The sequence below is a fragment of the Crotalus tigris genome, unplaced genomic scaffold, assembly GCF_016545835.1.
Source record: "Crotalus tigris isolate CLP2741 ecotype Arizona unplaced genomic scaffold, ASM1654583v1 scf7180000020342.816771, whole genome shotgun sequence".
NCBI classification, from domain to species: domain Eukaryota; kingdom Metazoa; phylum Chordata; class Lepidosauria; order Squamata; family Viperidae; genus Crotalus; species Crotalus tigris.
The window spans coordinates 158,897-303,075 of NW_024097975.1; the positions used below are offsets into that span (position 1 = coordinate 158,897).

Below are 144,179 nucleotides of genomic sequence, written 5' to 3' on the forward strand. Positions count from 1 at the left end.
TTAAATAATCCTATATTCAGTTCTGGGAAGTCGGGGGGGGGTGGGGTGGTTGGGGAGGGGGGGGTGGATTTTTATTTGTAAAACTTTTGAAAAATTTCAATAAAAAAAAAAAAAAAAAAAATATGAATTCCCACAAGATGTATAAAATGGCTAGAGAATAAATTTTCACATTTTTACTAGAGCTTTGACATTGCTATATATGAAATGAAAAATCATTTTTTATTGAATTGCTGTGGCCATTATGGGAAAAGGATATATAGCCTTTCGTATGTACAGGTAGTTCTTGACTTATGGCCACAAGTGGGTCTGAAATTTCAATTTTACATAGGTGTGATTGTAAAGCAATTATCATATGACCAGATCTGATTTTATGACTAGTTTTACCATGGTCATTAAGCAAATCACCATGGTTAAGTTAATTATGTAGTGGTTAAGTGAATTCAGCTTCCCTAATTGACTTTGCTTGTTGGAATCCACCAACATGACCACAAGATGCTGTAGCAGTCATAAATGTAAGCTGGTTGACAAGTGTCCAAACTGCAATCATGCGACCGTGGAAGTGGTGCGATGGTCGTAACTTCGAGGACAAGCCATAAGTCATAAGTCACTTTTCCTAAGGCCGTTGTAAGGCTGAACTGTTAAATGAGTGGCTATAAGCTGCGAACTAACTTTACTTTTCCTGCTGTCTGGTTATGGAGAATAGGAAGTTATTATTTTTCCTCCCTTCCCTGCAAAGAATATAATAACAAGAAAAAACTTTACCTGGGATACAGAGGCTGGTGGGAGATACGGGAATTGTGGGTAGGGAAAGCAGGATTGGGAAGGAAAGTTTAGAGGCATCTCATGGGAATTGGAGGGCCCAATCCACACAATTCATACAGGTGGACACGTACATCCCCATTAACGCCTTCAGAAACAGCAGTAAAACAATCAATTTCCTCTTCGTGCTTTAGATAATGTAGGTGTAGTCAGTTCAACAATAAATGTTGACAACAAGGATTAATGGAATGCTTTAAAAGCTGTGATAATGCATAATGCTGTTTTCATTTTTCTGTTTCCTACTGCCAACCTGCTAGAATATATGTTCTGATCCTGGCAAATTTTTCCATGGAGACAGAAAATAAAATATATTTATGGCAAAATGAACAATATTTTAAACATGGATACTATTCCCATTCATTTAGAAAATGAATACTATTTATTCAATAGACATTCAATCAAGAATAAAAAAAATACAAATGACCTATGATGATAATGCAATATAGAGGCAAGCACCAGATTGTAATTTTCTGTTAAAAAACAAAAATCAAGATTACTTTGAGACAATATATTTCAGCAGCAGGAAGCAAAGATTTATTTATACTATCTTCTTTTCCACTAATTATCTTCTTCCCTGTCATTGTTGTGGATTGATAGTAATATTATGATATCGAATTTTAGAGATATAGAAATTGAGACCAGACAATAAAGCTACACAGTATATAAAAATTATGAGGGCGCACTCTCAGCATTTTTGCATTATAGGATTATTTATATGAACAGGTGAAAAAACAGTGATTTTATTTGTCCTTGGTTTCAAATTCCTTTAAGCAAATTTAAAAAAAAAACTGAATTCCTAAGTTCACCTGATTTTATAATATCAAGTATCAACACAATTTAAAAAGTAAATTTCAATTTATTTAAATGATTTATTAATAGTCTCCAATTCACACTTATATTAAAAAGCAAGAGAGATTTTCATTGTTTAACTGCCAGTGCATAGGCCAATTCAAGAGAAACTACAAACCAGTAAAACAACTTCTGTTGCTATTATCAGCTTCAGATTACTATGTACGCCTCAAGGGAATCCAAATGTTCTTAGGAAAAATACAATTTAACAAATAAAATATAACAAAAGAAAACATGAGTTTCCATTTTTACTTTTTTCTCTTTTTTCCCATGCATTAATATTAATCACCACTGATTAATTGCTTGGTTAGATCATGTACTGAACGTATAGCCTAATAATACATTAACTTATATTTGGCTACAATATAATATGATTGAGGGAGTACTTGTGTTACAGAAATTTCTGTGAAATGTATGGACCAATTTTATCAGCATACCAAAGTGTACAAAATTCCAATCCCAATAAAATACTATTAATCATAATTATATAAGCATTTAAAATACCCAAATATTGCAATTAGCAAAAAATTGTAAATGAAACATAAATGAAAACATAAATTACATTTAAAAATCTGTACATGATTCCTCTTATAATAAGGCATTAATCACAAAAAATATGTTCTGTACAAAGTCACTTATTTTGGTTAAGAATCTACAATCACTATTTTTTTTAAAATGAAGAATGTATGTGCATATGCCTAGTACCTAAAATAAAATAAATTGACATTTATTGACTGATCACTCTGATCTCTAGCACCGTCTTAAAGGAAAATTAAGTGAAAGTTGTGGTGACCAGGGAGATCAACAAAATGTGGTAATTTATTCCTTACTAAACTTTACTTTGAACAGGCAAAAAGGGTTGGCTTAAGTTAGAACGTTTTATTTTTATTTGTTTATTTAAAACATTCATATAGCCGCCCATCTTATAATCAAACCTGGGAAGCTCTCAACTCCCAACATAGCTTATACCTGTCATTTTTTTAGGTAGCAAAATATACTTCCTGCTAAATCAGGTCAAACTTCCATTTAATTATAAAAATAATCATCAGATTTCTTTATGAAAGGATTGGTCACTGAGAAAAGTTTCTGTCATTCTGCTTTTACCTGTACTTTATCTATTTATGAATAATTCCATTGAAAGTTTATTGCATCAGTAAGATAAATATTTTAAAATGTTTTAAATGTTTTAAAATACACATTTTGGCCATCTTTTCACATGCAGAACAATTCCATGTCACCTATATTGTTTGGTTATCAATTTAACCAGAATTCATTAAAAATACAATCACAGTTCAAGATATACATGATGTGCAATGCATTTGTACTATATGTTGCACAGCAACAGTATATTATAAAAGCAGCCTCCCTGCAAGAGCTGTACTCAACCCTAGATTTTAGGAACTATTCTACATCACGTTTGCAAATTTTTCTGGACAAATAATCCATTAAAACGGTGTATTCAATACTGCTGCATTTATGTAGATTTGGGGTTAGCAGTTGTAGATAGGAGTCTGAAGTAAAACACTGATTGTATAAATCAGAAGAACCACAGTCTTCAGCAAACTAAACAGGGGTCCACTATTGTTGCTGTGATAAGGCAACATTTTTAGGGTTCTGATTGAAATTCAGTCTCATCCATCTGAAGAGTGTCATTATCACCCAATAATTCTGTTTCGGGCACAGAGCCCTCTTCTTCCTCCTCTTCCTGGACCAGATTCTGAGCAATGTCTTCTGACACATTATGTACCTCTTCTACTCCTTCAGTTAGAAGAGCAGCACGGTCAGCCATGGAAGCATTGGAGGGAGCAGTTGTTACATATCCTGTACTAGTGGAACCACTCCCACTATGATGAGAGGCTGGTTTTGGCATCATCTGAGGAGCTATTTGTTGAGGGGCCATCTGCATTGGGATTTGGACAGGATAAAAATTTGGTAAATATGCTCCATAAGCTGGCATTGGTTGGTAACCATTGACAGGAATGTAAAGTTGAGGTGGCACCATTGGTCTTATTTGTCCTTTCATTGGTATGAACTGTGGCTGAGAGAAAGCTTGAGTTTTCTGCTTTGGCCCAACATACCTGGCATTGCTGACATTACTAACAGGACTTGTACTGAGGGAACTGGTTTGTGTAGTGTTGCTTGCACCAGAGGTTTGTGCAGAACTGTTGTAATTAGATAGGTTTCCCCATGTTCTCAATCTGTTGTGGATATCTTTGAATCTTGGCCTTCTATTGGGAAATTCATTCCAACATTCTAACATCAGTGAGTACATCCATGCAGGACAGTCATCTGGACATGGCAAAACCTGCCTATTTCTAATCATCTCAATGACATCTTGGTTGGAATAGCCACAGTAAGGCTGCAAGCCATAGCTGAAGATCTCCCACAGCACTACTCCATAAGACCAGATGTCTGAATCAACTGAAAATTTACCATACATGATTGCTTCAGGGGACATCCATCGAATAGGAAGAGGATTATTTCCCATTAGTTTATAATAATCAGCAGAATAAACTTCCCTGAAAAGGCCTAAGTCAGATATTTTCACACTGAGTTTATCAAACACGAGCACATTTCTGGTGGCCAAATCTTTGTGGACCACATGGTGGCTTGAGAGATATTCCATTCCTGATGCTATCTGAGTTACAATGTGAAAAAAATCAGCTGGCTCCAATGTTGATTTCACTGTCTTATCATCATCGGTGCTACCAACATCAGAGTGAGGAGATCTCATAACAAGGAACTCATGAAGGTCACTATGAGCACAGTAGCTAAAAATCATACTGGCGGGCTGTTCTTTGGTCACTATTCCCAGTAAACAAACTATATTGGGATGCTGTAATCTTGATCTCATCATTGCTTCATGCTTAAATTCTTCTCGGAGAGTTAAATCTGCTTTATCCTTGAGTGTTTTGATGGCAACTGTTTGTGTTTGCTCCCCTGGAGCTGTACCAAACAGGTGACCTTTATAAACTTTTCCAAACTTCTCTTCACCTAGTTCCTCCATGAATCTCACAGTAGAAAGGCTGATTTCTTTTAGTTTATTCTGAAAGTAAAAAGAGTAATGGGATAAGATGGTCTACCATATTAGAAACCCTTAGTAGCAAATCAGTGATGAAAATCTAAGTTAAAATTAAACACTTTGGTCACATTTATATTAACCTACTTAAATGCACAAAATCTGTGCCAAGGACTTTTACTTCCTTGGCATCTTTCTGCATCTGTTCTCAGATCAAACACTTGAGAAATGAATAAATGCTGAGGAACCTACTGGGAGGTTTGGTATGGGTCAAGAAATTTCAAATTAAAATGGCATTGCTAGAAGACTCTAGAATAATTAATATTAAATGTTACCTGTCTGCATGCATAAATTTGGGTAAGGTACCTGTTTGTGCTGATTAATGAGAGGCATTTCCATGTCTTGGCTGGGAGAGGCCATCAGCTGACGACGCTGTGGAGTGGTGGCAGATGCTTTCTGCTTGTTCCTGCACATGCAGACCAAGAGGAAAAGGCAGGCAATAACTAGAGGGATGGCTATGCTCGGAACCAGGATGTAGAGGATTCCCATTTTGCTGCTGTCACGTGGGCCTATGAGATGAAAAAGCATTGCATGTTTTCAGACGGAGTTCAAAAGCAAAGCAAATAATGTTATATTCCAAGACTAGACAATGAATATAGCCCACACAATATGTACAGGTAATCCGTGACTTACAACCATTTGTTACAATGGCACTGAAAAAATGACTTATGAGAGTTTTTCACACTTACAACCAATGCAGCATCCCCATGGTCACATGATAAAAATTCAGATGCTTGGCAACTGGCACGTATCTATGACGGTTGCAGTACCCTAGGGTCATGTGGTCAGGTTTACCCTGTTACTAGCTTAACAACTGCAGTGATTTACTTAACAAATGTGGCAAGAAAGGTCATAAAATGGGGCAAAATTCACTCACAGTATGTCTTGTTGAATAACAGAAATTTTAGGCTCGGTTGTGTGGTCATTAGTTGAGAACTGACTGTAATACGAACTTATACACATCTTTGTAATGTAATCCACAATGGACACAAAGAACTTGTCCCAAATAAAATGCAGGGGATTGAGTAATTAATATGGATATCAACATTATCTATGTGGACTGTGTTACCAAAGCATATCATTAAGTCACAGATCTTTCTCAGGATCAAGTGGTTTATTGTAAGATTATGAGGCACACATCATGTTTTACTCACAGACTGCACAATGGAAAAGCATCCAAAACTGATCCTCTGTGAAAGTATTAGATCAAATCTAATCAAATCTTTACTGCAGTCATAAACCAGCATAAGGAGGGGATGACCATAAAAAGTATAGGATACAATCAGTGGTGGGATTCAGCCGGCTCACACCAGTTCAGCAGAATCGGTAGCTAATTTTTTGTTGCCCAGGCCCAGAACAGACTTCCAGAAGCGGGATCCACACAGAGAACTGGTTGTTCATATAATTGAATCCCAACACTGGATACAATCATTAAAAAGCAAAAGGGATACAATAAGAGTATAAACAGTAATCTAAAAAATATCTCTCTCTCTCTCTCTCTCTCTCTCTCTCACACACACACACACAATCTAAGATCTAGTTTTTAGATTAAACTTGTCAGTCAACCTGTTGAAGTAAACAGAATGTTGGAAAGACAGAAGGAATCAGAAGTGAAGCTTCCTTATAAGCCAAACTGTCTTTCCGACTTATATGACTAGGCAACAGTAGGATAGAGTTCAACCTCCTCTCCCTGTCTTTCCTCCATGTAAAATGAAGGAGCACTTGTTCTCTTCTTCTGCTCTCCAATGAGAACTGATTCCACTCGTCTTTTCATTTCTGCACTGAAAAGAAAATAACTGCTTCCTTTCACCATCCTCCTATAAACAGAAGGCACACTGTACTTGAAGAAAACAGCAACAAACTGTGATCTGTTCTCCATCATCTTGTTGTACAGAATGAAAACAGGTTTATGCTAAAACCAAACCTTAAAAAAACATTTTGTTGGCAAGAACAGTTTGATAGTGAAGCTCAATTGCCTTGAGAACTGGAGAGATTCCCTTCAGTGAATGGCTTGGACTTACTGCACTGAGTATGGATTTGGATTTGATGATCTAAATGGCCTTTTTAAACTCTGATATTTGTCTTTTATTTTCTCTGCACAGTGTCTTTTCCCAAGCATGAGGGCAGGAAATAATTTCTAACTGTCTTCTACTGCATGATACCAGAGTATGGAAGAGGAAGCAGAAAGTGAAGGGCAGAGAGAAGAATGGGTGGAGGCAGAAAGTGAATGGAAAGTAGGTGAAGATTTTGGGGAGATTTTGGTTATACTCTCACAAAATTAAATAGATTTTGAGCTAGAGCAAACCCAGCACTCAAATAAATGTTCATTTACAGTGGTACAACCTTATTTCACCCACATCCATTTTAATATTATATCCTGTTCTTTTAGGACAGAACAAAAAAGCCACAAAGGAGAGTATAAAAAGAAAAATGGAATTAAAGCAAAGTTCAAAACAATAAATTGATTTCATAATGAATGTTAATGAAGCATTGTTCAAAGCCCTGACTTCATTCCCATTTTTATTATTATTATGATTCTCAAAGATCCGACAGTTTAATTCAGCATCAAAATAAACCAACGGCAGCTGAGGGGACTTTCCTATTATTCCACATATTTATGTAATAAAATATGAAAAAATACCACTAAATGCATTTTTTTGCACATCACACAAAAAATCTTTTTAAAGTCACAGTTTAAAGAATCGGTCCTGACCGCATTTAGAAATAACATTAAATCATAATTTAATCTCTACCCACAGGCACCCATTTGGGGCCTGGTGAAAAATTTAAAAGCAGCAAATATTCAGTGTAAGAGGTTATTTCAATATAAGTGTCTGTAACCTCATATTCCACCATTTCCGTCTATTTTCAGTTTAGGGCCAGCAACTCATTTTAATAAAAACTAGAAGAAATTGAAAAACATAAAATCCTATAGTGCTCTTATGCTGAAGTGCAACAGCTAAAGATATACTCATCCAAACCATATATAACTAAAAAATGCAAAAAAATGGATGTGTCCTAAGTCCTGTATTTCCGAAATGAACAACTGTATATTGAACCTAATCATATTTCCACTCACACATCTTAAAGGCATCATAGCCATAGTTAATTTTTTTAACTTTTGTCTCTGAATTGGAATGCACTACATGGATTAAACATCTTTATTCACTGGACAGAAATGCAGCCAAACTTTTTCTGTCAACAAAGGAACATAGGTGGTATGTCAACACTGCAAAGATCTTGGCTAAAGCCATTTTTTCTTCATTTTCAGTTGCCACAATACTGGGAGGGGGGAATGAGTGGTTTTAAAGTTAGACTAAACAATAATTTGTCCCATGGGAACTAAGGTCATTGCTGCCTGACTTTTGGCGGTCTGAGCCTTCTGTTACAAAGCCCACCAAATTATTCTATTGGGGAACGTGGATAATTACATAGTGCTGGGGTGGGAAGTTCAATTTTGTAACATTGTAATGCTTGGGAGAGAACTCCAGACTTGGTTTCACTTTTGACTGTGCTGATACTTTGTAGCCAATAAACATGTTCTTTAAGGAAACCTGTTGCCTTGGAGTTCTGCTTTTACTGGTCTCATCTATTGGAACCATTACATGGTACAGATGAACAATGGCTATATCATTCCAAAATAATTACCCGTTTCCCCAAAAATAAGTCTGGGTCTTACATTTATTTTTGGTCCAAAAGACCCATTAGAGCTTATTTTCAGGGGGATTTTTCCATGTACAGGAGGCAGCGAGCATGCGGGAGCCAAAGGTGTCTGGCAAGTGGACGGAGGCAGCCACAATGGCTTACAGGACTTTACAGGGTAGATACTCAGGAGGTGGCGGCAGTACCAGTGGAACACACCCTTCAGGTGAGGAGGAGAGCAGCACGGACAGGCAGGGGCAGCTGAAATGTCTACCCTGGGAAGCCTTTCTCCGCCTGCCAGACAGAGGCTGAAGCCGCACAAGACAGGGGAGGCGTATGCTGCCCAGTCCTTCAGCTGCCCCTGCCTGTCCATGTCGATCTCCTCCTCTCCTACATTCCACTGGCACTGCCGCTGCCTCCTGAGCATCTGCCCTGGGAAGTCCTGTAAGCTGTTGCGGCCGTGGGCAAGCAGAGGGTTTGATGGAGTGGGTGGGTGGCCACTCAGGTTCCTGCTGGACAGGGCTTTTGCTGGTAATGCTATAGCCACGAGGCGAGGCAAGTGGCGGGGTGTGGGTGGCCTGGCTGTGGGGGTCCTGAGGTGCGTGGGTGCGGGCACATGAGCCAGGTCCATTCTCCACCACCTGCCTCGTCTCACCTTATGGCAATGCGATTCACCCTCCTGCTAGGTTGCAGCTGCAAGCAACCAGTTGATGGGATGGAGTGGGCAAGCTCTTAACTAGGGCTTATTTTGGAGGTAGGGCTTATATTGGGTGCACACGTAAAAATCATGCTAGGTCTTATTTTCTGGTTGGATCTTATTTTGGGGGAAGGAATTAGACAAAATCGCTGCCCCACATGGCAAATTTGCCTGATTTTTCCAAGCCTTTGGTCTCTATCTCCCTTAAATAAAAAGAGCAACTAATGTTGCTAGATCAACTGGTTGCATGTCCTTAGATCTCTTAGCATCAGTGTCAATGAATACATACATTATACATTTGATAGCAAACTAATTTTTGGATTAATTTCATTTATAAAAACAGCATCAAAAAGCATTTTTTGCACATCACACAAAGTAAGAATAAGTCATGCTTGAATAATTTTATTCTAGAAATGGTAAAAAAAAGAGTAATACATACTACATGCAGGTACTTCACACAGTTCCATGCGTACGTTTTTGTTCTGAGTAAAACACCAAGGTCCTTCCATCTGGCTTCCAGGATTGCGGCAATAAGCATGCCCACCTCCAAGCTCAGGAAACTCTCTACTTGTTAAGTCATGGGAATGAGGATGCTGGGAATCCCAATACTGACAATTGTGGCCTGACTTTGTGACACTGACAGTTCCTCTATAATCAGCACCAGAGCCATTGTAACACTGGTGATCTGCAAAACAGTGGATTTTACAAGAGACATATAAAGAATAAGAAATGTTCCCATTCTTTCTCTGTGTGTAGATTTGTTCCTTTGCTACATACAATGTGTAACTCTACAATAAAGCTTCTGCTCTACAGTATTCCTTTTTGATTTGGGATAAGATCAGCTGCTTTTTCTAAAAGTAGAAAATAAAGAAAACAATCAAGCCTGCAGAAACAAGCTAGAGTAACCTAGCCAGAAAGTATGAGTTTCCGATAAGCTTCATGCCAAAGGAAGAGTCCAGAAATTAACCAGAACACCCATGTCAACATTACTCTGTCTCAACCGTTTGACCTGCTCAAAGTATTCCACTATCCTCCTCCCTCCCGCCCCATTTAGCTTCTTCCATTTCTTCCCCCCCTCCTGCTTTTTTCCTCTCAGATCTTTCTCTTGCAAATGAATTACTACCAAGCACCATTTTTATTTGTATATTATATCTAGTCTAGTTGCAAAAGGTTATCTCCTCTTTCTCCACCAAATTTATTTCACTGCAGTTTTAACATCTCGAGTGCTTAGCAACAGTGAGAGATTATACCCTCATTGCACTGTGTTTGGAGGGTTCTATTCTGAAGCAAGCACAACTTAAAAGCTTGAAGAAGGGCATTCCTTGCTTTCAGGGAGGTCTGGCAACTGGTCAGGTGCTTGAGGCAGCTTTTGCATTTTTCTGGCAATATTCCTTTACACTGTATAGATGAGAAGCTGGGGAAAAGATTTCACCTGGGCTATTCCTCTTTCTCATCACTGCATTCTTCCTCCAAGTTAATTCCAAGCAGTCAAAAGGCAAAACATTGAAACATATTAAGTTCTGGAATCAGGCAACTACATACATTCAGAAATGGCACTTGGAGGAAAAATCCATACTAATTTTGCATTAACCCAGGGGTGGCCCTTTTATGATTTGTGGACTTCAACTCCCAGAATTCCTGAGCCAGGAATACTGGGAGTTGAAGTCCATAAGTTATAAAGGGGCCATAGTTCCCCACCTCTGCATTAAACAAATAGAAGAGAAAAGCAGAAAGCAAATATAACAATAACTTACATCTGTTGAGCCGTTCTACAGGAATTCCAATTTTTATACAGTTGGCAGCCTCCAAAGAATCAGGCAGTGGCAAGTCCTCACATTTAGGTGGCTGGAGCTGCATCAGAATGAGGGGATTGGATCTAGCAATGTTGTACTCCTGCCGACAAAGATCATTCTCTAGAACTTCGCACTCATCACGACACAGCTCTCTAGGCTTAGGTATCCGGGAACGCTCATCACACAGTGGAAACACAAAGTGACAAAACGATGGGATGGCAAATTGGGAACACTGATCAGATAAATGGGTGGATGTGCCGATCATGGTAAATGCAGCTGGAAAGACAGACAGAAAAGCCAATAATTAAGGCCCAGTTTCTATAATAAATGAACATCAGTAGAGTATACTGTTTTTCATGTATTTGGAATGACTTTAAGCCAAACTGCTAAGAGCATTAATAAAAACTTAGTTGGAACAGACAACAGATACACTGTACAAATCTTTATATATTTTGACACATAAGGTTAACAAGATTCTGCAGTAGGAAAATGGTATATTATACTAACCATGAAGATCAATTTTATAGCATCCAGCCAACTCAGGCAGCATCAAGATGGGGAAACATTTCAGGGCTTCATATATAACTAGGACAAACTTAACCTAGTTTCTCACATATTTTTAATTTGCTAAGTCTTTTGTCTTTGTAGCATCATTCTAGAATTGAGGGAGGGGCTAACCCCTCCCAGAATTTTAAGCCTTGCCTCCAGAGCGAAGGGGAGGAGGCAATTTACCATCAGATTTCATGTCTGTTTCATAAATTTGACTTCCTAGGAAATCTATTATATTGAGTTTTTCATTCCAAAAACTTGGCAACCTACCAGGGCCCACTCACTGATAGTTCATAAATCACCTATTGGAAGTTCTGTTTTGCAATTTTTCACTGATTTGAATTACAAAAGGAGGGACTTATAATATTCTACTGATTTCAAATAAAGAGGCGCAAACCTTCCTCAAAATCCCACATGTGTATACTTGTCTAATCCAAAATGTGTTGGAATGAACTGTGCTCATTGAGTTATAAAATAAAAGCACAATGTGTTTGTTAAAAGCATGCATTTCTATAGTCTCACTTCATATGTTCTGTAGCTGATTTCTTGCAAGTTCTAGGACTTAGCCATTCTTAGCTCTAGCTAAAATTAAATTGTTTATTTTCATTACTAATACTTGATAAGTATTAAAAATGCATTTTCTACTCTAAAACACAAACCAGTAAATCCTCAAATACTGGGTGGACATCACATCTTGCTAAGAAAGGATGGGTATTATTAAGCTCAATTATACTGTTAACATTAATTCATATTTTAAAACCAGAGTCTTGAATATTGACATGGTTTGCCGCCGCCTCTGCCTCAGCAACAACTGCATACCAAATACTGGTATTTATTACCGTATATGCCGGCGTACAAGGCGACCCGGTGTATAAGACGACCCCCATCTTTGTCGCCGAGCCGCATTCCTAGAACGTCGTCTTATACGCCGGAAACTACCAGTATTTCTGGCGTATAAGACGACTCGGCGTATAAGACGATCCCCATCTTTGGCGCCGAGTTTAGCACTTGTGGGAGTCGTCTTATACGCCGGCATATACGGTACTTGAGTTTTCTTGAATGCATACAGTGGTGCTTAAACATTTGTGAACCCTTCTGAATTTTCAATATTTCTGCATAAATACCACTTCTCCATAAAAGTCCTAAAACTTTTGGGTAGGTTTCAAACAAACTAATAGTTGAATTTAAAAGCTCCTGAATTTACTACTTAGGTAAAATAAAGGGAATTGTTGTTAGTACTTAGGTTGCATTAGTTAGCATTCTCTGTTATGGATTTTTTAATTGCAAGAGTTATCATTGTACTGAATTTTAAAAAAAATGAGCACATAGAAAAGAATTAGGTGGTTGCGATGACTTCTGTAATCTGAACTAAAGAGTCTAATGGGCTACTGAACTCACTTTAATCAATAAATGACACATTATTGAGCAAAAGAATCTTTAAACATGCATATACTCTTAAGCAGAAAGCTAACACAGGTGAAAACAATGGACTCCGGTCTCTCTCACACACACAAACACACATTGTCAGACAATTTAATTCCTGGGAAACAGTGCATCAACTTTGATTTTTTTTTTTTTTTTAGGTGAAGGAAATTGACAAACAATTTTGTGACAGTAAGTGCTGGGACTTACTGCCTTCATTCAGTCTCAAATCATCATTGATCATATGTAGGAATCAGAGAAATATTATACAAACGAATTCTACAGGTTTGGATGATATAAAGAGGCCGAGTCTCAATACCAGCTACAAAGGTTTGAACTACAGAGGAGTAAAGGAAGCTTCAACCTTAAGTAAGCAGTAGGCAAGTAGAAAGAAACCCATGTACAATTTGAACTATAATTCGTCTTTCTAAAAACTATTAAGATTGCTTCAAACCACTAAAAGATTTTAACACCATAATGTCTTTTAGCTAATTTTCCTATTTGGACAGTAGATGTCACTAATTTCCATTCTCAGAATTATATATCTCACTGGGCTAGCCAAGATAGAAATTAGTGGACGGGGTGCATTCATTTATGATTTTTCCCCCCTTCATACAAAAATGTTTTTGAGAAATTTCCCTGATTCCACATGAGGAAGATTTTATATACCAAAGAGATACAGAATCTATCATCCACTGAGATTTCTGTACTCATGTAGCTCTAGCTTTTTATTGCAAAGATTGTTCACTCTTTATCAGTGGAACCTGCACTGGCAATGATTTAAGAGCTATATTTTGTTTCTTTATCACAGGCATAAACCTTCCTTAGATTATAGTAGACCTTTCCTGTAGGCAGTTTTGTTGATTTACCATTCCTTTTTTGTGAAAATTTATCCCAGAGGTGGGGAAGCTGACACTGAGAGTTGCATAAGAATGGAAATTTAGTGAAAATAATCCCTCTGTTAGTTAACAGAACTTCACTTTGATGAAAAGTACCAAAATATAGCTACAATGACTGTAATTACAAACCCGTCTCCTAAATCAGGGTGGCAGGTGGGGGAGGAAAATAAGTATAAATGTAAGTGTATCCCCTGTAAGATAATCCTTGTAAGTAAGCATTATTTATTTATTTATTTATTATTTAATTTTATTTATATGCCGCCCAATCCCAAAGAACTCAGGGCGGCGTACAAAATTAAAACAATCATCTAAGAATAAAACAATAAAATAATACAATCATACCGCAAGTCCGATCATATCCCGCCCCCTCCGGAGACATCATGTATTAAATATACATACATACATACATACATACATACATACATACATACAAACATACAATACATAAATACTTTAAATCAGAGGTCCCCAACTTTTTGAGCACCAGGGAACGGTTCCATGGAGAGAGGTTTTTCTGCGGACCAGAGGGGGTGTGGTTTTGTGTGTTGGCTGGGGCTTTGTTTGCTTGTGTGGACCGGATGCTGGCATGTTTTGTGTGCAGATGGGGCTTTGCTTGTTTGTGTGGACCTGATGCTGGCATGCCGCGGCCTGGTACTGGTCCAGGGACCGGGGTTGGGGACCCCTGCTTTAAACCACATAGTAACATTATGCAAAAATAAAGGTTTAGAGTATCCTGGTCTTCTGGACTGAAAGGAATAAGGACCTCTCTCACAGAATTACTGCAATTTTCAGGTAGAGGTAAAATCTATTTTTTTCTCTTTTTATTTTCTTCCTTTGGGCCTGTAATACAGTACATTTCCATCTATTACTGGAAAGGGAAGCTCACAATATAATTATAAGTTAATTATAATTAAAAAATGTAAAAAGCAAACTTTTATCCTGGTAGAAATAATTAAGTTGTGGCATCATAAAAACTAACAAAATTATCAGCACATGTTTATGGATCACAGTGTAGTATTTCTGATACTTGGAGCTCTGGCATTCACAGACTTTTATGAACATCTGCAGTTACTTATAAAGCCTCAAGATTTATCACAAAATAGCAGCCTTTGGGTAACTACCACAACTCTATTTATACTTTTACTTTGGAGAGGGGATTTCATTACTTAATGCTTAGATAACAAAAAGGTGCACATAAAGGCCACATATTAGTGACAACAACATACAGAATAAATGTATAGAAAACTGCTGGCAGGAAATGTGCATTATACAATATCACGCTCATTTATTCTGCTCAACATAACCCCTTTCCAAGCACATAGATATAAATACATTCATATAGAAAGCATTTTGATATAATATGAACACCACAACACCTAAAATGTAAACCACATATTGCATGTTGCGAATGCATGCTACAAGCTCTAAACAGGAAATGATTATATTCCATTAAATGGTTAACAAAAGAGATAGCATCAAAATGTCATCTAACTAGCATGTCTCCCCAAAAATAAGACATAACTGGAAAATAAGCCCTAGCATGATTTTTCAGTATGCTCATCATATAAGACCCACCCTCAAAATAAGCCCCATTTAAGGTTGTCAGTCAGACGGACACATTTAGTACTGTATTTCCCTGAAAATAAGACCTAACTGGAAAGTAAGCCCTAATGTGCCTTTTGGAGCAAAAATTAATATAAGACCCAGTCTTATATTTGGGGAAATACGGTAAGCAAAGATACTTTATAAATATCAAGCATCAAATTCTTTTGCTTAAAATTTACAACTCTGAACATAGCAATCAGACTATGAATAAAAAAAGAGTTAATTTGTTAATTTGCATAAATTAACATTTATGCATTTGTTAATATTAAGGGTGTCATTTGCACTCCTTATGTATGAGAGTGGCAACTGACAAGATAAAAAAAAGCTCTTCTCTATGAAATTTTAAGTCATAACATCATAGGGTTCATATAGCCAATAGATCATTCATAGATCTTCTAGTGTTTGGAAACACATTTTTCTTTCTCTTTTTTTCAGACACAGTAAAAGACAAAGTAGATGCATCATCCATTTCTTCAATCATTTTTTCCCCCAAAGAATCTAAATGTCCTATGATAACTCAAGCAACCGTTATTAAATTAAATACAATTTATTTTATAAAAGGGGGGGTTACTTTTTTTTTTATAAAAGTACAACCCTAATGCTGAAAAAGCTTTCAAATAAATATCAAATTGGTGCCTACTGAAAAAAAAATACTGAATAATAAGAAAGCAACAATTGCCTCAATTTCCTCCAAAAGTTGCCTGGCTTGATTTCCATTTATGATGGTATTAAAATTGGATTAAAGTTTCTGCATGAAATACAATATTCTCTGACGTGAAAAGATGTAGACTGACTTACCAGTAATTCGGTTTTCAATTTCCCCTTGCATTTGAAGGGAGTCCACATAAATAGTCCTGTTTCCAATGATTCGCGCACAGGCAATTCCCCTGTAAGGCTGGCAAAACCCATCTTCATGGTAATCTTCCCTGCAAGAGACAAATTGGAAGCTCATAACTATGTCTACAGATGTTTCTATGTCCCTACTGAGTTTAAAAGTATGTTTTTTTAAAGGAAATCGGTGGTAAAACTGACATTATTAATTCTCTCTGACATCAATTTTCATTTCAGTTTAACTTGACATTGTTTTGGAAATAAAAATGGCACCAAGGAACATTTTAATTGAAGGGGTGGATGGGAAAGACATCTGCAAAGTGAAAATAAGCATTATCCTGTAAATGCTAAGCTAATGCAATGTGACAGATCATTTTATTAAAAAGATAGTATGTGTCACGTTACACCTATAATACACTGCTGGTATCAAATGTCAAGCTAGGCAATTAGGCAAGCAGTTGTTTTCTCTTCTCCTACCTTGTCCTGCAGTTCTTCAATTCTTACAATGGACAGCAAAACAGATCTTGTCAAGATGTAATTAAAATATAGCATAATTCTGAACTAGGGATTAGGTAAATGGAATGAAATCAGTGCTTAACTTCCGTCTCCCCCACTCTCTTCAAGTTGCACTAATGCCAAATTCTTTTTCTGTTACAAAACCTAAGTCATATGTTGAGTTACTTCCTATCTTGGGTGAACCCTGTCCAATTTTCCAAAATGAGTTTAACATAGACAACTTAAATCGAGCTGCTCCAGAACAGCACTGATTAAAAGCCATTTTTCTCAATGTCTTGTACAGCCAAATATTAAGAACTAGAAAGATAAGTGGCCCTCATACCTAGGAGTTACCATTTCATCCAGGGTATCCATTAAGTTACCTTCCCACTGAGGTGGTACCTATCTAACTGCATTTACATGCTTTCAAATGGCTAGGTTGGCAGGAGCTGGGGCGAATAACAAGAGCTCACTTTGTCACACGGTATTAGCATTCTATGCGTGTTCGGCATAGTCATGCTGGCCACATGAACTAAGGAGAAACTTCCTGACAGTTAGAACAATTAACCAGTGGAACAACCTTCCTCCAGAAGCGGTGAATGCTCCAACACTGGAAGTTTTTAAGAAGAGATTGGACAGCCATTTGTCCGAAATGGTATAGGGTTTCCTGCCTGAGCAGGGGGTTGGACTCAATGACTTCCAAGGTCCCTTCCAACTTTACTATTATTATTATTATGACCACAGAAGTATCGTGGGACATTGCTGGCTCTTCAGCTGAGCACCCACCCCTAGAACTGATAGGACTGGCAGGGTAAACTTTTACTTTTTTACCTTTATCCATTAAATTGGATGGTATTTTTGCCTTTGGTCTCACCATTGCTATACTCCAAGGCATTTGAAGTAAAAAGTAGCCTGTGAAAGATTTATGGGGGGAGGATGGGAGCTAGATCTGGATGCTATTTTGTTCCAAGAAAGAATCCCATCTGGTCCCCCTATTAATAAATATTGTACTAATAATGATTTTGGATGTTGTACCTGATTGTACCATGCTAGGTGATAGCGGCTGAGGATCTACCTTTTTCAAACTGTTAGGATAAAATAATTTGTCTAAAAGGTTTAAAAAGTTAATAGTCTAATAAGCTGAATGAGTCAGTTGCTTCTTGCTGTCAGGATATTCCTGCCTGAACTCTGCTGAAGTTACCCAGACACTCAACAAGGCATTGTTAGATAAGAATCTTTATTGCACATTAGAAGGGAGATGCTTTAAGCAGTTGATGGCTCATTGTCAACATACCTCCCCCTATTAATGCCCTCTGCAGTTGAAAGCCATAGAAACAGATGCTTCTTTTTCTCACATGCTCCACATCGTAACAGCTTGCTTTGAGTTTCTCATACTTAGTGCTAGGTGGCAGTTGTTGATAAGATAATTGAAATTCCTGCTCAGAGAACCTCTAATGCAAAATGTAACTGCAACACCCCAGGTTCTAGTAAAAAGTCTATAAAAGTGGATTTAAATTGATTACAACTTCTTCAAAAAACAGTTTGTTAAAATGATTTCTGTTTAAATTTAAGTATCAAATTTGTTCTTGTCACCAAGAAATTATTAGGCAATTTTATGTATTCAGATGTCTCGTATGTTAATAACAGTAATATATTTTTAAGATGTGCAAGTTACTAAGAGACTTTTTTGTGGGAAGAACAAAGATTTTCCTTATCCTAATTATTATTAGCCTGTTTGGTTATTTTATTTTTTCCCAAGAATAATTCTCACAGAGCCCTCTTTAGCAAGGTGTTTCTTAAGATGAATGAACTGGAGTTACATGAATAATTATATGCAGCACCTGAACAATTTTTTATTTAGAAACCCATGTACATCAGAATAGAGCCTTTCTGATTTTCTAACAGATTTCCTATGCTTATGCAATGCAGAAATTTGCATCTGCTTGTTTATATGCCATTATCAGTGTAGAAAACAACTATTACACTTACTTTAAAATGATGTAGATTATAATTTACCTTATTCAATTTTATTATTGGGCATGTTTTCTAAGTATGTGACCCCTTTATGGGTTGTTTTGTTCTTTTTCTTCTATTTCTGTACATTCAATTTTAAAAATATTGGAAGATTCAACAACAGATAAAGGAGGACGTAACTGAGATACAAGACCTCACCAAATCTTCTGAATATATAAAAGTCTGAAAGTGGGTAGAAGATAAGTGTCCATTGCAGGGGTCTTCAAACTTGGCCCTTTTATGACATGTGGACTTCAACTTGAAGTGGATTTTATGCTATAATTGAGTCACATTGTTTTAGCTAAACTTTCAAATGTGAGAATTTTTACACTATGTATAATTTATACATTGACACCTAAATAATATTTTAATTATTGCATTACTAATTGCACAAACTTCTACATGAATTTATCATGTTGTGGTTAAATGCTTTAGTTACTGTTAATTTTTCTTACATATATATCATCTCTTATTTTGAAGATGTTAACATAAAGAATACTTTTAGCCTGAAATACATCTCTTGCAAGTGATGTTTAACATGAAATAGAAAATGAAAAAGAATTATTAGATTCAGGAAATCCAGAAAGATTGAACAGCCGCTTGTGGAAATGGTCTTGGCAGTTAATCTAAAGAGCTTCAGGCAGCTTACAATGAGCTAGTTTGTATAGTGCAGTGATGGTGAACCTTTTAGAGACCGAGTACCTCAAAACTGCCCACCCCACTACTCCACCCCCCACTCTGCTCCGTCTGCCCATAGGACCATCCACTGTCTCCATGGCCGCTGCAGATTGCCCAGGTGGCCCTGCAGCACCATGGCAGCCACGCCCTCCACCTGCACGCCGCAGCATCATCTGCGCATGAAGGAGCGCGAGGGCAGAGTATTGTCCCTGCTGCCCAGCTGCTATGTCTTTGGCTGCTCTGCGTGGACCATGCCCGGGGCCGACTCTCCTCGGGGGGGCTGCTGGTGAGGAGGGGGCTGCGGGGGGAGGTGGGGCTAGGGCAACAGCACGTGTGCTCACAGAAAGAGCTCTGAGTGCCGCCTTTGGCATGCGTGCCATAGGTTGGCCATCACTGGTATAGTGTGTATATATACTAAGTAATGAAGCATAACTAAGGTAAGTATCTGTACATGTACCAAAGCAGTTAAAAATCTACCTGTGGCAATTATCTTGATAGTTTTCATTTAGCAACCACAATTGCGATCCTCAAGTTGGATGTTAAGTGAAGCAGTCATTAAGTGAAGCTGGAACTATGCTTAAGATCTTATTTCAGCTTTCCTTTACTTTACAGACTTGTGAAGGTTGAAAATATGAGGATTGGTTGTAAAGTTACTTTTTTATCACCATGAAAAAGGTTGCTAAATGAAGAGCCACTAAACAAGGATTACCTGCATTTTAAGCATATGCAAATATTTTACCATGTAAGTAGAGCACTTGTCTGATTAAAAATAAAGTTAAAAAAATTGGACTCAGATATGTACTTTGATACAGAGGATTTTAAAGATCAATATTCAATTGAAGGCACAACTTTTCCTTTTAGGATTAATGGATAAGCAGTTAGAAAAAGGCCATGGGAGATTTATTTCAACCTATGATTACTGAGAAGAGATTGAAATATGCCCAGAGGCAAAAATGGTTGGTGAAGTTGACAGGTTTTTCTGAAATGGGTCAACTGACTTTTTTTATTTAGATAAAAGGCATATTTATCAGTGACTGGAAGCATCCTATGGATATTTTATGTAAACATGAAACAAGGGAAATTATGATTTATGAATTTGATAATTAGATTGGATAGTTTGTAGAAAGAAGAGTAGCATAACTTTGGAAAGGAAGGTTAAAATATATTTATACTTATAACTGCTGTGAAGAATATCAGAAGCCACTTTTTAATATCTTTTTACTTTCTTTTATATTTTTCTTCATTTTTTAAAACTTTTCTTGCATTTTTGGCTTTTTGCTTGATTTTGCTTTTTTTCCTTACTTTATATTAGTTTTCATTAGTTATCATCTTGTTTAAAAGTTTTAATAAAAATTATATTGAGAAATAAATATATATATATATGTGATAAAATCCCTGCCAATACTATGCTTGCGGGCCGCAATTCTGTTTTCTCTAGTTAGTTTATGTTAACTTCCTACAACGAGAAATTTAAGAACAGTCTGGTAAAATATGTAACAGTGATCAAATATGTTCCCACCTCTGATTTAAAAATATGCTACTGTACTAAAAAAAAAAAAAAAACAGGAATCACAGTCCTAACACATCTGGAGGGTACCACGTTGGCAAAGGCCTATGCCAGAAAGGTCAGTAGATTAAATAGAATTAAATACGTGGGATGCAAATTCTACTTAGACAAATCTGTCAAATGTAATAATAGAACCAAGCGTTATGAATCTAATAAATTGAATGTCAGAATAAATGGAGACAGAACATATGCTTGCTAATTGCTGAACACATCTACTGTAACAGGGTGTCATCAACAAATCAAAGTTATGCAATTATCTGCTGAACTCTACAATGAGAACATGACATCATTTTTTAAAAAAATCTTAAAAGCTTATTCTTCTCAGAAGTGATTGTATAACCCAAAGAATTTATACATTTGATCTTCTGGAATAGTTTACACCTACATTACATTTGGTTTAAATTATATCCTACTGGACTCATAAAGGAACAGGTGACATCCATAGCTTTGCACAACTTCCTGCCTGTTCTTAGACCAGGAGACCCTGCTCCTACCTAGTTACTCATGTCCTAGTGATCTCCTGATTGGATTACTGCAATATGCCCAACATATACTGTAGCTGCCCTTAAAAAGTATTTGGAAAGTTTCACCTGATGCAAAATGCAATAATGTGGGCAAATCTGCTGTGGTCGTTCAGCAAATATGACTCCTCTGCTCCACAAGTTACATTGTCTACCAGTATGTTTCTGGTTTGAATCAGAATAGAGCTGGAAGGGACCTTGGAGGTCCTCCAGTCCAGCCCCCTGCTCATGCAGGACTCCCTATATCATTTCAGACATGATTGGTGATTATCTTTAAAACCTTCAGGGCTTGGGGTCAGGTTACTTAGGGCAGAGGTCCCCAACCTCTGTGGAGAGAGCTTTTTCTGCGGACTGGAAGGGCCGCAGTTTTGTGTGCTACCTGCATCCTGCAGATGGGGCTTTGCTTGTTTGTGCAGACCAGTTGCTGGCATGCCGCAGTCCGGTACTGGTCCATGGACCAGGGGTTGGGGACCCCTGACTTAGAGGATAGTCTCTCCCAAGTGATAGTTTAGATCTGGCAGAAGAAGCATGATTCCAGGAGAGAGCTCCATCTAACGGGAGACAGGAGAATGGCCCTGCCCCTTTTCAGTATTGTGTTGGCCCTCTGGAATATCATCCTCCTGAGATTAGACTTGGCTTGACCCTGCTGGCCTTTTCCAAGGCATTAAAAATCTGGCTTGCCATGTAACTGGGGCCCTGGCAATGGAGGGAGGAGCAATTTTATGGCTGATTTGAACGTGGGATAATGAATGTCCTTGGCAGTTATTCTTTGTTTTATCCCCTTTTAATTTTGTTTAATTGCTAGCTGCCACGGGTCATGTATGTGAAATGGGCAGCCAAACAAATCAAAGCAAAGCAAAGTAATACGTGCATACATATACACAGATAGTCCTTGATTTACAACCACTATTGAGCCCAACATTTCTGTTGCTAAGCAAGATAATTGTTAAATGGGTTTTGCTCCTTTTTACAATCTTTCTTGACACAGTTGCTAAATGAATCACACAGTTGTTAAGTTAGTAACATGGTTATGAAATAACGTTGGCTTCCCCATTAATGTTGTTTGTCAAAAGATCACAAAAGTGATCACATGATCCCCAGAAGAATGTAATTGTCACAAATACATGCCAATTGCGAAGCATCTGGATTTTGATCATGCAACTATGCAACAGTTGTGTAAGTGTGAAAAGTCATAAGTCATTTTTTTCAGTGCCGTTGTAACTTTGATTAGTCACTAAATGAATGGTTCTTAACTCAGGACTACCTGTACACACACACACACACACACACACACACACACACCACTATATGCAAATAAAGCTGTTTTTGTTCTTAATCTCTGGTCAGTCTTACCAGAGAATCAATAGGCTTGCAAAATTTCTATTGACAAACATTATTAGCTTAGCTCTTCCTAATGTCCTTCTCTTCTATATTGTCTGTAAAAAAATGCTTCCTGCTGTTACTACTTGCTCCCATCATAACACAAGCCTTTTCTTTTCTTTTTTTTTGGGGGGGGGGGGTAGGTTTAAGTAGCAGGAAACTTACAGAAAGCTATACATTCTCTTTCTGAATCTCTCCAATCTCAGTTTACAAATGTATCTGCAGAACAGAATTTGCAAGATGAGTTAATTTCAGATAGAAGAGGCAAACAGCCTTATGTGCAAGCAAGGCAATACACAACTAATCCTTGATTTAGCTCTGCGTGGATCAGCTTCTGTGAGCCTAAATAATGCCTTAGGCTCATGGTCTCCCCTATTCTCTTCCAACAGGGTTACAAGGCTTAACCAGGATTTAGTTTCAATTTTTATTATTCCAGGCTCATTGTTAGGAATGAATCATAATGATAGTTGAAGGCTAAGTATAATTGGCAAAAAAAAAATTACAAATCCTTTTTCGTATAACTAACTTGTTAAACAAACAAAAGTGTCTTAAGGCGGGGTCCCCAACACCCAGGCCACGGTACCGGGACTGGTCCGTGGCCTGTTAAAAACTGGGCATCACAGCTGGAGATGAGCAGTGGGCAAGCAAGTGAAACCAAAACCATCCCCCCTGCCCCTGGTCTATGGAAAAACTGTCTTCCAGAAACCCGTCCCTGGTGCCAAAAAGGTTGGGGACCGCAGTCTTAAAGTATAAAATTATTACCAATAGTTAGATGTAAGTAAGAATAATTATGAAGGACAGAAACTGTAGGCAGTGCTTGTATAATTTCTGCATAATCGAATACAAATTGGACAAAGATAGGGTGCAATAGACGTTAATTGGCTGAACCACTGCCACATCAGAGTTTACATTAGTGAACAAGTATCTAGATGTATTCCCTGATTTCAATTAATCATTTCTCATTTTTCTTGCACAGATTGTGGTTCAAAGTACTACTGCAAGGAACTGCCCTACAACAGTATTTTTCTATCTTGGCAACTTTAAGATGTATGGATTTTGGCACAGCTAGCTGGGGAATTCTGGGAGTTGAGGCCCAAACATTTTAAAACTGCCAAGGCTGAGAAACACTGCTCAATAATAGGATTGTGAAACAGACAAGGACCTCTTCAATTTTTCAGAAACTTTCTTTTTTCTGTCTCAATGGCGCTTTTTCAAGAGGCAACTGGACTTTCTTGTTTTTCTTTGAAGACATTTCGCTTCTCATCCAAGAAGCTTCTTCAACTCTGACTGGATGTCGGAGAATGGATATTTCTGTTTTATGGTACATTATTAATTGCCTAAAAACAGCAAGTCTTTGAAAACCTAATTTTTCAATCTTGGCAATTTTTCAATAGCTATTCCCAGATTATATTTCAATGAAAATTTTCATGTACAAAGCATAGAAGTACTTGAAAGCTCTATGTTGTAATGAAATTCCAATTTTGATCCCTGCTGATTTAACCATTTTATGGACTGTAATAATATTTTATAATAAATGCTTTGTCCTGTGAAAGCCCTTAACTCAATTGGGCCATCTGAAAAATTGCCTGCTGGAATCTGCACACTATAGTTGGATACAAAACACACTACAATATTTCTTCAATACTTTTACCCACACTGTGGCACACATATAGTACTATGAATCTGCACTGCCATAACTTGAAGAAAATCCAAACATTGCACACATTACTCATCTCCTCTGGCATAGTATTCAGTTTTGGGCTAACTCTTTATTCTTCCTACTCTAACTCCCATCTCTGAAATGTTGCTTTTCCTATAGTACAAGAAAATGCCTTAATATTTTTTTTCCAGAGTAGTAAGACTGTTAATTAGAACCATTAGGTTTTGGAACCAGCAACGTAATGCAATATACTTTAGATCTTCTACGAGGAATCCATAGCTTGTGCACTACTTTTTGTACTTTTCCTGTTGTTAGGAAATAGCAAATTGTTAAAAACAAAAACAAAAAACCAAGAAGCTGCTTTTAGCCTAACAGACATGATAAAATTATTCCATTATTGGGAAAAAAAGTTGCTTCTGATCACTGAATTTGCTGAAGACATACAACCAGTCTATTGTGCAAATTCATGAGAAGAGCATGAATGAGGGGGAATATAGTTGTTGATTTTGATTTCTTACAAAAATAGATTAAATTATTAATCAACTTTGCATTTATTTTGGCTTCATAATGTAATTGATATTATATAACAGGGCATTTGGGACAGGCTGTGCAAAAATTTTGGATCATAAAGAATAGCATAACTTGAAAAGAAAGCCTTTGTAGCAGTTGAACTGCTATTCTTACTACTATCACACATATATTTTCACATGGTTTCTTAAGGTGCTGAGTATAGTTAGCTGAGATAACCTTAAACTATTTTTCCAAGGCATGATAATAGCATATGTGAAAGGCAATTTTTCTTGTACCTGCTTGCTTTCTGCTTGGCCACTAGGATTATTTGAGATACAAGGCTAATTTTTCATGTCAACTGAATGCTCATTTCTACAAGTAATTGCTCTTGCTGGAGTAATATAATCTCGTTTTCGAATTGGAAAAACATGGAGTTTCCAGTTTAGCCTCTCTTGTTCCCCAACAACACTGAACTCCTTAAAGTCTCTTTACTGCTCTTTTATTTTTGGGAAGATCCAATTCAGTTAAAATTTAATACACTGGAAATACGTGCTTCCTCTTCGACATGCATTCAATAATATTTATAACAATTCTGTTATAAAATGTCTTTCACACATCAAGGTATATCTCCATTGCTTCTGCCTGGCAGGTCAAAACATTCCCAAAATTATTTGGAGCAACTTGTGCAGCTGAAATACTCTGATTATTAGCATAATATTACTCAAAATTGAGTATCTTGGTTTCTGAAATTGGAAAGGGAATCTGGAATTCCTTCACTCAAGGGACTTACAAGGGAAGTTTCTCTCCCACCCTCCCCAATACATGGTTTTCTAGCACACATTTTTCCAATCTGGATAATCTTCTCATGTACAGAAGTGTGAACTTCAATTCTTAAAATTCCTCAGCCAATATGGCCATTGTTGAGCATTCTGGGAATTGAAATCCATCTTCTGGGAGGATTCCCAGTTTGAGGAAGTCTCCTACAGCCTTCCCCCTCAGTATGCAAAAAGAGAGTAAGAAAGCTTAAACGTGACACGTGTTTTATCCTTATCTGGCAGCAGGGCCATTTCATGAGCTGAGTTCCATTCGTAACATTTTGGTTACTAGCTCTTCTCTGGAAAAGAAGCTTTTGTTAAGATTCACCACAATTTGTTTTTTATGAACTTGACAAACTGCTTAATCTTAACTATGATGAATTAATGAAACTGTCTTGTTAGGATTAGTTGTAATTTAGGGTTGGAACAGAACACTCAACTGCAGTAAATCAAAAGTGAAATCTAAACTACTTAATAGCTCTGCTGAAAAAGGACACATGTGTTCAAGTCCTATTCCCGCTATAATATTATAAAGCAAGATATGATATCTGAATGCAGTAACCTGTGCTCTTAGATGACTATATATGAATGTCTGTGAGTGCCCTCCAGACAATTGTTGGTCTCATTCCATTATTTCAATATTCAATATGTCCTAAAACTATTTTGTCGATAGCATGTTTACATCATCAAATATCACTTCTTCATTTTCCAAACATGCATAGTTTTGCTTCTAAGTAAGACTATAAATAAATTATACAAATAGCATAAATGTACAGTACATTCATATTAATTTCCAGCCAGTATAAAATCCAGATATAATTATAACCAACACATCATAAAACTTAAGAGAAACAGCAAAATAAAAACTCTAAGACCTTGGAATATAATTTATTTATGTTACAACAATCATTCCAATTCTTAACTTTCCGAGTTATTATACATTAAATCTGGTGAAAATTAAAACTACAGCGAATGAAGGCCATTCTTTGGTAAATCTGGTTTGGATGATGACCACACAAAATGCTATTCCCATGGTATATTGAACTGCTCTTCTAAAATAGCCTTTCTTCATATGGGAATAAGAAAATATTACTACTTATAACATTCAACATTTTTTACCAAAATCTTTCAGTTACAATGAACAAACTTACAAATTCACAAATAAATGGGCTGAATAATAAATAAATAATAAATAAATAAATATTAAATACTTACTGAAAATTATGGTTTGGACTATGTGTTGGACCTGTGAATGAATGAATAAATGAATGAATGAATGAATGAACGAACAAACAAACAAACTACTACTAACTACTTGAACATAACTATAAAGGCTTTTGACAAAAGTATGGAATTAGTTTGCTACTGTCATCTTTGGTAATTTTTTTCAACTTTCCAATTTATACTAACCAGTAAGACTTTTTATTTTATTTATTTCAATAAGAAAATTTGAATGTGATTTTTTTTGGTAATATAAGATTTATATAATGAATGCAGAGAATTTTGGATAAAATCACACAATTTATAAAGGCACATCTCATAAAAATGTTGGACAGTTATTCCATCATATCCCAATCAGCACAGTCCAATATTTATCAAACTACTAGCAAAATATTTTTTAAACCATTGTCAGCTAGATATATTTTAGACACATTCTTACTGTGAAAATTATTCCTAGACTCATAGAACTAGAAACAATATATATTAGTTAAATAAAAATCTCTAGCAGAACAGAGTCCTCTTTCCCCAATCTCTATGTATGCATATCGAATCTTTGAAGAATTCTCTGAAGCATAGAAAGCAGTAAAGGGACAACCCATTTAAAAGACACAGAAGGGAACTAATTAATGATGACTTCCTACATGCTGCTTTGAAAGAGGCACAATCCCTTAGACAAGGAAACCTATCTGCGAGCTTTCCCAAAAGAGACAAACTGCTATAATCTATCTCTATTCTGTCTGACAACAGCTAATCAGCATTTATCTGATTGACAAACTCAAAATGAGGTATTTCTGATTATTTTAGATGTAAAGAATTGAACCCAGCACTTTTTGGATGCGATTAAGCCCATCACTAAGTTCAACAAAACAGCATTGTGGCTGCATATGGTCCATAGGCTACAGAATTATGTCCAAGAGTGAATTACTTAGTTTTTTCAAGGTATGCAACTTTTTCATCACAGGATCAAAGTTGTAAGTTCTAGATAGGAACTGGTACTTATTGGTCTGAGCACAAAAACATAATGATTTCAAACAATTCTATGAAAAATGAAGTAACAAAAGACAATTTATTTGTCTGTATCTTAGACCAAAATCATCTTTCGCATTTCTGCAGTTCTGTACACTTTACATTTGTTAACCATTCCACCTGTATATACTTTCTTTTATTACTATCATGGTATCAAATTCAGCACAGACATAGCGAGAAGAAAACTCCAGGCAAGGACTTCATTGGTTTTCTTTCATGTCACTAGTTATAAAGTGTAAGGAAATAAGGAAAAATAATATTTTTTTCATTTTGTGATTGTGAAAACTAAAAGTCTATAAAGCAACAAAGCGCGTTATAAAACCAACATTTTAAAATGAAGCTACTCACCTAGCCTTACAAAAAGAACTCCTGTTGCTGTTATTGTCTTCATCCCATTTGTGGCTACACACTGATAATAACCAGTATCGGTTGTGTCAAGATCTTGAATTCGTAATCGTGAACCGTAGTCTGTTTTTCTTATAATGATCCTTCTTGGCTCTTGAACCACTGGTGCATCATTTTTTAACCACCTAACATTGGGTGATGGATTTCCTGCTACTTTGCAATGCAATATTGCTGTCTGGCCCTGGACAATGGTGATATTGTTTACCGGTTCCAAAAAGGTTAAAAAATAACCTAAAAGAAATTAAACAGAAAGCAGAAGCGTTAAAAATTGAGCTGAGATAAGCAGATAATTATTTATGTGACTGCACTTAGTCTACTTTACCATTAGCCAAGCATAAATTCTACCATCTACAGTTACAAATTGAACACAGTAAGGATTATTTTAGCATCTTTTTCAACTGGAAAAAAGATGCAAAAATATTATGTCTGTTCAGGAAATGAATTAAAAAGAAATATTAGCTCATTGTGGATATCTTGATAAAACTACACTGAAATAAAACATGAGCCTGTGATTCAATATTCCTGTCCCCACAAGGGCAAAGCCTTTCTATGTAGGAGAAAAATTCATCCTCCAGCACAGCTGATAACAAGGTATCAAATCACAATAATATAAAAACCCTATGAAATGTATAACTTGCAAGATGATTAAGGCAGAATGATACTTTAAAATAAAATGAGGTATAACCCAGTTGTACTCTTCGTGAGAATTTACTATGTTCAGTTATAATTTTACATCAATAATCCTTTGTCTGAAAATCCAACATTTTCCTGAGGGGAAAATCCCATTATTTGTCATTTTTCTATTTGCTGTTTCCAGGAACAATAGTTACTTATCAGAATAAACTGTATAAGACCTTGACAGCAAAAGTTAACATTTAGTCAATGTTTCAATGTATGTAACAATGCCCTTGACATTTTTATAACATCTACCTCCAGACAGAGGTAGGTTTGAGGATTATTGATATAATTTTCTTAGAAAGTTTGGTTGATACTCTATTTTGTAATTAATATCCAGCTTTTATTTAAGTCATTATAAGAATGTTGAGAATGTTATGAAAGACTAGAAAACCTGTGACCTGCTGGATCATCATTTTAGAGATATTTCCTTACTGAAACAGAGAAACAAAAATTATCAAAGGTGGGCAAAAAATCAGTGGAAGTAGGAACAACATCTATCATCCTTCTGGCTTCCCCACAGAGTTTCCTTGTGTGAAAATTTCCTTCCTTCCTTCCTTCCTTCCTTCCTCCCTCCCTCCCTCCCTCCGTCCCTCCCTGTTCCTTCCACTAAATCAAATATTTCACACTGAACTTTAATATTGTGGCGTATAACACAAATATAAATTATAAATAAATATATTTTCTTTATTCACACCATTCTGTTATATGTTAAAAGTATCAGCTGATGAGAAGCAATGCATACAAACCTGATTCTAGCCAAAAAGGTGAGAAGTGAAACAATCTGATTATGTATGTTCATGAAATTAATTAAAAAGAGTTTTTAGATATTGCTACATATATAGTAAATATGCACTACAAAGAGCAAAACTAAACATTGTATGAAAAAAAAAATTAGCCCCAGGAAGGAAATTATTCTGATTCTGCTCTGGCCTTTCTGTAGCAGCTGTTTATTCATGCTGAATTAGATTAATTAGAATCATCAAATTAATATCACATTTAACTCATCCCAAAGGAGCTAATGTTCCAGGGGCTCTCTTGATGTTTATTCACTTTTGAAAAAACAAAGAGAGACAGAACATTGATATGTAACATACCAAGAAATGTTTAAAAATTTTGCATGTTTAAATGAATAATTAGAGTCATAATTGATGCTCAGTAATAGTTGATGTGTATAGTTGGTGTGATACTTTTGAGATAAACTTATGGGAGGTAAAGACTTCCCTGGGACAGTCTGTTTGGTATAGTGGCTAAGACCCCAGGCTAGGAATTGGGAGACTATAAGTTTTAGGCATGAAGCCTGGTGAGTGATCTTGGGCCAGTCACTTTCTCTCAGCCCTTGGAAAAAGGCAAGAGCAAAGCACTTCGGAAAATTTTAGTCTCTCCTCCAAATATTAACTAAACCCAGTATTGTTTAGCTTTCTTCAGGATTAGTTAAGATCACTACAATTAGTTTCAATTATGTTTTTACAAAATGTATGTAAACCAAAATAGCATAATAGATATACTAATACATACTAAAAGCTTCAGATCTAAATACAAGTTTGTATTGACAAATAGTTGGATCAGATGAGATTTGCAGTGGATCAGATTATCTAAAAAGCAACTCCTTAAATAGTGGAGGAACATATTTAGTTAAATTTTGCCAATATTTTGGATTATCTCAGGTATGATGCTAAACAAATCAAGACTGGCCTTCATATTACAGAATTTCTTATTTTGTATTATTATAATACAAAATATATAACAATTTCTGTATAAAAGTAATTCAGAATATGAATTAACAGACAAGGTAATTTTATTACTTAAATATATACAGAGAAATAATACATTGATGTTACATTTTATATTTGAATTGAAATAACACAAAATATTATTAAACATAACTTATATGTCTCTGGAAAATTAAATTTTGGTCAGAAGTGACCATCAAATATAGTTATGATATATCAGCTCTCAGTTTGATTATGAACTTTTTGATTGACCGAAATCCAAAGAGCTATTCTACAAGCATTTCAAAGTCCAAAGATAGTAGATTCATTATTTCTTTAAGGACAGACAATCTCATTCTCATTTCCATACCTAAATGTATTTTGAAATCTCTTGAGCTTTCTTATGTAGCATGAGAGAGGGCTGCCTTTTGTTGGGGTATGCAGAACTAGTTAGGCAATTTTTGGGAAAGGGTTAACTTTAATTCAATACTTCAATTGGCTTCATAAATCCTTTGACCAACAACATTCCTTTTCTTTCTAGTATAATCCACATCTGATTATTCTTTAATATACGTGTATATATAATCAATAATTAATTTCTCTGTATCAAACTTACTTAGTCTTTTTTCTTTCCCTACAGCAGAATCATGATTATATGTCAGTCTACTGCATGTGCCTGAATTAGTGGGCTGCAGGCAATAGTAATTTGAAAGCTGTCTCTAGATGAGTGGTCCTAGTTTGCACAAATGAGCAGAGTACAACTGGACTTGTGGCATATTGATCAAGCTGCCAAAACTAAGGTTGGAAACTTTTTGAATGAATGATGTTTGATGTATTTTTTTTGTTATTTTCCTTTGTTGTTTTTTATTTAATGCTTTTCTTATTCTACTATTTACATATTATTGCTTGCCCTGAAAGGAAGTAATATGGCAAATGCAATGTGTATGCATGCTGAATAGGCACATGGCAGTTGTTATGCCAACAGCTGACTTTATATCCAGCAATATCCCAACAGTGGATGAAACAAAAGAAGTTTCATATGTTTTGAGTTGCAGATGAAAAAGAAGACAAGGCAGAATCTACAGACATAATTATCTATCACATACTGACATGTTATTTAAAAAATGAATTGTATAGTGCAGGTTTTCCGATTCTGGTGCTTTCAAAATGAGTCAGGGCTTTGATTCCCAAAATTTCATCCAGAATACTAGAAATTACAATTCTAACATAGTTGGGGGGGGGGAGAGACACCAAGTTGAATGGTGAAGTACTTGATGAAATTCCAGACATTCTCATGCTGTTTTGACACTACTTATATTAACTCCTGAAGAAAAGAGTGTGTCCCAAATATACAATGCCCATTAATTTTAAGCAAGTCTAAACAACTTGTAGCTTTCCATGCCAAATACAATATGCCATCCAGCTATGATGGACTCTGAGAGAGACACCTTGCTCATAACTTTTGTGGAATTGCAAAAAAATATGACCATAATAGCATCACACAAACAATTGCCATCTGCATGCTTCGCAACCAGCTTCTGACAGGCACAGTTAATTGCAAAGTCGGCAGTAAAACTGTAAGTCATGTTATGTCTCACTTAACAACTGTGAGTGATTCATTTAACAACCACAGTGTGAGTGATAAGTCCAGTGCAGACATGTGGTGCTTTGCCTAACAACTGTGCTGCTTAGTGATGGAGTTGCTGAACCCAACTGTGGTCATTAAGCAAGATCTAACTACACATTTTAGTCCTTTCATTCATAATTACAGCACCACCTTCACTTCTCTGCATGTATTGGTCAATTCCATTAGGCAAGATCAGACCACCTTTATTTAGATCTATTACATCATTTCCCTTTCTATCTGGGCAGGTATGCCGATGTATATATTCACACTCAGACACAATGGTTCCTCTACAACAAAACTTAATTTCACAGTCTGCTGCATTCAGTTTCAGTTTTTTTCCTCTTTTGTTGTTGTTCCTGTTACAAATTTGACATATTGTTCTTGTATTTATAGTTTGTTTACCTATTTAAAGAGGTACTTAAGAGAAAGCAGACTATAAAACTCACGAAGGAGTATAAATTACAGCAGGTGCCCAAATGTGAATCTAATCTAACTCTCGGATTCAACACATGGAATGCATTGAATTAACAGTTATGCATTGGAAGCAAACAAGTTGGACAACAAGATAATGTATTTCAAAACAAGATATCTTTACCAGAATTTCTAAATAAATATTGAGCTTCACAAATAACAAGAGATTTTTACTAGAATTTCTAAATAAATATTGAGCTGTATGAATAATAACCTCAAATTATGTGCTTCAATATTTTAGATACATTACACGTTACTCTAAAGTGTTCAGATTCTTGGCAGGTTGATTTTAAACTGGGTCAATGCATATTATGTTATTATAAGAGAGCAAGTTAGCTGGCATATAGCCAAGCATAATTTCCACAGAACAACATTCCAAATTGTAGTATGTGCTCAAAATAGCTTATAAAGAGAAGGGCTGAGTTCAGTTCTGAGACGCTAGAACAATGTCAATACATGTCAGAGATAGTGTAGGAACACAACGTTCAAACATTTCAAATTCCTGATAATAGAAAATGAGTATGCAGATACTACTGTAGATATTCTAGTATAATTCACAGCTCTATTTTGAAGTTATTTTATTCCTTCATATAAAACAACCCAAACACTAGAACATTTAAGTATGACTCACTGCCAAAAACATAAATATTCCCAGGGATTTCGATAGTAGCTGATTTGTACAAAGATTATCAACTAATAAAATATTTTTTGATTAGTGACATGGGAAAATTCCAGTGCCATATTTACACTGGAATATCTGATCTGGGTGACTGAACAGAGTAAGAGATACTTTTCTTGAAAGACATAGTGCAATGTAACTGAAGTTGCTATTGTTCTAGAGACAGCCATGATAAATTATTAGTCAATTGCCAATAATTGCCAGGAAGAGTAGTAAACTCTGATGGTCTTTTATTAAGAAAAGTGCTACTTCGTGTTTATGAGGTCTCTTTATAAAATACTAGATTGGATTAGAAATATCTTTAAAACTAAAAGGCATACTTTATAACAATGTTCAACCAACTTATAGCTAATGTTCTTCAGAGTACCTAGGTACCACTGTATGATAAACTGGTTATGGTATCAAGTTTGCACTGGCTCTTAGCAGTCACACAAATAGATCTTCTCAAGGTATATCATTTTTATAATAAACAGATCATATAAATATATAAATAAATAATAGTAATAGTAGCTCATAAAAATAAAACATTAAGATCTTATACTTAGACAAAGTTAGTCATAAAAAATGAAATTATTTCTAATACCTTTGTGTGTTGGAACGGGTCTGACATGTCCATCCATTTGGCCTAAAGTATCATCAGAATCTGGGATCTGTACTTCCCCTGTATAAGACAATGAAAATAATATAAGGCATTTAACATGAAACTGAGTTCAGATAGCAAACTGGGTTTTCTAAAAAAATCCTGAATCCTGTGCTAATTATTATGAATTCAGTTATCATATTTATTTCAAAATCAAATAATCTGCACAAGTATTTGGGCATCATTTTATCAAAAAAAAATATGTAGACTATTTTATGAGATTTGGACAGTACATTTAACGTTAACGAAAAGCTTTTGTGGAAAACAATTGTTTTTAGAAGAATATTTTTATAAATACAATTTTTAGACCATCAAAGAACACTGAAACTAAAGTGCTGAAGTGGAAAATGCTGAGTCGGGTAAATTTTCTAGCCCACATATATGATGTTCAGATCATATATAGTAATCACACAATTGCAGGTAATTGGTAACTAATTGTAATTGTGAACAGGTTGACAAGCACCCAGGTTGCAATCATGTGATCCCAGAAAAGAGGTGACATTTATGACGGAATGAAATGCTTTATAAATCATAAAACTCTGACTCTATGTTATAACTTTGAATATTCATTAAATGACCAGTCATAAGTTGAGTAGTACCTCATATTTAACATTTCATATTGCTGCCATAGCACAATTGCCATTTGAAACAAATTATTGGCACAACCAACAATAGTCTTAGTTTTTGTCAGTATTTCCACCAAAATATTGGTTTAGTTCATAACTAAGCCAATCAAACTAATCTAATCAAGCTCCAATCCATTATCCCTCTAATAAGCATTCCACAAATCTTAGTGATAAGAATAGTGTTGAAACCAAAGTTATGTAATTTTAGTTTATAGAAACAGCCAATTCTATCATGTTTTTCCTTCTTGTGAATTTCTTCTTTTCATAAAGAAAGGAATATTAAAAATATTCTGAAGGAGAAAAGGCAAAACTACATATTAGTGAAACATGTGAAGGTTGCAAATGGCAATCGCATGATTGCAGGACACTGTGAACATTGTAAATTTGTACCAGTTGCCAAGTACCCAAATCCTAACCATGGGATAATGCAACTGGGTGCAACTTGAAGAATAGATTATTAAGTCTCTATTTTCAGCATCATCGTAAGTTTGAGCACTCACTCAAAGAGTGGTTGGTAAATGAAGACCACCTGCATAAGCACTGAGCTCTTCCTCTGTCTTACTAAACAATCGTTTTGAAAAACAAAAGCACAGCAGAAAAAAATATAAATGTTATGTATATGTGCATACAGGTACAAACTCTCAGCATTCCGAAGTGCTTATGTTTTTATGTTAGCCGATACTGAAAATTGTTTTATTGGTATAGGAGTACAATGAAATGCTTGTTCCATCTGCCTCCATCCAAACTTTACCGTCTAAATATTAATGTTGTTTGTCTTTCTATTCCTTTCTGCATACTGGGATTGGAAAAGGAGAAAAAAACCCTGCATTTGTATGATCATACTCAATTCTGTCTTTTCCAACAGTTGTAGATTACTTCAAAGCACAGTGCCTTGTGTGTTGCTGCATGAATCTCTAATTTAACTTTTAAAACTTTGTTTTGAATAAGTAGTTTATATTTTAGAATTCTTAATAAACTCTTTAGCCAAAAAAAGGGTGGGGGAGACAGCTTAGATAGTGGTTTACAAATTCAATGATTAGATAGTACATGCTCATTTTAAATGACCTGATACATAACCACATCAACCATTGTGTGCGTTCTGCTGTACAAGTCAGAATGGACATTAACACACACACACACATACACACACACACACACACACACACGCACCCCCATTTAGATCTTGAAAAGATCTTGCACTATATTCAGATATGGGGGAGAAACATTTTTGATTCACTGCTTCTAAAATGTTTTATAAAATAATTTTGGATCAGAGCTTCCTTCTATATGTCATCATCAAGATCTCAAAAAAATGTTATTTGGCTTTTATTTTTTACATCAAAAAAGCTCTAAAAGCATATTGTTGATGAAACCAAATCAGGGTGTGAAGAAAATATGTACATATTAATTGGAGGTTTGATAATACTTTTAGCCTTATCTTTAAAAGTGAAAAGATTGAATTTCCATTCCTAAGTGAGCACTAAGAGCTCAGTGCAGTGTAGATTAAGAACATTTAAGAAACTGGCCAAATTCATTGCCTGGGATGCAAGATGTATTTAAGGTATGATATGGAACTGAAGAAGTTTAATACCCCAAAGCTTTAAATCATCTAGCTAGATCAAAATACTTAAATGTAACTTTCAGTTAGTAAATTAAAATAAATAGGGTCATAAATGGCTTTGCTGATAGAAGAAAAATACAATCTCTAGCTGGTATTTTAGCTTGCCATCTAAAACAATTTCTTGATTTAGATGGCAAGAAAAATCCTAAAGACAAATAAACCATAAAGGAATACACAAAAGAGCCAAACTTTTTTGTGTGAGTCTTCTCCCCACCTCATCCCACATTTCAAACTCTCTCAAATCAAAACAGAAAGAGACAAAAACTTCTAGATATTTATTTTAAAATTGTTTAATAATATTTTTTGTCCAATTCTTGAGTTCAGTATATTTATTTCTGGTAAAAAGTATCTGTATGCATACTATATCTGACTTATCAGTATATAATTGTAAGCCATAAATATAAACATAAAAACTATATGTAAATAAAATATTCATAACAATATTTATGAATAAACAATGTTAAATTTGAAATATCTCTGCATTGTGTAAATTATAGATCCAATAGAATTATATTTTTTAAAGTTTTTCCATGTAAATTCACTTTTGATTCAATTAATCAGTCAGTTTTTATCACAAATCAAGGCTTCTCTATGCAAAATCAAGAAGTAGCCAAATTCAAGCCATATTCCTTTTATATAAGCAGTGCAAGATGTAAAAATTCTTTAAAATGCTTTAAATATGATTGATGTCACTATTCTATTTCCTTATATTCTGAGTGACCAGAATATTTCATGTTTTATAAGAGATTTTCTGTATCTCGTTGTTGTCATCAGAATTCCTGCAGCCAGATTCCTGTAACCCTATTCCAACTATATTTTTAATCTATCATTTCATTTACAGCACCTATTTTAATAGATACCTAAGAGAAAACACAAGAAAAAAAAACATGTACAACTCAACTATTACATACAGAGGCCAATGATTCTTTTGCTAAGAATCTACATAACAAGAAATAATAATTGGCAACATAACCATGGAATTGTGCACTTTCCTTAGTAGTTAAAATGCTGTTTGCAAAAGGTTTTCACTCATAAAAGCAACAACTAGATATCTAAACAATTCAAATATTCATATTACTCTATAAAAAGAAGGAAAGAATATCCCTTTACTAAAAGCACAATAGACTTTCATGACCGGATGCCTTCCAGTTGTGTCCATTTTGATTTTCGGAGCTCCCCTAAAAGCATACCCCTACGGAGAATATGGAGGCTGGAGGACACCAAGGCTGGGAAAAGCTAGATTATAGACTTGGCAAAATTAATCAGAATCAAGGAACAAGAAGGGCATGGAAAATTAAGTGTTATTGTCCAGCTGTCAATTTTGATATATTTATAAAATGCAAACATGTATACCCCAAAATATTAAAATTCATCTCAAATTAAGGATTAAAATATGTAATTATTTCTTATAAGAACATACTAAGTTTAGGACATTGCAAAAACATGCCCTAATGAAGCATTATTCTCATTGCATTTTCAACAATGCAATGATTTACTCATTACTCTTTTCATACAAGTAAATTAGAACACCACCAGGTGCAAAAACTTCTTAGTATGGGTGATATAAAAGCTACCTTATTAATAGCTGAGATTTTAGCCTTAAACTATCTTTTAGCCTTAAACTGTCTAGCGTACTTGTTAGAATATTGCCAAACACTTAAATACTATATAAATTGACTTGAATGCTAGTCTGCAAGAACCAACTGAAAGAATTGAACACAGCATTCAACTGCACAAATGCTATTATGGTATTTGGTATCCAGAAGTCAATAAATCTCTTTGAAAATTGGTACAAGAAAAGATTCCTCAAACCAAAAGGATCGATACATTAAGCCATCAAAGTATCCCAAACACAATTGACTGATTCAGAATTTTATCTGAAAGATAGCACTGTGGGATAAGACCATACTCTCCCTTCATTGGCTGATTTATACAATGGCCATAAAGTCTATACATAGACCGGTATGCAAAGTGAACTCTTGACCTAGGCAACTGAAAAGGGTATATAGCCAAATTCTACAGGGCTGTAACACTTTAGCACTACACTCTTCATTGCTGCAGTTAGTTTAAACAAAATATACATTACTTGTTTAAATGGATCTTCTCCCAAGTGAAGAAGTGATTATGTATGCCAACATGCTTCTCTCTACTTTGTTGTGTAGAAACAAGCATTGAATATATTATGCAAAAGCACATTGAATGCAGTGGAGATAAAGAAATGTTTAGAAACAAAACAAAAAAAGAAATGATGGCAAGAATGAAAATGCTGAATTAATGCAAATTAAATAAATGTCAGTGATCAATAAAACAACAGTATATAGTTCGGTCATTCAAAGGAAATGAATGTAGACAGGACTGCAAAACAAATATTGAAGGAAGGAGGAACAAATCAAGAGCAAGACCGAGAATTATGTTGTTGCACAGAGTAAATAACATTATCAAAAAGAGAAAAATGAGAAATTTAAACAACTAAAGGTAATAAAGAAAATGGCATGTAGATGTGGAAGAAGCAAAGATGATTTACAAGAATAGAAAGGGGTGGGAGATTCAGTGGATGGTGTAGACTAATTTTAGCTATATTTATCTAATCTTATGTCTTGGATTCATTTTTCTTATTAGTTTGCATTCCTTCTGTTTTGAAAGAAAAATTGTCTTCCATGGATGGAGGGAGGAGAGGGGGATGGTTTCACATGCAACTTAGATCCTCTGCATGCGCAGATGAAGCTTCACTCGCCCACTGCTTGTGTAGCCTGGTTCCTAACAGGCCACAGACTGGTTCTGGTGTACAGCCCAGGGATTGAAAGTAACAGTGTTATGGATATCAGACCGGTTGGGGCAGAACTGATTCAGATCTGGGAAGCAAAGTAACTTATGCAGGAATTTTGAATTTGCAAATTGGAAATTTGTAGCAAATGAACCAGTCATTCATATTTTAGGGTTTTGAGGGCATTACTGGCTATTATGACTACAAAAGATAGCCCTGTTGAGAGAAGAGAACATGACATACAAAGATTTTAAAAGTCAACTATAAATTGCGTGATTCCAGGCTATGTGGAAGTCTTCAGAAGGAAGGTTTGGTATGCTATCTTTAAACTGCTGGTTTATCGGCTCTAATAAATAGTAAAGGAATATCTAGAGCCACCCTGTAACTAATAGGACAGTGATGGCGAATCTTTTAGAGACTGAGTGCCACAAAACTGGCCCCGACTCATTCTACCCCCAGCCCCACCCCTGCCCCTGCCCCGCACCCATTCTATCCATCGTCCCGCCTATCACCGCCTCCAGGGCCCCCCGCAGATTGCCCAGGCAGCCCAGCAGTGTCATGGCAGCCACGCCCTCTGCCCGCCCCCCACATCATCAACTGTGTGCAATGGGTCGTGAGAGCAGAGTCTTATCTATGCTGCCTGGCTGCCATGTCCTTCGCTGCACTGCTTCGTCTGGGCCACGCTCGGGGGCGACTCTCCTCCAGGGGGGATGCTAGTGAGGAGGGTGTTGTGGGGTAGGCGAAGCTGGGGCAACGGCATGTGTGCCCACAGAGAGGGCTTCTAACTGCCATCTCCGGGTTCGCAACCACTGTAATAGAATGTTACATCTTCTAAAGATGCAAGAGGAGTTTTAGATATATTCCACGAGACTCAATATGCACAGAACTGAGTGTCATGATGGCAATTGCAACACAAATCAAGCCACAACTGCAGCTATTACACCTGCTATTCAAAATGCCAAACCAATGAGCTTCTCTGGAAGGCTTGGCACAGCTTTTCCCATCCTTCTGAGCATGTGTGTACCTCCACAGAAGATACTGCTCCAGACTGCTATAAACTGAAGGTTCAAGAGATGAGAACTGAAGTCTTTTGCAGAGCTCAAATATTCTGACCTCTTCTGATCAGGTCTTCATGAAATAAACGGAAGAAATTGGGCTGTTCCTACAGTTTTGATCCCCTCTCGAAAGGTGTTTCAACTGATTTTGAGGAAGATGTTTAACAACTTCAACAACAACAACTAGATTTCTCCAAAACAGTCTTAACTGGAAAATAGCAGATGGCTGAATTATTTCTTACTGTCCTGCAGATTAGAAAAAAAAAGTTTTTTTTCTTTTTAATTATTTATATAAGAATTTAATTAAATTATTTACTAATGCTTAATAAATAATGGGAAACGGGTATTTTATTATTTTTCCACAGAACACATCTCAGTACTTTAAACAGAAACGATAATCTGGTTAAAAGTATAATATTCTGAGTCATTTGCAGGACAAGATTCTTGTAGTTTTAAGCCCTTATTTATTTTGTGAGTATTAAATATACCGTTTAGATAACAATTACACACATCTATTTGTAGACTCCACATCTGTTGCTAATCTTTTGTTTAGGAAAAAGACAGTTTAAAAATGGAAGCTAATGGATGAGGATCAGCATTAAGCTACACAGTGAAACATACACTTTCTTGCCAACAGATGGTAATTGTCAATAAAACATTATACCAAATAAAAATATTTCCTGAAAATAAGAAGACATTCCAAAAACTATTTCACAGCTCAAACTGTAAATATCACTGCCTAAATACACTCAAAAACAGTATTGAACACACTTGCAGCTCAAAGTGTACCCAGCAACATGATCATTATCCACAACATGACTGTGTGATTATTTCACTGCTTCTGGCTGTGAAAGCAACACAACAGGAACACGCATAAATCCAGTCTCTCGCTCAAACCCCCCCCCCCAAAAAAAATCCAACCCTGAAAATAATCTTATTTATGGCCCTGGCACTGCATAAATTAGGCAAGCAAATGGGTTTTTTTAAAGGATTGCTGTCTCTTTTAAATAGAATAGAAATTAATAAAATTTGAGTGATGTTATGATTCCCATGTGAAATGTTCACAGTTATAAGAAAAGTTTTAGAAAGAAGCAAACAAAAACCTATTCCATGAAAGAAAAATGTCCACCTATTCAACTTTTTAAAATGTTTCTAAATACCTTAAAATGATCCACACGCTAAAATATGTATTCATAAAGAACACTTTCTATAAGATGGCATTAATTAGCAATGCTTAACCAAGCATATACATGGCAAGGTAATATTACTGAGATCACAAAGCCTTTAACTTTTAATAAATTGCAGCTGATTTCTATGATAACAGGACTCAGCAAAATAAATAAAAGCAATTTTTTAAAATGTTAATTAACTGAAAGCAGACAATAATTTCTATCTAACTGTACAATACAGTTTGATTAGAACTAAAAAACAGGGAAAGCTGAATTGTAAAACACTGTTGAACTGTATCTGTTTCTATAGTGCTGATAAAAATATTTCATCATTAAAATTGCAGATTTTATAAAATAAAATACAAAATTGGTTTTAGCTTGTAGATCTAGTTACAGTGTTTTCTTTCCTTAAATAAGTAAAACCTGAGTTTTTGTATACTTTCACTTCTTCTACAGAGTTAAGACCAATATGCTCTTCATTTTATCCATATGGTATTTTTATCTGTTTCTAACTTATGTCTATGCTGCCTCTCCATGACTATATTCAAAACAATGTTAAAATGGAAGAAGTAGAATGAGGGATTAAATAATCAAATAGAAATTAATTAAAATTTCTTATAAAAGTAGCAAGACCCTTTATTTGGTATTTTAAGATCAATATAGAAAAGAAAAAAAACACTTAAATTATCTCCCACAAATTATAAAACTATTACTATCTTCTATAATTTGCTCCATACATGAAAATTTCAGCACAGAATTCTCAGCAACTCTATGTGGTACAGTCATACCTCAGCACTCGACTGCTTCAAAACTTGTTGAATTCGGTATTCATTGCATTTTGAAGCAGAAATCTTGTCCTGGCACTCGTCTTTCTCCCGGTAGTCAGCGCACAAGGAAGAACTTGATGGCATTGTCTGCCTCATGATCTGCTATTTCTTCTGCCAAAATAGCAGGTCACATGGTAAGTCGTGTAGTTTGCTTAGTACAGTGATTCTCAACCTTTCTAATGCCGTGACCCCATAATACAGTTCCCCATATTGTGGTGACCCCCAAGTGGGTGCGGCCACCAATAAGAGGGAGTAGGACAGCTAGGGAAAAGGGAAAAAAATGGCAGACAGCATGGTTTGGTGACCCCCATGAAATGGTCATTCGACCCCAAATGGGGTCCCGACCCACAGGTTGAGAACCACTGGCTTAGTACTTTTAGTATTTGTTGCATCTTTCAGAATGAATTATCAATGAGTACACTGTAATTCTGCGACTGATATCCCCATGTCTGGAAGACCCACTTTAAGAAAGGCTGACCTATGGAGGACAGCTGAATATTCAAATTCAAATACAGTATTATGATCTGCATAAAGATGATTATAAGAGAAACCAAAGAAAGTCCTCAGTACTGAAGACATGTATGTATGGAAGCAGAGAAAGCATTACGTTTGCCTTGAGTTATTTTATCATTGTTTTTTTTTAAAAAAAAAAAAAACAAAAACCTCAATAGGTAACAACCTGGCCCAGGTTCAGAAACTAGGTAGGAATGGCATTTAGAAATTGTGCAGGAATTACCAAGGCAGTAGGTTAGACTGGGAAGTTGAAACAGTATTCCAGAACAAAGCAATGGCAAGCCACTACTGTAGTGCTGCCAAGAAAACTGTATGGAGATGTCCTTGAAGTCAGAGAATAGAGGTAATGATGATAGCAGCACCTTCACTGTAACAAAAGCTCTACCTCTTTTGTACATGTGTAGTGACAGTGTGTAACAGTGACGGTGAACCTTTTACAGACCGAGTGCCCAAAACTGGCCCCGCCCCCTCTCCAGCCCCCTGCCCCAGTCCCCTGCCCCAGTCCCCTACCCCACCTCCGCTCTGCCCCATCCCCTGCCCCATCTGCCCACAGAATCACTCACCACCTCCAGGGCCCGCCACAAATCGCCCAGGCAGCCCAGCAGTGCTATGGCGGCCACACCCTCTGCCCGCGCCCTGCAGCATCAACTGCATGATGGGGTGTGAGGGCAGAGTCTTCTCTATGCTGCCTGGCTGCCATGTCCTTGGCTGCACTGCTCCGTGTGGGCCATGCTCGGGGGCGACTCTCCTTCAGGGAGGCTGCTGGATAGAAGGGGGTCGCAGGGGAGGCAAGGCTGGGGCAATGGCACGTGTGCCCACAGAGAAGGTTCCGACTGCTGCCTCTGGCACCTGTGCCATAGGTTTACCACCACTGGTGTATAACCTTAGAAAGGGGCAGAACTTGCCTTATGTCAAGATGCTACTTTTGATTTGTTGACAAAAGCTTCAATACCAATACCTTTAGAGTTTATTTGAATGAGCAGCATAGAAACCCAAGAAAAAAGGAAGAATCTATCCAGATTTTTGTGGCCTAGATCTGATAGGCTTCAATTTATAGCAGCCAAGAATAAGGATTTTTTTTAAAGCACTCTCATAATGTAATAATTATATTAAGTAAAAAGCCTACCGCTATATTGAAATCAGAGACTGCATTTAATGGCTAGTTTTCTCTTTGGTTATTACTGTAATACACTTCAAAAAGTTTTCTTCTTCATTGTCATAATGTATTCTAGTAAAGAATTTAGATTAATTTGTTGGTAGGATTGTAAACAAATGATACCAAATGATATAGCACAGTAAGAGAACACAGAATGAACATTTCTAGGGAAACCCAAAAGTTTACAGAAATCTACTTCCACATTTTTATACCCATTTTTTAAAAAATAGGCAAAAAGTATTATTAAAAAGTTAATACTGAAACGAAAAGAAGTATGATGGACTGAGGTTTGGCACCGAATCCTCTACTACTCAAATAGTTGGCTGTAATTCTGTAATTCGGTACTCCTGTTAGGCTCCAAGAACCTCTTAGGTGAAATGAAATGGACTAATTTAGAACACTAAGAATTCAGAACTCTAAGAGCTTCTCACTTGAAGGCAAATGGATTAATTCCAATATAAGACAAAGGCATCCACATATTAATAGAATTCGCCTAATCTGTAACTATTAAAAATACATGCGCATATTCTCTTGACCAGATCAGCAGTTCCCAACTTTACAGAATATTGGTATAGATAATCCTCGACTTACAACCACTCATTCAGTGACTATTCCAAGTTATAGTAGTGCTGGATGAAGGAATTTACAACTTGTGCCTAAAGTTGAAGCCAGCAGGGAAGACTGCAAGTCACTGCATCTGTTAAAAGGCTTTGTTCTTTTAATCAGACATACAGTTAAGTCTTGTATCTTTACTAAAATGGTTTTCAACCATTTTATATATTAAGAAAATAAAAAATAATTTCATGAACCTAACAAAATGAGGGTTTAGTCCAAAAATATTGATATCACAATATTTTATCCTTTGCTACTATCTTACTAGTAAGTAGTATTATTAGGTTATCTATAAAGTCCCTTATTCATGAATGTTGCCTTTCAATGAATTAAAATGGATATGTTAAAAATAATTAGTTTATTATTAAATGCATCCTTATTCAAAAAGTGGACACAGCAAAAGCAGCATTAGCAAAGCCTGATTTTTTGGCAAAGTGACAATATATACATTCACTTAGCGTTGGCTTCCACAGTTCATATCACTCACACCTCTCTGTCTACAAGGACCTACAAATAACAGCTGTTGAAATTTTTGCATAACCTAAACTTTCAACTCTAGAGAACTCTTACCTGTCTAGATTTATTTATGTTCTTTGTAATGGAGCGGTTCATTATTTATACTAGTTTTTTAAACAGTAATATGCCTATTTTAAGGTTTGTGCATTTGCATAGATGAGATTAAACCTCAACAGCTGCAATGACAGAAAAAAAAACCCTCTGTAACTTTGAATGTAAAAACATTTTCAAATAAACTATACACAAGATGTTCCTTTGAATCTGTGGTAGTGCCAATGGACAGCAAAAACCATGAGACTGCATTAGCATTACATGCAAGCCACCAAAGAGCCATCACTGACCAGCTATGTTTTAAGGCTTTCGGGATTTAAAAGAAATTAACCATTGTTCTTTGTGTTGGCAGAGATGAATATACAGTAGTACTAAAGTATATTTCTTTCTCATTTGGATTTACTTCTTCTGTCTCGTCTTACAACCAACGAATTATATAATTCCACAATAGGAAAAATAAGTCTAGAACTAATGTCGTAAGCTATTACATTTACCTTGATGTAAAAGAAATCTCTTAAATTGACCCATTGGTTTAAACATCCCATAAGGCAAAATTTTATGAACTTGGCCTTAGTCTGCCTAATACAGAAGCCATCAAATTCATAATTGTACTCAGTAGAGTTTATCACCCAGCATGGACGTATTTATGACTTTAGTGAGATGGGAATTCCTCTGAAGAGCCAAGATTTAATGGGAATGTTCTTAACTTTTAAACAGAAGTAGTGACTAGGAAAAAAATATTTGTCAAGGCAGAACAAAGATAATAATGGTAATAATAATAATACAATTGGGTAAGAAAAAGAGAGATGACAAATGATTCATCTACAGCCCAACAAGATATTAAGCATCTTTCATAGGACTCAGTTTCCTAAGAAAATCACACTAATATACAACTGATTTTTATTTTACTTTCCTTTAAACAAATATTCTCCAACTTGAAGCCCTATTTAAGTTTGGGTCGTAATTCTAAGATTCAAAAAAAAAAAAACCACAGCAGGGCTTTGGAATGGTTAAAATTGTATTTCAGTTTATCTAGAAAGCAACTCCAAACAAAAATACACTACTACTACTACTACTACTACTACTACTACTACTATTACTACTACTATTATTATAATTGACTGGTGCTGATGGTTGACACGGGTTGCTGCCAGTATCCTAGGTATCAACCAGGTACCTCCTTAAAATGTAAGATGTTCAGCGCAGTTTTTTATAGCATTGCTGGATTTATTGCAGGAAGCTGCAGTTTCTTGAAATATTTTGCAAAGTTTTTGGACATAGTTCCCAGTGCCTCAATGACAATGGGTATCACTGTTACACGTTTCATCCATAATCGCACAGTTTCGATGGTCAGGTTGCGATATTTCGTATTTTTTTTTTCAGTTCTTTTTCTTCGACTCTGGCATCTCCTGGTACAGCGATAACAATCCGCTGTACAGCGATAACAATCAGCTTTGGTTCTCTACAACTGCGATATCTGGCGTGTTGTGTTCCAAATGGCAATCTGTCTGTATTCGAAAGTCCCACAAGATCTTCACCCTCTCATTCTCAACAACTTTTTCCACCCTATGTTCTTATAACTTTTTGGACACAGGCAAGTCGTATTTTTTACACAATGCCCAGTGGATTAATTTATTTGTTATTTTTGTTGTTGTTGTTGTTATTATTATTATTATTGTGTTATGCTTATAATACCAAACATAGTAGCTGTAAGGTCCACTGTGAAAACAAAATCTGAATCTAAAACAATAATCATTTCAAAACATTTTTGTACAGGACTAGTGTAGTATATAAAGTATGTGAAAGTAAATAAGAACTTCATAGTCTATATGTGAAAATAAATTACAATAAAAAAATCAGTATTAAACCTATCTCTTACATTCAATTTCTTGGGCCATAGGTGTTATCTTCCTAGCAATACTTTATACAGCATTCCTTAGTTCATTAATATGAGCTGTCATTTTAAAAAAGTAAACTGAAGCCATTTGAAACAGAACATGAAGCCACAAAGTAGTATTTGAGAAAGAACATTAAACATTTAAAATAAAAATGTATACATTTCCAACGTAGAATGAAGCACTAAATCAACTAAAGCTTGCTTCTGACAGACCAGTGATGAATTATGGGATTTTCACTAATCCTCATATAAACAAACTGAACACTGTTGCTGAAGCAGAACTTGCCTGCTTCAGTTATACAAACAGCACAAATTTTATTCCTTTCTCAAGAAGTGTGATATTGTCTCAATTATTAGGCAACCTGAAGCATCCAAGTTTTCTAGCTGTCCTTTGTATGTAGTATTTAAAAAATGCAGTAAAAGGAATGAATGCCTAAAGGATTAGTTAGGGTTCAGGGGCACAACCTTCGTGGCTGACTGAAATATGTTGATAAAGAAAGAACATTTGTGGTATAGTTTCATAATCCAGAGTCCAAATCCAAGGGAATAAATAAAATTATGTTTTAATTGAATAAGTGTATTCCAACATAAAATCATTCAATTATTTAGAAGGGGCGTTGTCTTACTTGAATGCTGTTTTTCAGCATGGAGATGGATAATCCACTAATGGGTTAACTTAATCCTCCTGCCCTATCAGATCAAGTCAGCCAAACTTGCCACGCCTGTCCTGGGCCTGTTTGCCCCAGTTTTCGACGAGGACGCAACTACTGACTGACAGCATGACGTGTTGGCTCACAGAACAGACCCTAGGCCTAAGGACCTAATTGGGTGAGTGTGGATTATCCATCTCCGTGCTGAGAAACGGTGTTCAGGTAAGACAACGTCCCTTCTCCAGCACTGGAGATGGATAATCCACTAATGGGACATACCAAAGCCCACTGTCCTTATGGGGGGGAAGCAGGCAAGTTTGGACCCGTGCCGCTAGGCACCACTTGTTGGAGGACTCTCCTGCCAAAGGATGCCTCGGCGGAAGTGTACCTGTCCCATTTGTAGTGCCGTGTGAAGGGAACAGGGAAGACCATGTGGCTGCCTTACACACTTCCTCGATGGAAGCCTACATGGCCCAGGCGGCCGAGGTAGCCACACTGCATGTAGAGTGAGCCGTGACCCAGGGAGGAACTGGCAAGGAATTGGACTGGTATGCCCCCGCAATGCAAGCTCTTATCCAACGACTGATCGTGGAGGCCGAGACCTTCTGGCCCCTGGAAGAAGGTAAAAAGGAGACAAAAAGGGCCTCAGCGCTTTGGAAGGGGGCCGTCCGTTTAATGTAGTAACAGAGAGCCCGTCGGACATCCAGAGAATGCCATCGCCGTTCCAGTTCATGGGACGGATTAGGGCAGAAATTGGGAAGGATGATGTCCTGGGTCCTATGAAAAATAGAGTTAACTTTGGGAATGAAGGTGGGGTCTAAGCGGAGAGTGACCCGATCCCGGTGGAAGATACACAGGTCCTCTCTGACTGAGAGGGCCGCCATCTCCGAGATACACCGGGCCGAAGTAATGGCCACTAAGAAGGCGAGCTTGAGGGATAAGGACCTCATGTCACACGAACTGAGGGGCTCAAAGGGAGCCCTGGTAAGGGCCTGAAAGACCCTAGGTAATTCCTATGTGGGATACCTGTGGACCACAAGTGGCTTGGTATTTGTAGCTCCCTTGAGGAAGGAGCGGATCAAGGGGTGTTGCCCCAGGGAAGTAACCGTGTTGCAAGAGAGCAGGGTAGAAAGGGCCGCCACCTGCCTATGCAAGGTATTAGATGCCAATCCCTTATTCAGTCCCTGCAGCAAATAGTCTAGAATGTCTGGGACGGTCAATCTCGATAGGAGTATTTGACGAGTGGAACAGCGACAAAAGTTCTGCCATGTGGCCTCGTAGATGCGGTTCATCGCCGGTCTACAGGATGCCTGAATTACATCAATGACCCCTGGGAAACAGGACTCCTGGACCAGGATCCTGCGTTCAAGTGCCAAACGGCTAACTGGAGCCATTAAGGGTCTGGGTGAGTCAGGTCCCCCTGGACCAGAGATACCCTGTCTGGAGGGATTTTCCAAGGACGCGATTGGGAAAGACCGACGAGGTCGGCGAACCAAGGTCTCCGCAGCCAGTAAGGGGCTCCCAGGAGGACCTCTGCCCTCTCCTGTAGGAGCTTGCGGATGACCACTGGGAGGAGGGGAAGGGAGGGAAAGGCACAGAGTAGGCTGTCTGGCCATGGGGTCCGGAGGGCATCTGCTCCCTCTGCCCCCTGAACTGGGAACCGTGAAAGGAACCATGGGAGCTGTGCATTTGCCCTGGAGGCAAACAGGTCTATGATGGGTAGACCGAACCTGTGAGTGATTTCCTTGAATAGCCTTGGGTGCAGATGCCATTCCGAGTGGTTCACAGTTGACCTGCTCAGGAAGTCTGCCCTGTTGTTTGCCTCCCCCAAGATGTGTTCTGCCCTGAGCGAGGTGAGGCTGGCCTCTGCCCAGGAACCCAGCTGCTGGGCCTCAGCCTGGAGCGCCCGGGACCGGGTGCCCCCCTGCCTATTCACATGGGACTTTGTCACCACGTTGTCCGTAAGGACGAGTACATGCTGTTTCGCTATGATGCGGCAAAAGTGGCGGAGGACAAGGTATATGGCTCTGAGTTCCAGCCAGTTGATGCTGTGTCTCAGATCCGCCCAAGACCACCTCCCTTGGACCCATTGAGACTGATAGTGCGCTCCCCAGCCGAACAGACTGGCTGTCGTGACCATGATCCGCCTGGGCTCCTTGAAAAGAAAACCTGTGGTCATGGCTGGAGAGAGCCACCATCTGAGGGAACATAAGATGTGTGGCGGAATCCTTACCTCTCGGGGTGGAAGTGCTTGTTCCCTGCTTTTGATAGGGGAGCAGACACCACTGGATGGGCCGTGAGTGTAACCTGGCCCAGGGCACGATCGAGATGCACGAAATCATCTTTCCCAGGAGCTTGGAGAGGCCGGAAGGGGACAGGGCCTTCTCTCTACAGACCTTGAGAACTAGGTCCCATATGCTGTGTTCTTGAGACAGATAAACCCGACATTCTACCGTGTCTATGATGGCTCCTAGGTGGAGCAATCTGGTCGCTGGGACTGTCTGGCTTTTCTTGAAGTTGACTGAAAAGCCGTGGCTCTGCAAGACTCCGATCACCAGTCTCAGCTCTGTCAGAGCCCTCTGTGGGGAGGACGACTATATTAAGATGTCGTCCAGGTAGCATTGCACCTGAACTGGCATCAATCTCAGGTGAGCTGCAAGAACTGCCAGGACCTTGGAAAAGACCTTTGGAGCCGACGACAGGCCGAATGGCAGTGCCCTGTACTGGTAATGTTGTCCCATGTAGCTGAATCTGAGAAACCGGTAGTGGCCGGGGCTGATGGGGATGTGGAAGTATGCCTCTGTGAGGTCCACTGAGGTGAGAAAGTCCCCTTTTCGGATGCCGCCTAGGATGGACTGCAGTGTCTACATTTTGAACCTTCGGTATGCCAAATAAAGGTTCAGACGTTTTAGGTCTAAGATTGCCCTCCATCCTCCCGAGGTCTTGGGGACTACGAAGAGGATGGAGTAGAATCCGTGCTCCTGACGGGCCGCAGGTACCAGTTCTATGGCTCTGATGTCTAGTAAGTGACGAATGGCCTCCTGCATGAGATCTCTTCTTGTGGGCTTCTTTGATAGGGGGCAAGCAATGAGCCTTTTTGGTGGTCTGGATATGAATTCCAGAGACAGGCCATGGCAAATGGTGTCCAGGACCCAGGTGTGTTTGGTGATGGCCTCCCTCTGAGTAACAAAGAGGGAGTCTTCCCCCTATGGGAGACTCCACTGAGAGGTCACTTCTTACAGAAGGGGCCATTTGGGCTGGAATTGCTGCTTGTGGCTGGTCTGTCAGCCTGCCGGTCCTGTCTGGGGGTGAAGGGCTGAGGTGATTGCATGACTGTTGGGGTAGTGGCTGCCCGAAAGGTCTGTCTATGATTATAAGGGGTAGTACGCCTATCGGATCATTTAGTGATATGGGTCAAAATCTTCTTTTTATCCTTGTTCTCTGACAGTATGGGGCTAAGGCATCCCCAAAAAATTTACCGCCCTGGTATGGAGCTGCTGCCAGACGCCATTTGGACTTGGCATCTGCCTGACAATGTCTTAGCCATAGCATGCGGCAGGCTGTCACATTGGATGCCAAGGATCTGGAAGAGAACCGAGCAGCGTGCAAGGTCACATTGGAAGCTTATTCCATTGCGGCCACTAGCTTGCTCAGGTTCTGATGTGTGCGAACATCGTCCGCAGGGATCCTGGCCTGCAGTTGACACAGCCAGATGAGGGCGGACCTGGTGAAAAAGGACGCTGATGTGGACACCCTGATGGACCATGCCGCCACCTGGTGTGACCTCCTAAAGGTCATTTCTGCTCTGCGTTCCTCAGATTTTAGGGCCTCCGCCATATCCCCCGAAATAGCAGAGGGGGAGAATAGGTGAGCCAGGGGCTCATCCAACATGGGTACATTCAGCGCCTCCTCTAACTCTGAGGCCACACTAAACAACTTCTTATCATTACCATCTGGAAGGGGGAAGGTACCCGGGGAAGCCCATTGTTTCTTAACTGCATTGAGGAACAAGGCTGGACATGGAACATGATGTTGGGTGACCACCGGTTCAATGAAGATGGGGTCCGCCTCCAGATCCATTGTGGTAGTTGCTGGGGCGGGCTGACTGGGTTCCCTATGTGGTACCGAGCTAACCTTGCGAAGCAGAGGAAGGAAAAGCAATGGATTAAATAGCCCTCCGAATGGGGGCGGATCCAGAATCGCTTCCTCCTCTGACCATGAGGTGTCGAGAGCCTCATCCTGCTCCAGGGTCATTGAGACCCCGCTTAAAGAAGAATGAGAGGGAGAAGGAGGGTCCCGAGAACAGTGAGGTACCGGATGCGAAAGAGGAGCGGAGAGCAATGATTCCGCTCTGGGCACCGATGGAGTCCTGGCCATAAGGCCCGCTCCACTGCCTGGGCTATCAAGGCCTGGATCCTATCATCCAGGAATGAGAGGGTGAGTTCCTCCCCTCTAAGCCCCGCTGCTGTGGGTGTAAAGGTGGCCTCCCGGATCTGTGGGACCCGTGGAGTATGGGGGGACCTGAAGTCCTGCACCTCAGGTATCTCCTTGACCTGGTCATATGAAGTGGCGGGTTCTGCTGGTGCCCAGATCTCCTGAGGAGAAATAGCAAGACCCAGAAGTAGATCAAAAAAGGTGGACTCTGTCTGAGCAGACTCAGCCCTGGCCTGTCTTTGAGCTTCTTCAAACTCTTTTTCCAATGCCTGGTATCTCCTGCTGGCCTGTCTTTCAGCCAATTTGGAGGTTTTCCCCCCAGAAGCAGCCTTAGGCCTGACCTTGGCTGCGATCCCACCAGCGGCCTCTTGGGAAGGAGATCTGTACCTTTTCTGGACTGAGGAGGAAGGAGAGGCGGCCCTGGACTGGGAAGCCGTGTTATCCTCCATGCTGGTATGAAATCTTCAGGTGCGCGAGAGTGCGCACCTGGGAAAGGGATCAATTGGCTGATAAGGTTGTAGGGCAAAGGCTGGACTTAGGCTGCCCTACCATCACCACCCCAGCCACTGAACCAGTGGTATCCAAAAAGGCCCCGGCTCTACTTGCAGTCGCTCTTGCTTCCACCTGAGGTGGACTGCAGCCTGCTAGTGGGCCTGCTATGTTGCCAGGCCAACAAAATGAAAGGTGGCAACAGCACAGTGTCAGAGGTTAAGACTACTGCAGTGGTTAGCAAGCCCAAGGTGACCAGGGTTTGAGACACCAGGAAGCCCAATAGAGAACTCTTGAATCTATGCCAAGGATAGCAGGAAAAAATCCAATTGCCACGAGGGGATTTTTCAGGATAACCTGAGACAATTCCCCCCCACCCCCAGGTTCCTTGGCTGTTAAAATCAGGGAGGGGCCCTTGATAAAGGAGGCCTCAGTGAGGCCTTATTCGTTCTTGGGCTAGGCCAAAGCTTCCAAGATGGTAGCCTCAGGCTGCAGGGCCCCTGTCCTGATCTAGGCCTTCAATGAGGAAAAACACCCCGAGGCTGAGAAGCTAAAGGTCAAGAAGCTTAAATGAATTTAAGAACTGGTGAAATGGGTGGAAAAGTCCTTTTTCCACCACCACCACCACCCCTTGTAGTCAGCAAGCCTTTAGGAGGCTACGCAGTCGCCAAAATGGCAACCACGATTCAGGCCGATCACCCTCTCTGGCTCCAAAGCATGTAGGATTCACCCGGCCTGCTGGACTCTTCCCAGAGGAATCAGAGCTGAAGAAGGCCTTCTCAGCTGATTGTCAGTGTTCCGACAACCCCGCCGCCACCAGAAGGGCTGAAAGACACCTCGAGGCAGTCCGAGGCCCCTGCGGCTTCCACATGCTGATCTGGCCCTCTAAGGCTGTCGGAATTGCAGCCGCATGCTCCAACGCCAGAGGCGAGTCGTCAGCACAGCATCCAAACCACGCCAGTCAATCTGAGGTCCCTATGACCTCCGCAAGCCGATCCGGGCTCTTGAAGGCTGTCGGAGCTGCCGCCACAAGCTCCGACGCCAGGGAGGTAGGAGGGAGTTAGAGGGGAAGGAAGGGAAAGAAGTCTCCCTTTCCTAACGTGGGGGGAGGGGGGGAGCCCAAACAGAATCCTCCGTTTGAATAAGACAACCTGAGTCCTAGTGGGAATCAGCAATTTAAGTCCTCTAGAGGAGCATTGATCCCAACACTGCTCAGGGGACTCAAAGGGAAGAAAAAGTTAGTAAACCAACAATCTAAGGATAATCCACTAATGGGTATCTACCTGTCTGTGAGCCAAACCTGCACGTCTGTCCAGGGAAAGATCAAGTCGAAAACTGGGGCAAACAGGCCCAGGACAGGCGTGGCAAGTTTGGCTGACTTGATCTGATTGGGCAGGAGGATTAAGTTAACCCATTAGTGAATTATCCATCTCCAGTGCTGGAGAATAATTAATTCAAAACTTTCTTTCTCTTTCTTCCTTCCTTTCCTTCCTTCCTTTTCTTTCTTCCCTTCCTTCTTTCTCTCTTTCTCTCTCTCCCTCCCCTCCCTCCCTCCCTTCTTGAATGTTAACACTTATCTTTCTGCTTGCCTTAGAAATTCTGAGCGAGAAAGTGACTATTATAGTCTAGATTCAGGAAGAAACTGCCTAATCTGAATCTGTGGAACAGTCAGCAGGCCTCCTTCCAGTTCCTGGTGGTGCCAGTAGCATAAGTTAAAAAAGAGTTTACATGCAATGTCTGCAATGGGGAATTGCAGACAAAATTGAGCCCAAAATTTATATTGCTAAGCAAGACATTTGTTAAGTGAGTTTTACAACCTTTCTTGCCGCAGTTAAGTGAATCACTGCAGTTGAGATAGTAACACGGTTGTAAATTTATGACACTGCAACTGTCATAAATATGAACCGGTTGCCAAGCATCTAAATTTTGATCGCATGAACATGGGGATGCTGCAATGGTTGTTAAGTGTGAAAATCAGTTATAAGTCACCTTTTGCAGTGCTGTTATTTGAATAGTCACTAAACAAATGGCTGTACCTGTAGAGGCTACCTGTAAATGTGGAAATTACTTCCTCATTTACATCAGCATGCCACTCAGAAAGGGGAGAGCAGCACCAAATGTGTTAGGATTGAACATTCAAGGATAGCCCCTGGACAGGACTCTTACATTCACACAATGTCTGTAATGAAGCCAAGTCCAGAGACAATATGACAGACATTCATTTAATAACTCCGCAAATAAGAATGAATTAGATATATGGATGAAATGGAAAATGTGCATAGAGCACATTCAATGTAGCTTGTAAATTTGAATAGACTACTCCAGAAAAATTATGATACAGCTGAACGGAGCCTCAGAACTACTGAATGTTTCAAGTTTCAGCTGAGAAAAATTCGCAAGGAGAGGGGACTTGCTGGACAAGTAGGTGTGCACCTAACCCTTTTTCTTCCCTTTCTCATATAGCCCAATCTTCTTGCATCTTCATTCTCCTTTCTGTAGATGCATACCAACACCACTGCCCTTTTTCCTTGGGTTAAGACCAGACATGCCTTTCAATTTGGACACCACCAACATAGACTGTGTGTTCATAAACTAAAAACGTTCTGCATATCTCTAGAATTAACTTTTGCATATATGTTTGGAAAGAAATTTATTCTGAGACTGTTGGCATTTCACAACATAAATAATGCTTTTTGTGATGAAAACTGATGTAATCACAATAACCAATCTTCTAATCAAAAAAATATATTCACTACTGCTTGTCCTAAAGTGACAATAGTTTCTTACACTGCGTAAAATGAAACAGTTCCAATGTAGAATGTTGTAGGTTTCAAAAATCAATCCGGGGTACCTCTAAAACAGGCTGAGAAAAACTCTTGCCTAAAAATCTGGAGAATTACTGTCAGTCAGTATCATCATCATCATCATCATCATCATCTTCATCATTCTAGCCAAAGTCTATCCACTGCAGGATGAAGGCCTCTTCTGCATGTTTCTAACCAATATGGTCTTGAGCTTTCTCTTGCCAAATGGGCCTTGCTGATGTCATAGATCCATCTTGTTTTAGGTCTCTTTTGTGGATGCTTTTTTATCAAGTGGAATCCATTCTATGACTGTCTTAGTCCACCTGCTATCAGTTCCTCTTGCTATGTGACCAGCCCATTTCCATTTCAATTCTTTTACTGTTTTGATGATATTGTATACCAATCAATATATGGTAAGCAATATTGAGTTACATGGACTAGCACTATAACTCAATATAAGCAACTTTCCTTTCCTTTCTTTTTATATCCTAAAAGTTCAGAAGACAGCAGTTTAAAACACATTTTTTTAAACCCAACTGTACTAATTTCTTTTTAAAATGCTTAAAAATAGAGAGGGGGATAATGTTCCTATTTGAGCAGCCTTTTTCTTGAAAAACAAAGTCAACAGTCTTCATGAGCCTTTTAACAAAATGTCATGCATCTCTGTAAAATGACGAAGTGTCAAGCAACAACATGGGCAGTAGTGCCCATGGGAAGGGCAAGGGAAAGATAGAATACAAAAGTAGCACTATGGCATAATGTTGCAAGCCCAATTCTTTATAACATAAACATTCTTTATAACCATATGCATCTACAAAATGGGCAGAGCCATATTGAGTTTATATGAAGCCAAGATACAAGAGTCTATGTTTTCACAATAGTTCTATAAACTACACTGAGTTTATTTTACAAATGCAGTCACTTAGATTCACTTCATTTTGATTCCAATATGGAAATGTATCATATGGAAGTGTTCTCAATCAATACACATGTAGCTGTTTCCACCCCCATCCCCCCAGCATTAATTTCATAACTGGGCCCCTGGAGCAATGAAGAATATTATTACCCTACTGAATTTCTTTTAACTCATTATTCTGGCCAAGATGGGACAGAAGTCCTGACTATGGAAGTAATGCTTTTTGAGATATATAATGTATAATGAGTAATGTATAAACCAGATGCAAGAGAAACCAACTTCCAGATAAAAGAACCCCCTCCCTGAATCCATTATATATTATCTTGGATATCAGTAGGAAGATATAACTAAAAATACATTAGTAGAAATCATGTGTCCCTAATATCTTGAAGATCAATAAATATATTGTTAAAATTGCATAAAATAAATATGGCACTGCAAAATGGTGGGTTTTTTTACAAATAATGGTTATCAAAATATAGCCTTTAACATCTAAACCACCATCATAAACATAGCCTTTGTTTAACAATTTTGATTATATAGGGGTGATACCATAACTACGCTCTCTTCAAACTTTTTGAAGGACCAGAAGTTAACTGACACATTACAATTTCAAAAAGAAAATCAGACATATATATTGCGTCAGATTATAAGAGTGGTTACTTTAGAAATCCTATTTTTCTTTCTATAATTATTCCCAGGTGTTTTCAATTGGGTATAGGGCTCTCATCTGATTAGGAATGGTCTTTGTAGATCATCTGCTTTATGAGATTTAATACGGTATGGTGAATTACCTTCTAGCCTTTTCAGATCTTTCTTGGTATAAACTTGAAGAAAAGAGTGATATTTAGAATAAGAAACAGCATACATGGAGAATTTGAAATAAAGAATTTCACTGCTTTCAAAATTACTTCTATTTGTTCAGAATTCTCTGATTGTAAGTCCCATTATCCATAAAACTGTAACATCACTTGAGGTTGGGAATGTGGCAACTATAGTATAACATGTTCAGAGATGCCAGCAGAGGATTTAGTGGACTTGCAATATCTTATACTTACAATCCCTTTTTAAAATCCTGCCTTTATTATTTTTTATAAATAACTCAAGGCAGCAAATATAGCTTCCACCTCCTATTTTCTCCCCACAACCCTGTGAAATGTGTTGGGCTGAGAGAGAGAGAGAGAGAGAGAGAGAGAGAGAGAGAGAGAGAGAGAGAGAGAGAGAAACTGGCCAAATCATCCAGCTGGTTTTCATTTCTAAGGTGAGACTATTTTGTTATTGTTCCCTTGTTATTTGTTATTGTTTTTGTTCTATTGCTATTGTTCTATTATTTTTTGTTATAGTTCTGTGTATATCTGCTTCTCTTTTCAACTATATAGGAAATGGCAGATAAAAAGCACACTAAATTCCACAGAGATAAAATTATCTTCTATTCATACGGAGGAATGGAAAATATAGCATAAGAGATGAAATCTGTAATTATGTTTGCCTTTAATATAATTAATCTTTCTGAAAGAATTTATAAATTTTTAGGATTACAGTATATGATCAACAATTAAAAAGTACTTTTTCATTGCAGATCTTAATTTGTATAATAAAATTTGCAATAAAGCTTTGCTGCAAATTATAATGCAGTAAATTGAAATGTAAAAATAGAAGACATATAAAAGGTTTATACCATTGTTTTATTTTGGTTTAACAAACCATAGATGCTGTGAAATGCCTTGGGAAATAATTGCAAAGACAAAGCAGCCATTCTGTGACTTTATTACTTACCCTGATATAAAGGAAAAACAACTTACATTCAATTAAAGATTATTCTGTCTAAAAGCTAGTCCAGCTGTCGGTAAAGTGCTAGCAAGCATAGCCCTAGAAAACAGTGACTATTTAAATGGGTGCAATGAGGGAAATGTTTTTAACTACCAGGTGTCTTAATCACCAAAGGCAATGTGGTATCACTAGGCAAAGACTTGGGAGCAAAACGCAAGTTCCTACATAACAGAAACATGAGGAGAATCTTCAAATAAAATCGATGAGCAAAGTAAATCATAACTGCCATTAAAAGGAGACAGGGAAAGAGAGCCTAAAATTACCTAGCTGGCAATGGTCTCCTCTACATGGAGAAAATTAGCATCTAAAATATCCTTGCTCTGGAAGACAGGATGCACTGCAGCATCCTAGACTATAATTACATTAATTACATCTAAGATTCATTCAACTTGTTATCCAGCCAAAAAGAAGAGCTAGGCAAGTATCTCCCATATATGGACTTATTCCAAAGCATTTGGATATAAGATTTTTTTAAAAAAAAAATGTTGATATGAATGCCCATCTAAATTTGACAATATATTAATGGAAAACTGTTGCCAATTTAGAATGAAACAGAACTTTAAAACCCTCACTGAAGTGTCAAGGGACTTAATCTGCTTCTGATCTTATTGAGCATCATGTAAATCTGCTCCTGATCTTATTGAACATCAAGTTCCTTGGTGATGTTTGGATAACATTTTTGAAAAAAACCACTAAGCTTTTAATTACTTCTGACCTTTAGTTGAGATACTGTCCCCTCCTCACCATGTAACAGCTAACCTGGTGCTATTATTGCAAACTCACCCCACAATGGCAGATTAACAGGAGGCAGCTCACATTGCAGACATTCTTCTTCTTTATTATAAAATAAAGGAGTTCCTGATTTTGAGAAGGGGAAAGAAAAAAACCAGCAAAATCCACAGTTAAGATATTAAGCCACAACTGTCTCTTGTAAATGCAGATTAAATTTCAAAAAAGCACCACTGCAGAAAGTTTATTGAAAGTACAACTTTTGATGATAGACATGCACATATTAAAATTTGTATCTAAAAACTTTTATTTTCCTACAATATTTTGGGTATTAAGAGTTCTATCATCTGAAACTTCCAATTGCTGAAACATTTATACCAACTTTCCATTAATCTCTTTATTGTTTGATTTGATTTTTTAGATTTAATTGCTGTCTTTATTCTTGGAGCTCGGAAAGGCATATATAATGCTCTCTCCTGTTTTTTCCTCACAATTTCAGTCCTGTGAGGTAAATTAGATTGAGAGAGAGTGATTGGTCCAATAAGTCCTTGCTATGTCCTTAGGCTATGTAAACACCAAATTGAAGAGTATCATCTTATAGTTAATTACATGTAAGACATTTGCTCATTGGTGCCCTCTTTATTCTATTATGCTCTCCCCACAGAGGTTTGTGAAGCACCTATCATCACAACTTTTAGCTGCTTGCTGGAAAAAAGTGGTTCCAGGAAATTATAGGCTAATCAGCTTGACATCAATATCAGGAAAATCTTGGAAAAGATCAAACAAATGGTAGATTTGTCAGCTCCTAGAAAGGAACAAGGCAATCACTAGAAGCCAGCATGTGTTTGTTAAAAACACATCATGCCAGATAAATCTTATTTGCCTTTTTTGATAAAGTTGAATATATTAGTGTATCAGGAAAATGCTGTGGACATAGTATACTGGGACTTCAGTAAGGCACTTAACAAAGTAGACCATAGACTACTTTTGATAAGATAGAAAAATCAGTACCGAGTTATGTATCAGTCCATTTTAAAGAAAAAGAAGAACGCTATGGCAGAAAAATAGAATATCCTGGAGCTAGATCACTTCAAAATGGAATATTTTGCATCACGAATTATTTACATTCTTTTCTAGATTTTAAATTAAATTGTTTACAGTACCTTGATTTTGTACCTGAAATGGCATTTCTTGTTTAAAGGGAAGATCAATTCAACTGAGCTTTTTTATAACTTATCTTGGTTTATAAAATAAGTTTATCCATACCCATGTATGAATGAAACAATATAAGTTTTGTAATTCAACTGTAAAATATTTGTTAGAAAATTGCTATTATTCTATTTAATTGCTGGGACTAACTCGGTGAACTTAGTTGAATTCCATATTTTAGGTTGAACAAGGCAAATAGAGTGACCATTTTAAGTCTGCTTTTGGTTTTCAGAGTCACTAAATCTTGGTCAGAAGAAACATTGATGGTGAAAGATTGTCTACAGTATAGACAATGTTCTCATTCTCTCACTAAGCAAGTTCTTTTTGAATTCAAACAGCTAGCTGGCTTAATTTAGTAAGATCTGCTTTATAACAAAGACCAGATAATTAATTTTTTACATCAGGGTCAAACAACTTGCAATTCCGTCCTGATTTTTGCAATCTTCAGAACTACTCAGTGTTATGCAAATTGCCAATTTTTAACTGCCATGATTTTTTTGTATTTTTTTCATAGCAAAATAAGCAGGTAACATTTCCTTCCTTTCATATAGAACATTATGTGTTTGGTAGGATTAATACAATTCACAATCTCAGTTCTATATCTTATTTGATACTATACAATGTCTCCATAAACCAGAGAGAGAGAGAGAGAGAGAGAGAGAGAGAGAGAGAGAGAGAGAGAGAGAGAGAGAGAGCGCTAACCTTTTCAACTCTAAATATATTATCTGTGCCTTTTTTCCTGTTAACCTAATAAAACAACATTGTTCTTCTCTTTGATCCATGCTAAAGTGCCTCTTCTCTGCCGAAGTTTTATCCCTCCTGTTTAACAAAGATTCTATTTGTTCTGACTTCTCTAGCTAATTTTTCTTGTCTTCACTATCTTCTCCAACACACTTCCTCCTATACAACCAAATTACCTTATTTCATGTATCCACTTGTCTCATGAGCCTACTCCAACTTTTGAATGCCATTTAACATGCCTTTATCCACCCTTTCACTCTTTTATCATCCACCATTTCCTCTACCCTGAAACCAAAACATAACCTCTGTTTTCTCTATTCCGAAAAGAAGTCGGATCCTGCTTCACCAATTTCTTCCAGTTTTGTTAGTTCTTCTGCAGCTTTCGGAGATCTGCTACTTACTTTAGTTGCCTAAACTTGGAAGCCAACTATTTTTGCCTTATTTCAATTTAACTCTCACCTCTTGCATGCCACTACAACTGTAATTACAAAAATTACTGATTCATCTCCTTTACAAACAAACATAAGCGGTATTCCCTATTCTTTAAAAAAAAAAAAACATTCTGCCATACACACAGCCAATTTATTTCCTATTTAATGCTCTTTATATCTTAAGTCTTCATTTCTGCTTTCAGAACCTGATTCTTTTCCTTACACTTCTGCCAGCACATAGAAATGTACAAAACACATAGTATAAAATACCCATGTAAATTATGAATATAAATATTAATAAAATAAAAATAAAATCAATAAAAATAAAATCCCAAAGCAAAACAACATTTAACATTTATTGATTCAATTTTTTAAACTGCCTAACATCTGAATTTCTCTGGGCAGTTTATAACAAAGCATATGCAATAAATAAAATAAAATACATAAAAAAGACATCATACATCTTAAGTATGATATAACCAGGTGATCAACAAAACCATAAACATCATACATTAAAATTGCAGTTAAAATACAATTTAAAAGTCAGAACCAATAAAGAATATTTGGTGCCTAAATTATGCTAATATACATGCCTTTCTGAGGAGAATGGGGTATCACTATAGAAATGGGTGATCACTATTAATGGGGTATCACTACAGAAAAGTTTCTTCCTTACAGAAACCTAGCTTCACCCAACTTTGGTGTGTGGGAAGAGGGAATCTGGAGGAGGACTTAAAAGGTCAAAATCAGCATTTTGAATTAGAACACGAATGGACTGGCAAATAATATAAATGTGAAACTACTAACATAACAGTAATAACATTAAAGATAACTACAATAGGGACTCCACATGGACCATAACTCCAGGTTTGGGAGCAGAGCCGGTCTTAAGGGACTTCTGCAGGGACTTAAGGGACATCTGGAGAATGGAACCATATGTATCAGTAAGTATTTCAATATTAATAAGTATTTCAGTAAGGCATTTGACAAAGTAGACCACAACTTACTTCTTAGTAAGTTAGAAAAAATGTGGGATACACAGTATCACCACCAGACCTATTTTTAACTGGCTGACAAATAGCACTCAACATGCAGTCCTCAATGGAACTAAACCTACATGGAAGGAATTACACAAATAACATAAATTGACACAAATGTCAAATTATATAAGTTGTTGTTACAGCTTTGGAATCAACAAATTCCAACTATTAAAAAACTGCTGATACTGGATTATATTGGAATAATAGCCCTCCCCTTGACATGGTTGTGGGGTTTGTGCACACTCTGAAGAAGAAGAGAGCTAGGCCAGAGCTTCAAATATATTGGACAGGTCTCATCAGAAGGGCCATACAAAGAGTGCCTCTCCCATAAACAATATGGTGAGATATAATTTACAGAAGCACATACAAACATCAGCAAGGACTGTGCTAGATGTTTCTCAAACATCAATTGCAGAAGGCCACACTGCTTAGATCTGCACATATACTTCACCAATACTACTGGCAAGGAAATACTGAGAAAGGTAAGATGAAGTAGACTTTGAATAATTCAGTTTCAATTTCATGATTTCCCTCCCCCCAAATCTGCCATTATATAGCTTTTTAATATTTGACACCAGGAAATACTACCCAAATGTATATGCACTCTCTCTCTCTCTCTCTCTCTCTCTCTCTCTCTCTCTCTTTTCTCTCTCTCTCTCTCTCGTTCATACACACAAAGAAAAAGAAAAAGTAGTAACATATGTACATACGTACATACATATACATGTGATTCAAGAAAAGACTATTTTAATAGAACATGTAGATGATCTTAGGGGATGAGGGAAAAATATGATAATTTGGAAACAAACAGACAAGAGAAGGGGGATTTCCCCAAGGGCTTAACAGTCAGAGAAGGAAACTTAGAAACACTGCCCTAATTGATCAGATGGTCAAAAGTGGCCGCAACAAGTTCAGACTTCCAGACTTGCAACATTGTGTTAATGTAGCCTTATAATAAAGTAGATTTAGTTTATCTACTTGTGTTTCCTGTCTGCCTGACCTGGAAGGATTGAGAGTTATACATAGAAAGAGATTGCACTGAATGTTTTTATTGCACATATCAATTTTCCAAGGATTTTCAGCGGAATAGAACAATCCTCTAGATGCCAATTTCTTCATGCAATAAAGTTGAAAGATTATTAAACCCCAAAATAGCACTGGGGCTGGATCATTTGATAGCTTCTGCAGCTGTTTTCAGTTTGTTATGCTCAAAATACAAAATTTCCTAAGCTTTTTAGGAACAGGAACAATTGTTTGACTCCAGAAAGGACAATTATTTTGCAATGCCATTGCCATCATGAACATTGAAGACTATCAAAAGAAGATGCAGGATCTCTTAGCTCCAATAACATACCAAAAAAAATTGCAATCGCACAACAAAAGTGCCACGGAAACCTTATTTATTTTATCAAGACTTCATCATTCTTACTCAATAAACACAGAAATCTACACAGGATGAAAGCTCTGCTACCCCAGCTATATGGGCTTCCCAAAATAGATAAGGAACAGGTTCCGTTATGTCCAGTGGTTAGCACCATCAACTCTCCCACATATCATGTTGCGAAATACCTGGCAACTCTCCTGCAATCATATATTGGACAAACATATACATATATCAGAGATCATTTCACTGAGAAGTTGAAAACACACAGGTCTTTGGTCTGGTCCAATAACAGTTTTGATATTTTATCCCTCTTTACTAGTTAGTATGCTACTTCCAATGAAATAATCAACTGTATGAATGGCAAATTTTCTCATGGAAAAAAATGGAAGAAAATGCACTTGGACATGGCATCCCTAAAACCATCACCATGGTTCTGGTAGTTAGATGACACTTTTGTCATCTGGAAATCACCTTGCATCCAAAGATGTCAGCCACACTTAGCAAAGAAATATCAGGAAATCTTTTGTCTACACTGCAGTCACTAAATCAACATTGCCCAACCTCTAAACAAGTGGTTCTCAATCTTTTTAATGCCGCGACCCCCAGCTGGTCGTAAGTCGAGGACTACCCAACCGGTCATAAGTCAAGGACTACCCAACCAGTTGTAAGTCGAGGACTTTCCCTGCCTGGGAGCGCCGCGCATGTGTGTTGTCGCCCCCTGCGCTGGCCGAGGCGTAGCTGGCAAGCGGCAGAGACGGAGAAGGCCAACCACCGGCTGGGCCATCAGCTGGCCCAGCCCAAGGGAGGTAAGGCACCTGTCGGGCCCCACGCATGCCAGCAACCCTCCCTGTGCCTGCCAGCCTCCCACCTCCCACCCCTGGCCCTTTTTACTTACATTTTTAGTAGTTGCTCAGAAGAGGGGGGTGGAAACTTCCAGACAGCTCACCTTCGCTGCAGACAACTTGCAGCACCGTTTGCAGAATGGGACTTTTGGCGAGCTCAGCAGGGCAGAGACAGCCTGGACAATTCCTATTGGCTTTTGAAAGCCAATAGAATTAGACTCTATTCAAAAGAGTCTATTCTATTGGCTTTCAAAAGCCAATAGAATAAAAGGGACTAGCACAGCTAAGGAAAAGGGGAAAAAATGGCGGACTGCGTTGTTTGGCGACCCCCGTGAAATGGTCGTTCGACCCCAAATGGGGTCGCGACCCACAGGTTGAGAACCGCTGCTCTAAACTATTTTTTTGCCTTTATGAAAAGAAGGCATATGAAATCTTTGTGAGCACAATAATGTTCAAAGATGAAATGTTAGCAATTACTATAGACACCATTGGTTATTCAGCAATTCATTGGTGTCCAGTAGCCTATTTCCTTAACTGTGGAATGGAATTATTTCCTCCAATGACATGCCTAGCAAAAGTGAGGAAATTTCTCTTGCAACAGGACAGCTGGATCCCACTCCCCATTAGTCTTTTGCAGAGGAGGACATAGTATGGAGGACAAATTACATTTGAAATAGTTTTATCTTCTTTATTTCCTCCCCCACTGTCTTTCTTTTCTACTCTTTCCCTGTCTGGCCTTTTTTTTTTCTATTCCTTTCTTTTTTTTCCCTATACTTAGTCTTGCTGTTATTGTTGTCTTTTTCCCATGCATGTCATAATAAAACAGAAGGAAGAAAGATACTCCAATACTTTATGATTAACCATAGAACTGCAGTGGTGGTTCTAATTTAAGCAATAGCAACATATGTGCTTACAAAGACAAAAAAAGTTAAGAGACCTGTGACTTTTTTTCTTTTCACTACTTCAGGGAAAAAGAAATAGTAGACGTTTGATAATTCTATGCTCATGTACAAAATGTCTGGATAAGAGTCTCAATTGTTGCATAACTTATATGACTAAGGTCAAATTCCTGTTGAATTTCTCCAGACTTCTTAGATCATTATAGCAGACCTAGAATGGAATAATGAGATTACCCAGCCACCAAATGGGTTGGGAGTGAAGGTTATAGAAAAGTAGTCAGTTTCTTCATTCTAGCCTCTGTGAGTCATGTATGAATGAGTAATTAATTACCATAAGGAGGATTTGGTGCTTATAAGATGACCCAAAAAGGTATTGTTCTTTCAAAGGATATCACTTTCTAAGAGTTTGTCTGTTTATTTGTATTCTGTCTTTATTGTTTTACAAATAATTTAAGGCGGCAAACATATCCAACACATTTTCCTCCTATTTTCCTCACAACAACAAACTTGTGTTTGTTGTGTTGTGTTGAGAGAGAGGGACTGGCTCAAAGTGGGCTTTTATGGCTAAAGTGGAACCTGAACTCATGGTCTCCTGCTTTCTAGCCTGGTACCTTATAACTACTAGACCAAACTGGCTCTCACTTATTGAGTTTAGATCCAGTTAATAATATTGGATGAAAGAGGGTGGCTAATCCCATATAGGTTGTAAAATTCTGGTATGATTCATGTGTCTTAAGTCAGAAAGACATGATGAATCACAGCTTTCTCAACATGTACAAGAGAAAATGTTGAGTCTCTTCCCTCTCATTTCCCTGTGCATGCTCACATCCACCTAGCAATTTTCACTAGGAAAAACAAAAGCGGAAGGGAAGGTAGTGAACACATATATGCCTGACATAAAGCAATCTAGTTTCATCTCTAAATACTGGGAAAAAACAAAGCTCATAGCCCTTGATTATTCCCTGAAAGCAAGACCTAACTGAAAATAAGCCCTAGCTTGATTTTTTGGAGTGGGCCTAATATAATCCCTACCCCAAAATAAGCACTAGTTTTGGGGTGAGGCACACACCTAAAAATTAAGCTAGCGTGGGGATGGGGGATGGACATGCCCCGCACCTACTTACCTTGCAGCCAGGCCTCTCCTCGCCAATCCACTTCTTCTGCGGCGTCCCCAGGCCTGCATTTCTCAGTCAGAGGCCTTTCCGGATGGCCACTGCAGCCAAGAACGGAGCTATGGATTCAATCCATAGCTCATTTCTGCAAGACCTCTGCAGCCAAGAATCGAGCTATGGATTCAATCCATAACTCGGTTCTCAGCTGCAATAGCCTTCCAGAAAGGCCTCTGCCTGCAAAATGCAGCCCGAAACTCCATTCTCAGCTCCAAAATGAAGCTGCTCCTTTGGCCGCAGAAGAAGTGGGCCAGCTGGGTGGGGCTGTCGGATCCGGAAGTGAGTGGAAAAGACGCCACCACCCCAAAAATAAGACCTGGTGCCTCTTTTGGAGGAAAAAAAAATAAAACAAATAAGACCAGGTCTTATTTTCAAGGAAACACGGTATGTGTTATTTAATAATGTTTTTCTAAAAACTTTAAGGAAGTTTTAGTTATAGACATAAACATGTTTCTCATAATTGTTTCTTACACATTATATTTTCATATTATAATGCTTCATAGGAAAATTCACTTTCAGTTAATGTAATTACTCCAGACTTTAATTGTGAATATGCACTCACACCCTTTCTTAAGAAAGTACAGAAAGAAGCTATAAAACAAAGAAATTAAGTAAACGTACATTTGCTAAGTTACTTGATTCATTTCTATAATTTAGAGCAATTATCTTCAACTTGATGTTTTCTAAATATGGTGCTGCTCTCACTATGAGGAAAAAGGTATTTTTTGGGAATTCCTAAGCACAGTTCTAGATAGATTACCAGCTTCTCTGATTTTGCTTTTTAGCAGTTTTAATTATTTTGTCAATTCCTGCAAATTAAGTAGCTGTTTTATATTTAAGGTCATGTGCTTATATTCTACTTAGTTGAACTTTTTTGTATATGTTACATTCCTCGTTTTGATTTATTTCTCTGCCAATATAACAAGGTAAACTTGCACTTTCCATTCATTTCATGTTGTACCTGGACAGGACAGAAAGGTATGCATTCAAGAAAAAGATGACTGATCTGTATTTTTCAACCAGACTATATATTTAAAAATCATCATGCACAAGGGACTAAAATGTCAAAGGATCTTTTTTACAAAATAATAAAATTAGCTCAAAATGTAACATAATAATTCCTAATTCACAGCACCTTTTTACAACTGAAGCATTCATAAAAATAAACAGACTATTCCTACTCCTAAGAAAATAGAGAGGAGAAGAATATAGTTATGCTACTTATAGTAAAACTTTAATTCACTATAACTGAAAAGAAGGCTCCTTTGTGCATTCAGAGGGGAAAAGTAGATTAATTTCTGTTCTAGCAAAGGGGAAAACCTAATAATCCAAACCTGGGCAGAGAGTCAAAAATGACATTAAAGTAAAGATACAGAAAAAAATACATAGTTTGAGGTCCTGGTGACGTCCATATTTCTTATAAGCGTGTAGGCATGCATGCCCTAAAAGCCTTTAATGATCCAAATATGGAACAATAGCATTTTTTAAAGAAAAAAATCTAATAATGTAATAAAATATAAAACATTTTAAAGAAAAAAAGGAAAACCCTGCAGCCAATTTCTGGCGCCACTGGTTTCAAAGAAAACCACAAGTACATTATATTTACAGCAAACTTTCGAATCAGGCTACATGAGCCAGCAGCTGATGCAGGCAACTATCTCTTTATCCCTACCCACTTACAATCTCACCCCATCGGGGTTATGTGAATTTAAGAATAAAGATGCCTGGTTCTGTTTATATTAATTTGGACACTATAAGCCTTTTCTCTTTTCAAAGTTCCTTAAACTGCACATAAAAGCTTCTCTAAAAGCATATACAGCAAATTATGGTACAATGTGTAAGTTGGAAGGGACCTTGTACATCAGAATTTCTTAATCTTTTTTCTCTCAGGATCGCTTCCCACTTTTAAAAATTATAGCTTTTGTTATATGGACCATATTTATAAGATTTACAATATTAAAAATTAAAATGGATTGCACTAGCTGCCACTACAATTTCTCACAATTATTTTAAAGGATTTCAATAATGTATTACTTTTCATCATAAACTTTCAAATAATTTTAATTTCAGGCACCCTCAGAGGTACTCAGACTATATATTGAGAAACACTGTTATAGGTCATTTAATTCAACCCACCTGCTTTATGCAGGAATCCATCACATCATGAATGATACTAAATCCTGAATAGCTACCAATCCGTTTTTAGTGGCTTGTCACTAAATAACAAAAGATGTAATTGTCCCAAAGCCTTGCTTAAACCTGACTAGACTGGCATAATAAGCTAGAAAAAGAAAAAGAAAAGAAAATGAAAGAATTCGTCAATGTATTCTGCTTAAGTAACAGTAATGGCAATTTCTTCTCTTTAATTAATCTTCATTGCCAAAAGTATACCTAGCATCTAGACAGGGGTCAGGGGTGAGTTTAAATAATATTTCATGTCCAATTTCAAAGAATATCAGCTCAGTTTTCATTTAGAGAAATCACATAACACCTAAATATCCATTCTCCACAAACAAACCTATTTGGCTATTTCTCAGAAATTGAAATAAATAAAACTGCTCTTCAAAGTTAATTTAAAACTTATATATTCAAGCAATTTGATTCCTAGTACTATTTACCTCTTTGGCTAGCTGAAAGACCAGTATCATACTTAAATAAACCCTCACCACAATCAGCACACAGATACATCAGCAGCCAGTAATTTAAAAAAAGGAGGGTAGAAGAGGACAGATATCTTTTGGTTCCCTTTAGTCTGCCGTTAAAAAACCACAAACTGGTTTGAAGTCAGCAGAAAAGTGGTTTAGCAGTGATTGCATGTTTCCTAGCAACATTCCAGCGCACAATTAAGAAAGACAAAATGCCATCAAGGGTACTTGGCACCTTTGATTTATACACATTTGACAAAAATGCTAAAGAATTATGCACCTTGTCAATCATACCCTATAGTGGTTTTGTTTAACCAAAAGGCATAGGAAATGTTCCCCAAAGAAAAATTAATCTACATTTGAAACTAATGGGTGCTGAAAGCTAATAATTACCGCTCTGCTGCCTGCATTCTGATCTGTCTGGATGCTGAGTGCCACTCAATAATCATATTTTACTTTCTGTCTTTGCTGTTCTAAGTAGGTGACAGACCGAAAAGCCAAAACACAATTGTAAAACTGAACGATTTCTATTTCTTTAAGTCAGTGATGTAGGTGCACAATGTTTTGACTATTTTCCCAGGGCATCACTTAGAACAGAGGTCCCCAACCCCCACACCATGGCCTGTTCAGAACTGAGCCGTGGAAGAGGCAAGTGAACATGCACACAGTTCCACTTGTGTGCACAGTGGGCAGATGAGCATGCACAGAGCTTCATTTGCCTGCCACTCACAAAAATGGAGCTGCGTGCACCCGTGCTTTACCTATTGTTTGTGCGAAATTATCCCCTCTTCCCCCCCCCCAGTCCGCAAAGCTGGAAATGTTGGAGACCACTGACTTAGAAAAATGCTCACAAAATATTTTGTGACATCATCTAATAACAAACAAAGGAAAGTGTACTATAAGATGGCTGTCATGGGAGAAATGTCTCTTGTATAAAAGCAGTACGATGTAAAACTAACATAGAAAATATGTTAGCAGTAAGATTTAGGAAAAAGTAATTGTCACTAAGAAATTATATTATTCTGATTGAAATAACAAGAATGTTTTGTTGCTCATATGTTTATTAATGCTGTTGAAACAATATAGACAAATTATGGTTTCTTCTGAATTTATGGTAATTACATGTATTTTATTTATTACATGTATTATATCATTCCATGTAGGATAAAAAGAAATAAAATGTTTATGCGCCATGCCAACGTTATTAAAAAGACCACAGAATAAGTTAACAAAACTTTAATATTATTTTTGATAAGCAGAGTCAAATTACAACAACTGCATATATACTGGTAGTTTGGTAGCCATCATTAATTGGTTCCAGGAGGCATGATGAGTACCAAAAACGATGAGTACCAAACACATTTTTCCCATAAGGAATAATATAGTGAGTCACAAGGCATCTAACAACAACAAACTCTAGCTTGTGCATTGAGTACCAAACAAACGATGAGTACCGGGACAAATTTTTGTATCAAAATGCATTGAGTATTTTGTATAAATTCAATGAGTGTTTGTATAAATTTTGTATAAATTCGATGAGTTTCAAAGCAGTTGAATACCAATTATTTCACTGGTATATAGAAACTCCTATCTCATAGCAGTTACTGTGAAAGATTGAAACCACATAAGCCTACATAACCAATTATGACTTGATTAAACAACACCCACCCAAACAAAAAGCTGCATCTTCAACAGCTCATCTACCTACCTGGCCTAAATGCCAGGGAGACCCCCCTGACCTGAAGTTTAATCAACCAGTAGGGTCTGGGATCTAAAATACAGGGGGCTAAAGTCACTGTTCTGTCCACTTCATCAGGAGCAGCAGGTTTGAACTCCTCTTGGATAATTAGGCAAGACTGTGTCTTATCATTTGCCATTGTTCGAAGTAGATAAACTTGACATACCAATTCTAAAGAATTGGAGCAACAAAAAGATATTTGCTACACTGCTTAACAAATCTTCAGATATTTGAAGATCTTGTTGCCCTTTAATCTTCTTTTCTGCAGCTACTTCAGTTGTTCTTTTGTCTAAAATGAGTGAGTTGAAGCGACAATAATTAGTGTTAAAGTTTGTAATTGCCATGGAAGCCATGAAATTCACTGCCATTGAATCTAGACCCAGCATCAGGTGGTTCAGATAGAAAATCAGCCATATATCAGGAAGCTGATACAGTACAGTGAATTTCATTTGATATCTAAAATCCAACTTTGCAAACAAGGATTCATGATATGTGGGATAGCATATCTGAAAGCCACCAAAATCTCTTGGGTAATTACAACTACTTTGTCTTCCCTGCCTCAAAGTTGTAGTTGAAGCCCCACTGAAATCTCTCCAAGCCCAACCAGGTTTTGATAATGTTAATAATGTTTGCCCATTCGGTCTTCTCATCCCCTACAAAATAATGGATGAGGGAGACCTTATTACAGGTTGATCTGACATTCAGTAGCAAAAGTCCAGGACACTGAGGATTGAATGACTGGTGCTAGAACAAAGAATCAATATTTGACATTGAGACCTATCCTTGTGAGCATCTGCACAGAGCATCTAGGTGGGTGGTATCAGCTTTCCCAGGTACACTAGACAGGGAACAGGCCAAAGGAGTTACCTCTGTATTACACTAAATCTACATTAACAGAATCTCGCAATCCTGAAAATACAAATCTCCCACTGTTTCCTTTACAGCAGGGGTGTCAAACTGCCGGCCTACAGGATGGATGTGTCATGCCGAAACCATTCCCACCCCATTTCCAGCAATGGAAAAAAAGTCGCAATCTGTCACAACACGTCACGTGATGTTGCAAGTTTGACATCTCTGCTTTACAGCCTAAGAAGTTATGCAGCTGTGGACTATACCTTCTGATACTAGGACGCAACCATACACATTGCTGCTGCCACCAACTTGGAAAAAAAATTACAGCCATTTGAAAAGCTACTCTAGAGGTTTCATTCTCCACTGACTCTCATACTACTGACTCTCATGCTACGGATAATAAGACCAGGTCTTTTCGTTTTTCTTTGGGGGGGGGATGTCTTTTATACTCACCTCCAACACCAACAGCCCCGCCCAGCCAGTCTACTTCTTCTGTGGCCGAAGCTCCAGCTTCATTCTATAGCTGCATTCTGGCCTGCATTTCACAGTCAGGCCTTTCCGGAAGGCCTCTGCAGCCGAGTTCCGAGCTATGGATTCAGCTGCAGAGGTCTTGCAGAACTGAGCTATGGATTGTATCCATAGCTCAGTTCTTGGCTGCAGTGACCTTCCGGAAAGGCTTGTGACTGAGAAATGCATGGCTGGCTACAGAAGACACCACAGAAGTGGGCCAGCAAGGAGAGGCCTGGCTGTAAGTTATGTGGTTGCAGGGCGTGTGGGGCAGCTCCATCCCCCACCCCCACCCTAGCTTGATTTTTAGGTGTGCGCCTAACCCCAAAACTAGGGCTTATTTTGGGGTGGGGGCTTATATTAAGCTCACCCTCCAAAATTAAGCTAGGGCTTATTTTCTAGGTAGGCCTTACTTTCAACACGGTACCATTAACCGTTGCTATGTTGACTCATCATCCAAAAGGAAGCCAAAGATCCTGCAATTCATTTTCAGGACTTCAAAACCTCAGCAAACTTGTGCCAGCATACTTTTTCCAACAGCTCCTATGGCTCATCCCTAACATATATTTCTGTCCTTGACATAATTATACATGCATGTACAGAAACAAATAAAATTCAAAGAAATACTTCTGACATACAGAGAACTATGTAATACATGGGGTACTTGCAAGAACTTCTGCTTCAAATGAACCTTACTCATCCAGTGCATACATTCTGGGTAAGAAGTTCAGAAGCAAGCAAGAATTTTTTGTATGGTGGCATCTAAAAATGAAGCCAGTATAATGTAGTGAATAAGGAATAAGACTAGAGACTGAGAGTTCTAGTCCTACCTTAGTCACTTGGACAGTCACTCTCCCTCAGCCCAAAGAAGCAGGCAATGGCAAATCACCTTTGAAAATATTTCCAAGATGACTAATCCAGGCAGTTGCCAGGAGCCAATAATGACTTGAAGGTGTGCTCTTGAACATAAATATGGCATCTACTGTTCGGAACAATCTCCCAAGGATTGGGAAGATGTTGGGCTGAATTGTTCAGTAGAATTAATGGCTTTAATACATTTCATTTTTTTTAGTTTTTTTTTGTAATGATACACTGCCATGAATCTTGCAGACTGTAGTAATATAAAAATTTAGTAAACAAATAAAAAAACCTTAAAGCAAGACTATATAATTTTCGTATAGCATACTAGTATTAGTGGATAACTGTAGTTAATAAGTTTGGGGGAGGAGCACATATATTGTTCAAAAAAGATAGACTCTAAGGCACCATATTAAGGACTTAATTCCTTTCTAAGCCAAGATGAATGTACACAAATGCAAGCCCATAAATTTGGCTAAAATCAAGCAACTTTCCTGGGCCTTTGGTGGGGGGGGGGGGTTAGAAACTGTAAAAAGAAGGATTGGTAATAAATATGAGTATCATTTCAACTAAATGATGCAGCATCTTTTCTGAGGAAAAGTATGTTCATTCTCTCTTTTTTATCTATTCTTAAAAAATAGTTGTTTCATTTTCACAGCAGATAAATCTTTCTGACTGATCATAATTCAGTAAAAAGGAGGCAACATGTGCGACAGGGTACCTTTTGTTTCACTTCGGCTCTGACAATCTGTTTTTCATTGAGCAATGTTTTTAGTTCGTTCTCCACAACATTTTTCTTTAATTATGATAAAAGACAGTAACTTAATCAAGCATAAATCCTACCCAACTGAACATAAAAAAACAAAGAGAAATATTCATGCAGGTGGCCTTTCTCTCTCTGTTATTGACTATACACTACTATGAAGCATTCACAAAATTGGTTTTCTTTATCCCAAACCGCTGCAGTTATAATAAGAGAATCAACATTTCTTCCCTCCCTTTTACAAAAAAACATGCTTTAAGAAAAATGTAATCATTCATATAAATGAACAATTCTGACCTTTGCTATGGAAAAACCTTTAAAAAATAATTAAAAGCAAATGAGAAAGTTGGGTCTTTATATTATTATTGGGCTGCAATGATAACATACCATATTTTCTAAAAAGCCAAGGAGGTCTGTATATACAGTATTTCAAGAACTAAAAGCCCACAGAACTTCCAGCAAAGTTGCCCATCACTTTACTCTGTTAATTTTGACTAAAAACGCCTTACCCCAAAGGAGTCTGATGTGTGTGTGTGTTTGTGTGGGTGTTTACGTATGTGTGTGGGGGGGAGGCTTATCTTGAAATTTATACTCTAAATTAGAAACTTTGAATTATTAATATCATTTATTCCAATTCTATTTCAACATTAATATAACTGATAACACTATTACCAATATTTGTTAAATACGTATGTTAACTATTACTCTTAAAATAATTCATTTAAAAATTTGAGTGGTAATAAGCCAATATAACTGAAATATCACCCCTCCTCCAAAAAAATTAATCTGCAATTTATCAGGAAAATAATGGACAAAATTATATATCATTTTTGCATCATTTTCTAGAAATATTTTTACAATAGTAGTATTTAAGGCTGAAAACCCAATATGATTATGAAAAATGAGAGCACCAAGGCTGCTTATTGTATCAAAGAAATGCCCACAATTAAAAAAAATGATTATAGGGAGTTCTCAACTTATGACTATTTATTTAGTGACTATTCAAAATTATGCCAGTGATGAAAAAAGTGACTTACAGCCAGCCCTTGCACTTACAACTATCACAGCATCCCCTGAAGTCACATGATCATGATTCAGGCACATGGCAACCGTACTGCATTTATGATGGTCACAACATCCCACAGTGACATGGTTGCCATTTGTGACCTTCCCAGCCAGTTTCTGACAAGCAAAGTCGATGGAGAAGACAGCAAGGAAGATTGTAAGTTATGGTTATGTGATGTCTCAATTAATTGCCATGGTAAGTTGCTTAATGACTATGGTAAAAAAGGTCATAAAATTAGGTGTGTTCATATGATGTCTCAGTTAACAACTGTACCACTTAATGACCCTATTGTGGTCATACGTTGAGGACTATACTACTTAAATTCCACAAGGAAATTAGGTCAAAATGTAGGCCCAATGAAAAACCAGGAATGATAAAACTTTTACAATCATAACAGATACCCAAAACTGGAGAAAAGTCAGAAGATTCGCCTTCCCATTAAAAACGTCTTACCAATTCATCAATAAAAATAAATTATTTTGAAGCTTCTTTACTTTTAGAAATAGCCGATATAAACAATTTAATATATTTGCATTTACGTTATCTTAAGTACTTAAGAGAACTGAAACACTTCGATTTTACACATTTGACATACTTGCATAGATATAGTGAATTTATAGGAAGTATATGAGACTTGCTTCAATTAACTAAATAGTCTTATAATTTACAAAAAATATTTATTTAAATTTATTGGCCACCCCACTCCAGTGGACTCAGGATGAAGTACAAAACTAGAAAAAATATAAAAACAGCTAAAAAGATTAAATTGAACAGATTAACACAGATTAATCTAATAGACAGCAAAATCAACAAAGCAGTGACCAAATGTTATCCTATTTCCACATTCTGATATTAAATATTCACAATTATGCATATGCATAATACATCATTAGTGTATTATGTATACTAATGCAGGGCTGTGGTACTTTGCCATGTGGCAGGTGGTACGTGACCGTCCTAGAAAAGTGTAGTGGGGGAGGGGAATGAGCCGAAGCAACCCAAGTCTGAGGGAGAGGTAGCTGCAGCTGCAGGACTGTCTGGGCTTGGCAGAAGCCCCAGAAGCCGGCAGGGCTCCAGCTGATTGGCGCTTCCAGAAGCAGTGCCAAGCTGAAGGTAAACTGAAGAAAAAGGGGGGGAGGAAAGGAGAGGATATAAAAGGAAGTGGTTTGGGCGGGAAAGGGAAAAAAAGACAACAGGAAAGAGAAGGGGATAGAGAAGAAGCTGTGGAAGCTCAGCAGGCAGGGAGGAAACAGGGACAGAGAAGAAGTAGCAGCTGTTGCTGGAAGAAAAGGTCCCCTGGTTCATTTTCTCCAGCCAGGAAAATGCAATCAGAGCTGATGAAATGAAAAGCTGGAAGACAAGCATGTCGGAAAGGAGATAGGTTTATTTAGTTCTGGATCAGCTGGCAGCTTGATTGGGTTACCATAAGGATTTTTGTGCAGTTTTACAACGTTTTGTAATTCAGAGGCTCAGTTTGTGTGCTTTGGTTATTGGAATATTTTACTCTGTTTCACAAAGGCTAGCAATGAGTCCAAAGTGTTGATTTACGTAGGTTTAATCTCTTTAAACAAACATAATTAGTTTTACCCCCTTATCTTGAGTCTGTTTAGAAAGTTTTCTTTGAAGGTAAACAAGCTTAATTTAAGGCTAAAGCTTTTCCCAATTGCCAGAGCCTTTCAGTGTCAGGTTGCTACATTGTGACATGTGACACACCTGAGGCAACTTAAAGAAAAAAAAAAAACCTAGAGTTTAGTGTTTAGGATTTTGTGAGCCTTTCTTGCTTTGTACTTGATTCCTGTGTCTTTAAGGGTATAGGGAAGGGATTGGGGGAGGGTGTGCATTCTTACTACACTGTGGAAGGAGACCTCAGAAAACAGAGAAGAAGAAGAGGAGAGGGAAAGGAGAAGAAGGGCCGACCGGCCAGCTGATAGTGGTACATATTAATAAATATGGATAAATTCATCATACATTTGTCAGTGCAAAGGAAAAGGGATTTAGCAAAGGAAGAAATTAAAACTGGTACTTTTTTTCCTTTTTTCTACAGTTTGTAATATTTTATTAGATTATAGAATAAAATACAAAAATACAAAAGCAAATAGTAGAACACAGTGGGGAGGAAAAAGGGGGGAAAAGTGAGGGAGAGAAGGGAAAAAAAACAGACTTCCTCTGTTGCAGTAGAAGGAAGCATTAACATTGAACCTCAACTTTTTACTTTTCCATAATATTATAAACTAGCCCAGTGATTCTCAACCTTTCTAATGTCGTGACCCCATAATACAGTTCCCCATGTTGTGGTGACCCCCAAGTGGGTGTGGCCACCAATAAGAGGGATTAGGACAGCTAGGGAAAAGGGAAAAAATGGCGGACAGCATGGTTTGGTGACCCCCGTGAAATGGTCATTCGATCCCAAATGGGGTCCCGACCCACAGGTTGAGAATCACTGAACTAGCCATTTCTATAACAACAAATGAATCTAATCAGTAAAACCCAACCCCCCCCCTTTTTAATCAAGTTTTTGACACCTTGCTAAGCACTGGTGGTACTCAAATATTGTCATGTCCTAAAAGTGGTACAATCTGTGAAAAGGTTGAAAAGCCCCGTATTAATGTGTATAAATGTGTATAAATTTGGTTAAGAATCTTAACAAAGTATGTATTTCACATGACATTAAAATAAAAGTATTTTTCATGTTATAAGACCTCTCAACTAATATTTAAATGTCATTAGGCTGGAAGTGTAACATTATGGAGGTGATATCTTGCAGGAATTGTGATGGAAAAATATTGGGAGGATGGGAAGCTGACATAAGAGATGGAGGAGAGAGGGAGGAGTGGTCTAGTCTAAAAGTTTCATGGGTCTTATTATAAAATAAACTTGTTTTAAGTTTAATACACAAATAAATATAATTGAAAGAGTATGAAAATAAAAGGAAACATGTTGTCATTGATCTCAAATATAGGGAAGTAAGGCAAACTTCATCATTAATATCCATTGATTTCAGAGAAACTAAAGAATGACTAAATTCTTTAATATCAGGCAAACCTCATGTTTTGACTTTGGTGATCCTGCCTAAGTTATTGATGGCTGAGCTGCAGCCATCAATAAATATTTTCACCAAAACTCTATAGAAATCCAGAACGATCACCTGCAATACCAACTCTATAGTTCAGATTACCTCTTATTAACTCATAATCTGAATTGACATCTTATTTAATTCTGTTTTTAAAATGATAAAAAGATCAACAGGACAGGACAGGACAGAACAGAATAGAATAGAAGCTGGAAGGGACCTTGGAGGTCTTCTAGTCCAGCCACCTGCTCAAGCAGGAGAACCTATACCAGGGATAAGAAACCTTGGCTCTTTTATAACCTGTGGTCTTCAATACCCAGAACTAGCCATGCTGACTCAGGAATTCTGGGAGTTGAAGTCCACAAATCATAAATCAGCCAAGGTTCCCTACCCCTCACCTATACCATCTAAGACAAGTGACTGTCTAGATTCTAGTCTCTTAAAAATCTCCAGTGATGGAGCGCTCACTGGATAGTTCTAATGAACTATCCAGAATATTCACTTTAACTTAGATAAGTAAAATCACTGTGTTATGTGCCTACACTGTTTGACTTCTCACCATATGAATGATTTACACTTTACAATTGAATGTGTAAACTAATCCCACTAGGAAAAAAATACCTGTAGCTGAAATTAGCTATAAATTATAAATTATTCTCTGATAATTTATCCAGACAAATACATTCATAAAATGCATAAAACAGGAGTCCACAACCCCCAGTCCACTAGTGGGCCGTGAGTTGTTCAGAAGCGGGCCATAGAAGCAGTGGGCAAGTTCACGCAGCCTCATTAGTGCAAGCAGCAGGCAAGCAGTGGGCAAATGTGTGCCTCCACACTCCATTTGCACAAGTGGCATCCTCACTTGTGCGAGCAGTGGGCAAGAGCACACGTGTGCAATTGCCAGCCAGTCACATGATCCCTCTCCCCCTCACATGGTCCACAAAGCTGGAAAGATTGGAGAACCCTGGCATAAAGTATCAATAGTTTTATAGATATAGGTAGCAATTAAAATTATAAAAAGTTTCCCAACAGAAAATAATATAGTATCAATTCAATCATATTAAAGCAAACATATACAGAAAATTGCTTCACTACTCACTTCAAATATAAGGAGATTGGCTTTTTTCCAAATTTATCACTTATATTTTATTTCTATAAACTTCTGTACCTATGAGATATTTTTCTACCTTATTTGTTCAATAAAAAGCACTTCAGTGTTTACAGAACAGTCCAACCAAACATTAAATGTGGTTATCAAAAGAAAGAGAATTATTTTTTATTTTATGTATCTGGAATGAATTATTTCAGGGAACATGAAATTGCTTCTGGCTATAGTCATGGAACAGATTTTAAATGAAACCTGGTGTTCATGTGCATACGTGTTTTTTCCCAGGTGCACAAAATATTATCTAAAGAACATTCAGATATGTGGTCACTACACTTGTGGTTAGTTTTATTGTGGTAGCTGGATGAGAAATCTCTTAATTGCCTTCAGTTTTTCATTATAACAATTTTCGCTTCTATTTAATATTTATTAGCAATTATTTTTGTAAAAGTTATACCCAGTCAATAAACAACTATCTCAGACTTGAAGCACAGGAAAACAGACTATAGAGAATGAATACTTTGGGATACTATAAACTGCTTGCATAAATTTCTACCAAGAAACCAAAAAGCCCTACAATTCCTAATACCATGTATGAATTCCACTATTTTTATCCTGAAAGCCAACATAGTTTTCCAATGCTCATCACCCAGATATTTTCTGGCTAACCTCACACTGTACAGACAAATGTTTTGGATTTTATTAGCATTTACAAAGGCCCTTGGCTTCCGTTTATAACTTCATTTCAAAAACCAATCTTAAATATTCAAGTAAAATTAAGTTGCAACTCATGGAAAAATGCACTCCAGAGAACTTTCAAAATGGTATCTCTCAATCTAATTAGTTTTTTTGATTTCACAACCTATCAGATCCTCTCATCTTGTGTATAGCACTGCAGAAATTGTAAAAACTCTTGATTAAGCATTTGGTTATATCCACTAACCTTCTGTTAGTCTTAGAATATTCTGGATTCATTTCTGTAGTAAAAGATCTTGTTACAAGTAATGAAACAAAGCTAAATGTTAGAGAGAATTGTCACACTAATAATACCTCTAGCAATTATCACATGAACAAAACCCAAGGGCAGATTCATTTGGTTTCTCAGATGACACTGTTGTCTTACCAATTATACCAAAAATGAGAAGGACAGCCAGAATCCAACAACTTTGCATTCATTGTAAGTCCACTTTGGAAATCAATGTTATACTTCCATTGAGTTCTCAGTTAAAAATTGTTTCTAATAAATGTTATCCATCAGAGTTTGCAGAGATCCAGCATTGATTGTTGCTAGGAAGATCTAACACCAAAACCTCTTTGCATTTTCTTAAATTTGTGCCTTGTCTTCTATCTCCTCTTTTCACTGTTAAGTATATATAATAATCTTTTCTGATCTTCGTGCCATACCACACCGTCTTACTGTAGAGCTGTTTGTATTTGATCTGCCTCTTCTCCTTCAGCTTTAAACAAACTAATAATATGTTGTACCACATTTTTATAGCCAGTTCCTGGATATACACTCTATGCTATCATCCTATAATCCAGTTTTCCTTTAATCTTATTTGTTTTTATTAGTTTTCTTCTGTTTTTACTATAGTCCTGCCTTGGATTTAAACATTCCTGTGATTTTTCTGACCTTTTTTAAAAAGATCATGTTGTATTCCTCTATTTTAATAAGTTCTCTTTCCTTTTCCTTTTTTGCTTGATACTGAATGTTTGTGTTCAGTAATCATTATTGTTGCTCAAGGTTTTCAGTCTCTCTCTCTCTCTCTCTCTCTCTCTCCCCCAGTCACTTTTACATAATTAAAGCATAGTAAACATTTTTATATTGATCTTGCATTCTGACTTTATGTTCTCCAAGTCAAATCTTGTTGATCTGCTTATTATCTTTAACTCAATATATATTTTATACCAATAATTTGTGGTCTACACCCAAAAGTTTCCTGCTAAATTGCACTTCATTTTATGCTTCCTAATATGCAATCTGATTACATAGTTATAGCGGTAATAACACTGCTATGTTAAATAAAAACAATATGTTTAAATGTAACATTTCAATACTCCCAGGAAAAAATAAATCCCCTTTTTGAAATGCAGGTATTCCTTAGCATACACCCATTCATTTAACAATGGTTAAAAGTTACAATAGCATTCAAAAAAGTGACAACCCATCCTCAATGTTAAGACCATTATAGTCACATGACCCTGCAGTCATGTGATCACAATTAAGGCACTTAGAAGGGGCATTGTCTTACCTGAACGTCTTTTCTCAGTATGACAATGGAGAATCCACCAATGGGTTTTGCTTGTCTTCTGCCCATAGACTAAGTCAGCCAAATTTGCCACGCCTCTCTTCCTGGGCCCTCCTCCCAGTCTCGACTGAGGCGGAGCTGTTGGCTATGTTTCCCATGTGTTGGCTCAATCTTTTCCCCGCATAGGACCTGACTGGCTCTAAGGGTGGGAGTGTATTCTCCATTGTCATGCTGAGAAAAAGTGTTCAGGTAAGACAACGCCCCTTCTCCAGCATGACGAGTGGAGAATCCACCAACGGGACGTACCAAAGCCTCACTGTCCCTGTGGGTGGGAAGCCATCTGGGCCTGTGTCCCACTTCCTGACACTAAGCATTGGAGGACCCTCCTGCCAAATGAGGCCTCCACCAATGCGAACTTATCTAACTTGTAGTGTCTAATAAAAGGGGAAGGTGACGCCCACATCGCCGCCCTACATATTTCCTCAATCGGTGCCTGAGTCGCCCACGCTGCTGATGTTGCAGCGCTGCGAGTGGAGTGGGCAGTGATTTGTCTAGGAACTGCTAGCAATTGCCCCTGATATGCCTCTGCTATGCACCTCCTGATCCACCTGCCTATTGTGGATGCTGTGACTCTTCCACCACTTGAGTGTGAATGGAAGGAAATGAACAGGGCTTCAGATTTGCGGAATGGTGCAGTTCACTTTATGTATTGCCTTAAGGCCCTGCAAACATCTAAGGTGTGCGATTTGCACTCTAATTCATGGAGGGCTGAGGACAAAACTCTGGTAGCACCACCTCTTGTGCCCTGTGGAATAGGGAATTGATCTTGGGAATGAAGGAGGAATCCAGATGTAGGACCACCCTGTCCGTGTAGAATGTGCAGAGATCTTCCCTAACTGAAAGTGCTGCCAATTCTGAAATACGCCTTGCTGAAGTAACAGGGATCAGAAATGTGACCTTAAGGGTCAAGCACTGTAATGTGCAGGTCCGGATAGGTTCAAATGGAGGTGAGGTAATGGCCTATAGGACCTTAGACAGGTCCCAGGAGGGATATCTGTGGACCGCGGTGGTCTGTTATTTGTTGTGCCCTTTATGAAGGATCACACCACTGGGTGCGTGGCCAATGGTTCAGAGTTGCCATATGTGAGCATAGTGGACAGGGCAGCTACCTGTCTGCGAATTGTGTTGGGTGCTAAAGCCCTGTCAAGACCCTCCCATAAGTAATCTAAGATCCTTGGGATAGTAATCTTAAAGGGGTCTAGTTGCTGCTTTGTACACCAGCTGCAGTAATTTCTCCATGTGGAGTCGTAAATTCTGTTGGTCGCAGACCTTTTTGAGGCCTGGATTGTCTTGATGACTATTTGTGAATAGGCCTCCCCTTCTAGGAGGCTCCGCTTAAGTGCCAAGTGGCTACTTGGAGCAACTGTGGCTCTGGGTGTTGTAGAGCCCCAACTGAGGGAGATTCTGTCATGGGGAATCCTCCATGAAGGAGATATAGAAATACTTACGAGGTCGCCAAACCACGGCCGTCTTGGCCAGTGTGGCGCAATGAGTATCACCTCTGCTTGTTCCTGTAATATTTTTCTGATGGTTGCTTACATCAGAGGAAGAGGTGGGAAGGCATATAGCAACTCCTTCGGCCAGTGTCCCTGGAGCACATCTACTCTCTCTGCTCCCAGTGACGGGAAGTGGGAGAAGAACCTCAGGAGCTGGGCATTCCTGGGGCTTGCGAATAGGTCCAGCACTGGAAGGCCGAACCTCTCTGATGCTTCCCTGAAGAGAGCTGGGTGCAGGCTCCACTTCGAGTGGTCTTCGAGTTGCCCTGCTCAGAAAATCCGCCTGCTGATTCGCTACTCCTGAAATGTGCTCAGCCCTGAGGGATGCTAGGTTGTCCTCGGCCCATGTTCCCAGCAATTAGGCCTCAGCCATGAGGGGTTGACGCCCCTGTCGGTTGACGTGTGCCCCCGTCACCATGTTGTCCATGACCACTAGGATGTGCTGATCTGCCACTGTGTTGTGAAAGTGATGGCTGACGTGTGCCCCAGTCACCACGTTGTCCGTGAGCACTAGGACATGCTGGTCCGACACTTTGTTGTGAAAGGGACAGAGGGCCAGATATATGGCTCTGAGCTCTAACCAGTTTATGTTGTGTCTTAGATCCTCTTTTGACCATTGGCCCTGTGCCAGTTGTGATTGTAGGTGTGCTCCCCAACCAAATAGGCTGGCATCCATGGTCAGAATGACTCGGGCGGTCTCCTTGAACATGTGTCCCTTTCTCACTGCTGGAGACGACCACCACTGGAGCCCCTGCAGGACCCTTGGTGGAACTGTGTGACAGAACCTGAGAAACCTCCAGTGTTCCAGAAGTATGGGAATGTGAAGGTAAACCTCCGTCAGATCTATGGACGTCAGGAGGTCTCCCCTTCTGATGCCTGTTAATATTGACTGGAGAGTTTGCATTTTGAACTTTCTGTATGCCAGGTGGGTGTTCAGACTTTTTAAGTCTAGAATTGCTCTCCACTCACCCCCCCCAAACTCTTTGGGACTATAAATAAGATGGAATAGAATCCCTGTCCCTGCTGCCCTTTTCACACCAGTTCTATGGCGTGGATGTCCAGGAGGTGCTGGATGAGGTTCTTTTTGATTGGATCTTTGGGTGATGGGCAAGGGACGAAGCTTTTCGAGGGTTTGGAGATGAATTCCAGTGAGAGGCTGAATTTGACAGTATTTAGGACCCAAAGGTCCGTGATGGTGGCTTGCCATTTGTGAGCAAAAAGAGCCAGCCTGCCACCAATGGGGGAGTCCTCCCTGCCGTCACTTGGATTTCCAAAGGGGACGACCCCCCGCTCCTTGAAAGGGCCATTTTGACTGGAATTGTTGTCTGAATCTGTCCCTGTTACCAGATCTGTCGCCCTGTTGGTCCGATCTGGGTTGATAAGGGCAGGAAAAAGTGGTAGGTTTTGGACCTGTTCCTGACCGAAAAGGCTGTCTACGAGGGTAGGAGGAGACTCTCCTATCCGTCCTCCTTGATAGGTGGACCAGAACCTTGCATTTGTCCTTGTTTTCTATTAGGTAGGGATTGAGGGCCTCGCCAAAGAGTAGGTCGCCTTTGTAGGATGCAGCCGTCAATCGCCACTTTGCCTTAATGTCGGCTCGCCACTGTCTGAGCCACATTAACCTGCGTGCTGCGGTGTTGGACGCTATTGCCCTGGCACAGTAATTTGCAGCGTGCAATGATGAATCTGCCATGAATTCCGGTGCCGCCACTAACCTTCTTAAATCATGGTGGGTTCTCTCCTCCTCTGGGGGGGATCCTGGCCTGGAGTTGGCGCAGCCATAGCAGCGAAGCCCTAGCAAAAAAGGAGTTAGAAATGGCTGCCTTGATTGCCCACACTGAGGCCTGGTGTGTCCTGCGGAAGGTGAGTTCCGCCTTATCTTCCAACTTCAGGGTCTCCGCCGCATCCCCGGATATCGTGGATGGTGAAACAAGAGCTGCTAGAGGTTCATCTACTATCGATACGGCCGGATCTATGTTGAACAGCTTGTCTGTCCCCCCTATTGGAATGAAGGCCCCCAGTGCCCCCAAATTATTCTGAATTGTGTCAAAGAAGAGAAGGGGACAGGGAATAAATTGTTGTGTGTAAGTGGGCTGCGAAAACACCCCGTTTGTGTCCTGACATGCTGAGAGTCCCTCTTGAGGAAACCTCGGTCTCTTAATCTTTGCAGTGCTGCTGGCCTTGTGAAGCAAGGATTTGAATAAAGACGGGTTAAAAAGACCCATGAATGGTGGAGGGTCTGGGGATATATCATCATCCTCTGACAGCCCCTGATCCATTTGCTCATAGTCCTCCACGGGAGACTTCCTGCTTCTTGAGGAACGAGAAGGGGAAATTGATTCCTGGTATGCTGAGGCGTCCTCCTGTGAAAGGTAGGAACGGCCTCTTGAAACTACAGATCCGGCTCTGGACCTATGATGTCCTGAAGAGGCCATGGCCCGAGATATCAGGGATTGTAAGTGTTCTGATGACAAGGCTTCCTGATTGTCTGAAAGACTAGGCCCTGCTGCTGAGTGTGTGCCTGGTGCCCCCAGGCTTTTGGGCCCTTCGCTTAGGGGGGATCTGTCTGCCTGTTCTGTGTCAGCCTCTGTTTCCAGAGGTTCCTGACTAGGCTGCAGTGGGCCAAATATTTCCTCCTTGGTGTAAGCTGGTGGGACTAGGCCGTCTCCTGCTGTATTTTGCCTCTTTTCAGCTCTAGAGAATTGTTTCTCCAGAGTCTGGTGACGACGCTTGGCCTCCTTGTCCGCTGCCTTGGAGGATCTCTTGCTAGAAATTGCTTTGGCCTTGATCCTGCCTGCCACTTCCTGGTTGGAGGATCTTGGCCTCTTGCATCCAGGAGGACTAATGGAGGAGTCCTGCATTGTCTGGGCAGCATTGGTATCTGCCATTGGCATAAGAGATATCTCAGCGCAAGACTGAGAGAAATCTCTGTTAAGAGGCTTGTTAATGGTCCTGTCCCGGCCAGAGAGCAATCTGTTAGTGATTAGAAATAGTTCCTGTGGGGTTGTCAATTAATGGTACAGACACCCACTGTGCTCACCTGTATCAGTCTCTGTTGTGTTGCTGGCAGGGGATATCACTCTTGAGGGAGCCAGAATTGTCCTGTCTCTCCTTCTGGTAGATGGCCTATGGGCCGGGATGAGGTGACTAGGTAGAAGCGAGGAATTGCCTTATTTCAATGAGAAGACTTTTAAGGGAAGGTGGGGCGACACGCGCTTCCCTGCCTTCCCCCTCCCATTGTTTAACCAATCCGGTCCTATTCTATCCTGGAGGAAAGGTGATTTATGGTTGCTTTGGTTGTTTTGAAAGAAATACCAATTGCTTTGAAAAAGCTTGTTTGAATGTTTAGTTTCCTCCCCCCCACTCCGGAGGCCACGTGGAACCAAAATGGCAACCAGTTTCTCTCTGAGTCAGTGAAAGCCTCACGGAGCTTTGTTTACCCTCCGGCAATCAGCTGGCCTTTGGGGAAGTCGCGCGGAGCTATTGCTGGTCTCCGCCGATCACCTGGGTTTCTGGGAAGCCGTGGGAGCCCTTCGCTCTCTGCTGATCAGCTGCTGGGGGGAGGAAGGAGATTCCTCCCTGCACCATAGAGAGTACATGCGTTGCCAAAATGACAACCGGCTTCTACTCCTCTCTCCAATCATCAGCTGAGGCTTAGCTGCGATTTGGGTGAACCTGGGGCTGGTCCGTGATCGTCTGGGATGGCGAACGAATGGCTGTTCGTTTGCACACACCCCTTCTGAAAAAGGCAATAAATAAAGAAAAATTACGACCTGATACTGGAGCCAAGGGAAAACATGTCCTTCTGGGCTAGAGGCTAAGTCAAGACTGGGAGGAGGGCCCAGGAAGAGAGGCATGGCCAATTTGGCTGATTTAGTTTACAAGCAGAAGACAAGCAAAACCCATTGGTGGATTCTCCACTCGTCATGCTAGGTTCTAATGTGCTGGAATCACATGATTGCAATTGGGACTTTCCCAGACAACTTCCAACAAGCAAAATCAGTTGGGAAAGCTGAATTTGCTTAACACCCATGTCACTCACTAACAATCATGTGATTTACTTAATGGTTGCAGTGAAAATTATCATAAAATCAGCCCTAGTCACTTAATCACTCTCTTAACAACCCCACTGCTTAGCTACTGAAATTCTGGTTCTAACTATAGTTGTAAGTGGAGGACTTCCTCTACTTTACACTGTGAGACACTTCTTTCACAAATGGACAAAAATACCATAAATTAACTTACTTGAGTTTTTTGTGGTTGCGAACCAGCTAATTGCTTCACCAAATTTCATAAGCTCTAGTCCCCAAGTTTGAAATGCAATCCACTAGTTAATGGCCATACACAGATCTGTAGTGGTAACCACATTGCTAAAAGTTTATCCCCATGTTAAAAGGATACATCATGTGTCTCACAACATCTAAATGCAGAAAATCAGATATGTCAAATGTAAGAAATATTTTACATTACTAGAAGATTAGTTAGTAGGTGTTATATCAGAACAATAAATAGATAATGACACCACAGATCAGTTTTATTCTGTAACATTTTTTAAATATTAAAGAGTGGTAATTTTATTTCATAATTATACTATTTTGTTACTTTTGCTAGATGACAAATTAAGCAAATGAATGTAAATAATTTCTTTGCTCAGGTATAACATTATAGAGTACTTCTTGTCTTTCACTCATTTAGCATCTAAATATTTTGTTGTACAGAATTTTGGTTGCACATAATCATAATTAGAGGAAAAAGCTTATTTCGAACTAAAATCTCTGATCACAGGTTGTTCCTTTAAACCCAATGAGATCTATTAGCAATTTATCTCACTTTATCTCTTAAAAAAACACAGCCCAAATACAAAACCCCCATCTCCTGTGAATGTGTCAAAGGAGGAAGGAAAAATCTCTGAGTTAATGAATCCAAGGTTATTTCGGATTACATCAAAGTTAGCAATATAGAGCCATATGTAGTTGATAGCAAATATAACAAATAAAAGCATAGTTAGCTCTGGCTGGATTGTAAGTTTGAACTGAAGAAATATACACAGTATATACATAAGACTTTCATTCCATGGCCCGAAGCTGTGTATCCATTTCAAGCAAATCAATCAAATTAACAGTGTAAAAGCTGAAGGCCTTATTTTGCTCAAATAAATTCTGTGTAACTTTTAAGATGATTCACTGGCTTGCCAAAGAATGCTCCTCTAAAGGGCATTTTTTTCAATTAGTAAGATTGGGCAGCACAGAAAGAAGCTTGTGATTTATATTTACCAGTGGAAACAATTGAGTCATCAGCAGCAGCTATAGGCTGTTTAAGAAATCTTTTAAAAATTTTTCAGAGACTGTAAGTGAAAAAATAGTCCTCAACTCCTGATCATAATTGAGACTGGAACTTCTGCAATAAGACAGTGCAGTCATAAAGGGAGGCATAAAGTGACCTCAGGGTGTTTCAATGACCAAAACTTAAAGGGTCTATCATTCATTCAGCGACGTTGTAACTTTTATGGTTGCTAGAACAACGGACGTAACTCAAGAATGTCTATAGAAAACTAGAAAGATGGTTCTTTTCATAGCAGTATGACAGTTCTTATTATGAACAAGACTAAAAATATCTGAAATTATGTATTATGATTCTGCTTTTTGAAGAAAATGGAAAAAAACTTTTTTAAAAAAGAAAGTTTGAGCTCAATGAGAACATTACATCTTGCTTATTCTTAACACAAGATTTTGAGGTAGAAATCACCAGGGTCTAATCCTGAGTTAGCTGTGAAACTTCACTCTTCTGTCTCTTTCCTCAGAGGAGCACTCTGCAGTCATGTGATGAAAATATGGGTGCTTAATGGTCAGCCCATATTTACAAATGTTGCAGCTTCCCCAAATCATGCTCCCCTAACCTATGCGACTATCTCCGCTTGAATTCCCCCAGCTGCCTGTCTCCTCTCATTTCTACCCTTTTGTTTGCCCTGCACTCTGCTACCCTATCCTGTTGCCCCCCTCCCCCACCTCCAGTTGACATTTGTTATCTTCTTATCCCTGCTACTAGCCAGGATCCAGAAAGTGTGTGAGAACCCTTAAGTATTTTCAGTATTGCAGAGTTTCCTCCAATACATGATACCATGATTCCCCGAAAATAAGCCCAGGTCTTATATTTATTTTTGGTCCAAAAGACCCGTTAGGGCTTATTTTCAGGGGTGTCTTATTTTGTAGGAGGAGGCAGAGGCGCAGGGGGGAGGCAGGCCCATCCAGATGGTAGGCCTGCTGGAGGACCAGGTTGGAAGGCGGGGCCGAGCACAGGAACTATGGAGTTTTGCATAGTACAAACGAGCTAGAAGATACTATTACTGCACCAAAGCCATTTAGTCCAAGGTGACCAGTGAATGTGGTTTCTACACTGTCCCTTGATTAGAAAGAGTCTAATTCAAGGATCGCTCCCCTTTTCCTTCAGCACAGCCCACTCTAAAAGGAGAGAGGAGCATCGTCCATTGGCTTTTGGCTTATGGAAGGGCTCTACCCAGTTTGGTGTTTGGCTTATGGAAGGGCTCTTTTCAGCATGAAGTATGCTGGGTACTGAAGTTCTGTCCAAGTGAGATTTAGCAGGCTGAGTCAGCCTGCCAAATCTGTGCCATCCGCAGTACTTGCTGGCAGTCTGGGCCGGGTCAGAGGTCGGATTGGATCGTTCTCTCACACACACATGCATACACAGAGATTGGATCTGATCACTCTCTCACACACACAGGCACACACATACACACAGAGAGAGAGGTACACACAGGGACAGTGTAAAAGCTAAAACCACATTCACTGGTCACCTCAGATTAAATGGCTTTGAAGCACTATCAGTATCTTCTAGATCAGGGCTTTTCAACCTTTTCACCCTTGTATCACTTTTAGGATATGGCAACATCTGAGTACCGCCTAGCAAGGTGTCAAAAACTTGATGACCCAAAAAAAGAGGGGAAAAGTGATAAAGTACAGGTGGTCCTCGACTTACAACAGTTTGCTTAATGACTGTTTGAAGTTACAATGGCACTGAAAAAAGTGCCCTCCAAGCTACAGCCAAGCAAGACACTTGCCTGCCCACCCAGACACGCTCTTCCTCCTGTCCAAGGTTTTCATTGTTGTGAGCATTTCTGTTGAGGATTGGCAGCGGGGGTGGGGTTGTGTTTAGTTTTTATTCCCCCCGTCTGCTGGTTGGTTGCAGCAGGTTTTGGTCACTGCACATGACCCTGGGACACTGTGACTGTCATAAATATGAATCAGTTGCCAAGCATCTGAATGTAAATCACAAGACCCTGGAGATGTTGCAACATTCCAGCTGATCGGCACTTCTTCTGGGCTCAGCAGAAGCACCAGGATCAGTGCTGCTTTCCAACTGATTGGTGCTTCTTCAGGGCTCAGCAGAAGCACCAGGATCAGCACCGAGCTCCAGCTGGAGCCTGGCACTGATCCTGGCGCTTCCGCTGAGCCCTGCAGCTTCAGCCATCTCTTGCTCAGGCTTGTGCGGTACTGCCACCAGTTCAGCTCATTCCCCCCCACTACCACTTTTCTAGGATGGTCGCATACCACCTGCAGGTGCCAATGAACCACAGGTGGTACCCATACCACTGGTTGAAAAGCCCTGTTCTAGATCATTTGTACCATGCAAAACTCTTGTACTTCCTATCCCTTCCCCCTAGCTCTGCCCGGGGTCCCTCACATCCCACACGAGTGACATCAAGCTAGCCATGCCAACCTCACTCCTCTGGGCAACCACAATGCTAGTGCTAACCTTTGGGTTAGGGCTTATATTAGGCCCACCCCCCCCAAAATCAAGCTAGGGCTTATTTTCAGGGTAGGTCTTATTTTCAGGGAAACATAATAGTAATCAACCACTGAATGTATTATTATATTGTGTAGTCCTAGTAATAAATGTTTTAAGAATATTTAGAATTTTCTCCTTGTTTGCCTTCAGGAAAAGATGGTAGGAGTGAAAAAGCTACCTACAAAGTTTAGACAGGAGGCATATGATGGCAAGCTGGAAATATATTTGCCATTCCAAAGGAAACCTAAAACATTTAAATAAAAAGGAAAAAATGGCAATGCTGTCAAAAAACTAGCAGCATGGCCAACTCAATATATATGCACTCTAAAACATAAGTTGCCAAAAATATAAATGATGAAATGAAACTTATTTGTTTAGTTATAAATCCCAAATGTGCAAATTATGTTCAAAACTGAATCACAAAGTGTAAAGAATGGAGACTCTGACTTTCTTTGGGGCGAGCACTGTTAAGAAGGAAAGAAAGATGCCAGCCACTGAAGTAGGACTTGGGAGAAAAAAAATTACATAACCCTGATAAAGTGGAAAGTAGGAAAGGAAAAATCAAAATAACCCTGCCTTGATCTGGTTTAGCATGAGATTGGACAGACAGAAACTTGGACACGCTTTCAAGATTATTTTATCTTACAGCAATACTGTGACATGCCTGTTAATTGAATCACCCTACCTCAAAGGGCTGATGTAAGGTAAACCAGCTGTACAGTATAAACTGTTTTCAAGCTTCCTTGCTCTTTTGTATTTAAAAAAAAACCCTGAGATAGCTAAATAGCAACAAGCCGACAGCTCACTTAAAGAGAACAAAATGCAAGAGGCTCATTTCTTCCATTCTTCCACATAAATGTATTTATGGTTATGTTCTTATATTATACCGTATGGCAACAAGAAATAAACATATTATTTATGTAGTCAAGACATATTTATATAAAGCAGAATAATTGTAAATGTGGAATGTATATCTTTGTTTAATTTTGAACAGAACAATAAATCCAGAACATCTTTCTGGACTTGAAACAGTGGATAATTGTCACTGCATATTTATATGCAGATTTTCTCATAGCACACTGGGATTAGACTTTTCAGTTTTCTGCATTAGCTGAGACCAATTAATCACTAACTTGTGAATGAGTGAATATACACTTGTGTTACTTGGGAATTTTTGAAGCATTTTTACAAGTTGAGCTATACCTTATAAATATAGCTATATAAAGTAAAAGAAATGTTTCAGCTGAATGCTTTGTCCCAGTGATTCCCTTCCATTTATCAAAGGACATAGAAAACCAATAAAGCAAAAGTAATCTGTTTCTGTAATTGGTTGCTTCTGTGAAAACACAAACAAGCAAACAGATTTCAAAAATGAAGATTGAATTAAGTAACAATTATCTTTAATTCTGCTGTCTAAAAATGCAAATATGCAGCAAAGGCCATAATCGTTTTATAATTTTTATTCACATTTTTTTCCTACAAAAAAGACAAATCTAAAGAAAAAATAGGAGAAAGAAAACAAAATGGAAAACATCTTTGCCTCTCTCTGTTTTTTATTTTATTGCACCTCTGTCTTTTTTCTTTCTTGATTCTTCCTTCTATTCCCTCGGGACTATGGAGTTTTTTTGTTATTTTTATTTTTCCTTTAAAAAATAAAGTTATATAGAAAAAGCCAGTTACCAAGCAACAGCATACAAGAAAGGTTTACAACAGAGTTTCTTTATGGCATAATGGATGGTAAATAAATAGAATAAATAATGACAACAATATTTTTACTAGAAGCCCTGAATGATTTTTGCTTCGTTTCTGAGCATGTAGGTGATTTCCAAATCAAATACTGAAATACAGACACACTACATTTTAGTTTCTAAAAACATACAGTATAGGAAATATATATTGGACCTAAATTTATTTTTTCCCCATTAGAAATGTTCTAGAATTCGTCACATAGTATTTTTAAAAAAGATAAAATAAAATTTATTTTTTAAAAAAAAAATAGCAGATCAGAAAGTGTAGCAGGAACTAAGGCAAGGATTCAGGTATCTTCTCTTGAATTGGGCAGAAGAGGAAACCATTTGAGCAGTGAATGAAGCTTACTGAAACAAGATACCCTGGAGCACAGGAAAAAGCAATTTTTAAGCATCTACATTAACAAGACAAAAACAATAAAGAATATAGGGTATAAAGTACAGGCATTTTGTTTTTCTTAATTTTGTCAGGGCCCTATAGCTAGGGGACAATTGCAAAACTTAGTCATATCTTAAGTGGCAGAGAAAACTGTATTAAAACATGCCAGGAAAAATGGACTTAAGTTACAGAGAAGTAAATCAAGTCGTAAGGGCAACAGCAATGCAAATAGTGGGAATATGCTGCCTTGAGAGGCCAAGGGAATTCTTGTTTCAGTTTCTGAGAGAAGGTAGGAAAACCATCTGGCAGGAATATTATAGGGATAGGATTTCCCCACTGATAGAAAAATCCCAAATGCCTGAAATACATGCCTTTCTGTAGGCTAAATGATGTAATTTCCCAGCTTAGGAGTTTCAGCCTTGATCACTTGAGTCTTATCCAAAATTCTAAGTCTTGCATATTACGTATTGATAAAATTATCAGACCTAAAAGAGTTATCTTGACAGAGAAATACTAAATGATACTAAGCCTGTAATTTCCTGTTGTGGAAATAAACACCAACTGAAATAAGGCATATCTGAAAAGATAAGATTATAAGGAGAGAAAAAATCCATTCAAACTGATTTGAAGGCAGAATGAAAGGACAGGGAAGAGATACAGGAAGCAAATGTATAAACACAAAATCATCAAAATATTTAAATAGAAAGATAAATCAGTGAAGCACTGAAGCTGCATGCTAAACTCTGACTGGGATTAATATGAAGCAGCAGAGACATGCAACTGTTACAGTATCTTGATATCATTAAGAGGAACAACGTGAGAGGCCTTTTGAGAAATTTTTGAAACAAGAAAAATGTGGCAATCTCTGACACTGTTTTTGGCTTTATAGTCATTACTTAACTATAGAAGTTAGACTGTAACTTCCATGTAACAATTGCTATATACCTCTATCAGTTCATTTGTAGAGACTAAACAAAGGAACACATTCTAGGTTAGCAAAAACAGAATATAGTACATTAAACATATGTGTCTAACCAGATAGGATCATGGCACAGCACAATGAACAAAAAAGTGAGATATAAATGGAACTAAAATGAAATAAACTCTTAGAAATCATTGGTGTACTGATTGTGATTTCTGGATCTTGTAGATCAAGAGATTCAGATAGCATCATATTTTTTATTTCTACATTAATGTGCATCAAAAACAAGTTTTTATTTAGTGAAATGAAAACTATGGGAACATGTGGCAGACTGGACATGTGCAGTTAATGCATATGTTCTGCATATATTATTTTCTTCCTGCAATTATATCTGTGTAAGATATGAAACATGTGTGAAGATGCCCTTATAAAATATTATATTTGGATTATTTTTTAGATGATTGACACTATATAAAGCAGAACATGTCCAATTCATATGGATTTGCAGAGACCTATATGCAAGATCACGTAGACAGCTCGTCTATAGTCTCTTTCTGCTATTTATCCAAAATTGCAGTAGGGAAAGAAATATTCTCATATTTCTTTGCAGGAGCAGACCACCCAAAAAGCACTTTATTGCATAGACTGAACTGTTTGGTTTTACTAGCAGTCGTATTTTTATCTCTCCAAATAGTCTTTTAATATCATTGGTTGAATCCCAACATATGCATACAAAATCTTAGCAAAAGTCTAAATTTTAGAGTTTGCAACTGATAATGGAGGAAATATGAGGCCAATTTTCCACTAGCAAACCAGCATATGAGGATACATAGCAACTTAAGTGATCCAATTCTAAATAAGATTAGAAAATCCTTGCATTAAAAAATAGAAATCCGTTTGGTTTCTTTAAACAGACCACATAAAAACAGAAATGGGATTAATATTTCACTTCAATCCAAACAGGATCTTTTTCCAATCTTTCATTTCTCTCACTCAGGAATATTATGAAAAATGCTATCAGTAATAGCATGTGAAAATAAAATTAAAAGCATGAACAATGAAATACTGAAAAATCCGGTAGTAAAATAAGAGCTAGGAAACAGTCCCAAATTAAATATAAAAAGTTCTACATTTCTGTTGCCAAGTATGGCTGGAGCTACTGAAGATGTCTATGTTTAAAGTAAATCAACTATTTTTGTAGCCAAAAATATTCAAGCTAAAACTTAGTTTGGAAAAACACAAGGATAAATAACCAGCCTAGACAATGATGAAGAAAATGTTTTATATATTATTATTGGCTAAAATCACATGTAATCTAGGAGGTGATCTATGCATCAAAACTTACCAATGAATCTATATGTGCAATTACTTTTTGTGGGGACAAGGGTATGGACCTTGATATTTTGAACCATGCTTCCCATGAATTCCTAACATTAGACATGCTGACTTAGATAGGCATCTAGATCTAGTGGTCAAAAACTTCAGGACTACATCATTCCTATTCCCAATTAGGTTCTGACTATTGTCAAAGTTGTATATATAACATCTCACATTCAAGCATACACAAACATACCACAGTTGTTAGGAGTTACTGATTAAATGTCTAAATTATGAATAAAAGTAATGTTGCCTTATAAGCGTAGTGATAAAGAGGATGACCTTGAAGGACAAAGGCAAGATTCACTGCCAAGACAACTATTAGATAAGCAAAATTTGAACCCAAGCGAGGAATATAGAATGCAAAAATGTTTCAGATGCCACCACCCCCCTCCTGATGATAAAGGAGGGAAGAAATGTAGCACATTCAAACTAGCAAGATTCTGTTACTATAGCTGTTCTAATAAAAGTAACTTTAGGTCAGCATAACCTCTGTATCTTAGTCTGATCTATATCACAGGACTATCAAACAGAAACTTACTAAAAGACAATGCTATCTAACATGTTTAAATCAAAACATTCAATTTTTCTCTTTTGTAATATTAATTTACAGCCATTCAAATTCAGTAATTCAGACAATTTCAGCTACAAAAACTTTGTTTTGCATTCAATAGAACTGAAACTTGCAACATTTTTAAGCAACATAAAAATATCCTTTTAAGTTTTCTTCTCTATTTCTGATGTTAAATAACCCAGAAAACTGGAAATCTTGAAACAAAGCACTTCAGCAAAACAACAGAATAGTAAACGCATGGAATTTATCTTTTTTTTCCTTGTTTTTTCTTTGGCCAAAGAATGCAAATAACATTTTCAAAACAAAAAGTCACTAAAGAAGGATTGTGACAAAGAGGTATAAACAAAATTAAGAAAACTTCTTGGAGAGCCATAGTTTCATTCCAAACCTTTGTTTTAAATGAAGAGATTTCATTGATGTACAGCCTCTATATCATTAAGAGATCTCTTGTCATTATTATGCTATCATGCATATTAGTGCAATTTGGCAATTTTTATCGAACAGAACAATCTAGCTTATAATCTAAATAAGATATGGAAGGCACATAATATATGGAAGGTACACCGCTCCTGGCAGTTCAAACAGAACTGATGTTCTTGTATACTTCTTTATGACATATTGGATCAGTAAAAACATGAGATCTGCTGTATTTAATAAATCCATTATTAATCTGGATTCATGGATAGGCCATTCTATGTAATTTTGAGAAACCTTTGAAAAGGCAGACAATATAATATTAACAATAACTACATAGAGGTGCATACTGGAATAAATAAATTCTTACTTTGCTCAGATTATTATCATTACAGTATTCTGAAAAATATTCTAAAATGGTTCTTTTGAAATGCAACATCTCTCCAGATACGGGTGTCAAACTCGCCACATCACATGACCTGTCGCGATGTATCATGACTTTTTTCACATTGCCGGAGCTGGGGTGGATGCAGTCTCTGCATGATGCAACCGGCCCACAGGCCAGCAGTTTGACACCCCTGCTCTAAGACAATGACAAAACCTCCTTGCAACCACATAAGAAAGATGTGGAGAGAAAAAATTGCAAGAAGCAATATTCTGTAACTTTGCTAAAGGTAGCTTCATGAAAGTGTTGTAGAGGGTGAACAGATCTTAGATTGCCTGATGACAGAAGAATTTATTAAATGGAAAGTATGGGCAAGCAACCTGGGAGGCCGCACATGCCTATTTCCACTCATAACTGCTAAACTGGAGTGGGCAGAGAGAGAGAGAGAGCGGATACTACTGTATATAGATGTCAAGAAGCCCAGAGGTTAGTAAGATTAAGATCTCACTTTTCCCCAAATACCTTAATCATAATTACCACATGACATACTAGATTACAGAACCCATCAAACCTTAGCCCTCACCTCTATCTACTACCTACAACTGACAGGCAAAAACGATGAAAAATCAGCTGCTGGAATTAAAATAGACTTTTCCAGTGCTATTGATCAAGAAAAAATCAACACCAGGTTTCTTGCTTTTTTTGTGGGATAAGCCATCTTACTGTTATATTTTGGAAATCAATATAATTAATGCATAGCTCCATCAACTGACAAACAGCAGTAAACTATAAAGAATAGAATTTAGTACATGTAAATCAATCTGGAGCTACTATTAATTCTTGTATAATGCCCAGCTGCTTTTTGTGACATGGTTGGCTATACAAATTTGATTAATAAATAAACTGTACCACAAAAGGAAAACAACAGGATTATAGTCTACACCAGCACATGCTCCCTTTATGTGGTCTAGCAGGAAAAAAGATTTCACTTTGCTCTGTTTAGCTTAATTTCATCAACAAACTAGAGAAAGCATGGTTGCGTGTGGTTAAACTAAAAGTTGTAAGACATCAAAGAGCATTTATTCTAGAGAAAGTATCACCACTATTTCCTCCTTCCATATACTTAGTTCTTTCAGGTATCTGTACTCAACAGAGAATTTAATGGACAATTATATGCGATTTTCACAGTGACCCACCCCACTCCCCCAAAAAGTTTTTAAAAATAGCTGTACATTTCAACTAGAACAATTATATTAATGTATGTTGAAAATTCAACTACCATACTCAATCCCAAGTCTAACCTACTATAGTTTTATGAATTTTCTTGATATTGTATGCATCAAATAAAATACACCAAGTACAAAAAATATCAAAACATTAAACTGGAAAAGGCAAGTAAATTCAGCCAAAGCAGCCTCTTCATCACAAAATAATATTTACCAGATTAACTGTTTCTTTAAGTCAAAACTATACAAGGAGAATGAACAGAATTAGTCTAAAATTGCTCAACAAAATGTTTAAGTTATAGCTATTAGAAAATGCTTTATGGATAGTTAAAACAAAAGGACGAAGATAGTTGTATTTTTACAGAAGCTTGATTACTTGAAGCATTTTGCATCTTCTACATCACTTGAAACAAGAGCAATAAAAGATACTCCAATATGTCTAAAATCAGGAGGAACTTGGCACATCTTTTCAGAATAACAATTTATTATTTTAAATAAAATTAAGACTGCAGGTAGTCCTCAACTTACAACAGTTCATTTAGTGACTGTTCAAAGTTACAACGGCACTGATGAATGTGACATGACTGTTTTTCCACACTTATAACGGTTGTGGCATCATGTCACGTGATCAAAATTTAGATGCTTGGCATCTGACTCATATTTATGACCGTTGCAATGTCCTGGGGTCATGTGATCCTCTTTTGCAACCTTCTGACAAGCAAAGTCAATGGGAAAGTCAAATTCACTTAACAACCATGTTACTAATATAACAGCTGCAGCGATTCATTTAACAACTGTGGCAAGAAAGGTTGTAAAATGGGGCAAAGAAATGTTTTGCTTAGCAACAGACATGTTGGGCTCAATTGTGGTTGTTAGTTAAGGACTACCTGTAATTTACTAACATTAATTTGCTTGATAAAATGCTAACAGATCCTTTCTGATGTTTGGCTATCATAACTAACATAACTTTTCTTCTCTATTTTCCAATACATTTATTGGTCCCATCCTTTCAGCAAAATGCAGTTACCATCATCTACTACTGACACAGAAGTCAGAAGCTGTATTATTTCAGAACTACAATATATGCAACAAAAGTGCAGTAAACAACAGGAAAGCCAAAAGCTCTGAACATCCAAAACATCAGGGAACATTTCTTCAAAATCCTAGCTTAGCATTCACTTGTTCTTACTTGCATTGCAAGAACAGCTAAAAAGCCAAGAACATTTTAAGACAATAAGGATACAAAAATTTTGAATACGTAATACATAAAAGTTGTACAGTGTTAGGAATTTAGGACCAGATTCACCATTTTATTTATTTCCTTCTTTTTAGATGTTTTGTTGTTGTTATTGTTGTTGTAACAGGTTTGTTCTTATATTGGATGTATTCTATTTAATGCACAGAACAACCCATCACTTTGCAGCCAAGTGATGCCAGATCAAAAATAAACAAAACTGGACCTTGTTAAATTTTATAATCTAGAGGGAATAACTAGATTATATCACCAGATACCTGAAAATATTAATTTATGCATTAACACAAAGACCTGTTACAAAATATCCCTTTCTCCCACATACATTTAGAACAGTGGTTCTCAACCTTTTTAATGCCGCGACCCCCAACCAGTCATAAGTCGAGGACTACTCAACTGGTCATAAGTCAAGGATTACTCAACTGGTGCAGCACCGTTTGCAGAATGGGACTTTTGGCGGGCTCAGCAGGGCAGAGACAGCCTGGACAATTCCTATTGGCTTTTGAAAGCCAATAGAATTAGACTCTATTCAAGAGAGTCTATTCTATTGGCTTTCAAAAGCCAATAGAATAAAAGGGAATAGCACAGCTAAGGAAAAGGGAAAAAAAAATGGTGGACTGCGTTGTTTGGCAACCCCCGTGAAATGGTCGTTCGACCCCAGGTTGAGAACCACTGATTTAGAATGAGACAATACAGGGAAAATTTCTAACATGAAGTCAAAGTGGGCACAATTTCCTATATTGTGTGTCTTTTTATTTATTTGTACAGAGATCACTAGACAGAGAGGTCTCTTTCTTCTGCACCAACTGAAATACTAATTTCAGTGAACGTTATACAAACAGAGCACAATTCTTTCAGTGTGTACAGCATCTGACACCCTAAGAGTTTATTACCTTCATTCTTTGGATTTATAAGAGATTACAAGGGGATCTATCTTTCCATAGCTATAACTTAGAAGATCCACCCCTCTCCACCCATATTTTCAGTAAGTGCTCATCAATAATCACATGCAGTTCATTCTCATCAGGGCTCACTGGTTGCTAATAATCACTTTACCAGAGTGAATGGCACTCTGGTAAAGTGATGGTAATTTCCAAAGATTATCATTGTTCATTTTAGATGAAATATCTCCTTGAAACACACACACAAACACACACAAACAGAATCTTGATGGGGATATAGAATATGGCTATAACACAAAACTCTATACTATCAGTTCAAAATTACAGCAACTTCCCCTATTCACAATTTAGCATCAGCAAAGAAAACTCCAGAAGAGTAAGTCTGGAGGATTCCAAGGATTAGACTCCACATGTAAAAGATGAAGTGAAACAGGGAACAGTGCCATTCCTATATTTTGCAAATCCTTAAGCCTCTCAAAAGAAGTGGGATGTGGTCTTTGGCAATTCTTTCACACTGTCGTCTTCAACTTTCTTGGTCCCTGTGAAGTGAGAAAAAGCGCCCTCTTGCCAGTCTTGTGGTTTTTGAAAATCAAGTCTCAACTTGCCACCCATTGAAGCTAGCAGGGAAATGGGAAGAGAAATAGCTACAGGGACAAAGACACCATATGGTAGAAAAGAAGAAAAAAAGATTATGCCTTGTGAGGTCATCAAAAGAGCTGAGGAGAAAGGCAAGGCAGGCAGGCCAGACAAGACATAAACTGAGATTATAAAAAAGAAAATTGGGGAGAAAAGCAATTTGTCTTAAGACAATACATTCCCTCTTGCTAATAAACTGCTCAATAATAGCATAAACTGAAAGAATTTAAAGCACAATATTGATCAAAACAATCACATTAATAGTTTAGCTTTAGAGTCTGATGGCTCTTGTTCACAAGTATCAATCTTGTCCCTACAAATCACTTTTGTCAAAAAGTTTGAAAAAAACTGAACAAATAATGTATTTTTAAATTTCTTGTTACTTCTTTTAAGAATCCTTCATTTGCATTAGCAATTCCACAAGGCATATGATTTTTACAAATTTCATCTGTCATAAATGTATTTCCAGAAATCTAAGTCAAGAGGCTTTTCTCATGCAGTTGAAACAGTTCTCAGTGAATGTTTAGCATTAACAATGGCAAGTTTATTTAACATATAAAATTTAAGAAAACCTGCATTAAAGGCACAAAATCCATGATGCATTTTGCTATCCACATGCAAATTTCAAAACAATTAAAATAAGTAGTAACACCTAAACTTTCATTTTCAAAACATGTGATTTTATGTTAGTTTCAATGAAAGGCTGAAGAAAGACTGTACAACTTACATGTTTTTTTTCAAACACATAGTAGAATTAGACTGTTGCAGAAAAAATAAAAACAAAGGAAAGGAAGAGGTATGGACTTTAAATCTCTCACATGGTTCACTCAAGAAAAAAAAAAGGAAGACAATCATTTACATCAAATTGCTGTTTGTCCCAAGTGGTGAGAGGGGGGGTATATTACCAGAGCCAGCAGTCTAAATAACAATAAAAGACGGAATTAACAAACAATGCCTTTTCTTTCTCTGCAGCAAAAGCCTCTCAGTCCTTTTCTTTGAAGCCTTAGCTGAGTTGTACCCACTGGATTAGAAAACTTGGGCACTTGCATACTTTCCAAACACACTGAGCTTAAAGGGCAGCTTCCTTTAGAAATAGTCCCAAAGTTAAATTACACGGTCTTCTTCTTCATCAACCCATCCACCCCCAACTCTTACTTATTCAAAAATAATTGTTTTTATATAGAACATGTGTAAACCAATGTAAATACATTTTGAATAATATAACTAAGTTGTTAGATATGAGCTTATGTTTGGAATATCTGATAACCTGGGTGTGTCAGCAGACAGCAAAGATTTATGGCATTTAACTACATGCATCAGCTGTTACACATTATTAATATATATTATTCATTGAATAAGAGTTAGTCCATTAAACATGGAAAGTTTCGCTTTGTAATTAGTAACCAAATTCCTTCTATACCAATGACAAATGTGGATGCTATTAACACCTTGACCAAAGTGCAGCATATTAAGGAAGATCAGCTTTCTTGCAAACGGTGGAAAGAGCTTAAGAGGGATTAATCCTTCAAGTTTGTCAATCTTCCTTTCCTTCCAGTCTCCCCCCACCCCCACCCTTTGCATTTCTATGCTTTCTGAAGACAACAGATTGAGATTGCATCTGTGACAGAAATGGCTTTTTACAAAATCAGGGGTTTTCTCAAGAACAGAGTAAAGATAACTACCATTAACTACATAACTGTAAAATAAAGGGCACAGGTATTTTTTTTTAAATTAAAGAAACCTTTTCGTATTAAAAGCAGGAGGCTTGCAAAATGCATGAGACAATCCTGTGATTCTCGCCATGGAGTTGGTTAAATCTCATGGGGCTAGTCTGAAAAATAAAGCTACCTAACAGAAGAATACTTAACCTCTTACTCAACCAGCATAATATCAGTACTGAGAGTCCATGTTTATTCAAAAGTAGAGTAAGGGTAAAGTTTGTTCTTATCCGCACAGTTTTTTTGGTAATCCCAAGAAACAGTAGTCATCGCCTTCTTGTGGGAGGTCTTTCAACTTCCCAATCTAGGTTGTCTTCCTCATATTCCCTGAGGTCTCCCAAGGTGACATCCTGCTGATCTTTGGAACCGACAAAGCAAGCAGTGCATTCTGTGGACCAGCTCTGTCCGCATTTTGATTTTGCATGGCTTCTTTCAGTTGTTTTATGCTTTGGTTGGTGTTGGGTATGTTGGTGTCTAGCTACCATGTTTTTGACAGCCTTGGTTCCCTTTACTGCTGACTATTCTGATTATAACTGTCTTTTCCAGTGAGTTTGATTGCATGACATGGCTGAAATAAACAAGGTAGAATTTTTCCCTTCCAGCGATGTGTCTGGTTTTATATGTTCCAGTACTTACTTGCTGTCCAAAAAATGTTAAGAAACTTTCTCCAATATCACAGCTCAAACAAACTGATAGTCCTCCTGTCTAATTATTTTTATAGTCCAACTTTCATAACCATAGACAGCTATGGAAAACATGAGTGTGACTAATCTGCACATGTTCAATCACTTTGCTATCATTCCTCACAGTAGTCACAAGTTTGGTCTTTTTGATATTCAGGAAAAAGCCAAATCTCGCATTTTCTTCTTTAAACCTTTTGATGAGATGTGTCAGGCCTTCTTTGTTTTCCAAGAGGAGAGTTGGGTCATCGGCTTCCTGATTACAGTGACTGCACCAACTTCACCAGATGTATTGGCATTCCCTATGATCTTCTTGTTATGATCAATACAATCGAAGGCTTTCTTGTATTAAGTAAAGCAAATGTTGGTGTTCTTTTGATACTGAAATTCTTCCATAATCCATGAAAATTTTCCATAATTTGGAGTACAGTCATGAATGATATGACCCCTTTGGAAACCAGCTTGAGCATCTGGTAACTCTCTTTTGATGGTTGGGTGATCATGCTGTTAAAGATCCTGCTGACATGAGAGATAAGGGCAACTGTATGATAATTGGAGCAATCCTTTTTGGCAATGAAATGAATATTTTCAATCCTGTGGCCATGTGTTCATTTCCCAAATTTTGTGAGACAAGGCTGTGATGACTGTAAAAAACATGGGCCTTGACATTTCTGCAGGATACATCCATACTAGGGGCTTGTTGCTTGGCAGTTGTTTCATTGCCCACCCACCCTCCTGAAAAATAACTAATTCTATTTATATTCTATTTCTGCTTTCCTCATCACCCTGAGGAGGCTTGGTCTCTTTGTTACTGACATACAGCTTATTTATTTATTTTGTATTTCATATTTCTAAACAATCCATCTCCCTGAAAGAGGGGCTCTTTTGTATATTCTCGCCATCTGTTCTTGACACCTTGTTGGTCAGACAGTTCTTTCTCTTGTTTTTGATGCCTTTATAAACAGTAAATTGTGTTTGAATCCCTATGACTTACACAAATGCATTCCTGGTATGGCCCTTCATGCAGTTCTCTTGCACCTGATTGCAATGCTGGTTCAAGTAAGCTCCACTGCCTTTCCTTACTGCTCTTTGAAAATTTGCATTCAATCACTCAGCTATTCAGATAGTTTCATTTAAGTTATTGGGGCACAGACTTGGTCAACTGTGATTTTGAGGTGCTGAGCACAGATTTGGATAGACATAATATGAACATTAACCATTGAGAAGCATTGCCTGGGTGAGTTTCTTATGATAAATGCCATTCCATTTGTTTATTTGGTGTCATGTCCTGAGTAAAAGTTAGTGAATTCCTCAGAGTGGTACATTCATTGATGCCTTGACTACTTACTTAAAATCCTTGCTTTTCCTCAGTTGTTGGGTACTTTCCGGTCTGGAGGGTCCTACCAGTGGGCATTATATCTGATACATGTGAGAGCCTTTCCATAAAAAATTCTGGATATGATTTTTACAAGGCAGGTCTGGTATTATATCAACCATCTCCATTTATCTGAACTCGGGACTAGTATGCAAGTGCATGGATGGGTCAAGGCAAGGTCAGTCAGATGGTAATTCTCTACATGTTTACTCAAAAGTAGGACTCATTTATTTCTGGATTTTCTCTCAGTTATAAATAGGAAGGAAGGATTCACTGGAGAAGAGCCTAATGCTGGGAAAGATTGAGGGCAATAGAAGAAGGGGACGACAGAGAATGAGATGGCTGGATGGAGTCACTGAAGCAGTAGGTGTGAATTTAAATGGATTCCAGAAGATGGTAGAGGACAGGAAGACCTGGAGGAACATTGTCCATGGGGTCGCGATGGGTCGGACACGACTTCGCAATTAACAACAACAACAACATAAATAGGACAGGAGCATCAATCCACCTTCTTCAAAATCAACAATTCTTGTTAATTTATGGAAATCTTAATTTTTTAAATAATTTTTGTTAAACTTTCCAACTAGAATGCCTACCATAGTAATACTTCTTGTAGAAATAGTAGCATTATATAAAGAATCAAAATGTAACATTAGTTGGAATGATGTAGCCTAATTAAGTATGCTTAGTAGAGTAGCATTTTCTTTAAAGGGATGGCAGTCAACCTTATCACCACTGAGTATAGCAACAGAATTGTTTTAATTTTAATCTACCTTAGAAGCATCACGTATTTGAATTAGCCTTGAAAAGCATGTATTATGATATACATATATGTAATAATACACCATTAAGTCTCCTTTTTGCAGAACGACTGGCCGCATATGTAGCCAAGTATAATATAGTTTGTCAAGTTTTCGCTGAATATATTGTATAATAAATACAGGTTAATGTGACTCTAGTCAACTTAGCTTATTCATCTATCATTAAGAAATAAAAATTCAAATACTACAGGATCATGCATACATGTGAATGGAACTAATTAAACTGCCTGTCCCTGTAGGTGACAGACAATTTGATTACCTTAAGATAGCTAGATTACATCTCACAATATTATGGGATGATGGGAGTTGTGATCTAAAATATTTGGATAGCACCATTCCCAGGTCTGTTTTAGCCTACCAGGATTGCAAATAGTTATTAAACCTGAAAGAAACCACATAACCAGACCCACCCAAGTAGTATGGCATTCATACACATATTGAAACTATCTGAAATTATACCACAATGAAGCAACTTCCATGTGATTTTGGTATATGAATAAAGAAACAACATATTTCGAAATAAAAGTGTATAGAAATAGAGTCAGAAAGTTAATCAGCAATGTTAACAAGTAATTTCCATAGAAGTGAATGAAATATGTTTTCAAAAAGCTTATCAAGAATCAGTTTGGCAAGTTTATCATCTAATCTCTAATGTTCCCATTACTAGTCACCCTAAGAACTGCCACAAAAGCAATTGATTTGGAACACTATCTATGCTCCTAAAAATAAGATAGGAGATGCCATTCAAACAGATCTTAATATGATAGAATATGTTGTGCAGGCAGAAGCTATAAAAGATTATCTCTATAGTAAAGAAGATTGTCTCTATAGTAAAGAGACTTCCTCATACCATGCTCCCACTGATGTCTATCTCATTCAGATATGAACAGAAGCAGTACCCCATGGCTGGTGAAAAGATTCTTATTGTATCTTCTCTCAGCAGAAATGCAAAGAGGCTGGTCAAAGTAAGATTTATTTTGTTACAGTAAACCACAAATATGTGTGGATGTTTTCCATGCTATTCACAAACAGTTTCGCTGGCACTTTTTGTCTCTTGAAATAAAATTGTTCAATCAGTAAAGACTAAACAACAGGGAAAGCCCATACTCTCTCTCTTTCTGCCAATTTCTGAAATACATATTTTATAGCCAAATCATGCAAAGCTATTTAGCTAGTACAAAGATGAGTTTTATGTACATTTACCTAAGAAAATTTTTCACTGAACTCAATGGAGTTGACCTCTGAGGAAATGGAGTGCAGTAGTTAAGACACTTGCCTAGAAGGGGGGGGGGGAGATTCTAGTCCTCACTTAGGTAGTTAGCTCGGGGTGACTTTGGGCCTGTCATTTTTCCTCAACTCTAGACTAGAAAACATTGATCTACCAATCTACACTGGATTAATGTGGTAGATTACAATCCATAATGTTCAGTGAAGAGGATTTTATCCTGAACTGGACTAAATTTGACTTGATAATAACAACAATAATAATGTATACATTGCGCTGTCAGAAAAATCCACATTTTCCACAGAAAGGAAAGATATGGATTCTTCTTAAGCATTAGACACCTCAAGGAAAATAAAGGGGAAGTTTTTGCCAAGATTTCAGTCCTCTATTATTATTTCTTCTTAAGAAAGAAAAACAAGCATTTCAATCACAATGGTACAAGTTCTGCAAAGAGTAATTCTTATTAAAAGAGAACAATGCTCCATTATGACACTGGACATAGTTAGAAAGACTTTCTGTGCTCTTTACTACTAATCACCTTTAACAAATCCCAGCAGTTGAAGAACATTGGGGTTGAGTTGGAAAGTTATTTCTAATTTTAGGCTGCAACACCCACCAAGAGAGACTGACATTCTCACTCAACCTTGTTTGCAAGAATTAAATATATAATCACCAACACCCTTACAGTTTCTATCATTTTGCAACTATCGCCTAATACTGAGGTTGTTTCAATTGCATTTTCCCATTAGGACAGAAGCCAGGGAATAAATAAAAGATACATATAACTTTTGGAAAGCTATCTGCTGTCTTGCCTTCCAACCACACTCCCCATGAAGCCATAAGGGTCCCTTTCCCTCCCCACAAATAAACTCAGAAATGTTATCTCCCATCCCATAATAAAGCAACAAATGGCAAACCCTTGAAACCTCCAAGCCAAATAACAGAAAATCTAAGCATCTGTCACTTCCTGGGGTGAAAGAAATAGATTGAGTGGGTAAACAAAAGGAAGAAACATTATTTTAAGCCTCTAGCTTATTAACAGTCCCTCTCTAATCTGTGCTATGTCCTGTTATTTCTCTCCTAGGCTCAGAGTCTCCCATTCTTCTTCAAGACAAGCCAGATTAATCTGTTAATTTGTTTATTTATTTATCTATTTATTTATGAAATATGAACACTTAGGAGGCTATGGACCAAATTATTCCACTTTCAAATGATGAAGCATGCCATCTCTCCCTTCCATTACAGTGCAAGGCAAACTAGAGTAGATCTGAAAGAGCTTTAGAAAGTGGCTGCCCATCTAATGATTTACACCAGGGATCAAAGGGTGACCTAACAGCACCTTTTTGCCTGCTTCATGTCATCAGGAAGGCAAGGAAGATGCAAGAGACACCAAATGTAAGACATGTTTAATCTGCCTGAGGAATACCACTTTGTCACAGTTGAATGCACAATCAGACAACTGCCTTAGCGAGCACTGTTAAGTCTTCCACTGGAGTCTTAAGCACATTTCAGTCTCTCCCCCCCCCCTAAGTTCTCATAAATCTTGCTGCTATTAAAGGGAAAAGAGAGAAAGAGATGCTGGATGAATTGGCCACAGCAGTCAGCCCCGCCACTCCCGCCATGGCACAAGGTCAGATGTTAATAGGGCCACTTGTATTCAGGTTCTCTAAACAATCGCAAAGCTTGTTGAACCGAGTCCTAATGTTTCCTGAGCCCGAAAAGTTTTGGCCCAGCCAGGGAGTGCACAGGAAATAGGGCTCTCTCTCCCCCCAAAAACAAAGGGGGAGAGCAACCAAACAAACCACTCAGGCAAATTTCCCTTGGTAGTTTCCTGGTTTGCCTCTGGCTTCACTCAACGATTAACCACACTCAGCTGGAAAGGGAGTCAGCAGAGGTGTTTATTGAAACAAAGAAGTAGACATCCCCCTCCTTTAAGGGGGGGGAACTGGTCAAACCCCCAACTGCCTTGAGAAACACTGTGTAGTGAAAGGAGGGGTGTTCTTTGCATTTCTCCACCCACTCCAGCAAAAAGGTGGTTATGGGGGGGGGGAGCGGCAATTCCCAGTAGCCATTTCACTTCAGACTAGGGTCGGATGGGAGAAAAAGCTGATAACTTTTCCATCCCTCGTGTCTGATCTAAAGGGAGCATTTTTCGCTTCCTATCTTCCATGCTGAGACTTTGGACTTAAAATTAAGGCCAGGCTGGCGCGGCGGCGATGTTACAGCTCTACTACACAGTTCCCAAAACGATGGCATTTTGTAAGGAGCCTCCTGTATTTGATACGGCACGCATCGCTGAAAGGAGTTGGGGGGGGGGAACTCTTCGTGGTCTCTCCAGGACAGTTTTCCTTTTTGAAACCGCGGGAAAAGGACTGTATTCCCCGAGGCCATTTATGCCCCAATCCCTTAACGAGAATGTAACCAAGATCGCTGGTGAACCCCAAAAGCGGTTCGAAGGCTAATCTATTTCCACACAGCTCCGCAGAACTCGGGAAGGCTTACTTCCGAGTAAGTCTACAAAGGTTAGAATTACTCCCGGGGGGAAACCCCGCATTTCTAGGCGTGCTTAGTCCCCAGCGAAGGCTGCTTGTAGTCAGGGAGTCGGCAGGGCAAGCCCATCGCCACGGGTTCAGCATGCTCAGGAAAGGGCTGCAGACAGACATCTCTTGTCCCCGGTACAAGGCTGACTTAGTAAAGAAGCCTTTCACTCTTGGGGGCAGATAACTGATGGAGTTACGGCGGGGCCCTTCTTTCTCTCCCCCCCCCCCTCCGAAGGCTCCATCTCAGTACAAACGAGGAGCAAGGAGGAACGGGAGGGGTCCCGCTCACCATATTCAACAGTTTGCTTTCAAGTAGGCTCAGCCCGAGGACAACCTCCTCTGGCAGCTCTGCCTTCGAGGGCGCAACTCTGGGCTCAGCAGCAGTTGGCCGCTGCGAGACGTTGCTCAACCCTCGCCACCCCGGGCCGTCGAGCTTCTTTTCGGGCTTACCTGCCGCGAACAGAGGAAGAAGCCCGGACGCTGCCAGCAGGACTAAGAAAGCGGCGCTGGCTGCGCCCATGCTGGCGCCGGCCAAGAGCGAGGGACGAGGGCGCCGCGGCCGCCGGTGCACAAAGAGGGCTTTGTGGCCTCGCTCGCGTCCTCTCTGGGCTAACTGGCGGCGGCAACGGCGGCAGACTGGAGTTTCCCGACGAGGTTGCCTGTCCGACCAGCCCCCGCTGGCTCCTAGCTGAGGGAGGAGCTGCCGCTCCGCCTTCTCCGAGCGGGATCCGCGCCCTGCAAGTGGCCGCGGCGGGCGAGGGGAAAGCGGGAGCTGAGGCCGCCTGGTGGGCGCGTACGTCTCTTCAGGCTGACCAGCGTCTCCTCTGGCTATCCTGCAGCCCGTCGGCCGATTAACGACCGGCCTGCAGTCCCAAAGCGAAGGAAAACCGAGGGCGGGAGTGGGGGTGGGGCGCTCCCTTCTTTTGGCACCCCTCGTCCGTCGAAGGAAAGGACGGCAGAAAGCCTGGCCTGGCCGCACAGCGCTGTGCGGGACTTCAGAAACTAACCACCGGAGCAGATCACGTTGCTTTGCAGGCTTCATTGGAAGGCCCAAATCGGAAACAGAACCCATCACGTTTAGTGGGTCTTACCCCGGGTAGATAAGACAGCTGCTGCCTAACAGTGTCAGCTAGCATCTGACTTGCATTGCATTGCATTGCAAAACGCAAAATAAATCACACTGAAGTAGGATCACTATTTCTGAGAAAAGCTGCATCTGTGGAATGGGCCACAAAAGTTCTTAGTGCCTTTTTAGTTCCTGTAGTAGGCACTTTAGTTACTGCCTCTCTACAATAACTAATGAAAATGTATACAGATTTTACTTTCCACAAAAATATAAAGTTTGGTTAGTAAGATAAAGTAGATCCTGCCAATTATAATAAAATACTTGATTTCTGCTTAACAAGCAAGGAATCTTTTCCCAGTCTGGGATTATTTTAAATGCATATAGACAATTTAGACTTAACAGCACTAACCCTTGATTCTTTTTGCAGATAACTAAAGCCACAGCTGCCTGAATTTCTGGCTTTTCATCAAAATACAATCCACTTTTTCAGGATTGAGTTTCAGTCGGTTCACTCTATTGGCCTATTCCATATACAAGTTACCTTGAGTAGCAATGCTGGAAAGCTCAGTGCTACACCTGACTCTGATGGAAAGGAGAAATCTGAGTTGGGTATTGTCAGCACTCAATGCTTCATCCCAAGTTCTTTAAGAACCTCTCCCAACTATTTTATATACTTATTCAATAGCATGTGGGAAAATTTCCAAAATGGATTCATGGTGAACCACATAAAACAGCTGCTAGAGCACAAAATAATAAGTTTCCCAGCACCACTTTCAAGAAGTAAGACAATGTTACCATTCAATCTTGTTTGTGCACAGGTTAAAATTCCACCGCCAGTGGTATCCAAAATTTATTGGACATCCAAGTAGTATCAAGATAGCCAAATTTTCTTTATTCATTTGGAGATGATGATCCAGACAAACCAAATCCCAGATGAGGTGTGTGTGTGTGATGCTTACTATGTATGCATATAAAACTGGCTACAGAAGAAAAATTGTATTTTGCCAATAAAGATTTTATATTGGTATCATTGATTAGTTAAGCACAAATAATTTCAGTTACTGTTTTTGCTCATGTTCATTTGTTGATATTCTATGGCGGGAGGTTTGTGTGAAACTGGCTTATCCCTATTGGCTAATAGCCTCAAATCTTTGTATGTTGATTTACAAGGTATGAAGAAAGAGGAATCTTTTCCTGTTACTCATCTGAACATGCTATGAATGCTATGGCCCTTCTGCTTTCCAAGTTCTCTATCTCCTCTGATAGGATTGTTCTCCCTGCTGAAAATTTAAATGCACTCCATCTAGGAGTTAGATTTAGAGAACTCAATAGCAATAGATAGTCAATTATACATAGGAAAAAGCTGTGAATCATTCAAGGTCTGATTAAAAACTATCTCTGCAAAAAATAAGTGTGTGAGACCTGAGAATGTGATAAGATGTATTTGAACATTTTAAATCAGAAATATTGCAAATATAGTTCATAGCATTTGAAAACATTTTAATTATTTGATTCCACCATTTATTACAGATAGTACAACAGACAATAGATACCAAAGTAAATAACTTATTTGTATACAGAAACTAAAACATATAATAATAATAATAATAGTAGTAGTAAAGTTGGAAGGGACCTTGGAGGTCATCTAGTCCAACATCAATAAAGTTATTGATCTTTGAAAGACCATTCCAACATTGCCATCATTGAAAAGTTCCTGCATTGGATCACCATTTGATAAACTTTTCCTAATGGTCAGATAGTAAGGTGGTTCTTCTCCCTAAAATGCAGACACAAATATAGTATAGTATCAATAAATAAAAATGAAATAAATGTACAAATTGTGATAGCATAACAATCAAGACTGCCAATATTGGGGCATAAATATAATCTTAAAGATAGAATGACAATGTCTACTCTAGGACATTTAATTGACATATACAATCTGGAGTGACATTGATGGAATGTCAGGCTTTCAGGGACATATGGCAAAATTGGATCTTAAAAAGTTATAAATGGAGTAAAAGTCCAAATAAATTTGGAATATTGATACTTTTATAATAAGGTAACTTATAAAGAACAAACAGCTTCTTATGGGAAATGATTCTGTTTTGGTTTTCACAAAACAAAACAAAGACAAGCAATTTCATGATTTCAAAAATGACAGTAGGGACTACAGTTTTTAAGTAGAGGAAAGATTTACAAGCTTGTAAAATATTGCAAAATATTTTAATACTGAAGGAGATTCTTGAAGAATGGAATCATAAAATAATAGCTATGCTATCAACAATGTCCACAATGATGTTTACTTCTATGGACAGGCTATATCCAAAATATGTTTTTGAAGAAATGATAGATATATGACAAAGTTTATTATGTGACAAGACAGAGATGGCATTGAAAGTTGATTTACAACTGACAGGCCAAAATAATGATTTAGAAATTGTTTTACTGGATCTACAGGCTATTTTACTGTCCAGGGTTTTAAATTTTAAAAGGGAAATGCAAAAGACAAACCAACAGAGTGACTCAGATTGATTTTTTTTCTATTGGGTTTGCTAATGCCTTGAAAAACCCTAAAGAAGACATGAAGAAAAATCCTACAATAATATTTGAATAAACCAAAGATTAAAACTATTAAAAGGAAAAGGAAAGAATATAAAATTGGTTTATTTGATCGGGGTTAAACAATATATAGTTACTTCTGATCATCCTTTATGGACTTCCTGCTGACAGCAGGATTGAAAAGATGCTTTATTTATTTGTTTATGGGCAGGGCTTTTTTTTGTCATAGAACGCCCAGAACGGAGTTCCGGCACCTTTTTTGGATGGAACCTTGTAGGATAGGCAAGGTGGGTTGTATGATGTGTGTGAGCTCTGGCACTTTTTTTTTTTTTTTTTTTACAAAAAAAGCACTGTTTATAGGTAATAGGTGGGATATGGGATGAAGAGATCAATGTTTGTAATCTTGGGGTGAAGAATCACTAAATTTGTTTATACATGTGTTGAAGGTTGGAAGTCACTTTTTATATATTTCTTTTGTCTTCTTACTTTTCTCTCATTTTTTTCTTGCGCTTTTTACTCTTAGTATTCTATTTTCTTTACTTCATCATTATAATCAAAAGTCTTAATAAAATTATAGACAGGAAATTGGAGTGACATCCAAGTGTAACAAAACCAAAAGGTCTCTTTTCCCTATAAGCTATTTTATATTGCTAATTGTAGTCTAGTGAATAGTTGCAGCTTTCTGGACATGGGCTCCAGAAGATAATAATTTGTTTCTATGATCTCCTCTTGCAGTCAGAAATTCAGAAATATGAAACAAGAATATATTGAAAAACAAATGAAATGGTACTCCATAATATTTTGGGTTGCATCCGGAGTTTCTCTGCTATGAATGGAATGGCTTCTTCCATTTTAACTTATTCTTCCCTCTAATTATTATCTTCCAGGACAGTTTATTACATATTTGGGGGGGGGTGTCTGGGGATCAGTCAAAGAGCCTTTCTCCTTTTTTGGCTCATGTTCACCCTTCTCTATTTTTCCAGCACATTGTCAGTGGTGTACTATCCAATCCAAACACTGTCCAATTTTTTAATTGCCAATTTGAAATTCATTTTGAATTTCAAAATTCATTGTCATGACATATTGACTTCAATCCTCTGATAACATAGCAAGGTTTGTCTAATTCCTGGTGATAATAAGCTGAAATGGAAAACTGTGTACTAAAAGGGAAAATAAGATGATGAGATTCAATGTTCTCATCTAAAGCTGTTTTTTAACAAATGTTGTATTTTATTGCTTAACAAAAACCCAGGTTACTGCAGATTTGGATAAAAAGTAATAGGGAGTTTTAAGGATCAACAAGCTTTTTCTCAGATTAACTAAATAAAGTAGGAACAAGGCAACTGTTCATTTAATGTTTAGAATGAATGAGCAATAATGTATAAGAGATTAAAAAACCTCAATTTTACAGATACTTGAGGGAAGGGATGTCTGTTAAAGCTCATGTCCTTTAAATCTAAATGTATATGATATATATACATCCATCATCCAGTTCCTCTTCCCTGACAGTGAATCCCTACAAAATATACAAATAGGCTGAAAAATAGTTTTTATCCCAGAGCTGTGAACATATTGAATACTACTGTATTGTGCAACATTGAAGTGCAATATTAGGGGCAGTGCAATGGTGAATATAATGTGAAGGATGTGTGTATATAATATATGTTCTTATTTGTGGTTTTTACTTGTGTATGCACTGTGGACAGCACTTAATTTCATTGTGAGTTACACAATGACAATAAAGATTATTCTGTTCTATTCTATTCTAATTATGGTTTTCCATCAAAGAATATACATTTGATATATGTAGATTATATATTTTTTTCTAAATTATATAAAATTTACATGCAAACTCTAAATGTTACTTTTATAAGTCTGTGGGACAGAATAGTGAGGCAGAAATATCTCATTAACTACCTAAATATGTGTTGGAAAAATGCACATTAGAATACAAATATGTTTGAAAGCAAATATGTAGCAAACAATACAGCAATGTTGGGGGGGGGGCAGAAACAAAATGTTTACAGGGTCTTGTAGTCCATTAATCTTGTACAGAGGAAAATATGGCCATTGATATATTTTTGTTAGTCTTAGCTGTAACCTGGACATCTATGTCACTTTTAAGTAAAGTGATCAAAAACCAATTGCTCTTTCTAACAAACTGTCCAGATTCATTATAGAAGTAATACACAGTCTAAGATCAGATTGTCCCAGAGAACATGAGCCTTTTTCGAAAACACAGGGGATTACGTTTCACTCAATTCAGTGTTAAAAGTAAATTGAGTAACGTTACCCAGTGAAGGAGTCTAAAATTCTTTCTGATTGGCCTTTGAAATTTGCAAAACATTTCAAGAATGATTTATTGCAGTTGTCAAAGTCATTTGGAAAAGAACTCAAATAGTATGTAGCCCTTTTATTAGGGTTATTCTATGCATGTGAAGAAGTCTTGGGTTTAAGAGATTTGTTCCTTATAATACAGAAACCCTCTTAGTACATTTTGCAAGGCTGCTGGGCTACAAAACCTTTTGCCACAAAAGATTGCTCTTCTCCAAATTTGTCTAACAGCTTGGAGAATACTTTTACTCACAGTACATTTTTTTCCCCGGGTTGCCTAAGGGCCATTTGACTGATACACAACTTGCTTATACATATGGTCCTTTTCATGTTCTATATGTGATTATACTGCATGATAGAAACAAAAAACATATCTAAAAGCTGCTGTGTGGCAAGGAGAAGGAGAATCAAAGATAGTACTTTAAGAGGTTTTTTTTCCTAGACACTATCCAACCTAACTCAGATGAACTGAAAAATAAATGCTATATGATGATAAGTCTGTCTAACAACATTGGGAACAGTGTTTCACTAGGTTTCAGTATACATATCCTTAGGTTTGTTTCCAGAATTATTGAGGAAGTGAGGGTGGAGACAGTATTTGCCCATATAGCCACTTGGCCTACATAAAAAGCAAATTGCAGGCATGTCTTCCTTTTCTTCCATGTCACCACCCACAATTCAGCTTTCTATATACAGGTGAAACTCGAAAAATTAGAATATCGTGCAAAAGTTCATTTATTTCAATAATGCAACTTAAAAGGTGAACCTAATATATAAGATAGACTCATTACATGCAAAGCAAGATAGTTCAAGCCGTGATGTGTCCTAAGTGAGATGATTATGGCTTACAGCTCATTAAAACCCCAAATCCACAATCTCAGAAAATTAGAATATTACATGCAATCAATAAAACAAGGATTGTACATAGAACAATATCGGACCTCTGAAAAGTATAAGCATGCATATGTACTCAGTACTTGGTTTGGGCCCATTTTGCAGCAATTACTGCCTCAATGCGGCATGGCATGGAAGCTATTAGCCTGTGGCACTGCTGAGGTGTTATGGAAGACCAGGATGCTTCAATAGCGGCCTTCAGCTCTTCTGCATTGTTCGGTCTCATGTCTCTCATCTTTCTCTTGGCAATGCCCCATAGATTCTCTATGGGGTTCAGGTCAGGCGAGTTTGCTGGCCAATCAAGCACAGTAATCCCATGGTCATTGAACCAGGTTTTGGTGCTTTTGGCAGTGTGTGCCTCTCCATTCTTCCTCCAGACTCTGGGTCCTTGGTTCCCAAATGAGATGCAAAAGTTGCTCTCATCAGAAAAGAGGACTTTGGACCACTGAGCAACAGACCGGTTGTTTTTTTTTTTAGCCCAGGTAAGACGCTTCTGATGTTGTTTGTTGTTCAGGAGCAGCTTGACAAGAGGAATACAACATTTGAAGCCCATGTCCAAGATCCATCTGTGTGTGGTGGCTCTTGATGCACTGACTCCAGCCTCAGTCCACTCCTTCTGAAAGTCCCCAACACTTTTGAATGGCCTTTTCCTGACAATCCTCTCCAGGCTGCGGTCATCCCTGCTGCTTATGCACCTTTTTCTTCCACACTTTTCCCTTCCACATAACTTTCTATTAATGTGCTTTGATACAGCACTTTGGGAACATCCAACTTCTTTTGCAATTACCTTTTGAGGCTTTCCCTCCTTGTGGAGGGTGTCAGTGATGGTTTTCTGCACAACTGTCAGGTCAGCAGTCTTTCCCATGATTGTGATTCCTACTGAACCAGACTGAGAGACCATTTAAAGGCTCAGGAACCCTTTGCAGGTGTTAGCTGATTAGAGTGGGACACTTTGAGCCTAGAATATTGAACCTTTTCACAATATTCTAATTTTCTGAGATTGTGGGTTTGGGGTTTTCATGAGCTGTAAGCCATAATCATCTCACTTACGACACATCACAGTTTGAACTATCTTGCTTTGCATGTAATGAGTCTATCTCATATATTAGGTTCACCTTTTAAGTTGCATTACTGAAATAAATGAACTTTTGCACTATATTCTAATTTTTCGAGTTTCACCTGCATTGTAAACACACCAACATGGCTGGTGGAAGGTTAGATAAATGATACCAAAAAAAGTTCTTATCTGCCATTTAGGAATGGATGCATTAACACCAAAATGGGTTGGAGTGGAAGGGCAAGAATGAGACCTGGATAGATACATTTTGAGAGGTGAATGTAGAAATTAAGTCATAGAAGTTAGATGACACACAAAGGAAACAGAAGTGGAGTGGTGGAGGTAGATGAAGATCTGAGCAATAGGAAAGGAAAAGCTGAATGCATCATCCAAAAACTAATGTAGAATAACAGTATAGGATGAATGAACTTATCACTGCATGAGAATCTGACAGAATTACATTTAAAAACTAGCAGTTATGATGAACAGGAAGACGTGAAACAGGAAAGTCCTTATCACAGTTTTTGAATGAGCAGAGTTGCCTCACATGATTGTATTAATTGAAGGATTAACAAAGCCTTCCAAAGTGCATCAAATAAGTAAAGGGTAAGTGTTCCAAAATTGGAAACATTCATCAAGCACTGCAAACTTCCTCACAGCCCAGGGAGACTGCAAGTCATCTCCTGGAAAGATTTTTTTGTAAAACATGCATGGATTCATTAGTAGGAGCCAGAGAAGAAAAGGGTCCATTGTGCAGATTTACTTTCTAAGATACTGTAACTCCAAAATTACAATGATCATATGCATGTCTTTATGCAGATAAAGGAACTATTTCAAAAATCAGTTCTCTTTGATCTGAGCACTAAAACGCAATCACCCCACATGTTAGACAAATGGTTACAAACATATGACCTACAAAGGGTCATATTACAAAACGCATGTGAGTTTTAAAAATTGTCCTCACTGAACCGCATATTGCAAATTAAGACAGCAGTGAGGACAATAAAGAGATCAAACAATTTGCACAATTTTCCTTTATCTGGAAGATGAACGTGCAAAATGAGAAGCAAAATTAACTCCCCTCTTTTCTTAATAAGAAATCCACTCTTGTAAGAACCTGACAGAAAGATTGTGCTTATTAATGCAAACTTTAGTTGATTTGTACACAGTTATGTACAAATTTGCTGAATTAAGGCATTCGAAAATAAAATCTGCAATATATGTCTTGAGAATTATGTACCAAGGCAAGCAGTCCCATTCTTCATTTAATTCCAAGAACACTGTGTCAAAGAACAAGGAAAGCATTTTCAGATAAGCACAATCTACATATGATCATTTAGCCTATTAAATCGCAAAAATCTTGGGTTCAAGAACATTAAGGCATTCCTTATGTAAGCATTTACTACTGCAATGAATTGTCAGAGGAGACCTCTTTATGTTTCTCTTCTAAAATCTAAATAATAAATAACACATGATTAAAACATAATAAGCTTTCCATATGTTCTACAAAACATTTGCTGTTTGTTTTTTTTTCCAGTATTTGGGGGATGGAGAAACTTTCCTGGGAGAAGAGAAAGTTTTCTTTGCTGTTAGGTCTTTTCTTCTTTGGGGCCATATTGCTGTTTTGAACTATTTCCATGCTACTCTTAAACCTGTTAAACTCATAAAAACTAAGGGAGGAGGAGGAGGAGGAGGAGAAGGAGAAGGAAACAACTACAAGTAATATATCCTTTCCCATCTACAGCATATTAAAGTTACATGGCTTTAAATTTATTGATGCCATGTCCTTGAATAATTTCCTTATCTCTCCATGTAGAAAAAGTGTAAAAAGATTTTTGTCCTTGTTGTTACATACTCAACTCCCCCTCCCCTTTCAATCATATAAGATCATAAGCCGTGCCTGCTGATTGGACCTTCTGATCTATCTAGTACAGCAACCTGCCCTCTCAGTGGTCAACCATTAGTCACCTAGCAGTATAGAATTCGGTGTAAAAAAAACTATTGCTGTTAACACATAGCCTTCTATTCCTACCAGCAAGGCTAACTGAAATAAAAACTTATGCTGCTTATAGAACATGTTTAGACTTAGCATTTGGCAAAATACCAGAAAGATTTTTTTTTTCCACACACCAAGAGACACACTGAGAACACTGTTCTGTAAATTTGGCATAAGAGCTACCATTGTTAAGAAATAACAACAGGCAGATCAATCATACTCTGTGTGTCTATATGTGCCTGTGTGAAAAAAGTTACTCATAAGCAGAGAAATGTATTTTAATTTTTCTTTTCAATTTCTAAAAGTCTTTTCTTGGTTCAGTAGGAAGTAGCTGCAAAGTTGTTATATTTTCTCGAACTCCAGGTCTATGTTCAGGAACTGGAAAGGCTACATACAGATTTTGCACTTCCAGGTCACATCTTGATATAGTAAACACACTTTCTTTTTCTTTGAATTTGGAAAAAGGACCATTAGCAGTTTAGATGAAATCTTGGAGACTTTTGCAAGATCAGATCTCCTCCACTGAGATCAGATCTTCCTCCTGCTCGACATATTTGCAATTGAGATATAGAGTTTTGTGGCATTTTAAACATAAAGATACTCATCTCTATGGAAGCTTTCCAAGGTTGCACTCAGTTTCTTTGCACAAATACTGTTAAAAATATATTCCTGCAAAAAAAGGTGGCAGAGGCAAGATACTTCTAAAAGCCCCTTCTTATCTCTAAGTATAATACTGTGTTTCCTTCTATATTGAATGGGAGATCATTCAGCAGTATCAAACATGTGCTTTGCACATCCTCTCATGTAGCAATTAATTTAGAGTTTCCAAGTTGCTCCCAGGTCTGGGAGAGATCTCTGCTTGAGAGCCAACCATTGATTTAAAAAACGCATGTATAGACCACCCTCCCTCAACAAATGATGCATGGAGGGGAGAGATGATAAACTTTTTTTTATTCCTTTAATCTTCCTCTACTGCGATCCTCATCTCTATTCCAAGCAAAGATCTTTTTCTCTACAAATATATTGCGTAGAAATATCATTAACTACAGTATATTTGTCTTTAAATGAAGTTAGGGATGAAACCTGGAGAGCTGCTGTCCATTATTAAATACATTGATATTAATCCTATTCTCTCCAGTATATCAAGCACACCTTCTTTTAATTTTCCCTCATACCAACCTGAGAGGTAAGTTAGGCTAAGAGATACTCGTTAATTCAGAATCACCTAGTCTGTTTCCATGGCTGAAGAGGAACTTGACTCTAGGTGTATTGGGTGTTAGCTTAACAGCTTAATCACTGCACGCACAGACCAGAAGCGTGAATGACTTGCCTTTGTACAAGGAAGCTTTAGATGTTCATCTGATGTTCATATTGTGTGGAGCTATCAGGTTACCTCTGAAAATCCATGCTTTGTCATTACAGTGAGGAGTAAACATATACATTCCTGGGGGCTAGGGGAATAATAATAGAGGCTTACAAAAGAGCAAATAGCTTCTGGGCTGCTTAATCTATTCTTTTACATCTTTAGAGTGCAAGTTTAAGATTTTTAAACATCTGGTCCCAAAATTGTTTGCTTTCCATTTGATGAAACAAGATCTTGTCAAAGATCTGTTTGCAAGACCATCTGTAAAAAATGTGACTGGTGCAAGAAGCCACAAAATTGTAGATACAAGTGCTTCTGAGTTCAGTGGGACTTATTTCTAAGCATGTATGCTTAGGAAATTGTGGCCTAATGATTAAAAGTCCTTGATCAACTTTGTGTTTAACTGTGTGGTATTTTATACCAATAAGTTCACTTTTCTTTCAAAATGCTATTGATTGCTGCCTTGCTCAGGCTTTAGTTCATAAATTTTCAGTGGGTTCATAATTGTTTCTAGATTCCTGGGAAAGTTATTTTTGTTCCACACACTAAATCTATAACACAATTAGCTGGTTTTTAAGAATCCTGTCCTTCCAATAATATTATGCAGGTACAGATGTTAACATTAATCCAGAAATAATTAAAAGTTCACAGTTGGAACAAATGCCTAACTTTGCCTCTTCACTTTGCTGCCTCTAACTTGCTTCATTGGATGTTGAAGAGTTTGTGTGTGGCTTTGCAGCTCTATGAACTTCTAGAGATGGAGGCTGCTTGAATGCATCAAACAATGGTTTTACTCATAATAACACTCTGTATTAATATACTTCTTCCCGATGCATCACATAACCCTATTGGGTAATTATCACCATTGTTTTCTCCTACTTTTCATTTCCACCTGACCTCTCTTTTTACTATTCTATCCTGTGAATATGGGTGGGTATTTCTTGTTCTTTCTCAAAATAATGCTCCATGCTTGGATAAAGAGGACTGTAATCTGCTATTACTGTCCCCTCTATCAAATAGACCAGACCAAGGCACAGACATAGTCAGACCAGAAGCTATTTTTATTAGAACAGTTATACAGGTAGTCCTCATGGAGCAACTGCAACTGGGACCAGCAACTCAGTTAAGTGAAACATGATTTTACAATCTTGCTTCAACTTTCCTTTGCTTTACAGACCTACAAAGGTCTTAAATGAGAGGACTGGTTGCTAAGTTACTTTGCCATCACTGTCTGAGCTGCAAATGAGCCAATCACTAAATGAGGACTACCAATAGTAACAGAATCTTGTTAGCTTAAATATGCTAGCTTTCTTGTTTCTTGTGTTTTTGGAGAATTGCAGGAGAAGGAAAGTTGATGCCTTTTGGCAAACAATTCTTTTGGCCTAGGTCAAGTTTTATTTATCTGATTGTTGTCTTGGGACCAGATCTTCCTTCTGTCCTTCAAGATCATCCTTTTTATTCACTACAATTATGTTGCAATAGATTGCTTTCACTTCTCCCAAATAATGAAAGTACTGTTCAGTACTGGAAAGGAAGTTAAAGTCTTCATTTAAAGGTTCTTTGTTGTTGCAAATGGCAATTTATGAGTACAAAATTGTATTCGAGAGATAAGTTACAAAGCAATTCAGCACTTGATTTCCATTGCAGAACCAGTTTAAGGCAGTGGTTAAATGGGGAGGCTCTGAATTCCAGTCCTCCCTTAGGCATGGAAGCCGGTCACTCTTTTTCAGCCCAATCCCCTCACAGGAATATTGCTGTTGTTCTAGGACAATGGTGGCGAACCTATGGCACGCGTGCCAGAGGCGGCACTTGGAGCCCTCTCTGTGGCACAGGTGCCATTGCCCCAGCCTCGCCTCCTCCCATGAACTCCTCCTTACCAGCAGCCCCCCTGGAGGAGAGTCGTCCCTGAGCGTGGCCCACACGGAGCAGCGCAGCCAAAGACATGGCAGCCAGGCAACATAGACAAGACTCTGCCCTCATGCCCCATTCCACACAGTTGATGCTGAGGGGCATGAGCAGAGGGTATGGCTGCCATGATGCTGCTAGGCTGCCCGGGCAATTTGCAGCAGGCCCTGGAGGCGGTGAGTGGCCCTGCAGGCAGGCAGAGTGGGGGCGGGGCAGGGGGTGGAGCGGGGGGGCAGTTTTTGGGTACTCGGTCTCTAAAAGGTTCGCCATCACTGTTCTAGGAAAATAGAGAGAGGAAATATTATGTACACTGCCTTGAGCTGAACAAAATTAAAGGTGAGCTATATATCTAATAAGGAAAACATATCCATTCTCCATTACCATCCATTTACAGTAGTACCATAAATATATACAATATATTAAAAGACCTGAATACCTCCAGTATTGTATATTCCCAGAGTGGCATACACACTATAAACACTGCACAAGACTTGTAAGGCGTTGTGTAAAATTCAGTGGAATGTGACCTTATTCTTAAACTAAAAATGGAAACATATTTTTAACTGCTGACTTCAACTCAGCAAGTTGTGGTGAAATCAATCATGATGTGGAAAGGCAGGAGATGGTGCAGGGCTCTCTTATGTTGTTATTAAAATTTCAAAAAAGACAAGATTTTCCACACAGGAGTGTTTCATCCTTGAGAATAAACTTTTTAGGTCATAACATAGGTATATTTTTTGAAGATTAAAAAAACAAAAGAGAAGTTGGTACAATATTTATTTTATTTCATTTTTGTGCACCTTAAGTTTGCAGACTATGAATCACTTTACAAATTTATTTGTGGAAAAAGTAACTTCGATCTGGTAACAAAGTTCTTTATATTTGGTTAGGGAACAGAAAAAAATCTGGCAGAAGCAAAATATACTGTACTTTTTAAAGAAAATGCAAGGAGCCTAGTCTGATTTCTTTGCACACATTTAGAAATCAGTTCCACTGCATTAAGAGGAGTTTAATTATAACCAAGTTGCTTTTACTATTTCTGAAATTTTGGCTACTGATTTATAAATTGGAATGCACCATATAATAATCAGCATGAATTAAGTTGTTGGACATACAAATTATGAAAACCATTTAGCATTTTACTTTGTTGTACATAAAGTAAACCAGTATTATACTGAAGTTATGCAACTCCTTTCCTTGAGAGGCAAGATCTGAAATGGGTATAGCCTCCAGACTTTCAAAAAATTGCCATGACATAGTCAATGGGAAATGAGAGGAAAACACAAATTAAAAACTTTCTTGTGTATCAATCTCTTTCTCTTCCTTAAGAGAAGTTATCTTCATGCTGTTGAGAAGGGATAATCAACCCAAAGCCCACGTTGTACTCTTTCTTAGAGAATTCTTTACAGTGATTCCAGAGAAAATTGTGTTTTATTCTCTCTATTGCATGAGTGTTTTAGGCATTGTATAGATAATCTCACAATTTCTTCATATTGTTTTCTTCTCTAATCTTCTCCCAAGTCCTTCTGCTTTACCTCTGCTACATTATATCCTTGGATTTGTAGTACTAAGGACTAAATGCCACATATTACTCCTAATGTCTATTTTACAGCCTCCAGAAAATTCCCAATTTATGACACTGAAATTGGCTTCTTTCTTTCTCTTGTCAACTTGCTTCTTTCTCCTTTACTCCATCACTTTTTCTCCCTCCTATATGCCAATCTGCTGCTTAATTTCTTTCAGCTTCTTTGGTAGCTAGCTTCAGCTTCCAACACTCATATGTGCTTGGAAGCAGGCCCACATCCAAAAACTTGGCAACTAATTATGTCTTACTGGTTTAGAATCTGTTCATCTCATATGGGACTTTTGCTGCTTCTAGTTTGTAGTAATTTTAAATCTAGATGGTATGTAGCAATAACTAACAAATTGTTTCATATTGGTATATCCCCTCTTGAATATGAATTTCAATGAAGCCCTGGAGCTTACTAAAAAAAAGATAGGAAGATATTGAAATTAGCATAATTTAGCAGCAATTCCCCAGTTGGTAACATTATTTTAATGGGAACTTCAACCTGAAAGCTATTTTTCTGTAAAATAAAAGTTAAAATTGATGCATTAGTAACAGAAGCCTCAATATCCATTTTGACTCTTAAAACCTTCAATTAATTGCCAAAACATTAAAGTGAAAAGTTGGCTTCCAGGCCAAACATAGGTAGCAGAGAAGGAAGAGAATAGGAATCCCAAGACTACCCTTGAAAAGATCTTATCCTAATTTCACCAAGTCCATCCTTATCAATGGCAGGACATGAAAGTGATATTTCACTGATTATCCCAATGAGTAAGCAGACTCATTTGAAATCATATAGTAATTAAAAAATCCCATAATCAAGGATTTGCTTTACTCGGGGTTGAGCTCATGTGGGCTTCCAATGCAATTTATGACAGTACAGAAAACAGCCGAATCTATGATCTTTTATAAAAACATAATTCTTATTTATAGTGATAAAAATGTAAAATGTAATTCTTTATGTTAATTAGAACATACATTTCTTTTAACCACAGGCAATATTAGTAGTAGAATATGTCCAATTTAGTGCTAAGACTTTGAACTAAGATTGAGGACAGCCAGGTTCAACTCCAAACTCAGTCAGGAAAGCTTACTTTGATCACTTTACTTTCTCTCAGTCCAACCTACCTCATCAGATGGCTGTTAAATTTAAAAAAAAAAAAAACTTAAAAATTGAATGGCTGACTTTGTGCCTCACTATGTGACAAAAAACCAGTCCCATCATCAATATCATCATGGTTCAAACCTTGACAATTTTCTCTTTGGAACAGCAAGAACAGTTGCCTTGTTATAGTAATAGGCAGTGCTTTTTTTGTTTAAAAAAAGAAGTGCAGAACTCACACATATCATACAACCCGCCTTGCCTACCCTACAAGGTTCCATCCAAAAAGGGTGCCAGAACTCCGTTCTGGGCGTTCTATGACAAAAAAAAGCCCTGGTAACAAGTTCCTCTGATTTCTGGGTCTTTCCTTCTGACTATGAAAGAACTAATTATCATGCTCACAATTAGCTCATCCTTTGCTATGTCCAGTCAATGGGTCAGTCCCAATGGTGGTTTCATAACCATCTTGGCACTAATTGAAATAAAGAAGGTACAATTGAGACTCACCAGAATAACAGTGAGTCTTTCACTTTATAATTTGGGTTAATTTTCTTGAGAGGCTTTATGCAGACGTTAATGTAAAGGAGGCAAAATAGACCTTTGAGAAATCCTGAGACCAAGAGATTAATCAGTAGTCCAAGCCCATTTTCTTGGAATAGATATGACCACAATAATTAAAAACAGCTCCTCCCATACTGGTCAAGTAATAGTTTATTTTCAAGTATGATCTCCCACTGATTCAGTTGTGCACAGAATCACCATTACAATTCATCTTAGAATAAAACCACTTTAAGAATAGCAGTGTGCAAACAAAAGCACACTTGTAAGACACTTTAAAAAAAAAGTAATAGATTTCTATTTAATAAAATCTGGATTCTGAGTACAGAACAAGAGTGCATGAATTGAAGAATTTCATTCTGTGGATTACAAAAAAAATGAACAAATGACTCAGAGATTATGTTTATAGAAGAAAACCACATTATGGATTTGCTGACTTTTTACCACTTTCAATGGTTTCCTTACCCAGCCAAGCAAAGAATCCTAAGAATTTTAGCTTGTCCAGGCCTTCAAAAATGTTTAGAAAACTGAGCCCTGGAAATCCCTTTATTTAAAAACCCTTGCCTGATAATCTCCTCATTTCTGGCTCAATAGTTTCACAACAACCAAATATACTTTTCCTCAAAATAATATTTCTAATGTGGAAATATTTGTATTTCATTAGTGCTCAGACTGCAAAACTTTGTGAAATTTAAGAGTAGCCTTTTCCATCTTCAGAAATTACTCATCTTAGAAACATTCAACTTTGGTCAACTGTTATCTTAAAGTTATCTCAACAGGACCCTCTTCCCCAGGATAAAAGAACTGGAAAATTATCTCATTAAAAAACTATTCCCCCCAAAATTGAACAAATTGCTCAAAACATTTGTAATTTATCTCTTCCCTGAGAAATAACAATTCATATATCAATAAACAAACTTGTACATGACCATTCACCATGTACAAAAGCTCTACAGTTCTACCATGTTTCCCCGAAAGTAGGACCCTGTCTTACTTTCTTTTGGACTCTGAAATAAGCAGAAAGTTTTACTTTCGGGAAAGGCTTACTTTTTGCTAGTATTGGCACCAGTATGCCACTAGCGCGTGGGGGTGGGGCAGGGCCTGTGCATGGGGTGGAGAAGCAAAACAGTGGCGAGAGCGTGGTGGCAGAACAGGTACAGTACTGGTGTGTCCATGGTGGGTGGTGGCAGAAAGGGCACCGAGCCTGGTGCTCAGCCCAGATCTTCCGTGCAACCATTAGAGCACCCCCCACTGCCAGCCTACCAGGGCCCTTTGCCAGCAGCTTTGATCTCACAAAGTTAGAAAGTCTGATTGAACTTTTCTTTTTTTTTGTCCCAAAAACACACGGTGAAGGCTGAGAAGTGAATGGAGAAACGGATTGCAGCTGAAAGGCAGGTTATTAAAAAAAAAATGCTTGGGGAGGCAAGGGCATCTTGGTGGCGTGTGTGGCAACCTTACCCTGCACGCTTTGGCAGGTGTCCATCAGGTGTAGGGAAGCAACTCTACCCCCACCACCTGCTTCACCTCCTTATCTCATGGTGGCGGCAGCAACTGCCAGCCAGGCGGAAGGCGATCTGGAGGGAGCAGCCAGTAAAGGCCAAAAGCGCCCAGCCATTATGAGAGGTGCAGCGCCCGCCAGAGTCCGAAGAGCATCAGGTTCAGCACTTAGCCTGGCACCTGCAGCACCAAGTAGGCATGCAGGTTGGCGGCACTCACCAGCCCAAAGCCAGAAGTGTGGGTGGTGCGGTTTTACCAGTGGCCACTGGTGAAGGGCCCTGGCAGGCCAGTGGGGGGTACTCAAGTAGTTGCACAGAAGATCTGTACCAACTTGCCCTGCGCCAGGCAGGAGCAGCCCAGCAGGGCAGCCCAGAGCAGCACGGCCAGGAGGGCAAAGAGCCTTATGAGGCCAGCAGCATGGGCAGACACTTGGCAGCCGCAGGGCACCCAAAGCAGCCGAGAAATGTCCCAGTAGCAGTAAGGCCAGCAGCCAGGGTGGGCGGAGGCTGGGGCTCCCTGAGGGTTTGGTTCGTTGCAGTCACAGGCAAGCAGACGGTGGGACAGAGAGGATGGGGCCAGCAGTAGCCAGTTCCACCGGTGGCTGCTGGTGAGGCCCTAGCAGGCCGGAGGTGGGGGGGGACTCTGGTGGCGGCACAGAAGATCTGGGCCAATTCGCCCCACCCCGTGCTAGGACTTATTTTCAGGGGAGGGCTTATATTAGGCCCACTCCCTGAAAATCAGCTGGGCTTACTTTTTGAGTAGGGTTTACTTTCAGGGAAACATGGTAGATGTACCAGTTGTTGATAATATGATCAACATCTGATGTCCTGTCAACAATCTTATATAAATTTTTCCTAAAAATAACATGATAGTAGGACAGATCCAGAACACATGAATTAATTTTTCAAATTCTGGAAAAAAAGGCAATTGCAACAAACTGATATTCTCCACAGCACCTGGGAACAGGACAAGAATTAACAGATGAAAGATTATCAAAGAGGGATCCAACCTAGAATCAAAGAGAAATTTCCGGTTGATGAGAACAATCAGTTCTGCCTCCAGAACCCATGGGTGATCCTCATCACTCCTGGAGGTTTTAAGGAGGAGATTGGACAGCTATTTGTCCAGAATGGTACAGGGACTCCTCCTTGAGCAGGGTATTTAGACTAGAATATCTCCAAAGTGCCTTCCAGATCTTTTATTCTCTAGTCTGCTTATGATATCCAGTTCTCACAAAATAAAATTTGCTGTTGTGATAAGGCTTTAAGCTTCATTATAAGGTTAAAAAAAATCAAGGCAACTTTCTACTACTGCATCACACACAAAAAAGGAGCATTTAAGCACCTTATTCTAAAGTTTGTGTAAAGGTTAATTCTCATAATACCAGATTAAAATATTTTACTTACAAATGTATTACTTATGAATTTACTCAGTATGAGACTATAGAGACATTTTTACTTTTAACATTAGAAACTAGGCTAATCAGTTCTTTTTCCTGTTCTACTTGTACTAGTTCAGGAGATTTCATGTTTTCCTCAAACACTGTTTTCTTTTAATATATAATTTTGTTCATTTTCTTACAAACTTCTTTTTGTTCATTTTTTTCCCTAGTTCTGGAACAAAAAGAGTAAAGATGTACCAGGTACAATCTGGATTTCCAATTTGTCTGGAAACACCATGAAAAGCACTGATTACACATTTGGCAACTTAGGTTCACAGGCCAAAAATGGAAGGAGCTCCCTTAGAAGTGGAGTTGACCCCCACCCCAACCCGCCATGCTTTGATCAGCAATCCTCATGTCAAAAAACTGCTTTTGAAATCTCATCTGTTTCAAGCGAGACTTGCTCTGTGGGGTGAGGGGCATGTCCAAAAATCCCATTGGGCACATGGAACCAATTGAGTGGTTCACTGGATACCAGCTTTAAGAGACATCTAATGGCATGTATGCTGAATATTTTAGAAAGACCCTTAATATGCTATACTTTCCTGAAGTAATTTCCGAGAGCATTAAAAAAATATATATTTTGAAGGCATTCTCTCTCCTTGTTTCTTTCTCTTTCAAGTGTGCACAGAAAACATCTGTCTCTGGGTTTCTCTTGCCTCTGTAAACATACCACATGTTCCTGGAACAGATGTTGGACAGTCCTTTGCATCAGACAGATGTTGAAGAGCTTTCATGTCATAAGAAGTGATATGTGGGAAAGGGTGCACTCTATAATATTTGTGGCATTTCCCCTTCCTGAAAACAAAAGCAAAACTCAACACTTACTTTTTATTATTTTTGAAAAAAGAAAAGAAACAGCCAAATCTGTTCAAAGGAACAGATTTCATTCCCATAATTCTCCAGTGAAAAGCATTAATGAGATCCTTTGTAGCATTTTGCAGTCTGAACTCTCTGACCCTCATAAACTAAAATTACTTTTAAAAACCCAGGATATTTCATCCTAATTTTCCAGTGACTGTTGTTTCCGCATTTAAATACGGAACAATTTTCAAATGTATTGGAAGCAGGTTTTGACAGAGCTTAAAGATGAAAACATAAAGTAATAGTAAGTTCAAAGGAATGTATAAAATAAATTTGTGATTCAAAACCAAAATCTCTTCCTTGGTTAGATATCTTAGGAGAAGTCTTAAATATTTAGTTGCTCCCGCCGTTGTGCTCTGAAATGCAATAAAAGAATTTTGAATGTTTCAAATGGAGGCATCACAATTTTTTAAACAGGTCAGCCTGAAGGTACATAATGCAACCATTTTGCTTATGCTACACAGGTCAAATTGTTATGTAAGAAAGAAGGTGAGTAAGAAATAGCTTCGCAAGTGTACTATAGTATCAAGAAGCAATTGCAAAATGTAGATAATTGATGGAGTGGGATGAATATAGTACTGAATGAGCATATAACACACACACAAAAGCAATTCATACAAGCAAACAGCCTTTGTCAGGCATGTCAAACTGCCGGCCCATAGGCCGGATGCGTCACGCTGAAACCGCGCCCACCCATTGGGAAAAAGTCACGATACGTCGTGCGACATCACATGATGTCGCGAGTTTGATGTGCCTGGCCTATGTAGTCCTCATTGTATACCTGCTTACTCTTGTGTAATCTAGGCAAAGGAAAGATTGCCTATAGAAATTGCTTTTTTTTAAAGTGTCCCCCATCCCTTGCATAGCCAAGAGAGTGGAGAGGAAGAGATTTCTGTAGCATGTTTGGGGCTGCCAGTGCCACTGCATTTCATTTCATGTATACTCCCCACTGTGTCCCTAGTTATTCTCTTGTGATCTCATCATCTCCGATGAATGTAATACAACAGGCCTGTCAAACTTGCAACATCACATGACATCATGCAACCTATCGTGACTTTTTCCCCATTGCCGGCAATGGGGTGGGCACAGTTTCGGCGTGACTCAGCCGACCTGCAGGCCAGCAGTTTGACATGCCTGTAATACAAGCATTAATTCCACTGTTGTTAATTATCCCAGTGTCAGTATGAGTATTCCAAATGACAGGGAAGTGGTTAGGAGGAAAACAAAAGCCCAAGATATAAAATCGATTAGTCTTCTCAGGTTTGAGCTGGCTATCCAGCACTGCTAGGGTAAGCATTCTAAAGAGTAGGGGAGTGGGGAAAAGGAAAGCCCCATCATGATCATGTGGTTTCTCACTTAGTTGTCAGTCCCAATTGTGGAAGTGCAAGGACTACCTGCAAAGGAAACTTGGCCAAGACTGGAAAATTGCCTTAATAAAATAAAGCTCCACAAGATTTCTTCTAGGAAGGAATAAGCTTCCTTAAGGCATTCTAAACTGCAGGTACAACACAAAAGAGGGAAAATAAAGATGACCCCAATAATTTTTCCCATTCTTTCCATTTCCATTCTTGTCAACTTCCTCACATTCAGAGTGAATCTTTGAAGCTTCGATCCTTGGTTAACACGGAAACTCTTTTTTCTTATATTGCATGCGTTTTTCACCCGTGTGTCAGAGTTGTAATGGGTTAGGCAGCTTATAAATTTGATTTATAAATAAATAAACACCGCTACAGAATACTTTTGTATTGTTAGCAAAGTGGCCATACAAAGAGGTTTTATCTTGTATTTTTAACTTGGTTCCTGTTATGCTTCTGTACACCAGGCATTCTGTGGTTGCATCAGGTTTGTCCCGTAGTGATAGCCTAAAGAAAAGCTTGTTATCTTGCCATTAAATATGAAATGAGGGACAATTAAAAAGAAATCAGGAATATACATATATTTTATAATTGAATATTCTTTGCAAGTTTAAATAAACCAATTCATTTACTATGGCCATCAGGTTATCTGTTGCACTCTTAATGGGATTCATAGCCTCAGCATTAAATAAAAATAATTAAAAATTGTTTAAATTGACAACATATTGTGAACTTGGATAGACTCAGGCAAGATTACGAAGACCTATGTCAACTAATTTTTAAAAACACAAGAATAATGGCTATGATCTGCAGCCCCCTGATGCAGGATTCTCTTGATTTCTTAATATAAAAGCTTATGTTAACCATAATGAAAATATAAGGTGAATTTAAAATAATGGGCTGCCGCTTTTAAAGGACCCAAAATGGGCAGAATAACCTACCATAAAGAGGACTGAGCTTCCATCTGTTGGACTACAGTTTGAAATAGTTTGTCCAGGCCAAGCCTGGTTAAAGATAGAGATGCCTAAGAAAGCAGGGGCCTCTGAAGCAGCCCATCAAGCACTGAGCTTCAGAAATCCAGATAATGAGCTGAAATACTGAAAGCAGCAAACTCTTATGGATATTGCTGTTATTATTACCATCCGTTCTTTACACTATGAAGAACTGAAGATTATAGCTAGTTCAACTTTTGTCTAGTTTTTGCATCTTGACACAGGATGAAGGTTTTTTTATGGCAAGATAGCTATCAGGCTTTCCTTTTTCCAACTGAAAATAACAACTTTAGAGATTTCTTTGAAAAAATAAAAATTGAGAGCCAGACTGTTATTTCCTTAAAGTGCAAACAGAAAAGACTTTCTCACATAGCAGGCAGCTGCTGCAAATACACTGTGATAATTGTAAATTGTCTAGATTGATAAGACATAAACATTGTCTGCACATCACAGTTAATTAACTAAAAGCAAAACAGACTTGCAAAGGATTCCTATAGCATTGCTTTAAAAGTACATGCAAATATATTTTACACTTTAGAGCAGGGGTGTCAAACTGGCAGCCCACAGGCCAGATGCGTCATGTGCAGGCCACGCCCACCTTGGCCCCACAAAAGCAAAAAAGTCACAATACGTCACAATATGTCTTGTGACGTGATCGAGTTTGACACCCATGTTTTAGAAGCTGGTAGAAAGGTGGATAGACAGGTAGGCAGGTAATGAGATAGATAGATGATAGATAGACAGACAGACAGACAGATAGCCAGGCAGGCAGATAAGCAGATAACCTGTTTCTCATATGGATGGTTTGATGGAATCACCTCATGATATCACCACATATCCTCTCATAAATCTTTACATGCTCTCGGTCATCTAGATAGGTAACAGTGTGTTATGATTTGGTGCATCAAATTGTAAGTAGGTAATGATGGTGAGGTTGACAGGTGTCTGTAGAGTAGGTTCAAGATATCAAGATGACAGCCAAAATGGTGTGATCTAAGCATTATCTCCTACTACTGAACGTCTTTAAAAAGAAAACAAAAAGAAAAGAAACACCAGAATTTTATAATCTTCCTGTTTCTTCCTTATGCAGAGCAACTTGACAGAAGCCTGATTACCTTCACCCAGTTAAAAGTAAAAAAAGAAATACTATTACATCATTGAAACTGTTATAAGAAAGAAAAAAAAATCAACGTCCTGAAAACATGTTCAGTATTCAGCCAACATTTCACTATACCACTAATGAATCTGTAAAACCAAAACCACAGGTCTGGCCTTTCGTGGTGTCAGTCTGGTTCAAATGACGGTTGAAGGCAGAAAAGTAGGAAAGGGGGAAATGTACCTTCCAGAGCACACTGGAATGGAGGCATTTGTACAAGACTGAATCCAATAATACAGGTAGATTAGAGTGCACTGTCCTACTCTTGTCAAAGGAAAAGGGAAAATGCTACTTTTGATGCATGGCAGATCATTCAGATGAAGAAGGTCTTCTCAGAATGCTATCGGTGGGCTGACAAGAACATTCTCTCCTTCTGCCCTCCTAAAATAATAAGTAGTATAATCCATCCATGCACTGAGACAGGAGAAATGAATCCTAAGGTTGCTTCTGTCTTTAATAACAACTTTGTTTAGTCAGCTAGAGGAACTTTATATGTCACCAACTAGAGACAGAACTCAAAAAGCCTTAATATTCTATTATGAAAGTGCCTATATTATTGAACCAATAGTATTGCATAAATAGCATTGTGTCAAAATAGCATATTGTACTGAGAAGATGGAGCAATAGATATTTTACTTGGCTAGATTTAATATCAAAAGACTAAGCTAGTTCCATATTAACATTTGATAGATACACTTTTAGTTTTTATAAATGTCATTCGCTTATTGATTATTCTATTTTTCCTGGTTTTATTAGCATTGCACTTATCGTATCTTCTGATTGTTATATTTACACAGAGAAAGAGAGAGAGAAAGAGAGTATAATAAAAAGAAATAAGGAACACAAAAGTCACTTCGCTGCAAAATTTTGTGCATAAACAATAAGGGTATGCCATGATGAAATCATTGCCATAGGATAGTACTGATTAGTACATACATAGAGCCATATGCACACACCTTTGCCTACACATACACACCAAACTATAGAGATGTCTGTGAGGTGATTGAGATGCTCTGCTGATTGCACCTAAGGATCATTTTACCATAATTGCAATCTATGATTATAATAACACTTGGTCACATGACCTCCCCATCACAAGACCCATCACAAGAACCTCACCTGACATGACCCTCCCAGCGCAAGACCTACTGACCACATGAAGCTCTTATAAGCAGAAGAACTTTGATATTTCCTAAATTCCACTGAAGATGTTACCTCGCCTAGTAATGAAATGTTTGGAAACCAACCCACAAGCTCAGAGAATGAACCTCCACCCTCATCCTATACCTGAGCTACAGATATTTGCCAAAAATCAGAAAACAAGGTAAAACCAGCAAAATGCATGTCACCTTGTGGCAATAAGGTAAAATCGAACAAAAGGTGAAGGCAGAATGAGGTTGAAAAACAGAAGCCTTTTCTGCAGGGGAAAAAAAAATCTTTTGACAAATTGGAGTAAAGATTTCAACACAATAACACTCCTGCTGCACATGATAAAATCTGCCGAGAGAGAGCTGATGGTGCTTTGCATCAGTGCTGCGATATTGTTTGCTGCAGTATGTCAGGCAGACATGCCAACATATGTGTTTGCAGCGAGACTGCCAGTTGGGAAGGAAGATTTAAGCTGACCAAGTAATTGAGCTGAAGTTCCTGGAACCCTTGAGAAATCTCATTAGTTTCAATGAGAATTACATAAATATATCCAGAAAAGAATATTTTCCACCCACCCCCACTCCCCACCTCCCCAGCCCAATTATAGTGAAAAATCAAGGAGAAGTTTTAAAGGCAGAGATTTGAATCAATGTTAAGCAATGATTGTCCAAGGATTTTGATTTGATCCTCCGCTCTGTGGGGTTCCGTCAGTTATTTAAACCATGTGTTATCGGCCTGGTATTTAGGTCCAGTCCTGTTGCTGTCAGCATTTATTTTAAAATCTGATGCAATATATTAACTTGATTTGAAGAATAACAAGTAGAATTTGTTGGTGTAGGAGGAGGGGAGATTTGAAACAAAGAGCTGAATAAGACGGAAAGCTTATGGAAATAATAAAATCTCCAATGCTAGAAAAAGAAATGGACTCTTCCCAGGAAAGCAAGTTTACAACCTTCTTGGCAAGTTGTAATCAGACGCATGTAACAAAAGTACATAACCAGCTTCTATATAAACAACAAGCTTACATACCTTCCATTTCCAACAAAAGGATTACATTTTAACGTTACCATATTTTTCACAATTACCATATATAGAAATACAAACCACAACTCTTTGGACCTGAGTTTGGAGCAAGAATTATCCACAGTTGAAAGAGCAGTTTATAAGACTTTTTGCTCAGGACATCATTTACCGAATTGTTATTTCATGCTGAAGAGGAATATCCTCATCATATTAACATTTATAAGGCAATTCTATCTTTTCTCCACATAAGAAATCTCATGGAGACTTTTGCCTTTCTAAAGTCCTTAGAGAGACAAAGCCTATATTGTTGGTGGTAGAGTCTTAATACAAAGCTCCAGTGCCAATAAAAGTTTGTGACAAATACCTGTTTATATTTCTCTGACAGATATCTTGGTAGCTCTGCTAGGATACCAAAGAAGAAAGAGAGGTACTTTCAGACAGAAGATTTCTAACCCTACTGATCAGAGATATCATGCATCGTCACCCTAGGTTTTACTTTAATTTTAGTCCTGTGCATCCTATAATGAACCTAAAGCTTATATACTTTGGATACATAATGAAAAGGCATAAGTTATTGCAGAAGTCAAAGGCAATAAAAAAAGAGCCCAGCAGAAGACAAAATGGCTCAACACGTGCCCGGATGAAATGAGCATGAGTTTACAGGAATTCAAAGAAGCAATTTCTGACAGACCATCATGGCAAAATAATGTCCATCAGGTCTCAAAGAGTTGAAAACAACCGAACAAGTGAACAAAATCAACAAAAGTAGCCACCTGGGTTTTTGCAGCCCAGATCTGGAAGGCGCAATGTATGTATACACATGTCTGCATCCTCCAACTCCAAAGTGGGTACCAGATGTGGCTTTTGGACCTAAATGTCTATTTTAAACAATTATTTCAACCAGACAAAACATAAACAACAAAAATCAGTAACCATTTAAGTCATGTTGGCACTCAACAATCTTTGGCCTTAGTTTAAGGCTTGCAATGCCAGCAAACAAACAATTGCATGAAGTCAAAAACTGCCATAAATCACATAATTATGCCAACACTGGACTGCTTTTCATATATTTCTATTAACAGCTAATCTTATCATATATTGCCTATGTATGCTTTGTGCTTTGTCAAGCCATATTTTATTGCAATTTATTAAAATGTTTTCTTGGCAGCTTTTGTATAAATGTCTCCTTCGCTAATTTTTTTTAAAAAGACTAATTTTATGCTCTATCATTTCTCATTATAGTGCTGGATTAAAGGTCAAGGGGCTATTTGTTGGGCTAGGTTGTAAAGATTCATACTTTTTTGACCTTTATTTGTTCAAGTAAAAGCAGCCACTGACAAAATGGTCTTGGTTACATACAGTATAGTATATTCCCTCAATTTCTGGGCATTTTCTAAACAAACCTCATTGTCACCCATTTGTCGTGTTGCTATTTTGTGAATTATGTCAGCTAGTAGATGAGCTGAGCAAGTGAGATACTTTTATGCAACTCTGAAACAAGTCCTTATATTTTGACCTTACTCCACTATAGTGTTTCATTAAATTCAGGAAGGGGCACTGTGATTCCTTACAAAAGGCTGTTCATTTTGCACAAAAGCCCCCAATGTTTCTGTTTGAATTTGACAAGATGTGGACCATCATTGATACATGTTTGCTCATGGTTGGTCTCCCAAACAATATCATGAGCAGTATTTTAACATACCAGTCAAAAGAACAAAACTCAGTTCAACCAATTTTTATAACCTTTATTCCATATTTTTTCTCTACCATAATGCCTGGTTGGTATATAAATTTCACACCATTCTGCTTCATTTAGAACAAGTTAGCTCTGAAGCCACACAGACTGGGTTGGGCCAGGTCCAGAATTCTGGATTAGATTTTTAAGATGGATTGTGTAATCTCACCATTGCCATGTCCAATACCTACAGACACTGATGATGAAGTTGCAGACAGAATGTGTATACAACTGTTAATTTCTAAACCCAGCTGAAAAGCTGCTCACACTGCTGTCCCAGATAACCCTCAATTAGGAAAGAGTTTTCAGGTCATATACAGAGTTGATTGTAGAAGAGAGAACCTATGGTGTATGGATATGGCACTACATGTCTTCACAATGGCATTAAACCGTTTACTTATTATTTACTGAATTTTACTTTTCCCTGGAATTTCTTTGTACAGTATTTCTCATATATTACAACCCACATAACATCTGTCTTGCCTGTCTCACCACTGACTAAAATAGGCAAACAAATAATACTTGGATATTCTTTATACATTCACCAAAACTATTATCATTTATCTTCATATTGGATTGGAAACAAACTAAGGTGAGCCATTATCACACATTAAGACATTTCAGCACAGACCATGATTTCTTCTTGTTTTAAATTTATTGCAAGTCATTTGCATTAATATATTAATGTAATTTAATTAAAATTCTGATAATGATGATGCAAATTCATTCTTGGGTTTGAGCTAACTTTTACCCTCTACTTGTAATTTTCAGAAAGGTTTCTTGCCATGTTGTTTCTATTTTATTTTGGATGAATCACTTTCTGAGAAAGAAAAAAATAGTTTGACAAATAACAGCCCAAATCTGGACTTACTTGCTTTCTCAGACTCTTCCAAGGAGAACTTTAATGAGGAAAGATATGAATTCTTCATTTGTCTCCCTGCTGAAGAGAAAAGAGGAAATGCTTCAAATTTGCAGAATTACTTATGTGCTCCATTTGTTTTAGGCGTGCATTTGTGAATATATGTGTTTTGCTTGTTCCAGGGGCATCACAGAAGTCAGGATACTGGCCACAACTATGAGATCAAAGTCCTGTCCCATTTTTTATGATGTAATACATGCAAAAATGGGTGAAGCATTGATTGTATGGTTGTGGCTTCCATTCTGTCATTTCATGCCCCCTCCTTGTAGACAGTCCTCTTGTGAGACATTTGCCTTTCACTCAGTTATTGATTTCTCAGCCTTTCCCCCCTGCAAAGGAAAAGAACAGAGAAGAGCAACAAAGATAATTAGGGGACTGGGGGCTAAAACATATAAAGAACAGTTGCTGGAATTGGGCATGTCTAGTTTAATGAAAAGAAGGACTAGGGGTGTCGTGACAGCAATGCTCCAATATCTCAGGGGTTGCCATGAAGAAGAGGGAGTCAAGCTATTCTCCAAAGCACCTGAAGGCAGGACAAGAAGCAATGGATGGAAACTAATCAAAGAGAGAGGCAACCTAGAACTAAGGAGAAATTTCCTGACAGAACAAGAAATGACTTGCCTCCAGAAGTCGTGGATATTCCAACACTGGAAGATTTTAAGAAAAGATTGGACAACCGTTTGTCTTAAATAGTTTAGGATTTCCTGCCTGAGGAGGGGTTTGAACTAAAAGACCTCCAAGGTCCCTTCCAACTCTGTTATTCTGTTAATCTGCTATCCACACTTCCCTGAGTCAGCAGAAAACTATACTAGCAGGAAATTTACTGTCCACCTTGCCATTCCTATCATGCCCTAATTGGCTTTGTTTCAAGTCACTGGAGTTACCTAACATCCTTCCAAGTCTCACCAATTTTGCATAGCTTTAGGATCCCTTTAGAATAAGGGAAGAAACAGCACTTTAAGGATAACTTAAGCTTGTCTCATCTATGGACTGGGGATAAGATAGACAAGACAAGTGTTATGTGGACATAGCATGGGAAAAAAGTGTTTCCAGAACATGTTTTTACTTTGCAGAAGCATCTTTATTCTGCGAATAAATTTTGGAGCAGAAAAGTGTTTATTCTCTATTTTGTCCCTTTGGATCTCTGAGCTTTTTAGAACTGTTTCCCCAGGAAGAGGTGTCTATGGGTAGCCATGTAATCCATAATATTATATTTGTAATTACAATAACAGCTATTTTCAATATGTGCCTATCAGCCCCCAAAGGTTGAAATCCCCTTTTATCTCCCATTTTGGATACAAAATGTCAAAATGAAATTTACTCACGTGGAGGGAATCTCACTCCATGGTTATTTATCCTCCTATTAAACCTCCACATGGATCTGAATTATCAGACATGATGGACTATGTGAATATTCTTTTTTTTATTATTCATTAAGTGAATAGTACAGGTAATTCTTGAGTTATGACAGCGATTGTGACTAGGGTTGTCATCACTAAGCAATGTGGTTGTAAACTGTGAATGTCACAAGGTCGCATTGTTTAATGACAGCAATCCAGGCAGTCTAAGTTGCTCCAAGTAACCCCAAGATATATGGGAGGTTAAATGGAAAGGAGCGGGGCTCAAAGGAATGGGGGAGACCTTGAAAGGGCCAGCTCAGTTGGGGGGGGGCAGTGCTGTGTGCAGTGGCAGGGCAGGGACACTAAGAGAAAGAGGCACAGGTTTAGGTGAATACAGAGAGAGTGAGAGAAGGAGGTTATGGCCCGGTGCACCGGAAGGTCACTGGGGGGATACTTACCAAAGTGACTTGCAATCTTTCCTGCTCGCTCCCCTATTGACTTTGCTTGTGAGAAGCCTGAAGGGAAGGTGACAAATGATGATCGTGTGACCACAGAATGCTTCAACCATCATAAGTGTGTTCTGGTTGCAAAGCATCTGAATCATGATCACTTGACTGAGGAGGTGCTGTGACAGCCAGCACTTCAAGGATTGGTTGTAGATATCACCCACTAGTGCTATTACAAATCTGAACAGCTGCTGAACAAGGGATCAGTAAGCAAGGGGTACTTGTAATGTGGGACACAAAAGGCACACAAAGTGCTGCCTTTTGTTATTGTGATTGGAACTGTGGCTTGACTCCATTCTACAATGAAATATCTGATCATCTGATGGTATCTAGGTTTTCAAAACTATACTCTGTCAACTTATGAGGAGGATCCAATCAGCTTAATTTGAATGCTGCTGCATTTAAGATGTTCCATGGGAACCTTTTTTCCAAGTACTAATTGAATATGCTTACCTCTGGGGCAAAACTCCCCCAGAGTCACTGAATGGGCTTTTGAATGCCTGAGCAAGGCATCTGCAATCTTTTTCTGGAATAAAAATTTCGCTCATTTAGAAACAGCGTATGTAATTTCAGCTGAGGAAAAAAAAATGATACAGTAACGATAACTAAAGCTCACTTGCTCCCCAAAAGTTTGCATTAATTCATGTTCAACAGGAATACATGCAAGCTCCATATTATAACAACAATAATAATACGCTTTGTGGGTCATTCCGTACCAAAATCTTTTGTGTGAGCTTTCCTACTAGACCAGTGGTTCTCAACTTGTGGGTCATGACCCCATTTGGGGTTGAACAACCATTTCATGGGGGTCGCCAAGCAACGCAGTCCGCCATTTTTCCCCCTTTTCCTTAGCTGTGCTACTCCCTTTTATTCTATTGGCTTTTGAAAGCCAATAGAATAGACTCTCTTGAATAGAGTCTAATTCTATTGGCTTTCAAAAGCCAATAGGAATTGTCCAGGTTGTCTCTGCCCTGCTGAGCCCGCCAAAAGTCCCATTCTGCAAATGGTACTGCAAGTTGTCTGCAGCGAAGGCGAGCTGTCTGGAAGTTTCCACCCCTCCATGCTGAGCAACTACTAAAAATGTAAGTAAAAGAGGGCCAGGGGTGGGAGGTTGGAGGCCGGCGGGCTCAGGGAGAGTTGCTGGCATGCGTGGGGCCCGGTGGGTGCCTTACCTCCCTGGGGCTGGGCCAGCTGGTGGCCCAGCCAGTGGTCGGCCTGTGCCGTCTCTGCCGCTTGCCAGCTACGCCTTGGCCAGCGCAGGGGGCGGCACCACGCATGCGCAGCGCTCCTGGACAGGGAAAGTCCTCAACTGACGACCAGTTGGGTAGTCCTCGACTTATGACCGGTTGGGGGTCACGGCATTAAAAAGATTGAGAACCACTGTACTAGACATCAACATCAGAGAAGGAAAACCACTAATTTTATAGCTAAAACAGCAGCTCCCATGCACAAGAGTGGGGCATCACCAAGGTTGGAGGGAATCCCAAGATTTGCATAAGTGACTCCCAAAAACTGGCCAATGTAAATTAAATATTTCCAGTGGCTCTGCAGAGACAGCTGTTGCTAGAACAGGAAATGAAAAACCATGGAAGCAGAGGAGTAGAATAAAGTGTTTTTCCTACATTAGGACATCCCAGGCTACAATATTATTTTAAAGTCAACTTTATTACAAAATAACCTTTTATTCCTAAACTTTAAAAGGACCCAGTGAAGTCTCCTGGACCTATTGTAATGCACTCAAAATATGCTTGCCCAAAATTCCTGAAAGACAAGTATAAAAAAGAGAGAAATGGAGAAGGAGAAAAGGAAGCACAAAGTAATGCTTGTCAATTGAATTGGGGTTTATATAGCTAATTACGTTTAGTTTTTATATCACAAGCAAAACTTTTAAAACAAATTTTTAAGCAAGTTTTCAGATTTTAAATCTTATCTATCTTATGTAAATATATGTAATATAATCAGCAAGGAGGATGAGATGTACCCATCTGAAACACTAGTTTGGGGTAAAAATAATGGCCTTTGGACAACTGTTTCTTATTTTCATTTTTGTTTTGTTTTCAACTGACTTAAGAACATACATTTAAGTACAGGGCTTTTGTGCTTTGTTCTCTCTGGGTAGAAATGTGTTCTGTATTAAAGTTCCTGGATAAACTTGAACAGTCCCAAATCTCAACCTTCAGCTTTATAAAACACAAGAGACTAGGGAAGATAGTGAATGTGGGTTTATGACCAACAGATGGTATAATTGGTGTCAGAGATGTTTTTATGTTAAGGGGTCGTAGGTTCAGCTTCCATCTGGAACCTTCTTAGTTCTACTGTATATCTAAATGATTAAAGCTGCTCCAGGTACAAAAAGGTCAAAATATCATCACCTGCCTAGAAGAGGGAAGCATTATTTTAAATGTGACCATTAATTACTGTGCTCCTAACTTGTGAGAGTAGACTTTTTAGGGATTCTAGTACTAGATCTTGGTAGGAAAGAGAATCTTCTGTTCAAATTACTTAATCTCTTCTGTGTGGGGCATTTAGATTCATCAGAAATGTATACCTGAAGGATTTACATCTAGCAGTTCTAAGACCATATTATCTTCCCATGAAGTGGGAGTAAACAAAGGATTTGCCAGGCAAGGCTGGGAATAATTTGTTATAAAGAACTGGTCAAGCTCTAAGTGATCCAAGAAATGGATACCAATGGCTCATCAGACATGACATATATAAACCCTTCTAGGATAAGTAGCATTCTACAAAACACAATAAAAAAGTGAAAAACACTATGCAATATAAGGCAGGGCATTAGAGGACAGGGAAATCTAAACAAGCCTACTTAACACAAACACTACTCACTATACTGTTTCATATCTTTGTGGCCTTGTAACCTTGTGGTTGAGATGGGTGGCAAATAAATGTAATAAATAAATAAATAAACTATCACTACTTCATCTTGTCTGTACACTCTGTATTGTCATTTGATATTTACACTTCTTTTCTTTTAGCAGTTCTCCTCCACCCAACTACAATTTTCCTGGTCTTTCCCTTCCTTGTGACCCATTCATCTTCTTTCCTATGAGATTTGATTCTCATTCTCTCACTCAGCATCAATAAACATCTAATTGTACTTTCTTCATAGCATTTAATTCACTTTTGCACTTAATCCACATTCATTTCTATTCATTCATATCCCTGACTTGTTTTACTACATATACTTTTTTAGAAAACACCTCACAAAGGACAGGCTGCACAGGGTTATTTAATTGCTATAAGCTTTTTGCCATGCGTGTGTGCTCACTCCATTTTTCTATCAAATGCAACTACTTTGGTCTTGACACTAATTTTTAAATATATCATCCTGATTTCATCATACAATGCAGTTCATACTCGCTGAAAATCATTGAGGATTTCGAGCAATAACACAACCTGCGTACAGAGCTACAATTTCACATTCTCAATGAACATAGCACTCCCCATAAATAATATCAAATTATAGAGATCCTATATCCTTGTCTTATTCCCTGCTTTATGTTGAACCATGCACTAGCCTTCCATTTATTTTTATGAAAGCTTTACTTCCACCCTTTAACTCTCATCACATTTAACAACCAACTTTCAGCTTCATATTTGCACAAAACATCCTTAATTCAAACCACATTCTGTAAATCAATAATTAAACAACTCTTCAGATCATATAAAACAATTAAACACTTTCTCATATTCCTATATTTCTTGATGAATTGCTAAAGAGCAAAAACAAACCCTGGTCCACATAAGCTCTGCACATCATAAAATTACAACGTTCTTCTTAAATTTTGCTAATTGCCAATTCTCATATCATTTCAATCAGAGGTCTAGAAAGGAGCTATGTAGTACTCCATTTAACACTTTCCTCCAATTTGATAAAGAGGTATTGATGCACACTCAACTTTATCTTGTAGCTCAATCAAAAGTTGCCTGTGCAACTGCCTCCTTCCATTTTTTTTCTTGTTGAAATGGTGTTCAAGTGCACATACAGTATCTTATTTCTGAGAAATTGCCAATTGTCCTATAACCTGTTTCACATTTTCACTGAGTTTTTTTTCCTATCGATTAAGGACAGGTCAAAGGAACTAATTCCCTTATGTCTTCTTCAATCCTCTGGAAAATGAAACAAACTACACCCCCAACTGACAGGGCAAGCTTTACAGTATATAAACACCATTCTCTTCTAGCACTGAAGATGTTACCTAGTAGGGTAATGAAACAGCTGCAAGCAAACAACAAAGCTCAAAGAGCACCAATTTTTAGTCTCTATAGAACCTTGAATTTTCCTTGCATAATATGTTCTGCTTTGAAGAGGAGAGGTACTGGAATAGGAAGTAAGAGAGAACAAAGGAGAGGAAATGCACTTTTTAAATTATAAAATTGTCTGACGTTGTGTGTGAAAGCTCTTTCCTGACCATTATAAATCCCTTTCCACCTCCAATTTACCAAAGATTTGTTTCAGAGAATGTGGAGATACATAATTTTACATCCAAAAGATGGCCCAGCTGCAAAAACACAGAATATGCAGAGCATAAGAAAAGGAGCTGCAAGCTAGCTCAGTGTTGCCTGCTATGTTTCCATTCCAGATATTACCAATACTTGCAACTGAAGCTCATTTAAACAATGGCAAAGGAATATTTTCAGGTTCATACGGCAAGGGGAACCCCCCCCCCCAAGAATTAGATACAAACTATTGCAAGGTGCTAAGGGAAGAGGGGGTTTGAGTCTACCAGATTCGAAATT

General features: G+C 38.2%; 1 protein-coding gene across 5 annotated transcripts; it reads right to left on the minus strand.

Annotated features, from left to right (window-relative positions):
* Positions 1 to 2,332: 2,332 nt before the first annotated feature.
* ROR2 (receptor tyrosine kinase like orphan receptor 2) lies at positions 2,333 to 109,710 on the minus strand. 5 transcript variants are annotated; one of them, XM_039366509.1, is made up of 9 exons: positions 109,491 to 109,710; positions 34,224 to 34,301; positions 28,420 to 28,707; positions 27,040 to 27,070; positions 16,153 to 16,280; positions 10,841 to 11,155; positions 9,526 to 9,771; positions 5,054 to 5,256; positions 2,333 to 4,714 (listed from the first exon to the last, which is right to left on the minus strand). In XM_039366509.1, exons 1-9 carry the CDS (start codon positions 109,558 to 109,560, stop codon positions 3,275 to 3,277), a joined length of 2,799 nt encoding a protein of 932 aa, XP_039222443.1. In that variant the 5' UTR covers positions 109,561 to 109,710; the 3' UTR covers positions 2,333 to 3,274. The 5 variants fall into 5 exon arrangements, with proteins under 5 accessions (XP_039222443.1, XP_039222444.1, XP_039222446.1 ...); XM_039366510.1 differs by lacking the exon at positions 109,491 to 109,710 and adding an exon at positions 109,003 to 109,259; XM_039366512.1 differs by lacking the exon at positions 109,491 to 109,710 and adding an exon at positions 58,994 to 59,062.
* Between the last annotated feature and the right edge of the window lie 34,469 nt (positions 109,711 to 144,179).

Bases quoted from the DNA above. Each gene is read 5' to 3' on its own strand.
- ROR2 (XM_039366509.1), bottom strand. From the start codon at position 109,560: ATGGGCGCAGCCAGCGCCGCTTTCTTAGTCCTGCTGGCAGCGTCCGGG. The intron at 28,708-34,223 runs GTATTAGAAATA...AATTTCTTTTAG, and splicing joins ACCCGTTCCAACACACAAAG to GTTATTTTTTAACCTTTTTG. The intron at 4,715-5,053 runs GTACCTTACCCA...TTTTACTTTCAG, and splicing joins TCATTAATCAGCACAAACAG to AATAAACTAAAAGAAATCAG.